The sequence below is a fragment of the Silurus aristotelis genome (assembly GCF_946808225.1).
Source record: "Silurus aristotelis genome assembly, chromosome: 28".
Lineage (NCBI taxonomy): Eukaryota > Metazoa > Chordata > Actinopteri > Siluriformes > Siluridae > Silurus > Silurus aristotelis.
Window position 1 is genome coordinate 16,573,665 of NC_139601.1, and position 118,229 is coordinate 16,691,893.

The window sequence follows — 118,229 nt, forward strand, 5'->3', positions numbered from 1 at the left end:
TACCAGCAGGTTTCGATAGAGCGCACCATGCTGTTCGGCAACACCAATCCTCCGATCAGAACCCCAGCGATGGACAGCGACAGAATCATGTGATTGGTAGATGTTGCAAGAGAATTCTGGGAAAGCAAGATGACAAAGATGACTAACAGGTTTCCGCTCACAGTGAGGACGATGATGGTGGTGAAGAGGAAGTAAAAAGAAATGTGTAGGACGAGCGGGTACACGGTCCGAGGACACGAGTTGTTTAGAGACTCGTAACACAGAGCAGCAGACAGGGTTGAGTTCATCTTTTGAACACCTAAAAAGACAAAGTATGAAATTGTTTAAGATTCATGTACTTGTAAAAAGGAAATCTTGTTTATTTACTGTGTAAACTGACATCCCACAGATCATTTATTAGTAAGACTATTATTCACACATTCCCTTTCAGATCATAAGTGCTACAGTCTCAATGGCAAGTCTTAATTTAAAATATTAAGGTTAATTTAATCTTGTTATTTGTACTGTATTGTATAATCAGGAAAGTGGTAGCTTAGGGGTTAAGATGTTGGTCTTCTGATCAGGTCATTACGGATCATTCGTGTACAACTGCGCCACATTTCAAGATCAACAAACACCTAGACTGCAGAATTCCAGAGTGGGTTTTCAAGCTACATTCATGTTGAACATTTTACATTTATATTCAATTACATTACTGAGCAATATGTTTCTCATACTCTTTTTTTTTTTTATATCAATTTAATCTTTCAATTTTTTTTTACCCCTTTTGAATTAGTGAACTATAAATGGAAACATTACTGTAAAGACTTGCATTTGTTTCTGTTGCTATATTTTGAATACTCTAGCACACTAATGTAGAGAGAGAGAGAGAGAGAGAGAGAGAGAGAGAGAGAGAGAGAGAGAGAGAGAGAGAGAGAGAGAGAGAGAGGAAGAAAGAGAAAGAGAGAAATAGAGATCAGCCTTTATCACTATGTGCAGCATCTGTTAAAAGAACAAACTACAAAAAGATACAATAAGAATCAAATGTTATTTTCTGGACCTTCAGGTTAAACAAAAAAAATTTATATAAATCTATAAATGAACTGCATCACTGTATTACATGCATAAATAAAACGTATAACATGCTTACATAAAATGCAATCATCATCATCATATTATTATTATTATTATATTATTATTACCTCGTAATGACTGTCTGAGTTCTGCTCAAACAATAACATTTACCATGTATTGCTATATTTATATACAAAGTAAAAAAGGAAAGAAACAGGAAGCTTTGCCTACAAACCAATCAAACACCTTATTTTATCCTCATGTGGCTGCAATCGAACTGGATTGGGTTATGAATAATTATGTACCATTTCCCCCCAAAAAAAACAACTGAAATAATAAGAAAGGATATAAGCATATATTTATTACCACTTATTCCAGAAATAAAATAAAGTTAAATATTGGGCATGAACTTCAGGCATCATTTATATAGATGTAGTTCAGATATACAGTGTATATTAATAGAGTGCTGTGGAAAGCCTTAGGCAAGCAATAAAAATATATATAAAATACATACACAATAAAAGTTCTAACAAAACTCTTTTTATTGTGACCTCCTTTAACACTAAGCACATATTAAACTCTTGGGGAGACTAAGTCCTAAGGTTTTAGACTTTCCTATTTTGGCCAGGTGACCCCATACTGCCTCTTTAGGTCTGGAGTCTGTGGAGACCAGTTTATATCTGTGTTTTATCATACCATGAAAACTTTACCCATAATTGTGAGGGTTTAATTGGGTGCAATAATCATTATTTTTTTTCATCTATAACTGCTTGGACATTCATTCATTCATTCATTTTCTCCCGCTTATCCGTAATTCGGGTCGCGGGGGCAGCAGTCTAAGCAGGCCCCTGCCTTCGACTGCTGCCCAATCCTCACAGCACCGTCCCTTACGGTCCCTCCTGCAGGTGGTGAGCCCACGGGAAGGCGGCCCCACGTCACGGACCTCGATATTTCCCTCGTAAGGGACCCCCGGAGCATAGAGGGTTAAGGGCCTTGCCTGCTTGGACATATTTACTGGATATTCAAATCCTGCACATCTCCAGTAGTGTTTGCATTTTTTCTACAAGTGGTTCAGACATGCCTTCAGAGCAATACTTTCTGGGGAAATATTTCAAACCAAATTGCTTCGGCATGGCAATAGCTTTTTCTTCCTTTAATCTTTCCCTTCTACCTGCGTCACATTACTTTAAGTATCTAATCTGATCATGGACATGGGCCCCACTTTTGAAGATCAACTCTGAAAGCTTTGTTACAAAAATAATAGCAAATGATCAAAGGAACATGATAATTTAATATACACACTTTATTGAACCCAAAGGGGAAACGGTACTGGCGATATTTAGGTAGAAATGTTAATGTTAAATTATAATGATTTATATTGTTTATTAGCACCGTTTCAGCTCTAGTTATGACATCATTTTAGCCTAGTAATATTTAACAATGTACCTCAGTGATGGGAGAGGGAGGGCTTTTGTTATAAAGTGTCCATTCTTTGTATAAGTAGTGACATTGTAAAATTGCCTCCAGATAATAAGTTTTATAATTACTGAATCAAACAAACATTGAACATCATGGATGCACTTTCTAGATGAACTCTGGACAATGTTCCATCTACATTCATATGTTCACTTTAGAGAAAAATAGGGCCTTTGGTAAGCTTGTAATAGCTGATACTAATCCAATTCAAGACTAATGTTTACACACATATTTTGTCCACCTGTTTAACAGTAAGTTAATCATCACTGCTTTGATCCCACCTTTCACTTGTATCCTGTTTTTTTTTTAAGCTGCTCTGCCTGAAATGAAAAAGACCCGTTCATTCAGCAGGTTACGGCAGTGAGAATCGATTCTCCCTGCAATTCACCTTCTTTTCCTGTGCGCAGAAACATGTGATTTATATCAGGAGTGAGGTTAGGCATTTTTGACCTTAAAAATATTCACAATAAATATATGAATAAATAAAACCCTCCAGGCCTGTGTAGATATTCAGTCACCACATTGCTGGTTGAGATGAGAGTTCACTGACCTGTGATTAAAGCTACAAACTATACCCTCTCATGGGAACACTGTAACTCTAGAACAGTATACACATGCTATTTATTGTCTGCTTGTGAGCACTGTCGGACATCTTGACCACTTGCAATCATAACTACAGTCCTTCTGTGATCATAATCAGATGAAAATATGTCAAAAACCCACACATTATAAAGGATATATTATCAGGAGTCATTCTTCCCTGTGGAATGCTACTACGTCTATCTATTAAATCAATGAAAATGTGCCTATGGTAGATTACATTTAGATACTGTTATATCCAATATTCATTGTTCTACTTGTCCTGATCTCTGGATCCAAGCAAACGCTTTCAACCATTATCTCCTGACCCCATGCTACTGCTATAGCTTAAAGAGCGCTCAAGGGCAACTGAATGAACTTATTATCTAATTAAGCACTTAATTAAAGTGTATGTTAGAACAATCCCAGCCAACCAGAAAGTATGATCTTGGAGAGCCACCCAAGAATATTGCATATTCCAACAGTAGTTAGCATCATGACCCACATACTGAACTGCTACGCTGATTACTGTAATAGTTTTTACTTGTTTGTAATTAGGGTTCATCACTGCTTCGAATGTACAAATTTAAACATAAAGTTAGATTAAAAAAAAATTAAACATTTCAAGCATTTATTAAAATGTACATACAACTAGAATTAATTTACATATAAATGAAATTGGTTTGAGTGAAAATCGACAATTCTACATACACGTTTCTAGGGTGAGGTTTTGCTGCTATACTGTATCTTTCACCCTGGAGTTAAATCTGCAGGAACAGTTTGCTCAGCAGGACTCTTGCCGTTTTTCTGAACCAACCATAAAAAAGCACATATATTAAAGGATTAAACATCACATTTAAGTATGCAACCCACATAAAAGATTCATACAAAAGCGTGTTAATCGAATGGCCTATTAGTGGATCGATAAGATTGCACATAAAAAATGGTGTCCAGCAAAAAAGGAAGGTCCCAACAACTACAGCGAGGGTTTTGGTAGCTTTAAGATCTTTAACTGTCAATGGTGCAGAAGGTTTTGGGCCTTTATTGTAGCTATGAATCACTTTAGCGTGCCTTTGCGCCACAGAAAATATCCTGCTGTAGACAGTGATTATAGTGCATACAGGGATAAAGTAAAAGATGATTGAATATTCCACCCCGATTTCTCTGGCATGCAAAGAAAAACATCCTCCCTCACAAAATTTGTATAAATCACCCCTGATCTTGACCTGTGGGTTTGATATGACGATGACAAATCCAAACACTAACGCCAGACTCCAGCTGGAACTGATCATGGCCATGCCAGTTTTGTTGGTCATCAGGTTTCGATAGTGCAGAGGATGAAAAATGGCCAAGTAACGATCAACAGAGATGAAGGTAAGATGCCACACGGTGGTGTTGCATAAGACAATATCAACTGTAGTGTGAATTTCACATAACATCTGTCCAAAGTACCAGCAGGTTTCGATAGAGCGCACCATGCTGTTCGGCAACACCAATCCTCCGATCAGAACCCCAGCGATGGACAGCGACAGAATCATGTGATTGGTAGGTGCCGGAAGGGGATTCTGGGAAAGCAAGATGACAAAGATGACTAACAGGTTTCCGCTCACAGTGAGGACGATGATGGTGGTGAAGAGGAAGTAAAAAGAAATGCGTAAGGAGAGCGGGTACACGATCCGAGGACACGAGTTGTTTAGAGACTCGTAACACAGAGCAGCAGACAGGGTTGAGTTCATCTTTAGAGAATGAATAAACACCTAAAAAGACAAAGTATAAAATTGTTAAGGATGTTACATTCAGGACAAAAAAATAAATAAATAAACACGAGGAGAAATAAGTGTAAATCTGTAAGATATCCATCCACAATCTCTGGACATTAGAATTCTGATTTAAGCTAACTCTTGATCACTACATTAATTTGACATTTATAATTTATAAATAGTTTATGCCTTCTACATTAGTGCAACAAAAAAAAAAATCTGGATTAATCCAGTGTGAATATTACAGTCAAAACACTGTATGCCTTTAAAGATAAATAAAATATATTCATCTTTTTTTCGAGATAAACCAGCAAGAACCAAATGTTCAAGAACAACAGTTTCAGGTTTTCCAATGTTGAAGAAACAATTACAGCTAATTGCCTATAACAGCAGTGAATCTGAAAGAAATGGTACAGTTTTAAAGGCAAAAATGGTCAAATGTATTGCTGTTTACTGCTCTTTAAAGTCGAATTCTTTTATATAGAAATTGGTCTATAATATTTTTAATTTTTCTATATTGGCCCTAATACTTTTGCACTCTTAAATAGAGGGAAAGAGAGGAACAGTGAGTTAGACAATAGTTTTTCACCCTTTTTTACCATCTGTTAAAAAAAAAAAAAAAAGTACAATCTACAAAGAATATAGTGAGAATGAATCAGATGTAAAATTCTGGATCTTGGAGTTAAACCTAACTTAAAATACATACATCTAAAAAATATTAACTGCAATTGCATAAACAACTTTAAAACAATCAATCATTATCATTATTACCTCTGAACCACTGACTGGCTGAGTTCTGGTCAAACACTTAGTTACAGTATATAGTCATAATATATAAAGGAAAAAAGATGGTGGAAAGCTGGTGACTATAAACCAATCAAAACCATTCCTTTTCTCTCCTGTGGCTGGAACTGCACTGGATTGGATAATGGTTGATAAAGTACCATTTCCCAAAAGAAAACAAATAGCAGTTGATGAGAAATAACATCTGCATATATTTATTAACCATTTTCTAAAGAATTGAATGAAGCTCAGGGGTGAACATAGACTTCAGGCCTCATTCATATAGATATAGTTCGGAAAACAACAATTACTAACAACAAACAAATAAACAAAAATATAATAACTCTAAAAAAATATAATAACTAAAAAAACGAAGATGATCCATGAAGATTATATCTGTAGAACATCAGGATAGTTGAATCATTCCAAACAGTCCACTGATCTGTAGCATGACTCGTACATGTTTCACTGTTCAGAACATCTTTTTTCATTTTAACTTTTTATTTTATTTCTATAGATTACGTAGTGGAATCAAAATGTTCAAAGACTAGTTTTGTAACACACAAACAAATGGCAGCACAGGGCTGCACACACAGTCACAGGAAGCACCAAACTTTATAAGTCAGTGTGCCAAATTGTGCTATTCTGACCACTTGCGCTACCATGTCTGCGATATGATCAAGGACCGCAAGTTAGAACAAAGAGCAAACATGAAAGTCTGCGTGAAACTGGGCAAATCTGCCACGGAGACATTTGACACGATTTAGCAAGTTTGCAGTGACGCTGTAAAGTGTCGTTTGAGGTGTTTTGTGTGGCACACACTCATCAAGGGCGGAAGAACTTCACTGGAAGATGAACAGAGATCAGGAAGACCTTCAGCATGTGCTTGATGATTTTTGGGTAACAGTCCACAACATCGCTGCCATTGGTGGTGTGTCATCCGGAACAGTCCAGACGATCCTCACGCATGATTTAAACATGCGCCGCGTTCCCCAGACTGCTGACCCATGAGCAGAAGGAACACCATGTCAAAGTCTGCCAAGAACTACGTCAGCATGGCGTTCTACTGTACATGCCTAGGATCATGATCGGTGATGAAACTCGGCTGTCAAAAGCCATTACATCTTTTAAATGTAGTCATTCTAAATGATTATTTTATGTTGTATTGTGTGTTATATTGTATTCTCAGGTTTAAAAGTGTTTTAGGAGGGTGTCTTAGATGATCAGGTAACAGATTTAGACATATCAGGATGTTCCGGATATCTGTCTTGTTAGTCGATAATCAGTTGAAGCTAATGAGCATGAATAGCATTATAAGGTATTAGTAATGGCTGATTAATTCAATCTTAAAGCAAGTCAATTAAAGTCCCCACCAAGTTAAATAGACTCCATACGCTTTTCATTTAGTCTCAAGGTAGTGCAAACAATGACACCACCACCACCACCACCACCACCACTGGCACAAATAGCAAAACTATCAAGAGTAATCGAATACAGCAGGAGCAACTGAGCACCCAATCCACATTATAAATGGAGGGAAAGAAAGAGCTTTGTTCCATCCGAATATTTTCTTCACAAGTTTTATTCAGAAACGCTGCTTCATCAAATAAAAAGCAATGTGACATGATATTAAAACTGTGAAGTGTCGAAACATATGCACACAAGTTACTCCTACACGCTAATGTGACTGTTCATGTGGAGGACAATCTGTTTAATCCAGACCTTTGTATCATATCTGTCCCTTTTCAAGCGTCAATATGAGGCATCTGTTTCTCATTGTGTGTGTGTGTGTGTGTGTGTGTGTGCGTGTGTTTGCATGGGTCATAATTAAGATTCTGTACATGGAAGATATGTACCTCGGTGTGTATCTAGGTTTCACAGAGATGATTGCTCAGATTTAGAAAAAAAACAAACAAACTGGGTATTAAAGGACCATTGAGATGACTTTTCATCGGCAGAAAGCCGTGTGAATCCTGTTCTTAAAGAACTCGCTCTTATAATAAAATAAACTACACCCATGGGAGAAAACGTTCCAAACTCTAAAAGGATTGTAAAGTCCTCTGCAGTTGTTCCCAGACGAATATTTTCCATTTGCTTACAGTAAAAAGAAAAAAAAAAAAGGAAGTGATTTAGTCCAGCACTGCTGCTAAGTTCGTTTCAGCCTAACAAATAAACAGTCAGTGAAGGGAAGTGTTTTTAACTTGTACTTTGAACTTTATGATATGAAATGTGTAATTGATTTGTTTTGATTTTAAACAGGAGGGAGACGCGTGTTCTAGGTGGCCCACACCAAAACAGCGTATATCCTGGATAACAACATGGGATTTCCAGTTCATTTCTCTTTATCCGTCACAGACCAGTGCATGATGGACTACAGAAACATGTCTGACTTGGATAAGAATACAACATGGCTGTATGGCATCATCACTCTGTGAATGTAGGTTTTTATTTAATATTTATTAAATGTTTCTAGTATTTGACCATAAAGACAGTTTTGCAAATGATAGTTTCTTTATCTTCCACAGGAAGGAGCATAATGGACGCTTTAAACCCCCCCGACTTCAATCAGAACGAACTTCTGTGCTATGAGTCCATCAACGGATCTTGTTGGAGGATTTCCCGACCACCGTATGTCCAAATCTCCATGTTTTTCTGCATGGCAATTACCATCATGATGACTGTGATTGGAAACATATTAGTTATAATTTCAATTGCACACTTCAAGCAGCTTCACACACCAACCAACCATTTAATCCTCTCCCTGGCCATGTGTGACTTTCTGCTAGGTATTTTTGTGATGCCTTTAAGCTCCATGCGATCAGTGTACAGCTGCTGGTTCCTCTCGGACTTTATGTGTAAGGTACACACAGGAATGGACATCATGTTGAGCACTGCGTCTATTTTCCACCTCACGTGTGTGTCAGCAGAGCGGTTTTGTGCCGTGTGCAGCCCGTTGACGTATCGTTCGCGTTTCCGTTCTGCCACGGTGCTGTTTTTGGTCTCAGCGAGCTGGGTCGTTTCTGCAGCATTCGCCTATGCCATGGTGTTTGGAGAACTCAACCTTAAAGGCAGTGAAGATTTTTACGAGTCCAACATGCGCTGCGTGGGGGGCTGTCATGTCTTTTTCAGCCACGGCTCAGCCGTGGTCACCTCCATGGTCTCGTTTTTCATCCCTGGCTTAATCATGTTTGCAATCTATTCCAGGATTTATATCGTTGCAAGAAGCCAAGCAAGATCCATCAACATTTTGGCCAATCAGCTCAGAATGCACAGTCCCAAACCTGGAGTGTTCAGGTACCGAACAAGGAAAGGTACAATGACTCTTGCCATCGTGGTCGGAGTTTTCCTCATCTGTTGGACTCCATTTTTCCTCTGCAACATCATTGATCCGTTTGTTGATTACACCATCTCACCAGTTTTGATTGATGCTCTGGTTTGGTTTGGATATTTGAACTCTGCACTGAATCCCTTCATTTATGCATTTTTGTACCCTTGGTTTAGAAAGGCTTTAAAGATCATTGTCAGTGGAAAAGTGTTTCAAAGGAACAGCTGCAGATTTCAACTGTACTCGTGATTAAAACATCAAGACTTTTGGGGAAAAAAACGATTTTCTATGTGGGTGTCCACTGATACTGCCTTGTGCATTATATTCCTTCTTCTCCTTTTTACCACAGAGAACACTGGTTCTGTTTATTTATTAGGAAACCATGGTGTCAGGGCATGTGGCATGTATGCACTGTTAAATGCTAAAAAGTTCAGTTCAGTTGCTCGTGTAAAAACATTTGGTTCAAATCAAAGCTCCAAAGTACTTGGAAAAAAAAAAGAACTAGAAATAAATGGAGCAAAAGTGCTGGAGAATCTGTACCTATGTATGTAATCATCCTTTTTTAAATGAGATCTCTGTTAGCAGGTGTTTTATTTTTTGATTAGTCCAATAGTTGGATATATTTTAGATCATCATGAACTAAATAATGCTTTTATTATATAGTGTATTTATTTTCAGCACATTTCCATAAAACTGTATGAATACATTTACATGGTTGAAGTTCATGGATAAAGAAACAGTGCAAATGAACCATGTTATAAATGTATTATCAATAACACTGTTACTGACTTTTGATATTCAAAAGAAACCTGTTTCACAGTCCTGAAGCAGCCACTGCAGAATAAGAGAAATTTCCAAACTGTGTGTGTGTGTGTGTTTGGTTTGGAAATGACAAAAAAACCCTAAATTATATTTATAAAAAAAACTTAATGAGGGAGATGTGTTTGTGTGTGTGTGTGTGTGTGTGTGTGTGTGTGTGTGTGTGTGTGTGTGTGTGTGTGTGTGTGTGTGTGTTTGGGGGGGGGGGGGGGGGGGGTCAAAAGGTTTGTAGATTGTAATGGTGATGCTGACCTCTGGTGGTGCTGATACGTAGGTACATTCACTTGCCCTCTGGTGGTATGTTTAGGAAGTATCTATTCAGTAGTAATTCTGTATATCTTCTAGAATGACAGCAAAAAATGGTTATGATTATTAAACGTATTCAACGTTTCCAATTGTATAATTAACTTCAAACTTGAAAATGTCTTTCTATATAAACAAATGTTGTTTCTTTTGTTGGAGGACAGAGGACAATCATTATTAAATCACATTATATATATATATATATATATATATAAACAGTGAGGAAAATAAGTATTTGAACACCCTGCTATTTTGCAAGTTCTCCCACTTAGAAATCATGGAGGGGTCTGAAATTGTCATCGTAGGTGCATGTCCACTGTGAGAGACATAATCTAAAATAAAAAATCCAGAAATCACTATATATGATTTTTTTAACAATTTATTTGTATGATACAGCTGCAAATAAGTATTTGAACACCTGTCTATCAGCTAGATTTCTGACCCTCAAAGACCTGTTAGTCTGCCTTTAAAATGTCCACCTCCACTACATTTATTATCCTAAATTAGATGCACCTGTTTGAGGTCGTTAGCTGCATAAAGACACCTGTCCACCCCATACAATCAGTAAGAAACCAACTACTAACATGGCCAAGACCAAAGAGCTGTCCAAAGACACTAGAGACAAAATTATACACCTCCACAAGGCTGGAAAGGGCTACGGGGAAATTGCCAAGCAGCTTGGTGAAAAAAGGTCCACTGTTGGAGCAATCATTAGAAAATGGAAGAAGCTTAACATAACTGTCAATCTCCCTCGGACTGGGGCTCCATGCAAAAACTCACCTCGTGGAGTCTCAATGATCCTGATGAAGGTGAGAAATCAGCCCAGAACTACACGGGAGGAGCTGGTCAATGACCTGAAAAGAGCTGGGACCACCGTTTCCAAGGTTACTGTTGGTAATACACTAAGACGTCATGGTTTGAAATCATGCATGGCACGGAAGGTTCCCCTGCTTAAACCAGCACATGTCCAGGCACGTCTTAAGTTTGCCAATGACCATTTGGATGATCCAGAGGAGTCATGGGAGAAAGTCATGTGGTCAGATGAGACCAAAATAGAACTTTTGGGTCATAATTCCACTAAACGTGTTTGGAGGAAGAAGAATGATGAGTACCATCCCAAGAACACCATCCCTACTGTGAAGCATGGGGGTGGTAGCATCATGCTTTGGGGGTGTTTTTCTGCACATGGGACAGGGCGACTGCACTGTATTAAGGAGAGGATGACCGGGGCCATGTATTGCGAGATTTTGGGGAACAACCTCCTTCCCTCAGTTAGAGCATTGAAGATGGGTCGAGGCTGGGTCTTCCAACATGACAATGACCTGAAGCACACAGCCAGGATAACCAAGGAGTGGCTCTGTAAGAAGCATATCAAGGTTCTGGTGTGGCCTAGCCAGTCTCCAGACATAAACCCAATAGAGAATCTTTGGAGGGAGCTCAAACTCTGTGTTTCTCAGTGACAGGCCAGAAACCTGACTGATCTAGAGAAGATCTGTGAGGAGGAGTGGGCCAAAATCCCTCCTGCAGTGTGTGCAAACCTGGTGAAAAACTACAGGAAACGTTTGACCTCTGTAATTGCAAACAAAGGCTACTGTACCAAATATTAACATTGACTTTCTCAGGTGTTCAAATACTTATTTGCAGCTGTATTATACAAATAAATAGTTTAAAAATCATACATTGTGATTTCTGGATTTTTTTTTTTAGATTATGTCTCTCACAGTGGACATGCACCTACGATGACAATTTCAGACCCCTCCATGATTTCTAAGTGGGAGAACTTGCAAAATAGCAGCGTGTTCAAATACTTATTTTCCTCACTGTATATATATATATATATATATATATATATATATATATATATATATATATATATATATATATATATATATATATATATAAGATATAAATACCCAAATTCAGAACATTTTCATAAACTAACATAACTTTCTGCAGTGAACAATGAACTTTTATGCTCACACAAATCTGTGCCTCATGCTCAGTAGAATGCATTTCACTGCTTTGGGCCTGCTATAAGTTCTCTCACCATTATGTAGTTTTTATGCGAGTCTCCCTGACAACACTGTACACAATGTGATGATGCTACACACTGCTTGCTAGTCTGAACATCTAATAACAATCAACAAACAAAACAGTTCAATCAAAATGCACTATGAGACTTAAAGTCTATTTACATTAATAACATTTCCAATATAAGAAACACTTTGAATATTGTGATTTATTACAGATAATTGTGTTGCGAATACACATATCATACACATATCACTAGCCACAGCAAAGGTGCATGTTCGGCAGCACACAACTTTATGTGTTTAAATCCCACTACATGTGTCATGTTGTGAAGTAACGTCTTGTTTACATTATTCTACCGAGCACTTGTTTCGGTTTCTCGGTTTGACCCTCTGTTCGCCACTCGGCTCACAACCGCCTGGATCACGTTCATGATTTTGCCTGATGATTTTGGATGAACATGTTTCTATTCTATTAAAACACACTTGCATGCATTTGCGCTTTCAGTGCGCACAATAATGTGACTGTGCTGACCTCTAGTGACAATCAAATGTATGTGCACTATGAAGTTTCTTTAATGAAACAGAAACACTTAAAGTTTGTGAACTTTGTTTTGCTGAAAGGAACACATTTTAAAACAGCTGATTGGAACAATCTAACAAAGAAATGGAACTTGGAATGGGAAATGAAAATAAAATAAAATAGTGATTGTGTTTATTACTTAGATGAAGTGATCAATCCATCTGTATTACTAAATCGATTTTATTTTTTTTTGTAATTAAGCAAATTGGAACATGTTAGATATTTTATTTGAAAGATCTATTCTAATTCTAAAGCTATTGAGTTTATTCCTAGATCAGCAGTGTTCAATCTTTTCCCACAAAGCTCCAGTGTGTGCATGTTTTCATTCCAATCAATCTAGGGCCACACCTGATAGTCATTGAAAATGAAAATAATCAGATTTCTACAGGCACACCACAAGTGGGCTTACACATATTGTTTGGACCCTACTGGTTTGTAGTAACACAAACCCTCATAACCCCATCTATAAATCAAGCCCTAATGTTTGAACCAAATCTTTAAAGACTTCATATTTTGCAATCACTTAAGCAAGAATAATAAGACAGCTGAAAGTGTTGGTGAGAAATATAGCTTGTATATGGGCTTAAGGAATTCTGCTTTTCTGAATCAATCAGATGAGCTTGCAGTGTTTCATGAAGAGAAACCAGTGTATGCCCTTATGTAACTATGGTGATCAATCTAGCAGCTTTTCATCTGCTAAAAAGTGATCCCTAATCGAAGCCTGGTGAAGTGGGTTTGTTCTCTGCCTGAACATCCAGCTCCTGTCTTCTGATGCTGCTAGCTGGACACTTTATAAAATCATTCTTAAAGACCCTGCCAGGGGTGTGAGCACAGCGACCATATTCACGTGCCCTTACAGTCAGTCTGAACGTAAATCTGTTCAATTCATCATGGCCTAATGGTGCAGGTTATCCAACAAGTTACATGTGGAATAGACTGTAAACACAGTATAACTAGTGGAGTTCCCCTTTCAGTCAGAACACAAAGAGGTTCCAGAGACTGATGTTGACAGATTATTTCTATAAAAAGTTATTTTGAAGACATCATACAGCATGCAGTTGCCACATGAAAATAATCGAATAAAGACCTTTCAGACGTTGTCACAAAGCTGCTTTACACAGATAATGAGGGAATAAGGTGATATAAAAGCATGTGCATGGGTGTTTATTGCCTATAAGTTAATCCAGATGGTAAGCATTGCCAATAGTGATTATCTGGTATCTACAGGCCTACTGGACATATGTAACTATAGTCTCTCAGGTAAAGTAGAACCATGGCTTTTAATGCCCAGCTATAAATAAAATGAGATGAATGTTCATATGACACAGTATGGGCATGACTTCTTTTGTTAATTTATGGATATAATACATTTTAGAAATGTAGAACTTGTCTCTAGGGTTCATAAGGCAATATATAATAATATACATCACAACCTGTTAACACTCCATGTTAGTTCAGCTAACTAACAGCTTATTATCTCAGAAGACCTTCATTTGACCATTTGATCGTGTGACCAAGAGTGAACTGTCAAAATGGTGTTTCCAACACGAGGCCTCGAAAATGATTGTGTGATCCATTTGTACATTAATCATGTTTGTGTAAACCTGTCACACTGACCTCCTGTGGTGATAAAGAGTAAGTGCACTGAGAAGGTTCATTGCCCTTATGATCAAACTGTATAATTCTCGAGTTGCCCAAAGATTAATTTTAATTTATACCAACCACAAAATGAATAAATAAATAAGAAAGATTTTGAATAAAACACCAATTACAGATGCATGGAAAATTCTTATGCTCATCCAGTTTACCACATATTACCCAACATATTTGCTCTTATATGAATTGGAAAATCTGTTTTGCTCAGAAGGTCCCAAAAGAAACCAGACTTTTCATGCAAAATGCTTTTTTATTTTTAACTATAAATAAAGAACGAATAAATTATAAAATATGACACTGGTGCACATACAATATTGCTGAATCCTTCATTAGGGAAACACGAAGGATAAACAGGATGGTGAAATACTGTACACAGAATCACCTGCGGGTTTTTAGATGACCAGAATTAAACAAGAGTGTGAAGTCATTAAGCTGTTTTGTCTTTAACACCTTTGATTAGTCAGATACCTGTGAGAGAGTCGCCATCAGTGAAGGTGAGAAGCAATAACAAGTCTCTTAGGCATTACTGTACATCAGATGAAAAACATTACCTCATTAAACCTTAGTGCTTTCATTAAATTTTTGTGAAACTCACAGCATATGTGTGTTTATATGTTTAAAAAAGACTACAGCAAACACCAATAAATAAAAACTCAAAGTGAATAACTCATAAACCAGTCGCTAGGCCTATATATCCATTCATGAACTACTTGTACAAACACCATAAATAATGAACAGTTCCCCAGAAAACAAACCAGTAAGTTCATTTCCAAGGCTCTCGGAATCTTTCACAAAAGTAGTGATTGAGGTCAGGATACATTGACATTTAAACCAAGATGGAACAGTTAATATGGTGTTTCTAACACAAGGCCTTAGAACTGATCAATTGTGTTCCACGTGTACATTATTCATCTGTAGCTGTAAATCTGACCACACTGACCTCCTGTGGTGATCAGCAGTAAGTGCATGACCCAACTGCCATTATATTCTGTCTTATTCCAGAGTTGGCCAAAGATTAGAATTCTATTATTACATATAATTAAAAAATGAATAAATGATAATGGCTGATGATACAACAGTTTAGTGCAAATGCAATATGCTGAGTCATTCTTTAGGGAAACATGATTGATAAACAGGAGGGTGAAATATTGTACACAGACTCAATCTATAGCTTTAGATGGCCAGATTTAGATCAGAGTGTGAAGTCATTAAGTTGTTTTGTCTTCAACACCTTTGATAAGTTGGATACCTTTGAGAGAGTCATCATTAAATGTGAGAACTGTTAACTGGTCTCGTAGGCGTTATCACAGACAACAAACATGACCTCATTGTTGTGTCTTGATCATAGTGCAATACAGGAAAACCAGATGTCACACAGCATCCTGATAGATTTTCTTAATGTTTTTATACTTAACAATACTGTTGTTTTTTTTTTTTTTTTATAAAGAACACTAAGGAAAAAACGTTACCTTTTTAAAAAGTGGATAAATGGACTTGCGCAGCATCTTGTATACATTACTACATTCATGCTGGCAAAAAGACTTGTTATGAATTGATATTTATACTGTAGTAGCACAATTCTGTATTTGAAAGAAAACAATTAAATTACAACTAAAAAGAAAATAATCAATGAGATACAACAGTAGTATTTTATTTGATGTTGATGAAATATTTGCAATAAATATTTAGCTGTTCATTGACATCAGGCCCACAGTAATCCTGTGCAGAATCTGTCTGTAGGCCAACCTTAGCCTTAGTCTTAGTCTTATTAAACACAACCAATTGCACATAACATGACCCACCATGCATCTACACCAGGGCCTGAATGTTCTAGAACCAGAGGATGGCTTATTTCTGTTTCATGTAATCCTGCCAACAAACAGCAAACTTCAAATTAGCTACTATTCGCCACTATTAGCCACTGTTGCCTAAAATGCATGGCACAAAATAGCCCTTTTCACTGCTTGCTGGTAGCCACAGTCACCAAGTCACTTAATTGAAAAGATTACATGGATTATTATGTGTCAGTTTCCAGCAGTCGTCTAGCCAAAGAGCCATCTTGTAACATTGCACAATTCAACTGCCTGAAGCGTACAAAATGACACTACTTGGTCTGCAATGTGTTCATATGTTCTTGCAAACAACAACCTCAGGGCTTTAAAATAGAATAAAATCACGGCCCTGATAAGTAGTGCTGCTAGACTGTCTAGAACTCACCCACCACTCCAACATCCCCTGAAGATCTGCAGGCCACAGTAAAGCTGTAGGGACTGAAAATTTAACCGACTAACATTTTTCAAAAAGATGGCTAATTAGACTCATAATATTACTCATATTTATTAATTAATATCAGCATCAGCCTTTTTTCATTTAACCAGACAACTATAAACAAAAAAAAATGCAAGCTAAGCGGTTTACAAATGAACTTGCTTTCAGAAACAATTAGTTTTAAACCAGTAAATTAAGCAATTATTTTATTAGTTGTGATCTATACTATACTGTCACAATGGGATTTGTATATATTAAATGGAGAATGTGTCTGTGTGTGTGTTACACACAAACATCTATGGGTTTTTCTCTCATAGCTTCTTATTTCATGAATAGAATTGTGAAATATAGAGTGTTTCGATGTATTAAGTGACTATAATATTGAATAAAATATCAAATTTAAACAAGATTCTGGATGTTTGATTATAATTCACACATTGTTCTGCCTATCTGAAGTTTTAAATCATAATAAAAAAAGCCATTATATAGCTGCATTCTAAATAAAGAATGAAAAAAAAAAAAAAGCAGAAACAAGGCCTCAAAAAAAGCAACTTGGCTGTGAGATGATCTGTGCAAACTGTACCCCAAAGGTCATTAATATGCTCAGTCTAACCCTAAACTATAGCAATGCAAAAATATTATTCACAGGCTAAAAATGTAGCCTTATGTATAATGTTTGCCTTTTTTTCTATTTTAAAGCCAAGTTTTTGCCTCATTCCTTTTATCCTTGTTTGTTATTTGTTGTTTTCTATAAAAATAGTTCTAGAATTATAGAATATTTGCTTGGCTAGAATCGAAAAACTTTTTCAGAAATACAAAACTGTTGCTTTTCTAGAAATTGTCTTACGATACAATAGGACAACATGAATAATCCAAATCAGCACATTATATTATAGACGTAGCTAATGTTTATATGGCAGATAAATGATGTCACATTAAAGCATCCCCATTGGTAAACTGGTGCTAAATGTTTAAACCAGACAGTATTTAAGTCAAGCTGGTCATATACTTCTGCTTTCAGATAATAGTGTGTAGAGGCTGAATGAAAAATGTTTTTTCCCGGTTGATGATATTTTTCCGATGCTGTAATGTGTAATCTGGTAAATTATTTTCGGAATCAAATGGAGTGGATAGAGAAGCTTGGTGCTAACATAACCCATGCTGATTTAGATGAAGCACTTCTCTGTTTCCCACATGAGCCAGACTCCTGCCTCGGAGCAGCTCGTTCCTTTTTCAGTAGAGTTATCATGTACATTTTAATGCTTCCTACGGTACTTCTGACTGTTTTTGGGAATCTGCTGGTCATCGTCACTATTTCCCATTTTAAACAGCTGCAATCTCCAACTATCTTCATCATCCTCTCGCTGGCTGTCGTGGACTGTCTGCTCGGCTCGATGATCATGCCTTTCACTATGGTGCGATGGGTGGAAGGCTGCTGGTTCTTGGGGGAGATTTTTTGCAAAATCCATTCCAGTTTAGACATGACATTAAGTATAGTGTCCATCCTTCACCTGTGTATGGTTTCTATTGACCGCCACAAAGCCATTACTGATCCTCTGGGTTATAAAATGAAAGTGACGAATGATATCGTGGTCGTAGGAATTGCTGTCATTTGGCTCTTCTCGTTCTCATTTAGCTTCGGTGTGGTATTTTCTAATACCAATCTCGAAGGTTTAGAGGACATTCTAGTGTTGAGTTCCTGTGTTGGAAACTGTGCCTTGGTTTTTAATAGACAGTGGGGAGTCATTGTTGCTCTTGTGGCATTTTTCATTCCAGGAACTATCATGAGCTGTCTTTACCTTAAAATATTCCATGTTGCAAGAAAACAAGCTAAAGTAATGTCTGAGAGAGCTACATTTGGAAAATCTGAAACAAAGAACAATTCTTCAGAACAGAGAGAGAGAAAAGCTGCTAAAACTCTAGGCATTGTTATGGGAATTTTTCTGATTTGCTGGTTGCCGTTTTTCATTGCTACTATAGCTGATCCATTCCTGGACTTCTCAACCCCTGCAGATGTTTTTAATGCTCTGGTCTGGTTTGGTTACCTTAATTCTACTTGCAATCCTTTGATCTATGGCTTTTTCTATCCGCGTTTCCAAAAAGCATTTAAGATGATCATAGCTAAATATGTTTTTGACCTTGGTAACTCAGCCAACCTTACACTCTAATTTTAAAATGCTTTGTGAAATCCATATTGTTTCTTTTGCATTATACAAGAAAAAAAATTAACATTGTATTTATGTTAAGTTTACAATCAATAAAGGGCAGTTTATTATCAGCTCTATTACCACTAATTACATTTATAAGGCTTTAGTGATGAAGATTTTCCTTTGTGTAATAAAATTCATACATCACTGTCTTGTTCAATAACAAAGGGTTTATGTCTGGAGACTGGCTAGGCCACACCAGAACCTTGATATGCTTCTTACAGAGCCACTCCTTGGTTATCCTGGCTGTGTGCTTCGGGTCATTGTCATGTTGGAAGACCCAGCCTCGACCCATCTTCAATGCTCTAACTGAGGGAAGGAGGTTGTTCCCCAAAATCTCGCAATACATGGCCCTGGTCATCCTCTCCTTAATACAGTGCAGTCGCCCTGTCCCATGTGCAGAAAAACACCCCCAAAGCATGATGCTACCACCCCCATGCTTTACAGTTGGGATGGTGTTCTTGGGATGGTACTCATCATTTTTCTTCCTCCAAACACGTTTAGTGGAATTATTACCCAAAAGTTCTATTTTGGTCTCATCTGACCACATGACTTTCTCCCATGACTCCTCTGGATCATCCAAATAGTCATTGGCAAACTTAAGACGTGCCTGGACATGTGCTGGTTAAAGCAGGGGAACCTTCCGTGCAATGCATGATTTCAAACCATGACGTCTTAGTGTATTACCAACAGTAACATTGGAAACGGTCGTCCCAGCTCTTATCAGGTCATTGACCAGCTCCTTCTGTGTAGTTCTGGGCTGATTTCTCACCTTCCTTAGGATCATTGAGACCCCACGAGGTGAGATCTTGCATGGAGTCCCAGTCCGAGGAAGATTGACAGTCATGTTTAGCTTCTTCCATTTTCTAATGATTGCTCCAACAATGGACCTTTTTTCACCAAGCTACTTGGGAATTTCCCTGTAGCCCTTTCCAGCCTTGTGGAGGTGTACAATTTTGTCTCTAGTGTCTTTGGACAGCTCTTTGGTCTTGGGCATGTTAGTAGTTGGATTCTTACTGATTGTATGGGGTGGACAGGTGTCTTTATGCAGCTAACGACCTCAAACAGGTGCATCTAATTTAGGATAATAAATGTAGTGGAGGTGGACATTTTAAAGGCAGACTAACAGGTCTTAAGGGTCAGAATTCTAGCTGATAGACAGGTGTTCAAATACTTATTTGCAGCTGTATCATACAAATAAATAGTTTTAAAATCATATATTGTGATTTCTGGATTTTTTTTTTTAGATTATGTCTCTCACAGTGGACATGCACCTACGATGACAATTTCAGACCCCTTCATGATTTCTAAATGAGAGAACTTGCAAAATAGCAGGGTGTTTAAATACTTATTTTCCTCACTGTATATATATATATATATATATATATATATATATATATATATATATATATATATATATATATATATATATATATACATATTGTGTGAACAATAATTGACACCTATCTATAAAAATCTATAACGGGAATTCAGTTTTATTCTGTTATACGCGTTTTTACTCCTGAAGAGCTATTATAAGCTATATGAGCTATATAAGAGGTATACAGGTTTCAGGCTTTAGATCAGGGATGCTCAAACTTATCTGTAAAGGGCCAGTGTGGGTGTAGGTTCTCAATCTAAAAGATGGAATTGGGTGATTGCTAATGTTTGGAAAGAAAACTGATGGGCATGAACACTGGTCCATTTAGGATCAGTTTGGACATCAAAGATATAAGGGTCAAAACTGCTTTCACATTGTGTACCTAATAGTTTCTCAGGCTCTGGGTTACTGATTGGAAGGGTTGGAGTTTAAGCCCCATATTGCCAAACTACCACTCTTGGGCCCTTCAGCAAGGGTTAACCTTTGTTGAACAGGGTGTGCTGTATTATGGCTGATTCTGCGCTCTGACCCCAGCTTCATAAAAATGTAGAAAAAACCTGCTCTGGATTGTGCACATGGAAGTTTATCAGAAAATAAATAAATATTACAGCCTTCTGACCAAATTATATAGGGCTTTTAACATACTGCTAATGATGCAGATTAAATAAATAGCATCAGGTCCAATAAGAAAAATTGAATTCGGTGCAGCTCTGATTATACATGATATCATATGATAAAGTAAAACTTTTACTGTTGGGTCAAAACGAATAACTAATGAAAATCAGCTTTTGTGCATTCAAATAAGTATATCATCTTTATAATGAACTTTCAGATGAAAGCTTTGATCATTTAAATTCATAGATGTTGTACAAAGTAATCTTTTATTTTTAAGCATCACTCACATCACTCAAATAAGTTAGCACATTTATTTCATGGAATTACAACCTTCCACCTGCCAATCAAACTTGTTTGCACAAAGTGTTTGTGTAAAAGCTTCCTGTCTCTGGGTATTGCTAATGATCTGGGATTTACTGTTTTGGTAATAATTGACGAAACTATAATCAGGGACAAGTGTAAAGTCAGGACAATAATGTACCTAACACCTTTGATTAGTCATGTACCTGTGAGAGATTCTCCATCATTAAAAGTGAGAGATTCTAACTGGGCTCTTGGGCATCATCTCAGAGGTTCTGCCAAACACAAACATTACCTCATAAGCTCCTGTGTGTTTGTAAACATATAAACATGCTCACAAAATGTGAAACAGAGCTGGAAAAGTAAAGTCCAGAAGAAGGCATGAATATCAATCAGTGGAAATTAAGCACAATGTCCTTTAACACAAGGCCACATTATAAGGCCTATTCAATTCCACACAATAACCTGTCAATATAATTCAATATTCTTTGAATTTGTATATAATGTTTATTGAAATGAATGGCAGTTACTGCACTATGTGTAATAATATTACAGAGAAAGCAGATGTTATTGCTCTGTTATGCTATAATAACTGCTTTGTTTATTCAGAACAGAAAACACTGCTTGATTAAATACGTTAGAATAGAAAATAATGTAAAGAACTCCTTGATGCCTGGCACGTTTAAATCTTCCCCAGTTTGATGTCGAATATGAACATTTAAACAAATTAAGCTTTCCCAATGTCATTTAAGAGTCCATGTGTAAGTAAAAGCAGTTAATATTTATAACAGAAAAAGCCTTCTAACAAATGTGTACAAATCACTGAGCCCAAGGCTTTTTTGGATTCTCTGATCCAATAGATCTCTGATTTCCAGCTCAAGTTCCCCTTTGCACAAACACATACACCATGTCATGTCCACCATTATTGCCATAAGGCCTGGATCCATTTGGCCAAATCTAATTTTACCCCTGCTTTACATTACTGTTTCCTTACTGTCTCATTTACAGTTACAGTGTATAAATCATGAATGTCTCTGTTGTGGTGTAGGTCATGGGATATAGTCCAAACCTGATTTCTACACTTTATAAAACCAATGAATGATTATTTAGATAAATAAAATGCCAGTAAATAAAATAGTATATTTTGGCACCTTATTTTTTTATAAAGGGTTTCATAAAGAACAGCAGCAGTACTTTAGTTTGGAATCAGGTACATATATATATATATATATATATATATATATATATATATATATATATATATATATATATATATATAAAAAAGCCCCGACACCCAGGCTCTAAACTCCTTCAAATAAACCTCAGGCCTATTAAATTAGGCACCTATGATCAGACTTTGCACATATCACAAAAATATCATAATGAAAAGTCTATTTAGAGCCTTTTTTATTAAATGTGTGATCTAATAAGATCAGAACTGTTTAAAAGGGGCTGTTTAAAATTGGTCTATAATCAGATTTAAACATTTTTTTTAAAAACATTTTCTATCACGTATCAAAGCAGATGACTGTAAGATGCTCAAGAGAATGCAGAGCTTGTTGTTTAAGTAGATGTTAGATAAATAAGAAAATTTCAAATACCAGATCCATTCCTGAATCTAAGTATTGCTAATGACCAGCAAATTAAAGGCCACATCAGCAAATGCACACAGTCACATCATAAGGTGCATACCAACATACACACAATGTATTAAGTCACTACTACAATATGTCCTAACATCCCAATGTTTATTTAAATTAGTAGGAGCATTCCACACTGCACTAATATCACTGATGTCAAAAGTTCTTGACACTTTGGTGCACAAAACTCAGGTTTTCAGGATTTTATTCAAGATTTTATTTGTGCAAGACCTAACTGAATTTTAATTAACTTCTTGTTTAGAAAACTATTAAAAATAATTTCCATATTATATAAAGGACTTATAAATTGTTAAGGAAGTCCTAATTTTGACCAATGAACTATGAGCTGATTTGAGAATAGGTGCATGTTAAATTTTCCTGTCTTTGTTATGATATATTTGTATATAATTTATTTGAAGTATAAAGTATCAGTAACTGTTTTTGATCTGTTTGTCCCCAATTCATGACTGTATCCCTTCCTAGCTTTGAATGCTTGCTGACATTTGATCCTGCACAAGTCTAGGTGCTTACCCAAACTCTAGCCACTAACACTCAAGCTGACCTCCATAGGCATTCTTGGCCTGGTATTATGCAAACACCCCTGTTGAATGTGATCTTATTTATAAAAATGCACAAATCAAGGATTAAGAGACAGAAGTTTCAGCACTGGGATTTATGCTCAAGACCTTCTGACTAGATGTCCTATGTCTTAGTCACTGAGCTACCACTTGTCATTGGCTAACACATCCCATCAGGCCTACCACGACAATGTCATCAGCAAACTTAACTATAGTAAAAGTTTGTATAAGTGTTCAACAAGGAGAGCGAAACTCTTACAACACAACACAACACAACACAACCCTGTAAGGGCTCCAATGTTATGACATCAAGGCAGAACCAGAAAGGTTAGAATTCATTTGCGAGTTTATTGTGGAAAAAGACAAGTCCAAAATGCAATCCAAAGGAAGTCATAGAAGCTGGCAAGAAGGTACAATACAAAACTAACAAAAAAAAAAAACCTCTCTAGATCAAGAAAACAAAGGAAAAGTTTAGCACATAATATGGCAATGAACATAGAAATAAAAAAGGCTTGGTGTGTACATAGGAAGACACAATACTTTGGAAAGTCCTGGATGTGTCCTTTGATCTGGAGGGTGATGGTTCCCTTCGGTGGGTCAGAGAAAAAAATCGCAGTTGGCCCCGCTCCAGAATGACCACACCTTCAGGTGTTTGGGGTGGTCGCTGTGAAATACTTCTGATCTCATCCACACAGCATTGTTTTGATTTTGAATGGTCCATTAAACCTAGGGCTCAGCTTCTTGCATGGTAGTCTTAGACTGATTATGTATGTGGAGAGCCAAACCAACCTTTCCAGAGGCGCACTTGAGTCCATTCTCACGCACTGTATTTTCGAATAAAATGCGGATAAAAGTTCCCAACCTCAGAAATCTTCATGAATCCTGAACATTAGAAGGAATGGGCCGTGCTGACACTGCTGAGCATGAGACATGTCTGCCTACACCTACTGATTATGATATGTATGTCAGGAAGAAAAGCTCTGGTCCCTGGGCCTACAACTTGGTGGTGAGTTTGGAAAGAATTATCATGTGATTAAATTCAGAACTGTAGTAAACAATCAGCATTTTATTTAATGTGCCTTCCTGATGTCTAGAAGGCTTAGGGCTGTGTGTAGCAGGTTTGAACTGATGTTATCTATGAAGTGAATGGGACGGTACACAAACTGAAATGGGTCCAGGGTGTCAGAAACTGAGGATCTGATGAAGTCTCTCCAGTCTGTCAAAGCACCGTTTCACAACCAAGGTCAGAACTGGACAAGAGTCATTTAGGTGTAAAAGCTGAAGTTTCTCTGGTTCAGGAGTCACAATAAAGTGCTTGAAGCACATGAGGAATATTGATTCTTCAAGATAAAGGAATAATCTGCATGATAACAGACCCGATTTAAATAAAAGGAAAAGGAACTTTGTTTCTATTGGACAGCAATTTCCCAGATGGGATCATTACTTGACCTGATAAAACTACGGACATTTACGAATCACTTTGCACATTAGACTGCAGATCAAAGTGCCATGTGTATATTTTAACATCATTAGTTTGAATGATGGTAGAAGCTCAAAATTCATCTTTACTGGAGGTAGAAGATTTAATAGAATACTGTTATCCTGAATCAAATGTTTCATGTGTGAAGATTTCTCACAATGTGGTGGCTAAAACTGTGTTATATTCAGTGCTGGTGTTTGCAATGGCCATTACAATTTTAGGGAATTCTGTGGTCATCATCTCTATAGCGCATTTCAAACAACTTCACACACCAACAAATATTTTGGTGATGTCTTTGGCTCTGGTTGATTTGCTTCTGGGAATCACAGTGATGCCGTTCAGCATGCTCAGGACTGTGGATGGCTGCTGGTACTTTGGAAAAGAATACTGCTACTGGCATTCTAATTTTGACTTTCTTTTCACTGGCGCATCAATCTTTCATCTGATTTTCATCGCTATCGATCGATACCATGCTGTGTGCTACCCGCTTCAGTACCCAACAAGAATAACTCTACCTGTGGCAGGTTTAATGGCAGCTCTGAGTTGGATTTTGGCTACAGTGTATGCTTTCAGTACTGTTGGTACAAAAGCAAACGAAGCAGATTTAGAAGAACATATTGCAGCTATGGATTGTTTTGGAAATTGTTCCTTTTTGGTTAACATAGTTTGCGCATCTATAAGCACATCTTTATTTTTCATTTTGCCAATTTGTGTTATGATTGGTCTGTATGCTCAAATATTTTTAGTGTCAGAAAAGCATGCGAAAAAAATGGAGGGCACAAAGCAGACCAGAGCTGACATGAACTCAAACAAAATTCTACAAAAGGTAAAACATGAGAAAAAAGCAGCAAAGACGCTTGGTATAGTTGTAGGAGCATTTAACTTATGCTGGATGCCATATTTCATTATATCTGTTGTTGATCCTCTTTATAACTTCACCACTCCTGGTATCGTTTATGAACTATTTGTTTGGTTGGGTTACATTAATTCAACATTAAACCCCATCATATACGGCCTTTTCTATCCATGGTTCAGAAAAACACTGTATCTTATTGTTACACTAAAAATATTTGCTCCAAACTCCTCTGATATTAAGGTTTATGCTGCTTAAAAACTGGGTGTAAATAATTCCAGTGCATTAAAGTATTTGTTGCATGGACAAAGAATTGTACAGATTCTATTTTGATTCATATGTATTTATTATTTTGGTGTATTCTAACAAATACTTACATCCTGAATCAAACAAATGTGATGCTTTTTTCAATGTGGACACACTGTATATGCCATTGATTTACAGAAATCGAGGCTTGTGATGCTTGTGCAAGTTGACAAAACAAATTATTTGAATTCAATTTTACCCATAAAACAAAATGACTCAGTAAGTAAATGAAATGTACTTTTAAATAATGTTATTTGGGTTTATTTCTTCAGAGTCGGTAGCTAATCATTTTATTTGGATCATTGTCTTGACAATGCAGAATGTCGCAAAGATTTTCACCTGCTCTACAGAAAAATAAATACATCTCATATGTGATGATGAATGTTAAAGAGCAGGCTATTGATATCTCACATTCAGGACCATAAAAGATAACATAGATGGTTTTTTTATTTCTATTTTGCATACACAGAACATATACATTTGTTTGTGCCAAATAACCATTTACTTGATGTCTCTTTTTGTGACATACACACATGTATTGATATTGTGCATCTTAAATGCTTGTTAATTTACAATCAGATGCCAAAACTTTTCACACACTTTAAGAAAGGTGTCACAGGCAGATCTTTGCTCTGACAGCTAGCTTTTTCTATCCATATTCTAATTGCAATATGTTAAACACCCTGGAAAATGAATAAATATTTCCTTTCCGACAAATGATGCTTAAGAGTATTAGACCGGTCTCGATAATATATTGGCCAGTGCTATAAGTGCTATAAGTGAGATTTGTAATATTTTCTATTTCACAGATTTCTGCATTTTACATATAAATCAGTAACTATTAAATAATAGATAGGAAGGAAATTTGTAGCTACTGGACTCCCTGGCATTATCTTTTCTCGACAAATATTGGACATTTCAATTAACATTTCTTACAGAAAGAATTCCTTGTGTAGATAAAAACTGAGTAAAACTGAGTTTGGGTTCAGCAGGTGGGAAGTTGAAAATGTGGGAATTCTGTGGTATTTCAAACACTATCATTGTTCAACAAAAATGTTGATCCACTGTTCAAACAAATGTGTTTATAGTGTTAAAATAGATAAAAACGATTAAGGAACAATAAGAACAATACTCGCCATGGGTTATTTTAAGAGTTATTATTGTTCAGCAAAATATCTCGACATTCTGTATGTGGAGAGGCAGGTCAGGGTTTTTAAGGCCTTATTCTGCATGTTCTGCTTTTGCTAAATGCTTCTGCCACCAAGTTGAATCATTTTCTATGGCAGAATTACCTTGAAATATACTTCAAATGTGAAGGAAGCTATAGAAGAAAAACTACTTTAGATATCTGACCTTGCTATGACCTTGACCCTGTCCAGATCAATTACAAAAGTTAATCAGTTCAACTGCTCAATACAATGTCAATCCCAGTTAAATATTCTGCCACTTGGTATTGGGAACAAAATAATGCTGGTGCCTCATACATTTTCATTTACTACAGACCATTTCTTATGACAGGAAGTATATGATTTAATGGTTTATGAAGACACCATATTACTATATTTGGTAGGTTTTGTATCTCTGTATATTTTGCATGTAAAAAACTAAATATTTTTTGCTAAATCATCATGCACTTGCTGTTTCTTTGTGTGAAATAAACAGTGTATTGCAGAAGCCCACACACACTGATGTAATCCTGTAGTGATCTAATTAGCCTGTGGTTTCAGGAGACATAAATGAGATGAAAGTGTGAAGTCAATGGGATATTATGCCAGTAACACCTTTGACTATAAGGATACCTGTGAGAGAATCTCATCAATTTATTATTGCCACTAATTTGTTTTGAATCGTCGAAGCAAAATATTTGTACAAAAAGATCGTGTCTCCTGGCGTTCCGAATGATCAGGGATGAACTGTCTTGATAATAATTCTGAAATTCTAATAAACAACAATGACACCTTTGATTAGAAGGATACCTGTGAAAGATTCACCATCATTATATGTTAGAGGTGATAAATGGTCTCTTGCGTGTTTTAGACTCCATCAAAACATTACCTCATCTTTTCCTACGTGGTTACCTTTGTATGTGTATCCATTATGCAAGGACTGAACAGAATATAATATAAATTACACAAAACAATAATTTCTTTATTAATATCAAGTGAAATAAATAGAACGGAGCCTCAATGGTCACAAAATGGAAATGGCAGCTCAGTGCTGAAATTCTTAGCAGAAAATTGTGAGATTAAATCGGAGCAGCACCAAAGTGCCACTGCTAAGCCCTTAAACAAGACCTTAAACCAACATGTGAGCCACTCTGAATAAAGGATTCTGCTGCAATGCAACACATTCAAATGCCTATTATGTCACATAACTTGTGGAAAAGCCAAAATATATTTCACAATAATTAATAAACTCTGTTTTACACAGATCTTAGCACTGGTGAAGTCTTCTGTATTTATAATCAGTACATAGACAGTTTTGTTTTGTAAGCATGTTATGTTTAGTCTAATATCCTGCTAAAATGCTGGAGAGAATAAACTGTTGATTATGAGGTAATGTTTCACTGAAGATTACAGAAATAATGGGTAAAAGAAGAGATTAGGCTCAGAATATGTTTCTTTGCTGTTTTTTAATCACTTAACCCTCAGATTTCAACACAAACAGTTGGATCATTAATATTCCTTTAAATGAAACCAAAAATATTTTAAATACAAACTTTGGGATGCAGTGTCTTTGCTCGGCTTGCACAACGAGAGGCATAGACCTTTAATGAATACTGGCATGTGTTCAAGGCCAGGCACCTATGGGTCTTGGTTCAATAAAATAAATGATCTCATTGTTACGCTACAAACAGTTGTTCCTAATTCCTTTGATATAAAGAATTATGCTGCTTAAAAAAAAACTTTAATCTTTAAATAATTACAATTAACAATGTTTATACCGTAGACAATGTGGATCTAACCTGGCGGACAGTGTTGAAACAACTATTCATTTTAAACTAAAAGTCCATGATATTTTCGATTCAGACATTCGTGCCAGTGTTTCACAGCAGTCAAGACCTTATTCCGTTGAATATGTCTTATACAACACCAGTTACACTTTAAGTTTCTCTTACTAGGATGAAATATTTCATGTCATGTCAGAAAGATCTTAGCTCTGTTTACCATATATCCAGGATTTATACTGGTCTGGACCATCTATGGGCCTGCAATATAAAACTGTAACATTTAAATATATATGTGAGGTTTGCGATACTTCCTGTTCAGTTTCACATCACTTCAGCATTTAATGTGGAACAGACCCTGACAAGCTCTTTACCACGGTGTTGATGTGGCCGGACCAACACAGGTAACATTAATACCAAGGTGCAAAGTACTGCCCACTGGAGTCCTGTTAAACTTTGTGGGCGATAGATACTCTGCTTTGTGCTGAAGTCCACAACCTTTTGCCTTGCTGACATTCAGGAGGAGGTCATTTCCCTAGCACCAGGTCTCCAAACATTTATTCTCCTCCAGAGGCCTTCTTGTCATTACCAGAGATCAGTAATGACAAGATGTCCTGATGTCTGGAAGGCTTAGGGCTGTGTTTAGCAGGTGTGAGATGGTGCCATCTATTAAGTGAATAGGACGGTACACAAACAAAAATAGGTCCAGAGTGTCAGGTTTGCATTTATGGCATTTAGCAAAGGTGCTTATCCAATGTGACTTACAATTAAATAATTTATAAAAAAAAAAAAAGTATCAATGGGATTTGAGCGCACTACCCTCTGATTAGCTGTACAATGTCTGAGCACCACTCGCCATGAGCCACTCTTACCACTCTCCATCAGGTCTACCACTACAAATTCATCAGCAAACTTGACAACAGTAGCAGATTTAAAAGTGACACTAACTGGTAAGGGCTTCAGTGCTGAGGATGAGACATATCTGCCCACTCCTACTGATTATAATATGTATGTCAGGAAGACAATGGTCTCTGGGCCCTGGGCCTCCAACTTGGTGGTGAGATTAAAGACATTTTTATGTGAATAAGTTCTGAAGTGTAGTAAACAATCTTAGCTTAGAAATTAGGGCTGTGTGTAGCAGGTGTAAATTGATGTTATCTCTGAAGTGAATGAGACGGTACACAAACTGAAATGGGTCCAGGGTGTCAGAAACTGAGGATCTGATGAAGTCTCTCCAGTCTGTCAAAGCACCGTTTCACAACCAAGGTCAGAACTGGACAAGAGTCATTTAGGTGTAAAAGCTGAAGTTTCTCTGGTTCAGGAGTCACAATAAAGTGCTTGAAGCACATGAGATATATTGATTCTTCAAGAGAAAGTAATAATGTGCACGATAGCAGACCCGATTTAAATAAAAGGAAAAGGAACTTTGTTTCTATTGGACAGCAATTTCCCAGATGGGATCATTACTTGACCTGATAAAACTACGGACATTTACGAATCACTTTGCACATTAGACTGCAGATCAAAGTGCCATGTGTATATTTTAACATCATTAGCTTGAATGATGGTAGAAGCTCAAAATTCATCTTTACTGGAGGTAGAAGATTTAATAGAATACTGTTATCCTGAATCAAATGTTTCATGTGTGAAGATTTCTCACAATGTGGTGGCTAAAACTGTGTTATATTCAGTGCTGGTGTTTGCAATGGCCATTACAATTTTAGGGAATTCTGTGGTCATCATCTCTATAGCGCATTTCAAACAACTTCACACACCAACAAATATTTTGGTGATGTCTTTGGCTCTGGTTGATTTGCTTCTGGGAATCACAGTGATGCCATTCAGCATGCTCAGGACTGTGGATGGCTGCTGGTACTTTGGAAAAGAATACTGCTACTGGCATTCTAATTTTGACTTTCTTTTCACTGGAGCATCAATCTTTCATCTGATTTTCATCGCTATCGATCGATACCATGCTGTGTGCTACCCGCTTCAGTACCCAACAAGAATAACTCTACCTGTGGCAGGTTTAATGGCAGCTCTGAGTTGGATTTTGGCTACAGTGTATGCTTTCAGTACTGTTGGTACAAAAGCAAACGAAGCAGATTTAGAAGAACATATTGCAGCTATGGATTGTTTTGGAAATTGTTCCTTTTTGGTTAACATAGTTTGCGCATCTATAAGCACATCTTTATTTTTCATTTTGCCAATTTGTGTTATGATTGGTCTGTATGCTCAAATATTTTTAGTGTCAGAAAAGCATGCGAAAAAAATGGAGGGCACAAAGCAGACCAGAGCTGACATGAACTCAAACAAAATTCTACAAAAGGTAAAACATGAGAAAAAAGCAGCAAAGACGCTTGGTATAGTTGTAGGAGCATTTAACTTATGCTGGATGCCATATTTCATTATATCTCTTATTGATCCTCTTTATAACTTCACCACTCCTGATATCGTTTATGACCTTTTTAACTGGTTGGGTTACATTAATTCAACATTAAACCCCATCATATACGGCCTTTTCTATCCATGGTTCAGAAAAACACTGTATCTTATTGTTACACTAAAAATATTTGCTCCAAACTCCTCTGATATTAAGGTTTATGCTGCTTAAAAACTGGGTGTAAATAATTCTAGTAGATTAAAGTATTTGTTGCTTCAAATTGATGTGGACATATAATTGTACAAATTAAATTCAGATTTTTATGTATTTATTATGTAAGTGCATGGTAACAAAAGGAATACTCACATCCTGAATTGAACAAATTTGATGGTGTTGACTGGCTTTTGCTTTTCAATGTGAACATACTGTATGTACCAGTGTTTTATAGAAGTCAAGGCCTTATTTCAGTAAAAGAGACTTGTGATGCTTGTGCAAGTTGACACAACAAATTATTTGAATTCAATTTTACTTGCATGCATTTAAGCCTAATGTTTGTGCCAAATCATCCTTTATTTTCCGTCTCTATTTGTGATGTAAACCAGTATATTGCTGATAATCTGAGTGTCGGCCCACAGGCTGATGCAAACCTGTATATGTACACTTAATCTGTGGTAAATAGTATGTTAGATGCTTGTCAGTTTCAGTAACAGTCTGAGCTTGACTTACTAGGCCTATTAAACAGCAAATATGATATAGGAGATAGAATAGAGACCCTTGTATAAACTCCCTTGCATACTTCAGGCATTTTCTTTCGTCAACCAGTTAGCAAATATACCTATCGACATTTCTTAAAGTAAAAATCACTTTTTTCCTAGAATAGCAAAGTCCACTAAAGTCGGTAGAGCATTTTCACATTTAGCTCCTAAACTCTGGAATAGTCTTCCTGACAGTGTTCAGGGTTCAGATACACTCTCCCAGTTTAAGTGCAGATTAAAAACATATCTTTTTAGCAAAGCCTACACATAACACACATCACATCACAACCTTGTGCTCCAGAACATCTGATCACATGCACATTATCAACTTGTGCTGTTAATATCATGAACAGCAGCTACGCTAATTCCTCTCCACTGCTTCTCTTTCTCTCCCCATCCCGAGGCTTCCTGAGGTTTGGCCAGCTCCAGTCACGTCCCACCTCATGAAGATTATGGACCTATGGATGATCATGGAGAAGTAGATGCCGAGTGTTTAAAGGCCCTGGCATGGAGAAGCTGATGCTGGATCTATGATGATCACAAATTGTTCTGTATTGTTGAAAGATTTATGACCAAACTTTTGATGTCACCCATATGAGGATGGGTTCCCCTTTGAGTCTGGTTCCTCTCAAGGTTTCTTCCTCATATCATCTAAGGGAGTTTTTCCTTGCCACTGTCGCCACGGCTGCTCATCAGGGACAAACGCACACCATTCACCTTCACTGTTGTTTTCTGTAAAGCTGCTTTGAGACAATGTCTGTTGTGAAAAGCGCTATACAAATAAACTTGACTTGACTTGACTTTTTACACGAAACTGCAGATCAAAAACCTTTGCATTTATTTGGGTAAAACTGGGTAGGGGTTCTTCAAGAGGTCATTATTGTAATAGCTCATTTTGAACAACTTCATACAATTACAAACCTTTTGGGGGTGTCACTGGCAATGACAGGTTTGTCTGGTTTGTTTATTTCTACTGACACTTCGGAAAAGAATTGCATTTATGGCACACTGACTTTCTCCTCACACATAAATTAGTCATCATCATCATCATCATTAACAATCAAGATTTGACAAATTTCAGCTTTCTGTACAGCTGTTAATATTTTTGACACAAGAAAAGCTCATTGTGTCGAAAACCCATGGCTGCTATTCCTTTTATTGTTCAGTGTAAATAAAATCAATAACAGCCATAGGTTTTTCAGGTTATGTAGTGTTAGGTATTATTGTTTAGCGAAATATCGTATGACATTTGAGGGCAGACATGCCAGTTTTTTAATAAAGTAGTCAAACCATAATAGTATAAGAAAACGGCATATTCAGAAAAAAACAATGGGTTCACATGAAACAAACTAAAACTTAGAAAAACAGCCCCCGAAAAAAATTGAAATACTAGTTTCTTATCATTATATTTGCTATGGTATACTTTGGTACTTTTGATAAATGGTCTCTTGCGTGTTATAGAGTCCATCAAAACATTTTCCTACGTGGTTACCTTTGTATGTGTATCCATTATGCAAGGACTGAACAGAATATGATATAAATTACACAAAACAATAATTTCTTTATTAATATCAAGTGAAATGAATAGAACGGAGCCTCAATGGTCACAAAATGGAAATGGCAGCTCAGTGCTGAAATTCTTAGCAGAAAGTTGTGAGATTAAATCGGAGCAGCACCAAAGTGCCACTGCTAAGCCCTTAAACAAGACCTTAAACCAACATGTGAGCCACTCTGAATAAAGGATTCTGCTGCAATGCAACACATTCAAATGCCTATTATGTCACATAACTTGCGGAAAAGTCAAAATATATTTCACATTAATTAATAAACACTGTTTTACACAGATCTTAGCACTGGTGAAGTCTTCTGTATTTATAATCAGTACATAGACATTTTATTTAGGGGTCGAGAGCACAGACCCCCCTGATGGTTGATGTATGAGACCACTAAGGTATTGTCCGAACGGATCAACACTTGGTAATCTCTGAGGTCCGGAAGGAAACGTTTCAATGCTGGAAGGATGGCTAGCATCTCTAGGCATCAACCAATCGTCGATATAGTTATGGATGTGGATGCCCTGAGGTCTCAGGGGAACCAGAGCCGCATCAACACACTTTGTGAAGGTGCGAGGTAAGGAGGCAAGGCCAAACTGAAGTACCCGGTACTGGTAAGCTTTGACCCCGAAAGTGAACTTCATGAGCTTCCTGTAAGAAGGGAGGATGGATACATGACAGTAAGCATCCTTTAGATCTACCGTGACAAATCAGTCCTCAGATCTGATCTGAGACACGACCTGCTTGAGGGTCAGCATTCTGAACCTGAGTCTCATAAGTGAGCGTTTCAGCTGATGTAGATTAAGAATAGGACACAATCCACCATCTTTCTTGGGAACTACGAAGTATCAGCTGTAGAACCCAGACTCTTTCTCTAATGGAGGGACCACCTCGAAGGCAAGGAAGAGTGTGTACTTCTTGTCCCCTGACCAGAGCCTTTTCGAGGTGGGACAAACCCCATAGAACAGAGGAAGACGAGACCCGAACTGAATCGTATAATCTTTGTCTACAGTACGCAGTACCCACCAAGACACGTCTTGCAGAACTTAACCGGCTGACAAGTAGTCTCCCAGCAGGGTCCCTCAGAACGTCCTATATCAGGACTTTTTGGCAGAAGCCCTCATATCTAAAATGACAGTCCTCATATCTACCATCACCCTGGACTTCGCGCCCAGAGTGTCGCACAGGATCCCTCACAGGAGGAGTGCGAGAAGCAACACTCTGTCTCTGTAACTCCTGATAATGATGGAAGGTCGAGCAGCCCCAGCCTTTCCCACCAGCAGTGACGGCGAGGTCTAGCTTGGCGACGACTTGAGCCAAAACTGCCACAAGCTTCTCAATCTCCAATTGCAAACTGCGAGATACTCTGCTATGTGCAAAAGTCCACAAACTTTTGCCTTGCTGACATCCAGGAGGAGGCCATTTCCCTGGAACCAGTTCTCCAAACATTTATTCTGATTTATTTATTAGTCATGTGTACAAAAAGTACAGCAGAAATCTCAGGACACTAGCCTAAAAGGGCTCCAGTGCTGAGGATGAGACATGTCTGCCTACTCCTACTGATTATGATATGTATGTCAAGAAGACATAGATATCACAAGTCCCTGGGCCTCCAACTTGCTGGTGAGTTTGGAAAAATTATCATGTAAATAAATTCAGAACTGTAGTAAACAATCAGCATTCGATGTAATTTGCCTTCCTGATGTCTAGAAGGCTTAGGGCTGTGTGTAGCAGGTGTGAGATGGTGCCATCTATGAAGTGAGTCGGAAGGTACACAAACTGAAATGGGTCCAGGGTGTCAGGTAGTGAGGATATGATGAAGTTTCTCCAGTCTGTCAAAGCACCGTATCACAACCAAGGTCAGAACTGGACAAGAGTCATTTAGGTGTAAAAGCTGAAGTTTCTCTGGTTCAGGAGTCACAATAAAGTGCTTAAAGCACATGAGATATATTGATTCTTCAAGAGAAAGTAATAATGTGCACGATAACAGAGCCGATTTGAGTAAAAGGAAAAGGAACTTTGTTTCTATTGGACAGCAATTTCCCAGATGGGATCATTACTTGACCTGATAAAACTACGGACATTTACGAATCACTTTGCACATTAGACTGCAGATCAAAGTGCCATGTGTATATTTTAACATCATTAGCTTGAATGATGGTAGAAGCTCAAAATTCATCTTTACTGGAGGTAGAAGATTTGATAGAATACTGTTATCCTGAATCAAATGTTTCATGTGTGAAGATTTCTCACAATGTGGTGGCTAAAACTGTGTTATATTCAGTGCTGGTGTTTGCAATGGCCATTACAATTTTAGGGAATTCTGTGGTCATCATCTCTATAATGCATTTCAAACAACTTCACACACCAACAAATATTTTGGTGATGTCTTTGGCTCTGGTTGATTTGCTTCTGGGAATCACAGTGATGCCGTTCAGCATGCTCAGGACTGTGGATGGCTGCTGGTACTTTGGAAAAAAATACTGCTACTGGCATTCTAATTTTGACTTTCTTTTCACTGGCGCATCAATCTTTCATCTGATTTTCATCGCTATCGAATCGATACCATGCTGTGTGCTACCCGCTTCAGTACACAACAAGAATAACTCTACCTGTGGCAGGTTTAATGGCAGCTCTGAGTTGGATTTTGGCTACAGTGTATGCTTTCAGTACTGTTGGTACAAAAGCAAACGAAGCAGATTTAGAAGAAAATATTGCAGCTATGGATTGTTTTGAAAATTGTTATATTTTGGTTAACATAGTTTGCGCATCTGTATGCGCAACATTCTTTTTCTTTTTGCCAATTTGTGTTATGATTGGTCTGTATGCTCAAATATTTTTAGTGTCAGAAAAGCATGCGAAAAAAATGGAGGGCACAAAGCAGACCAGAGCTGACATGAACTCAAACAAAATTCTACAAAAGGTAAAACATGAGAAAAAAGCAGCAAAGACGCTTGGTATAGTTGTAGGAGCATTTAACTTATGCTGGATGCCATATTTCATTATATCTGTTGTAGATCCTCTTTATAACTTCACCACTCCTGATATCGTTTATGACCTTTTTAACTGGTTGGCGTACATTAATTCAACATTAAACCCCATCATATACGGCCTTTTCTATCCATGGTTCAGAAAAACACTGTATCTTATTGTTACACTAAAAATATTTGCTCCAAACTCCTCTGATATTAAGGTTTATGCTGCTTAAAAACTGGGTGTAAATAATTCTAGTAGATCAAAGTATTTGTTGCTTCAAATAGATGGACAAAGAATTGTACAAATTCTATTTAGATTTGTATGTTTTTATTATTTAGGTGCATTCTAACAACAAATTTAATGGTGTTGACTGGCTTTTACTTTTCAATGTGGACTCTGTGTTTAATAGAAGTCGAGGCCTTGTTCCAGAGCAGTTGACAGAACAAATGATTTTTTATTAAATTTGACCTGCATGCGTTTAAGCCTAATGCTTGAGCCAAATCATCCTTTATTTGCTTTCTCTATTTGTGACATAACCCAGTGTATTGCTGATAATCTTAACCCTTTTTTAATAAAGAAGTTAAGGCCTTAATAGTTTATGAATACACCATATTCAGAAAGAACAATGGGTTCTCATAAAAAAAATAAAAAAAAAACTTAGAAAGACAGCCTAAAAAAGAAAAACAGGTGTTTATCACTATATTTGGTAGGTTTTGTATCTCTGTATATTTTGCATGTAAAAAACTAAATATTTTTTGCTAAATCATCATGCACTTGCTGTTTCTTTGTGTGAAATAAACAGTGTATTGCAGAAGCCCACACACACTGATGTAATCCTGTAGTGATCTAATTAGCCTGTGGTTTCAGGAGACATAAATGAGATGAAAGTGTGAAGTCAATGGGATATTATGCCAGTAACACCTTTGACTATAAGGATACCTGTGAGAGAATCTCATCAATTTATTATTGCCACTAATTTGTTTTGAATCGTAGAAGCAAAATATTTGTACAAAAAGATCGTGTCTCCTGGCGTTCCGAATGATCAGGGATGAACTGTCTTGATAATAATTCTGTAATTCTAATAAACAACAATGACACCTTTGATTAGAAGGATACCTGTGAAAGATTCACCATCATTATATGTTAGAGGTGATAAATGGTCTCTTGCGTGTTTTAGACTCCATCAAAACATTACCTCATCTTTTCCTACGTGGTTACCTTTGTATGTGTATCCATTATGCAAGGACTGAACAGAATATAATATAAATTATACAAAGCAACTATTTCTTTACAATTATTACATGCAATGAATTTAACAGATCTTAACTGCTCACAAAATGCTCGGTGCTGGAGTTTAAATCTCAGCACCACTAAAATGCCACTGCTAAGGCCTTGAACAAGGCCCTTACCTCAAATGTGAGCCACGCTGGATAAAGGTGTCTGCCAAAATGCAATACAGTACATGCAAATTCATATCATGTGTCAACTTGCAGAAAGGTTCAAATGTCCTAGAAATAATGAAATGGACAGGTATGTTCTTTACAAAACTAATGGCATTTCCTAAATAATCACTTTTTATATGACACTGAAGAGCGACGACATGTCACAAATATTTTTGACCTCTTTAGATTTAATGGTGCCTGAAGATGCAAACTAATTGTTGCTAAAAGAAGTTTGAATGAGACCTATTATCCTGGTTCAAGTGCCTCTTGTTTGAAAACACCCTATTTAATGTTTGGGAATTTTGGACTGATTCAGAAAAAAAATTTCTTCACCAATCAACATACAAGCTTTCACTGATTCCACATTCACCCTAATCACATGCACTCCTTTTAATCTCTGGTTCATGTAACACTACGATTTTTACACAAATAAAGATTTGCTCATTACTCCTCTGATGTTAAAGTTGATGCACTTTAAAGCCTATAATATAAAATAGATAATTACAGTTCAGTGAACTGATTCCTGTTTTTTCCAGTTCTAATGCAGCTGTTATTAGGTTACACAGACATGCTAATGTTTTGCCATAATCAAGGCCTGATTTCACATAGAAAAAAAGTGCTAGTGATGCTGGTGTACACTGCTTTGAAATGAAGAATTAAAGTAAACTAAGTTTTATTCACTTCCAGAAACACCAACAATATTCCTGGGGAGGAAAACAAACAACAATGCAGTATATAGTATTCTAAATGTGAACTATTAAAGAACAACAGTTTTAAACATTACACACTGCTGGGTGCAATATTAATGCCATAAAATAATTCTTAATTGTCAATTGGTGAAGGCATGATATCTGTATCATGTGAAGGGACTGAAGAATGCATCAGACGTTTTTAATTACTTCAGGTCTTTTCATGTATTAGGTCAATTTGAATCAGGTATAAATACCTTACATCCAAAACCAATAATAGATAATAACATCTTGCTTGCCATTATCACAGATACACTATATTTCCAAAAGTATTGGGTCACCTGGTCATAAGTTGGTATGTGATTTTTGAACATTGCATTCCATATTTAGTCCCAATTTGCTCTTGTACAGTAAATCCCTCCACTTTACTGGAAAGATGTTCCACTAGATTTTGGAGTGTGCTTATGGATATTTGTGTTCATCAGCAACAAGATTGTTATGAAAGGCAGGTAGGTGAGGAGGGCTGGGGTTCAGTCAGCATTCCAATTCATCCCAAAAGCTCTATAGCAGGCCACTCAAGCTCTTCCTCTCCAAAGCATGTGAACCAGATCTTCAAGAAGCTCACTTTGTGCAGAGAGGCATTACAATGCTGGAGCAAGTTTGGGTTTCCAAGTTCAAGTGAATGCAACATTTTATTATAATGCATCTAAAGACGTCCTGCACAACTGAGCGCCTCCAGATTTGTGGTAACAGTTTGGAAAAGAACCACATATAGCAGTAAAGGTCAGGTGTCCCAATATCTTTGGCAATATAGTGTATGTGGATATGTAGGCCTCTCATATATATTATTATTATTATTTTTTTTTTTTTTTTTACCATTTTCATGATTAATGTATCTGTGTCTTGCATGAAGAAAACGCTATTTATTTTTTTTGCTAAATCATCATGCACTTGCTGTTTCTTTGTGTAAAATAAACAGTGTATTGCAGAAGCCCACACACACTGATGTAATCCTGTAGTGATCTAATTAGCCTGTGGTTTCAGGAGACATAAATGAGATGAAAGTGTGAAGTCAATGGGATATTATGCCAGTAACACCTTTGACTATAAGGATACCTGTGAGAGAATCTCATCAATTTATTATTGCCACTAATTTGTTTTGAATCGTAGAAACAAAATATTTGTGCAAAAAGATCGTGTCTCCTGGCGTTCCGAATGATCAGGGATGAACCTTTTTTAATAATAATTTTATAATTCTAATAAACAACATAGACACCTTTGATTAGAAGGATACCTGTGAAAGATTCCCTAAATATCTGGTCTCTTGTGTGTGTTAGACTCCCATCAAAACATTAGCTCATCTTTTTCATATGTCGTTACCTTTGTATGTGTATCCATGATGCAAGGACTGAACAAGTTACATTGAAGTGATGAGTCAAAGTAGGGATAAGGTTTAGAATTAAAATATGTTTCTTTGCTGTTTGTCATTCAACACTCAAATTTCATCAAAAACATTTGAGTCATTAGTATTCCTTCAAAGGCATTTAGAAATATTTGAAATACAGACTTTGGGGTATCAGTATTTTTGCTTGGCTTGTACACCGAGGCCCAGACCTGTAGGGTATGTGCCAGCATGTGTTCAGGAGCAATCATATACAGCCTTCTCTATTAATGACTCAGAAAGACATCTCATTGTTGCACTAAACATATTTGCTCCTAATTCCTCTGCTATAATTTTTTATTGTTTAAAATAGAAATGGACTATGAATATTGTGGCTCTAACCTGATTGCTAGTGTTAAAAGAATTATTACGGTTTGGCAAACTCTCCAATGATATTTTCTATGTGTTTCTCAGCATTCAAGGCTTTATTCCAGAAAAAAATGGGTCTTGTGATGCTTGTGAAAAATAAAATTGTACCTATATAAAGAGGGTACTCTGTAGTTATAGTTGATGTTTCTCAATAAAATGTATTTTTTTGACAGTATAGATCTTATGCTGTAATAACTTTAATTCGATCAATGTGTTCACACATCCGCCTTGATGCCTATTTTTCACATCCCCTACAGGATTGCAAAGGTTTTTATCTATGTGAGCGTAAATGTTAAGAAGCAGACAGACACATCTTGGCTTAAATCACACACCTGGACTTCAGCACATTCACACCCTATATAAACATCCTACAAATCCACACACAATGTGGCACATAAGTACTGATCAGTGTAGAATATTCTTCTGCCATACTTTTGTACAGAATTATTATTAGATTATTAGGCCTAAAGGGGCATCATCAGCACCAGTTAGGTGTCAAAATGACAGTTTTTTGGCAAGTAAAGAATTTTCCACAGCAAACATCTCATGCAGGCGCAATGTGGAAATGTGTGGGTTTATTTTGGTGGATTGTGAGTTAGCCCATTCAGGGCTCATAGCAGTTTTGACCTTATAAGGACCCTATGTGGGCTTCATAGAAAACACATATAAAACCCACAGAGGACCGTTATAGAATAAAATAGCCTTTATTTGTCACATATATATTACAGCACAGTGAAATAAATGACTTTGCATATCCCAGCTTGTTCAGAAGATGGGATCAGGGAGCAGGGTCAGTCATGATACAGCACCCCTGCAGCACAGGGGTGACAGATTGGCAATGCTAGGGCTTGAACCTCTGCCCTTTCAATCAGTGACCCAGCATCTTAACCACTGAGCTACTACTCCCCCTTATGGCTTATGGCTATCCCCCACATTTAGAGCCAACATCAATTCTGCTCTTTTGGGCCCTATGAGAGTTTTCAGTGAGCAACTCACCTGTGGGATTGCCCACAGATAACCTACAAAGGCCCCCTGTAGCTTAGACCATTCAATGCCCACAGCCGTTTTGCACTTTTGAGCATCGGGAGTAGATAATCCAACTGTGGCTTTGTCTGTAGAAAGCCCACGGAAGCCACTGTGGCTTTGCCCATCTGGAGCCCACACCATTCCAATTTCATCATCTTAGATTGTTTACCTGGTTGATGGAAAAAGCCTTCAGATTTCACTGATATGTTAATACTAATAATTAATACTAATAACTGCTCATTTCTGTGGCAAAATTCACTCAGGAAACCAGTGTTAAAAATATATATTTAGATAAAATAAATTCTATTTCTATGCACTATATAATGAATAATGATGGTTAATTACCAGCGAATCATTTTGTGCCTGTCAATACTGTCAAATTAAAAACACAACGGAACGCAATTTGATCCGCAACCATATTAAGCCATGATGGACTACACTGCAATGTAAAAAACATACACTGCAATGGATTTGGATCATGGTTCAGAAGTAAAAGTAACTTCCTATTATACAATTATTTCCCAAGTGGTGTCTTTCATCATGCAGCATGCAAATATAATTTCTGGCTCTTCTCACCAACAGAATCATTTGATACGGAAGCTTTGGAGAGACGTGACTGGTCGCCATTTTTTTTATACTTTGATGTTGAAGGATGCTGGAGACTCTTAGTTATTTACAGGAAGAAGCAGATGTTAAACTTTACTGTTTTCCTGAATTAAATTCATCTTGCATCAAAAACCCTCATAATGTGGCAACTCAGACTGTGTTATATTTTATACTGGTGTTTGCAATGACCATTACAATTCTAGGAAACTCTGTGGTCATCATATCCATAGCTCATTTTAAACAGCTTCACACACCTACAAACATTCTGGTGATGTCTCTGGCACTGGTGGATCTGCTTCTGGGAATCACGGTCATGCCGTTCAGCATGATCAGGTCTGTGGATGGCTGCTGGTACTACGGCAAAGAATTATGCTTTTTATACTCCAGTTTTGACATGTGCCTCACTGGAGCATCAATTTTCCATCTGGTTTCTATTGCAATTGATCGATATCAAGCTGTTTGTTATCCACTTCAGTATCCTACAAGAGTGACTATACCTGTTGCATGGTTTATGGTAGCTGTGAGTTGGACTGCAGCAACAGTGTACGCTTACAGTCTCTTATTGACAGAACCAAGAATAGACAGTGAATTGACAAATTGTTTGGGAAGTTGTAACGTTGTTATGAATGCTCTATGGGCTACACTCAGTATAGTTATAGGTTTCTTTTTACCATGCTGTGTTATGATTTGTTTGTATGGTAAAATATTTTTTATTTCAAGAAAGCATGCAAGAAGAATTATGGAGAAAAATGTGATTTTAAACAAGTTTTCACAAAGAGTTAAACATGAGAACAAAGCAGTAAAAACTCTTGGGATTGTTGTAGGGGCCTTCAACTTTTGCTGGATGCCATATTTTGTTACCACCCTACTTGATCCTTTTATTGACTCTGACACCCCTTTTTTATTTTATGATTTTTTTGTCTGGTTGGGTTACATTAATTAATTATTGAGCCTGAGCCCACTGCAAACCTCAATTTAGTTCTTGGCTGACAGAAAGGAACAGCTGACACTAGACTGAATGCCAAAACCGAAATGATTGAGATCACATTTTTTAACCCATTCTGATTGAACTGTTGGTGTGAATACTCCACATACCCTATAACAATTATCCATATTCTGGGCCTTATTTTTAGGATGCACTGTCCTGCTGCAAAACAAGTGACATACAGTAATTGCATGACTGAGTAGGCATACAGGTGTTTGTTAAACACTAAATTTGCTTAGTGGCACATACAGTTGTATGAAAAAAAGTAAGTACACCCTTTAATTCTAAAGATTTACATATCATGACATTAAAGGTCAGGTTTTGAAATGAAGTCAATCTGAGATTAACAGAAACATGACATATTTCATGTGGCACCGTTTTTTTTTTTTTTTTTGTCAAAATCAAGCAAAATTCAAGAAATTGTGTGAAAAACTAAGCACACTCTTCCTTCTTCAATGGAAATTCAGAAGCTACAGTAAGTAGCAGTCTGGTGCTGCTAATAAAATGCCCTTGATTAAGTGATAATCAACAAGTGTGATCACCTCTATAAAAGTAACACAATGCTAAAGAAAGAAGGACATCAGGGAAAGTTTACAGTGGCACAATTACATTTTATTTGTATGTTATATATATATATATATATATCACAGGCAAAATGTGCTTGTTGTAAATACAGGTATTCATTTCCATAGCAATATTATTGCCACTTTGTTCAGATGCAGAAGTAACTCTATTGGACAACAATCTCCCAGATGGCCTTATTCATTGGCTCTAAAGCAAATATAAATGCCACTGCAGGAAAGTGAGTATATCATATAGGTCTATTTGTTACTGGACATCAACAACAAATGTACATTTTTATGTCAAAAGATGCCAGAAACTATTCATTTATCTTTCCTGGAAGAAACATATTCTGAAGAGTTCTGTTTTCCTGATTCTAATATCTCTTGTTCAAAAGCTTCTTACCATGTAACTATTAAGACTGTGTTATATTTTATACTGGTGTTTGCAATGACCATTACAATTCTAGGGAACTCTGTGGTCATCATATCCATAGCTCATTTTAAACAGCTTCACACACCTACAAACATTCTGGTGATGTCTCTGGCACTGGTGGATCTGCTTCTGGGAATCACGGTCATGCCGTTCAGCATGATCAGGTCTGTGGATGGCTGCTGGTACTACGGAGAAGGACTGTGTTTTTTATACTCCAGTTTTGACATGTGCCTCAGTGGAGCATCAATTTTCCATCTGATTTCTATTGCAATTGATCGATATCAAGCTGTTTGTTATCCACTTCAGTATCCTACAAGAGTGACTATACCTGTTGCATGGTTTATGGTAGCTGTGAGTTGGACTGCAGCAACAGTGTACGCTTACAGTCTCTTACTGACAAAAGCAAATATAGACAGTGAATTGACAAACTGTTTGGGAAGTTGCAGCCTTATTTTGAATGCACTATGGGCAACGTTGAATATAGTTATAGGTTTCTTTTTACCATGCTGTGTTATGATTTGTTTGTATGGTAAAATATTTTTCATTTCAAGAAAGCATGCAAGAAGAATTATGGAGAAAAATGTGATTTTAAACAAGTTTTCACAAAGAGTTAAACATGAGAACAAAGCAGTAAAAACTCTTGGGATTGTTGTAGGGGCCTTCAACTTTTGCTGGATGCCATATTTTGTTACCACAGTACTTGATCCTTTTATTGACTCTGAAACCCCTTTTTTACTTTATCATTTGTTTGGCTGGTTAGGTTGCATTAATTCCACCTTAAACCCCATCATATATAGCTTTTTTTATCCCTGGTTCAGAAAAACACTGTATCTCATTGTTACACTAAAAATATTTGCTCCTCGCTCGTCTGAGATAAAAGTTTATACATAATAACAGCAATTTATTCAAGAGTTAAAATTAATTGTTATTTCCCTAAAACGATTAAATACATTAATTAGTCATGTCTGTGATGATAATATAAAAAACATTGTATAATGCATTCTATGTGTATAAGCACACTTTGCACAACACAAATTATCCATTGCTTTATTACAGAATTAGCTGTCATGAAGCATTGCATATGTACATGTCTTGAAACCAAAAATGCAGATAAATACATGTACATACAATGATATTTTCATGTATTTACATTTTATGCAACTATTGAAGGCTGGATACAATTTCATGTAATACAACTGCAATTTTAACTCATTAGTTGAATTAAAACCATATCATAAAGGCTTGTGCTGCCTATTTGACTACTTTATACCTGTAGGATTAATTAAAATATATATTATATATTTGCCTGCCTGATTGTTGTGGGTATTTTTGGACTATGGTCTTAAACTTTTGATCAGCTGATGAACAGCCTGTTTGAGTTGCAGTTCTTACAACCTGGTTATGATCCACCAGGGTGAAACTTCTGAACATTGCCAACCCAGAATAACTTGGAAGGCAGTTCTGGAAGGACAGTGATTGTCATAGCCAGCTACTGAGTACCCTCAAAAAAATGAGCAAAGACTCTGGATGGGCTGTAACTGAACAAACGTTTTGCATTCAGTTATTAACTCACTCGTTTATACAGTAATTCTGTCATAAATACGTAAGTAGACATAAGAAGATGGATAAATTGTTGCCATTAAGGCATGCACATGGTCAGCAACAATATTCAAATAGCTTATCACATTCAAACATTATTGACTGGCATTAGCAGGGCCAAATTGTGCCAAGAAAACATCACCCACACCATTATACCACCTCCACCAGCCTGGACTGTAGACACGAGGAAAGTTGGGAGATTGATGTGGTCAGCAAATTGTGTTGTTTCTGCAAATACCAAGATTCATCCTTCCAGGCAAGGTTTGTCCAGTCTTTAAATGTACAATTTTATTCAGGAACAGAGGTTCATCCACAGCTTAGTAGTGGCCCCTCTGCACCAGCAGAACTTTGCCCACCGGCCCTTCTCATGGAATCACGAGGCTGAGCCAACGTTCACAAAGCTCAAAGACCTCTTCACATGGCATTGTGCTTACCAAGAGAGATGCCATTGACAACCGGATGCATCCGTGTGCCTTTTTCTCTCTTTGCCTGACTGAACAGAATTAGCCCATTGGAGAGTGGGATTCCTGGCAGTGAAATAAGCTCAGGAAAAGTGGTGCCACTGGTTGGAGGGTGCCAAGACACCCTTTTCGGTTTGGACAGACCACCGGACACTGGAATATCTAAGTACGGTCAAAAGTCTTAATCCTCAGCAGGCACGCTGGGGCCTATTCTTAAGCTGGTTTAACTTCACTCTCTTACCGCCCGGGATCCAGGTACAGAAAACCTGATGCTGTCTCCAGGCTGCACTAGCTTAACAAGGAGGGTGATCCTACACTGGAACCCACACTTCCCCCTTCCAACACTGTGCACTGGACATGGTCCTCGAGGAAAGGGTCAAGCAAGCCACAGTCGACAAGCCAGGGCCTAAACAGGCTTTCTCCCTCTGCCGAGCATACCGATATTCTTACTGTGGTGAACCCCTTTTTCAAGATGGCCCACTTTATTCTCCTTGCCAAACTGCTGTCTGCTAAGAGGACAGCCTCACTCAAACTCCAGCACAGTTTCCGCCTGCAAGGCCTACCGCGTAACGTCCTCTCCAATCGGGGCCCTCAGTTCACTGCTAACGTTTGGAAGGAGATCTTTTGCCTCTTAGGCACCCCAGTCAACCTATCCCTTGGTTCCCATGCCCAAACCAATGGCCAGACAGAGAGGCTCAAGCGAGAACTAAAGACCAGACAAGACATCCCATGTGCCTAAGAGGCCTCCTCCTGGGCCTCCAACCTACTGTGGGTGGAGTATGCCCATAACGCCCTTTCAACTGCCGCCACAGGCCTATACCCCTTTCAGATGGTCTCTGGCTCTATAACCATTTTCAAATAATTTAAAGCTTATTATTATATAGAGGATTATTTACAAACAGAAACACATTCAATGCAGCTGCCAATCATCACAGAAGTGGACATCCCAGCAAATTCACAACAAGGTCAAACTGTGCAGTGCACAGGGAAACTGCAAAAAAACACACACCGATATATATATATATATATATATATATATATATATATATATATATATATATATATATATATATATATATATATATATATATATATACAGTGAGGAAAATAAGTATTTGAACACCCTGCTATTTTGCAAGTTCTCCCACTTAGAAATCATGGAGGGGTCTAAAATTGTCATCGTAGGTGCATGTCCACTGTGAGAGACATAATCTAAAAAAAAAAAAATCCAGAAATCACAATGTATGATTTTTTAACTATTTATTTGTATGATACAGCTGCAAATAAGTATTTGAACACCTGAGAAAGTCAATGTTAATATTTGGTACAGGAGCCTTTGTTTGCAATTACAGAGGTCAAACATTTCCTGTAGTTTTTCACCAGGTTTGCACACACTGCAGGAGGGATTTTGGCCCACTCCTCCACACAGATCTTCTCTAGATCAGTCAGGTTTCTGGCCTGTCGCTGAGAAACACGGAGTTTGAGCTCCCTCCAAAAAGATTCTCTATTGGGTTTAGGTCTGGAGACTGGCTAGGCCACGCCAGAACCTTGATATGCTTCTTACAGAGCCACTCCTTGCTTATCCTGGCTGTGTGCTTTGGGTCATTGTCATGTTGGAAGACCCAGCCTCGACCCATCTTCAATGCTCTAACTGAGGGAAGGAGGTTGTTCCCCAAAATCTCGCAATACATGGCCCCGGTCATCCTCTCCTTAATACAGTGCAGTCGCCCTGACCCATGTGCAGAAAAACACCCCCAAAGCATGATGCTACCACCCCCATGCTTCACAGTAGGGATGGTGTTCTTGGGATAATACTTATCATTCTTCTTCCTTCAAACACGTTTAGTGGAATTATGACCCAAAAGTTCTATTTTGGTCTCATCTGACCACATGACTTTCTCCCATGACTCCTCTGGATCATCCAAATAGTCATTGACAAACTAAAGACGTGCCTGGACATGTGCTGGTTTAAGCAGGGGAACCTTCTGTGCCATGCATGATTTCGAACCATGACGTCTTAGTGTATTACCAACAGTAACCTTGGAAACGGTGGTCCCAGCTCTTTTCAGGTCATTGACCAGCTCCTTCTGTGTAGTTCTGGGCTGATTTCTCACCTTCCTTAGGATCATTGAGACCCCACGAGCTGAGATCTTGCATGGAGCCCCAGTCCGAGGGAGATTGACAGTCATGTTTAGCTTCTTCCATTTTCTAATGATTGCTCCAACAGTGGACCATTTTTCACCAAGCTGCTTGGCAATTTCCCTGTAGCCCTTTTCAGCCTTGTGGAGGTGTACAATTTTGTCTCTAGTGTCTTTGGTCTTGGCCATGTTAGTAGTTCGATTCTTACTGATTGTATGGGGTGGACAGGTGTCTTTATGCAGCTAACGACCTCAAACAGGTGCATCTAATTTAGGATAATAAATGTAGTGAAGGTGGACATTTTAAAGGCAGACTAACAGGTCTTTGAGGGTCAGAATTCTAGCTGATAGACAGGTGTTCAAATACTTATTTGCAGCTGTATCATACAAATAAATAGTTTAAAAATCATATATAGTGATTTCTGGATTTTTTTTTTTAGATTATGTCTCTCACAATGGACATGCACCTACGATGACAATTTCAGACCCCTCCATGATTTCTAAGTGGGAGATCTTGCAAAATAACTGGGTGTTCAAATACTTATTTTCCTCACTGTATATATATATATATATATATATATATATATATATATATATATATATATATATATATATGTTTCAGCCAAATGTGCTGGTTAAAAATACAGGTAATCATTTCCATAGCAATATTATTGCCACTTTATTCAGATGCAGAAGTAACTTTGTTCCTGTTGGACAACCATCTCCCAGATGGCCCTATTCATTGATTCTAAAGCAAATATAAATGCCACTGCAGGGAAGTGAGTATATCATATAGAACTATTTGTTACTAGACATCAACAGCAGGTCCCAATGTTTTCAGATGTGTTTAACAGATTCATGTTAAAAGATGCAAGAAACCCTAAATTTATCTTTCCTGGAAGAAACATATTCTGAAGAGTTCTGTTTTCCTGATTCTAATATCTCTTGTTCAAAAGCTTCTTACCATGTAACTATTAAGACTGTGTTATATTTTATACTGGTGTTTGCAATGACCATTACAATTCTAGGGAACTCTGTGGTCATCATATCCATAGCTCATTTTAAACAGCTTCACACACCTACAAACATTCTGGTGATGTCTCTGGCACTGGTGGATCTGCTTCTGGGAATCACGGTCATGCCGTTCAGCATGATCAGGTCTGTGGATGGCTGCTGGTACTACGGAGAAGGACTGTGTTTTTTACACTCCAGTTTTGACATGTGCCTCAGTGGAGCATCAATTTTCAATCTGATTTCTATTGCAATTGATCGATATCAAGCTGTTTGTTATCCACTTCAGTATCCTACAAGAGTGACTATACCTGTTGCATGGTTTATGGTAGCTGTGAGTTGGACTGCAGCAACAGTGTACGCTTACAGTCTCTTACTGACAAAAGCAAATATAGACAGTGAATTGACAAACTGTTTGGGAAGTTGCAGCCTTATTTTGAATGCACTATGGGCAACGTTGAATATAGTTATAGGTTTCTTTTTACCATGCTGTGTTATGATTTGTTTGTATGGTAAAATATTTTTTATTTCAAGAAAGCATGCAAGAAGAATTATGGAGAAAAATGTGATTTTAAACAAGTTTTCACAAAGAGTTAAACATGAGAAAAAAGCAGTAAAAACTCTTGGGATTGTTGTAGGGGCCTTCAACTTTTGCTGGATGCCATATTTTGTTAGCACACTACTTGATCCTTTTATTGACTCTGACACCCCTTTTTTACTTTATCATTTGTTTGGCTGGTTAGGTTACATTAATTCCACCTTAAACCCCATCATATATAGCTTTTTTTATCCCTGGTTCAGAAAAACACTGTATCTCATTGTTACACTAAAAATATTTGCTCCTCGCTCGTCTGAGATAAAAGTTTATACATAATAACAGATTTATTCAAGAGTTGAAATTAATTGTTATTTCCCTAAAACGATTAAATACATTAATTAGTCATGTCTGTGATGATAATATAAAAAACATTGTATAATGTATTTTATGTGTATAAGCACACTTTGCACAACACAAATTATCCATTGCTTGATTACAGAATTAGCTGCATTGAAGCATTGCATATGTACATGTCTTGAAACCAAAAATGCAGATAAATACATGTACATACAATGATATTTTCATGTATTTACATTTTATGCAACTATTGAAGGCTGGATACAATTTTATGTAATACAACTGCAATTTTAACTCATTAGTTGAATTAAAACCATATCATAAAGGCTTGTGCTGCCTATTTGACTACTTTATACCTGTAGGATTAATTAAAATATATATTATATATTTGCCTGCCTGATTGTTGTGGGTATTTTTGGACTATGGTCTTAAACTTTTGATCAGCTGATGAACAGCCTGTTTGAGTTGCAGTTCTTACAACCTGGTTATGATCCACCAGGGTGAAACTTCTGAACATTGCCAACCCAGAATAACTTGGAAGGCAGTTCTGGAAGGACAGTGATTGTCATGGCCAGCTACTGAGTACCCTCAAAAAAATGAGCAAAGACTCTGGATGGGCTGTAACTGAACAAACGTTTTGCATTCAGTTATTAACTCACTTGTTTATACAGTAATTCTGTCAGAAATACGTAAGTAGACATAAGAAGATGGATAAATTGTTGCCATTAAGGCATGCACATGGTCAGCAACAATATACAAATAGCTTATGACATTCAAACATTATTGACTGGCATTAGCAGGGCCAAATTGTGCCAAGAAAACATCACCCACACCATTATACCACCTCCACCAGCCTGGACTGTAGACACGCGGAAAGTTGGGAGATTGATGTTGTCAGCAAATTGTGTTGTTTCTGCAAATACCAAGATTCATCCTTCCAGGCAAGGTTTGTTCAGTCTTTAAATGTACAGTTTTATTAAAGAACAGAGGTTCATCCAAGAACACAGCTTAGTAGTGGCCCCCCTGCACCAGCAGAACTTTGCCCACCGGCCCTTCTCGTGGAATCACGAGGCTGAGCCAGCGTTCACAAAGCTCAAAGACCTCTTCACATGGCATTGTGCTTACCAAGAGAGATGCCATTGACAACCGGATGCATCTGTGTGCCTTTTTCTCTCTTTGCCTGACTGAACAGAATTAGCCCATTGGAGAGTGGGATTCCTGGCAGTGAAATAAGCTCAGGAAAAGTGGGGCCACTGGTTGGAGGGTGCCAAGACACCCTTTTCGGTTTGGACAGACCACCAAAACCTGGAATATCTAAGTACGGTCAAAAGTCTTAATCCTCAGCAGGCACGCTGGGGCCTATTCTTGAACTGGTTTAACTTCACTCTCTTACCGCCCAGGATCCAGGTACAGAAAACCTGATGCTGTCTCCAGGCTGAACTAGCTTAACAAGGAGGGTGATCCTACACTGGAACCCACACTTCCCCCTCCCAACACTGTGCACTGGACATGGACCTTGAGGAAAGGGTCAAGCAAGCCACAGTCGACAAGCCAGAGCCTAAACAGGCTTCCTCCCTCTGCCGAGCATACCGATATTCTTACTGTGGTGAACCACTGTTTCAAGCTGGCCCACTTTATTCTCCTTGCCAAACTGCTGTCTGCTAAGAAGACAGCCTTACTCAAACTCCAGCACGGTTTCCGCCTGCAAGGCCTACCGCGTAACATCCTCTCCAATCGGGGCCCTCAGTTCACTGCTAACTTTTGGAAGGAGTTATTTTGCCTCTTAGGCACCCCAATCAACCTATCCTCTGGTTCCCATGCCCAAACCAATGGCCAGACAGAGAGGCTCAAGCGAGAACTAAAGACCGGACAAGACATCCCATGTGCCTAAGAGGCCTCCTCCTGGGCCTCCAACCTACTGTGGGTGGAGTATGCCCATAACGCCCTTTTAACTGCCACCACAGGCCTTTACCCCTTTCAGATGGTCTCTGGCTCTATAACCATTTCCAAATAATTTAAAGCTTATTATTATATAGAGGATTATTTACAAACAGAAACAAATTCAACGCAGCTGCCAATCATCACAGAAGTGGACATCCCAGCAAATTCACAACAAGGTCAAACTGTGCAGTGCACAGGGAAACTGCAAAAAAACACACACCAATATTTATATATATATATTAGCCAAATGTGCTGGTTAAAAATACAGGTAATCATTTCCATAGCAATATTATTGCCACTTTATTCAGATGCAGAAGTAACTTTGTTTCTGTTGGACAACCATCTCCCAGATGGCCTTATTCATTGATTCTAAAGCAAATATAAATGCCACTGCAGGGAAGTGAGTATATCATATAGAACTATTTGTTACTAGACATCAACAGCAGGTCCCAATGTTTCCAGATGTGTTTAACAGATTCATGTTAAAAGATGCAAGAAACCCTAAATTTATCTTTCCTGGAAGAAACATATTCTGAAGAGTTCTGTTTTCCTGATTCTAATATCTCTTGTTCAAAAGCTTCTTACCATGTAACTATTAAGACTGTGTTATATTTTATACTGGTGTTTGCAATGACCATTACAATTCTAGGGAACTCTGTGGTCATCATATCCATAGCTCATTTTAAACAGCTTCACACACCTACAAACATTCTGGTGATGTCTCTGGCACTGGTGGATCTGCTTCTGGGAATCACGGTCATGCCGTTCAGCATGATCAGGTCTGTGGATGGCTGCTGGTACTACGGAGAAGGACTGTGTTTTTTACACTCCAGTTTTGACATGTGCCTCACTGGAGCATCAATTTTCCATCTGATTTCTATTGCAATTGATCGATATCAAGCTGTTTGTTATCCACTTCAGTATCCTACAAGAGTGACTAAACCTGTTGCATGGCTTATGGTAGCTGTGAGTTGGACTGCATCTGTTGTCTACTCTTACACACTCCTTTATTCAAAAGCAAATGTGGAAAAATTAGACGATTATATTGCATCTATAAGTTGCCTGGGATATTGTGGCCTTTTGTTCAATGCATTATGTGCAGCATTGGATGCATGCATTTGTTTTTTTCTACCATGCTTTGTTATGTTTTGTCTGTATGCACAAATATTTTTTATTTCCAAGAAACATGCAAGAAAAATTGCAGCTGTCAAGCAGAGCAAAAATGATATGAGCTTAAATAAGATCTTGCAAAGAGTGAAACATGAGAACAAAGCAGCAAAAACTCTTGGTATTGTTGTAGGTGCCTTCATTTCTTGTTGGATGCCATATTTCCTTACCTCTCTACTCGACCCTTTTATTAACTTTGCCACCCCGTCAGTTCTTTATGACGTCTTTGTCTGGTTGGGTTACATTAATTCAACTTTAAACCCAATCATATATGGCCTTTTTTATCCTTGGTTCAGAAAAACACTGTATCTCATTGTTACACTAAAAATATTTGGTTCACATTCTTCTAATATGAAACTGTAAGCATCATGAAAGACATGTATTAAAATTCAACAGACAAAAACGACTGCCCTTAAATCTATTTCCATGCCCCAGCCTATTAAACATCTTTAATTAGTTGTTTCCGATGTGTATATTGAAAAATAATAAACTTTTGTATGACAGTATATGTGGACTATGTACACTTTACACATAAGATGTATCATTGTTCTTTATTTATATTATTTATCTTACTTTATACTTTTATTTTAGTAGGCCTGTTGTGATGCCAATACTAAAAAAGATATATTTAATAAAATGTTAAAATTTGTAAAAATGCATACTGTACAGAGTATATTTATCACAGCCACTAATTCAAACTTAAGGCGTGGCTTTCGTGCAAATATAATAGTACGAACATGCAAAATAGTGCAATTAAATGTATTCCTGTTACACTGGGTACATTTTGGCCACAGTTCTTCCTTTGAAAAAAAACAACAACATAATATTCCTAAAGTTTGCTTTTCATTATTTGAACGATTTTACCGCACATAAATTGGTTCATAATTAATCGTGAAAAAAATACCCTTGTGTCAGAACTTTTATTTAGTTTAGATGTGATCTTAGTCTGTTGTCAGTTGAAAAAGTTCCAAACTATTATCTGTCATCCCTGACTTCTTTAACCTTTACATTAAAAGTCACCTGTTGCAATATAACGCATAAATCTTTATTACAGATACAGCAGAAATAAAATACGAGTACAAATGAACAGTGCAAGCAGGTCATTGGTCGAAATTCTTCTTTATTAGAAGATTTAAAAACATACTGTTTTCCTGACTCAAATGTCTCTTGTGTAAAATCCTCTTACAACACAGCAACTCAGACTGGGATATATTTTATACTGGTGTTTGCGATGACCATTACAATTCTAGGGAACTCTGTTGTCATTATCGCCATAGCTCATTTTAAACAACTTTACACGCCTACAAACATGCCAAACGATCAAAGTGGCAATAAATCATCTCTCCCCTACCTTCCCTAAGCAATAAAGTATAGATTAATGAAGATGTTCAGCATGTTGTCACATTGTAGTATGGCTTTATAAAAATTTAAATCTAAATGATTAAACTATAAAAATAGAAACCATAAAATACTATTATCTGCTTACATATCATTATTTGCAGCTTATGACTTTGCTAGTGTCCGTTTGTCCAATAATTAAATATATAATATTGTGGACAGATATATGTTTGCATTACAATTTTAATTTGTTACAGATACTGTTTACAGATGAAAGAAACCTGTTCCTATTGGACCACTATTTCCCAATTGGCTTTTGAAGCTATTATAACTTTCAGTGCTTCTGTTTGGAGGGGTGGATGATTTCATATGTCACTTGCAGGTCCACATCTTTTTTCCAAATGCGTTCAACATATTCATGGTAAAGGATGCCAGAAGCTCTAAATTCATCTTTATTAGAAGAAGATTTGAAAACATACTGTTTTCCTGACTCAAATGTCTCTTGTGTAAAATCCTCATACAACACAGCAACTCAGACTGTGATATATTTTATACTGGTGTTTGCGATGACCATTACAGTTTTAGGGAACTCTGTTGTCATTATCTCCATAGCTCATTTTAAACAACTTCACACACCTACAAACATTCTGGTGATGTCTCTGGCACTGGTGGATCTGCTTCTGGGAATCACGGTCATGCCCTTTAGCATGACCAGGACTGTGGATGGCTGCTGGTACTACAGTGAAGAATTCTGTTTTTTACACTCTAGTTTTGACATGTTCCTCACAACTGCATCGATCTTCCATCTGATTTCTATCGCTACGGATCGATATGAAGCTGTGTGCTATCCACTTCAGTATCCTACAAGAGTAACTATACCTGTTGCATGGCTTATGGTATCTTTAAGTTGGACTGCAGCTGCTGTATATTCTTATGGTCTGCTGTGTTCAAAAGCAAATTTGGAAAATCTAGATGAATACATTGCATCTATCAAATGCCTGGGATATTGCAGCCTTTTGTTCAATGCATTATGGGCAGCATTAGATGCATGTATATGTTTCTTTTTGCCATGCTCTGCTTTGTTCTGTCTGTATGCACAAATATTTTTCATTTCAAGAAAGCATGCAAAAAGAATGGAGGGTGTAAAACTGGGCAAAAATGATGCAAATTTAACCAAGTTTTCACAAAGAGTGAAACATGAAAACAAAGCAGCAAAAACTCTCGGTATTGTTGTAGGAGCTTTCATTTGTTGCTGGATGCCATTTTTTGTTACGTCTCTAATCGATCCTTATATTAACTTTGCAACTCCACTAGTTCTTTTTGATGTGTTTGTCTGGTTGGGTTATATTAATTCAGCTTTAAATCCCATTATATATGGTCTTTTCTATCCCTGGTTTAGAAAAACACTGTATCTAATAATTACACTAAAGATCTTCGCCCCCCACTCATGCAACATTAAGGTTTATGCAGTATAAAACGCAGGCAGGATTTGCCTAAATATATTTATATAATGCTTATATTTAAAATTATATTCATAAAATTATAATCATTTCTTATTATGCAGTTTGTAAAATAAACATTCACATCTAGTTTGTGTGGTACATCAGCAGACATTGTGTGCTTTCACAATATTTTCAAAATATTTGCACAGTAATATCTGTATCTCTGATATATATCTAACTTGAGTCACTGGATTACAATACCATTTCATAAACTCATAAAATAGTGATATTATTGTCTATCATAAGTTCTACTTACCAATTAGAATTTGTGATAACACATTGTTACTTAGCTTGTTTATAATTTTGACAGATTAATTATTTGTGGCGAATTTGGATTGATACCTTGATACATAATGAGAACTTATTGCAGCTTTACACTGCTTAGAATAAAGTTAAAACTATTTATACTTGTATTTTAGCTGTTATTCTTCTTCTTCTTATTATTATTATTATTATTAATAGTAGTACTACCATAGTACTAATAATAGTAGAAGCATGATTTGTTGGTTATTCACAATTATCTTGATAAAAGACACCACTTGTATCACACTTCTGTGATGTTTATCCTTAAATTTTATAAACTTACAAAAGAAACAAAAACAATACAAAACTAAAAGGTGGATATATTAAGTTGCTTGTGTTGGACCTGAACAAAACAATCAGGTTGGAATTGTCATTAGAAGTGAAATGTGCTTTGAGTTGATTCCTATTATATTAATGACATCATCACAAATGAAGAAAGAACTGCAGGACTTTGCAAGATTCCAGCAATACGAGAGATACAGGCCCAGAGAGAGGACAAACGAGTTTTGTTTTATTCTCCAGGTTTCAATAATTTCTAATGTACCATGTAAGGTGAGGTCAGAATAGAGGTAACGCACTTATAAACCCCACATTTAATCTGGTAATGGGAATTAATCCAAAATTGACCCTGGTCCACTGTAGAAAAGCAACTCACTGCCCTATAAAGCACAGGTTGTCATATAACAGGGGGGATTTTCTGATGTGTTTACACATAGCCCTAATTTTACGGCCCTCGCAGAGCAACTCCTCGAGGTGTTTTTCTATGCACCAGCCTATTCTGTTTAGAGAGAAATGTGGCCAGGAATGAATTAAAACTATACTTAAAGAAGTCTCACTGTGATTGGACCAGCCTGGTTGTGTCAATGTCCAAAAGAAAAAAGAGTGGAGCAATAATGGCTCCATTTTTTTTTTAAAGATGGCGTTTAAACCCCACTCCTTCCTAAGATCTTACCCACTTTATCATATCAACTAAAACCTTCTCTGTTGGATTTTTAAAAAATCTTTTTATATTCTTCACAGCTTTTAAAATCAGGCATAGCTCTGAATCCTCATTCTGAGCAGAGTTTAGTTGTACTGCAATCTGGTACTGAAAGATGCAACTTTAGACAGATTTGTGACAAAAGAAAAATAGGCTGGGGTGAATTTGCATGGCAACAAATATGTCAATTTAGTTTCCCATTGTGCAGTGATAGTGGAATCATTTTCTATTGGACTATACTTTCCCAAGTGGTCTTTACCCTCAGCCAGAACGTGCTTATAAAATCCCGCTTTTGTTATAGTCTGAATCATTTTGCTGAAAACTTTTGGGGCCTGTAGATCTGCATTCTTTTTTACTATTTTGAGTTCTTCAGGATAGAGGATGCCTGAAGTTCTGAATCCAACTTTACTTGAGGAAGTGGATTTTAAAGAGTTCTGTTTTCCTGATTCAAATGTCTCTTGTTTGAAGGCTTCTTACCACTTCGCAACTCAAACAACGCTCTATTTATTCCTGCTCTTAGCGACAGCTATTAACATTCTAGGAAATGCTGTGGTCATCATCTCCATTGCTCATTTCAAACAACTTCACACACCTACAAACATGTTAGTGATGTCTCTGGCAGTAGCAGATCTGATTCTGGGAGTTATTGTCATGCCATTCAGCATAATTAGGTCTGTAGATGGTTGCTGGTACTTTGGTAAAGAATTCTGCCTTTGGCATTCTAGTTTTGATGTTTTCCTCACAACTGCGTCAGTCTTCCACTTGATTTGTGTCGCTATAGATCGATATCAAGCTGTGAGCTATCCGCTTCGGTACTCTACAAGAGTAACTATGCGTGTTGCATGGCTTATGGTAGCGATAAGTTGGATTGCGGCTGCATTGTATTCATTTGGTATACTGTTATCAAAAGTGAATGTGGAAGGTTTAGATGAATACATTGCATCTACAGAATGTCTGGGATACTGCAACATTTTGTTCAATGCAGTGTGGTCTGTTTTGGATACATGTATATGTTTTCTGTTGCCTTGTTCTGTCATGGTTTTTCTTTACGCAAAGATTTTCCTCATTTCAAGAAAGCATGCAAGAAAAATCGATGGTGTGAAGCAGGGCAAAAATTATATAACCAAGTTCTCACAAAAAGTAAAACATGAGAACAAAGCAGCAAAAACACTTGGTATTGTTGTAGGTGCATTTAATTTATGCTGGATGCCTTTTTACATAAACTCTCTTCTCGATCCTTACATTAACTTTTCTACCCCACTAGTCCTTTTTGATATTTTTGTCTGGCTAGGTTATATTAATTCAACTTTAAATCCCATCATATATGGCCTATTTTATCCATGGTTCAGGAAAACACTGTATCTCATGGTTACACTAAAAATATTTGCACAAAATTCTTCTGACATAAAAGTGTTTGCAGCTTGAAAGGAAAAAAGACTGAATTATAAAAGGCACAGGAAATGTCATAAATGCAAATACTGTTCAGGAAACATATCAGGAAAACATGCCAATGTATTTTACACCTTTGCAGAACAGAAATAACCTGTTACATCAAAACATGTTACATCACTTTTCGCAGTGATCAAACTAAATAATACAGAACTGTAAGTAAATTAGAAAAGTTAAAGGAGACTATAAACTAGTGCTTTTCGAAAGGCCGGTTTATTTGAGGTTAAAACATTACACTTGTAAATAAAGGACAGTGTTAGTCCTTACTGCAGAACATACAGTGGGTGTACATACAGTGCCTAAGTAGAGAGAATTTTATATAATACTTTAAGAATGATACTTTATTAATGTTTATTATACCTATTCCATGGTTTGATTGCTGTATATAAAATGAAAATTTGAGTGTATGTAATATTTTTTATTTTCTTTATTGTATTGGCATCTAAAATATTTTTAACTGAGGCTATTTACATAATTTTACAACACATAATGCATTTATAGTTTTATGTAACTTCATATTAAACACCAAATAGATTAAAAAAAAGGTACTGTAAACTGAAACAATTTGGTTTGTAAAAAGATTTTTCTGCATGTTACACACCAAAGTTGGGTCAAACCATAACTAAACATTATTTTTCATGGACAGTTTCTACAGTGGCTACAATCTTATCCAAGATGTTAAAAAACTTCATGGCTTAGATTTCAATCTTGTTTACTGCAAAATACAGAAAATGCTCTGTACTCTCATCAATTAATTATTATCTGGCATGATGTCTTGGTAAAGGTTTACTGATAGTCTGCCATTTTGATAGACAGTTAACTTTGCATTCTAATGTAAATAATTTTCAAATGATGGACTTGTATTGACAACAAGCAACGAAAATATGTATTGATCAAACAATATTACATAGTGACAGCAGCTTTCTGTAAATTATGTTTCTCACTCCATTGTAAAATGCAGCACCTGATCGTTCAGAGGTGCAGCTTTCTTCCTTGCAGCCGATTTCTTCTGCACTTTAAACTGATCATAGACCGTGTTTAAGCTGCAAAAAATCTTTTTTCTGTCTTCACAAAAAGAGTAGAGTTGTGAAAACAAGGGTATAGCAGTCTCTGAACTCATGCCAATGGAGTCTACTGGAGTCTATTGTAATCCATTTTAATATCCTGGAGAACATGGCATCTCAGAAGATATAGTGATTGGCCAGTGGTTTCAGATCACGTCCTGAGTGTGGTGGGGCTTCGTGGAGAGGCCAGGAATGGTGGTCTGGCTGACTTCTTTCGCCCAAGTGAAAAGACCAATCATACTGATCATGATTCCTCATAACCTGCAACACTCCCTAAAGTGCTACACCACAAACTTCTCACCATTCCAAAGTTTCCACTTCTTTTGCAACTCTGGATAGGTGTTTCCAGCTAAATGAGGTGTGAAAACAGGCCAACCAACGTTTTGAAACTCCAGCCCAAACAAGAATTTGCAAACAGAAGGCATGTAGTATGGCATGGCCTACAAACAGGACACAAGCTTGTGTTTTCAATCCCCAGATTACTGACCACACACAGAGTCCATTATAATCACACCACATCCACAGTTGGCATAAAAATGATGAAATACATACTCCGTGTCATCATGTACCAATAGATCTTGACCTAGCTCCAGTCTGCTTATTCTGTCATTTTGCCTGGTGCAGTTCATGTTGTTTGCTGATTGACTGACCCTTGCCTGTTGTTGGACATGGCTTTTGGATCATATATCTGACCTGCTTGCTAAGTTCAATAAAACCCCTGAGCACCTACACTCGCATCTATACCTGACTCCTGACAGCTGGTTGGGCTCGTTAATTCGTCAAAAATGAACTGGAAATAAAACACACTCTTCCATACAAACTTTTCAAACCTGACTAGAGTTCATTTATCATTGTATGCATATTTGTCGCTTTGAAGTCTACACTGTGCACTTTTCTGTCCAATTAATTTTGTTACTTAAACTATAAACTTTTGCGTTAAGATTACTGCACTGAATCTTTCTTTTGTAGGTCACAATATTCTTATTGTAAAACATCAATAAAGTTGGCTGCATCATGCATTTATCAATCACTAATAAGAAGAAGCATGGAGCAGGTGAGATCAGGGTAGGCTGCTAACAACAATGATGTTGCTAGATAATTACTAACAAACCAGCAACAAGGACAATGGGACCTTATGCAAATATGATGATGTCATGCTAAAGCGTTCCTACTGGCTGCAATTTAAATACCAAAATGCATATAACGTTAGCATTGAGAAGGGTCTTGTTTTTATCTTTGTACATACATTTGTGTATGCAAAAAATATCAGCTATACTGAATCTCTGTAAGCAGAAGTAAATTTTAAGTAAATTGTTTCAAGTGTTAATATTGATATCTATAAATATATATACGATTGAGCAGAAATTTTTTGCTAGTAAAGGACACTTTACTTGTTTGAATGGACACACTGTTCATGAACATCACTGATGTGGAGATTTTGTTGCTCTGCTTCCCACACCAGCCTGATTCCTGCCTCCGAACAGCACGTTTATTTTTCATCAGATTGGCCATGTACTTCTTAACTGTAACTGCTATCCTTATGACTGTTTTTGGGAATCTGTTGGTCATCATCACTATTTCCCATTTTAAACAGCTGCATTCACCAACTAACTTTATCATTCTCTCCTTGGCATTTGTGGACTTCATGTTGGGCTCCTTGATCATGCCCTTCAGTATGGTGAGATGGGTGGACGGATGCTGGTTCATGGGAGATCTGTTTTGCCAAATTCATTCCAGTTTAGACATGACGCTAAGTGTTGCCTCCATCCTGCACCTGTGTTTGGTTTCTATTGACAGATACATGGCCATTACTGACCCTCTGGCTTATAGGATGAAGGTGACGAATGGAAATGCAGCAGTGTGTATCGCGGCCGTTTGGATTTTTTCGTGCACGTTCAGTTTTGGAACTGTTTTTTCCCAAATTAACACTGCTGGTCTGGATGAACAAATGCTAAAAACATGTGTTGGAAATTGTGTTTTGATTTTTAACAAGGAATGGGGTGTTATTGCACCACTTCTTAACTTTTATATCCCAGGAGCTGTAATGACTTGTTTGTACCTAAAAATCTTTCATGTTGCAAGAAAACAGGCGAGACTGATTTCCGATCGAACTGCTACACTCACATACGGTGAGACAAAAAAGCAGGTATCGGATCAGAGGGAGAGAAAAGCAGCTAAAACTCTTGGTATTGTTATGGGTGTTTTCATTTTGTGTTGGCTGCCTTTTTTTCTTATCACAGTTATTGATCCATTTCTAAATTATGCAACCCCACTTGATGTTTTTGATGCACTGGTCTGGTTTGGTTACTTTAATTCCATGTTTAACCCTCTGATTTATGGATTTTTCTATCCACGTTTTCAAAAGGCATTCAAGATAATCATTGTAAGACATCTTCTTCATCTGACAGGCTTTAGTAACTTAGTGCTTCACTGATATCTGTTTTGGTGTTTGTCGTATTAAAACACATACTTTATAGATAAGAGTGGGGAAACTGAAGTAAATGTGTATAGTATACCATTTCATCAATCTTTCATAAAATATTTGTTGAATTGAAACTATGTGGGAACTATATAGTGCTCAGCTACATTTCATATACACTTTATATCTAGGGATACATGGCTTTTGGTAAAAATTGAAATCTCAAAAATATATAAATACAGTATTTTAGTGCAATTTATGTTAATTGCTTATCTGAACTTTTTTAGAAAAAAAATTATTTAGCAGGTTCCAACTCAGTACTCCTTCAAATCAGTCAATTAAGTCCTCAACACAAGATAAACTTTAGTGAACAAAATTACATTTTTTTTTACGTACAGTTTGTTTGTGAAAAAAAGAATTACTGAAAAATATATTTGTAGCAGGAATATAATAAAATGTAACTCTGAAAGAGCTGGAAGGTCATGTTACAAATAAAAACATGTACAGTCTAGTGCAAACTCTAAACAGCATTTTTCAGTGTCTCCAGGAACTTTTTACTATATATATATATATATATATATATATATATATATATATATATATATATATATATATATATATATATATGTTCAGGTAATCATTGAAATCCTGTTGATTTAAATGTTATTGAGATTTATTTTTATGTTGATGCAGTTAGTTAGGAGTTGAGAGGTGCTTTAAACTAATTCCCTGCACTTTTATAAATGTTCACCAACATCAGCGGAATGCATGACAGCAGGTTTGGGCTGACTGTACAGCTCGTTAACCTCAAACAATAATTGTTGTAATAAATGGAAATTTTAATAATTTAATTACATTTTTCTAATTGCTCATGTAAGTGTGGTAAATGTAGCTCTATAATGATACATCATCTTCATCCACTTACCTTTATCGTTTTGTCTCCACTTACCTTTATCGTTTTGTCTCCACTTACCTTTATCGTTTTGTCTCCACTTACCTTTATCGTTTTGTCTCCACTTTTCGTTGCTTTTTGTTTCCACTTACCTTTTTGTTTTTCATCTCAACTTACCTGATGTCCTTTTCTCGTGTCCTTCTCCTTGGTAGTCATCTTCAATAACTGCTTTATTCCAGTGAGTGTGATGGTGGATCCAGATGGTGATCCTGGTATGAGGCTAAAAAACATCTGCATGGAAAAGACCAGCTCACAGGGCACCAGGATTTCCTATTAATACATACACAAAATATTTAATGCTAACTCTAGTTAAGCTAACCTGACAAGAATTATGAGTGGATTTTAACTACTTATAAAACGTATTACTATTAAAATAAACTGTAACAGTAGCTAAGCTAACCTGAGAGGATTTATAAGAGGATTTCTTATTCAAAGCTAACTTAGTGCTTCAATGATTACTGACATAACATGAATGTTTTTGTACTGTAAATTTCGAATTACTAAAATTTTATTAAAGGAAGTGAAAGGTAAAAAGCAGAACTGGCAGAATAGATCCTGTAGAGATGATAGTGTAAAAACTGAAGTAAATGTGGGTAGTGTGGCTTTTCTTTGACCTGGGGGGGGGGGGGGGCTTTCTTTTTCTTTCATACATATGAATATCTTAGACAGTTAATTCTAATATTTAATACTTGATGCTATAACACTTGTGAGTTTCATGTTAATATATATACACTGCTAGCCATGCTAACCTGACAGGATTTCTTCTGTTTATCCCGTTAGATAGATATTTTAGATATGTAAGAACACCTTACCTGGTCTGAATCAACGACTCCGAGCAGCAAAGCTCCCAAACTTCATGAATAAGTCAAAAATAAAACAATTAATGGATGAAAAGTAAAAAAAAATCGGGTTTATTGACTGACTGACTGAGACTCACCTCAGCACAGAGAGATACACAGCGCGAGGGAAAATGAGGCGCCGATATTTTTCCCGATAGCGCGCGTTTTTTTTTTTGGTTTTTTTTTGGTTTGTCTTCGGCCGCCATCTTGCGATTTTGTAGGAAATGATGATGACGTCAAATATATTCACTGACTGACACTGTGATCACAGGACGGTCTTTCATTTATCACCAATTAACTCTTATACGTCACCCTATGCCATTTCCATCCTTTTACCAAAATCTACCACCATCTGCTCTTCCACATTCCTCTCCTTAAAGCCATACCTACCCATCACCTCCTCATCACCTCTGTTCCCTTCACCTACATGCATATTAAAGTCTGCACCAATCTTTCATTCCTAGGTTCACCTTCTACCACTTCATCTAACTCACTCCAGAATCTTTCCTTCTCCTCCATCTCACAGCCAACTTGTGGAGCATAAGCACTGATGACATTTATCATCATCCCTTCAACTTCCAGCTTCACGATCATCACCCTATCAGAAACTCTCTTCACCTCCACTACACTCTTACTGTACTCTTCCTTCAGAATCCCCCCTACACCATTTCTCTTTCCATCCACACCATAATAGAACAGTTTAAACACCTCCAATGTTCCTGCTCTTACACCCTTTCCACTTGGTCTCCTGAACACACATATCTACCTTTTTCCTCTCCATCATATCAGCTACCTCTCTCCCTTTACCAGTCAGAGTACCAACATTTAAAGTACCAACCCGAACCTCCACTCTCCTCCACTTCTCCTTTCCCTGCTGTCTCTGTAGACGTCTTCCTCCTCTCCTTCTCCTCCTTCAGCCAACAGCAGCACAATTTACACCAGTACCCTGTTGGTTAATGATACCTGTGGTGGTCGTTGGTAACCCAGGCCTCCACCGATCCGCTATGAAATTCTGATTCGTGATCCGCATATTTGATTTGGCACGTTTTTTTGCACTAGATGTCCTTGATAACAAAACCCTCCACATTAATCCGGGCTTGGGACCGGTACTAAGACTTGTGCAACCCTGTTGACTACTATCCCACTATCCTTCACAAATTCTCTAAATGTTTATATATTTGTTATATATTTGCTTCTAACAGATGCTTGAATGCTTATTTGAGCAAATCTAGGTATCTGAATAATTACAGATCGATGGTTAATAATATACAAAAATCTATTCTTTATTCAGACTTCATGATGATGCAATTCCCTGTATAGAAACCATAACAGTCTCAGATATAAACAGCTAGTGTTGAGAAAATCGGATTACGCTATAAAAGAGCATCACACCGAGGTCAGTGTTTCTGAAACAGAAGATGAAGGCGTAAGCATCTGGACACATGGAAGATTACACCAAGACGGTTTTTGCTCATTTGGATTATCAGTGTGTCACATCGTGGAACACAAGCTGCTCCTCTGACTTCCAATTATTCCATTTAAATCCCAGCATTTTGATTGTATTTTTCTTTTATTCTGTAGTTTCCTTGCTTACAGTTGGTGGAAACATGGTTGTAATATTGTCTATCACTATTTCCAAACACCTGCGCACAGCAACAAACTTTGTTATTCTGTCTTTGGCCATGTCGGATTTCTTAGTGGGAGGATTTATGATGCCTTTACAGTGTGTTATGTTTGTTGATGTTTGTTTATACTACACAAAAAGTCTCTGTCCTGTTTACCACTTTATCAGCACCATTGTTGGCAATGTTTCACTTTACAACGTTGTGCTGATTGCAGTAGATCGATACTTTGCCTTGTGCCACCCTTTTCATTATGTTGCCAAAATGTCCTTAAGAGTGGTGCTGAAGTGTGTGGGTTTCGGATGGATCTTGTCCTTCTTTTATAATCTTTTAATGATGTACATTGGAAATTCAGAACAAGGCCAAACAAAAATAATCTGCATCCAAGCATGTGCCATACCTGTCAACAACACTTGGGGTTTAATTGACTTTATATTTAACTTTATTGTTCCATGTTTATTGATCATGATTCTGTATGTCAGAGTTCTGACAGTTGCCCTGAGACATGCAAAGGTTATTTCTGATTCTGCAAAACTTGGATTAAACCAGAAGAAAAGGAAATCAGAGCTCAAGGCCACAAAAACATTAGGCACTGTTGTGTTTGTGTATTTAGTGTGCTGGATTCCATTATATATATTTTTAGTAAACATTGAGAATGTTCCAGATTATAATGTTATCATTAATTATTTAATGTGCCTGTTTTATAGTAATTCCTTTATAAACCCTATTATCTATGCAATATCATATCCCTGGTTTCGAAAATCATTTTCATTTTGTGCTTTAGTTGGAAAAAAGTCTTAATTAGTTTTTTCTTTTTTTAAAAAAAAAAAAAGCTTTTGGGGCAAAACTGAAAATGTGTTTAATCCCAAAACAGAGTTTAGTTCTTCAATTATGTCTGTTATTGGATTGAACCCCCCCAAACCCCTTTATTTTTGCTTTACTCTTCTCTATAAGTCGAATCTTGAAAGCAAAAATTCATATTCAGATTTGCAAAAAAAAAAAAAAAAAAAAAATTACAGCTACTAATTACACTAATCATGTATAATACACTCACAGTTTCTTCTCCCAGAAATGTCTTTTATTGCTGATGGGAATTCATTAAACTAAATGATAAAATAATTTTTTTGTTGATGCTCCTGAACAAGTTCGTAAAACACAAGCTTTAAACTACAGAGGTTTTTAAAAGTGTGGAAACACTTAAGTCTTTTTTGGTTTTTGAGAGACACATGCATGTACCATTTGTTTATATGCAACAAACTCTGTCATGAAGATTTACTTTGACCAAACAAATATAAATGTACAAATGTTTCCCTTTATTTTGTGAAAATATATGCATGAATTTGCATGACAATCCTGGGATCCAGACATTTTTTTTCTCAGAACGTTCAACTTAAATACTTTGCCATACCTAAGGTGCTCTTCAATAGTTGGAGATTTCTTTCTGGTCTTGTGATCCAGTTCATCCAAAAGCAGTTTAATGGAATATAGGTGCAGTGACTGGGCAGTTCATTTCATGATAGATATCACTCCAGCCTGTTAGCTCTGTAAACAACACTTACAGAACTTAGATTTTTGGTTCAAATCATCGTGTAGTATCGGACGGCAGCTATGGTGGTTCAGGATTTCTTCCAACTGAAATACGTCTCCAACCTCCAAAACAACACCAAACCATTAAGCTTTCACCTCCATGATTGACTGTGAGGCGGTCTGCTAACATCTCTCTTGTTCTTGGTCTTACAGAAGTTCAAGAAAAATGTCCAATTTGGAATAATCTGTCCACAGAACTTTCTTCCACGGTCCAATTCTTGTTTGGTTTTTAGCTTTTCCTGGTTGCATAGCAACAAAGGGAACATGAATAAGTAAATAAAGCATTGCAAAGTACTTGTTATAAATGGACGGCAGGGCGGTGGAGGATTTTGTCCATCCTTAAAAATCATTGTTTTGATTTTTGCTTATTCCTAGCGATATGACTTTAACGTTTAAACGGCAAATTTTAAATTTGATAAAATAGCATGATGGAAACACAGGGCTTCAATACTGCCTGCTGAAACAGCCAGAGATCTTGAATACCTCATAAGTTATATAAATTAAATCGAACAATTTGTCATTTTGTGTTCATTTATTTTTAATTTTTTAAATTCTCAAACTTTTAAGCATTTAAATTTTACACTGGGCAAATGCTAACTGATAAAATGCTAACATTCCTCTGGAACCCTGTAGATATTCTGGTCAGTGTTCCACTTTTTTAACCCAGATGCACAACGAGTGATTGAATCTGGCAACCGCGTTTAAATCTGGCAACCCAAACTACAGCACGCAGGCTGACTCGGTTTACAACCCGGAAGTGGAAAAGGTTTGTCTGGGTTTAAAAAGCTCTCTGTCTGGGAGCAAACCCACCAATCAGCGTGCAGACTGAGAGATCATGTGATGTGAAAGGGCCGCGACTTCAGATGTCAGGAAATCTGTTCGGGAGTGGAGAAAGACAGAAAAATAGAAATCAATAACAACAACAACAAACAATAACAAGGTAAATATACACACCGGGGGGTTGTTTTAATGTTTATTATAATGTGTAAAAAAAAACCGGAAACGAGGAAACCGAAACCGACATTCGGTTTTTATTGAAGACTTCACGCGCCCTTATAATTAATCACCATAATAATCTTAATTATCATGAATATAAATGATACCCGAGCAGGAGGATGAGGATTATACTCCAAAACATCTGCCACTTTTTTTGAATTGTGTGTGTGTGTGTGTGTGTGTGTGTGTGTGTGTGTGTGTGTGTGTGTGTGTGTCGCTTCCGCATTTCATAATGGCGACATTTTAGATTTATTTTAAGTTTTTTTCTTCTTTTCTTCCACTGCTTTAATAATCAGTCTGTACTGAGGAGTGTGTGTGAATAAAACCTCCTATTAAATACACTCAATTATTATAAATACATTAGAATAAGGATTATTTCCTCACTGCTGCTCCACTCTGACCTCTGACTTAGGACATTATGGAAATTCTGTCATAGTGATCATGTGTATATTCAAGATTTATAATAATTATTATTATTATTATTATTATTATCATTATTATTATTATTAATAATAATAATAATAATAAGTCATTTCCAGCCATATGAGGTCAAACTGTTCCCACAAACACTGGATGTTTCGGACGTCTTTGGATTCCGGTGAATTTTCACCTTCGTTTCACTCGAAGAACTGAACCTTTTCCACCATGACCAGCTCCGTGAAGATCTGCTGTAGAGCTCTGAACACTTTCAGGATGAACGTGAACACGTCCTGCACCCCCAGGGCTCCTGACCTCACCCACGTCAGTCCCAGATCCTACCTGCTGAATGAACCCCAAAATGTAGTGGAACATCATGTGGAGCTTGAATGTGTAATGAGATGAACACTGGTGAAACTTGATTGCATGCTAAACTCCATTCTCTTTATTTGATTAGCGTAACTTATTATCTTTTTGCGATTTGAAAACTAACTATGCTACGAAGCGTTTTTATTTTCCTAAAAATGACTCGTATTTGATCAAGGCTGACGTTTCAGACGACTTTGGAGCTCCAGTTTTCTTCAAAACTCTTTCTTCTACGGAGTTCATTGTTGTTCTGCTTTTCGATCGTTGGACCCTGGATGAGACATTTCGGTTTATTCAGGCGAAATATTTTCGGAAATACAAAAGAAAAAATGCACGTTGTTTTGCGCTGTTTATTTATGCAAAATACTCTAAAACTCGACGTTTCTAGTTTCATGAAATTGAGCGTAATCGTGACAAATCATTACGAAGTTCATTACAGCGACCTCGTGATCAGCAAGCGGCTTCGTTGACGCGAGAGAACAAACATGGCGCTAATAAGGATGCTAATATATTGTGCGGTTCAGGTCTGTCTTGTCTGATTTGTATCGTATCTGTTTAAAGACGTAGAAGGTCCTCACAATGTCGGGATCAGGGGACCCAAATTTACTCGTGCAGACGATTGGCTCAAACATCCAGAACATCACACAGCAGAGTAAGTTCATATTTCACAACATTTTCATGGTTTTATGATCGTAACAATGAGCTAGCTTTGCTACATGAAGAATGCTAGCTGGTTTACGGGAACATCTAATGCAAATATGGCTTTTATGCATGTACGAGTAATTAATAAATTATTTTACTTTTCTTTTTAACCAGATTCTGAGATCCAGAGGATCGTGAACCAACTCGGGACAGAGCGAGACACAGCAGATCTCCGACAGAGACTGTGAGTCAATAAAATACACACACGCAAATATATGCTGAGAAGTTATGCATTTTCAGTTTAAAATTCATTCAGGACTTGAAAAATGTGTTAATCTGTATTTATACACACACACACACACACACACACACACACACACACACACACACACACACACACACAGGCAGCAGAAACAACAGTATGCGAATCAGCTGGCTAAAGAAACGGATAAATGCCTGAAGGAATTCAGCTCATTACCCGTCACTCATGATCAGGTAAAGGAATTTTTTTGGGAGGTTTAAAATAAAATTTTTTTTCCATCTCATTTTTGTTGCTCATTTTAATCCATTCTATCGTTGTTGGATATAAATTTTTTTTTTTACTTATTTATTTATTTTTTTTAAAAAACATACATTTAGCAAATCTATAAATTTATTTTTCCTTTTATCGTGTTTATTTTTATTTTAAATACATTGAATTTTGCATTAAAATTTTTACTACATTCTATTTAAAAGAATAAAGCAAAAGCCTTATATAGAATTTCTTTTTTCTCATTTAAATATGTAGTGATTCAATCCAAATTTTGTATTTATTTAATTTTAAATAATAGCTATTGTGTATTTTTTATTTTAATGAGCAAAACAAAAAACTTATTTTTAAATTTAAAGTTTTTTTTGAATATTAATTTGTTCTCTAAGATTGCACACGAGGTCTATTTTCTGATCAAATCAATGGTGTTTATTGTGTTTTAGACTCTGATAAACATCACCCCAGTAACATAATGAGTTGTGTATAATATTTGCATTTTGTTCTGTATTTATTTTTTTCTTCTCTTTTTTAGCGCCAGAGGAAAATTCAGCGAGAACGTCTCGTCAACGATTTCTCCAACGCGCTGTCACTTTTACAGAAAACCCAGAGACAAGCTGCACAGAAAGAGAAAGAGTTTGTGGCCAGAGTTCGGGCGAGTTCAAGAGTTTCGGTAAGACTCCTACGTAGGAACGTTCCAGAATCTGGTCCTGTAGTTCTCCCAGCAGTATCATCACTATTATTCTATTACAATATGTTGCTGGAGATTTTCTTTTTTTTTTTTTTTAATCCATGTATCCATTTTAGTATTAAACTCAAAATTCCTAAAGCGGACATTCTTGCGACGTTTCGGTGGTCATGTGACCATTTCAACCCTGAATATGCGATAATGTGTCAAGTTTCTTTCACGTCCACCAACAACATCCTTCTGCTTAACTGTGATCACGAACAGTTCCACTGAAAAAACTGCAATTAGCACATTAAAGGTTAATTAATGAAATAATTAAATCGTCATTTTCGTTATCTGGCATCAACTACAACATTTTGTTTGCAAAGTGATAATGATCATGTGACCTGCTTTTATTGTCCGTAGACTGGTTTTGCTGATGATTCGTTCGGAGGAAAAGCTTCACCTTTTGAGAGGTCAGAGAATCCTTGTGATTTTCTGATGATCTAGCATTTATTTATTCATTGAAAGTAATAATTATAAAAGACGCAATTTCATAGCTTCCATTATTTGTGTAAAGAGCTCAATTCATACATTTATATATGTTCCCTAATAATAATAATAATAATAATAATAATAATAATTGTGTTATTGTAGCGAGGCCCAGACACAGAGCTACGATGAATCGATCACTGAGGAGGATTTGCATCTCATTCAGGAGCGAGAAACGGCCATCAGACAGCTGGAGGTACAACAAACTACTAATATTCATACTGTATATTATTCAATTATTATATCTACATATATATATTTTACACTACAGCAACCAATAAATTGCACTGAATGGGGAGAGCCCCTGAGCGTGTTAACAGCTCGCAGTTTTCAGTTAAACGCCGTGTTTTTGCGCAATAACCGAATCTCTGTAGTTCCAGAATTGCAGAAAGCTGCATTAGTAGTTCTATTGCAAAGCCAGAGACACAACGTGAACACATGATGTGGTGTTTGCAGTAAATACCACGGTCATACATTTCACTTGTTCTTCTCACCACGTACACGTCAGTGTTTACGTTTGGTCTGAAGAAAGGCCACGCCCACTAGCTACAACATTGTCGATTTCCACTCAAACCCAGAACTGAGCTGAATGCCGTGGCACTTGTTATGACCACGGGAGGTGGTAGCTCAGTGGTTAAGGCATTGGCCTTTGATTCAGAAGATCACAGGTTCAAATCCCACCACCACCAAGCTGCCACTGCTGGGCCCTTGAGCAAAGCCCTAAAAACGCTCCCCTGCTCAGTTGTAAGTCGCTCTGGATAAGGGCGTCTGCCAAATGCCGCGAATGTAAATGTAAAAATGATCGCAGGATTAGAAGACAGTAAGTCGAGCCTCTCCCCTGTTACTGCTCCATAACCATAGCTAGCTATCATCTGCTAGCGATTTTAGCATAGTATACACAGGGGAGCTTGGGAAGAGTGTGTGCATTACAATATAGTAAATAGACTCATTTCCTGAAATCTGGTGCTCTACACTGTTTATAACCAATAGAACTTCTAACTCATTCAACATTGAAACATTTTTTTGCCATGAATTCATTTTCTATTCCATTGATTGTTTTTCAGTCGGACATCACGGACATCAATGAAATCTTTAAAGATCTGGCCGTAATGGTGCACGAACAAGGAGATATGATCGGTAAGCGCTAACGGCATGCACGTGCACCACAAACTCCAACAGGCCAAATGTTTCCTACACACTCTTATGGACAGGATTTAGGAGAACATATGACTTGGATCACGTCAGAGTATTTGACCTCAATCAGTCCCAAGATTCCTGTTGCTGTTTAATGTTCCTACTGCAGCTTGACTACAAAAGTTCACCGTAGCCACCTGAGGGGTGCCAATACTTTATGCTCTTTAACAGGTGGACCACAGTCATTAATTGATCCAAATGTGTAGCAACAATGTGTGTGAGGCCAGAAGGCTCTCTGTCGACTTGTCTTGCATACTTATGGACACACACACACACACACACACACACACACACACACACACACACACACACACACACACACTTTCTGGGTTTTACTGCACAAATATACACACACACATACTCGTGAATATGAGTGTGATTTCAGTGTCAAAGTCCAGTGATAAGCAGGTGTTTATTTTTCATTGTTTCCATCATGCAGTGACCAGGTTGAAGTTTTCCATGAGCTGCACTGATAGTTATAGTCGTTACTTACATACTTCTATTTATTTATGCATCATTTCATAATGCTGTATTTTTCACCCTCATTTTATTAAATTCTGTTTTAAATAGTGCAAAAAATGCTTATGAAAGACTATCGTTTCAACCTCGGGCCTAGTAACGCAAAACTGAAGACCTGAGTATTACATGACACAATGCAGGTGTGTTACAACACACACAACCACAAACACAAAAGTGCCTGTTAACACCCATTGGGTAGAAACTTCACACTTGCAGCACAGAGGGGGGAGAAAACGCTTCATTAACGCAAGGTGAAATCGTGTGTGTGTGTGCGTGAGTGTGCACGCGCTAAAGAACTGACACACAACAATTAAAGGTGTTAAAATATCAAAACCAACTTGAACTTAATTAATGAAGTCCTCTGAGAGAACACCTTAGACAAACCAAACAGAAGCATCCTGTGAGTTTCGTCAAACTTTGACTGGCAAATCAGAGCGTGTGTGTGTGTGTGTGTGTGTGTGTGGGAGGGGGGTGTTTGAGTCTAAACACTGCTAAAGTCACTGTACTGTTTGACCATTATTCAGAATTATATTGCATATTTCGCAATTATAAATAAAAAATGAAAAAACCTCAGAATTTCACAGATATTTCAGCGTGCCACAAGAGAGCACCAAAGTCCCAGGAAATAGCTGTGTTTTAAATGTGCAATCTGGGGACCTGGTGAGAGATGCAGTGTGTTTAAGTTATGCACACACACACACACACACACATATATATATATATCTTGACCTCCATTGTTGCTCTAAAATAAGCTACTCAAATACTCTAATATTCTGAAAATCCTAAATCGGTCACCATAAGAAGATGGCCTGTGTGTCATGTTCTGAACAGAACACCTGCTCCTGTGAGAAACCCAGAATGTTTTGTTAGAACATACCTGGACAAAATGGGTCCAACTTCTAGAAGGGACTCAATCAGTGTTTGGTTATTAATAATAAAATGCCTTAGAGTGACATTTGAAATCATGTATAAAAAGAACACCACATGACTGAGGAGGCCGTACATCAGAAGCTTTCGCCAATAAAACCGGGTGGCCTTCTGGGTAATTGTGTGTAGATTCAAGGCATGTCAAAGGGGTGTCGATACTTACGCCACTGTGTTGTTTTCTCTCAGACAGCATAGAGGCCAATGTAGAAAGTGCCGAGGTGCACGTTCAGTCTGCGACACAGCAGCTCGCCAGCGCCGCCAATTACCAGGTAACTCGCCGCCGCGTTCTTCACCGATATCAATCCCAATTCAGCCGTTTGATGTTCGTTTATCAGGAATCAATAACAATATTAAATCTAGGATTGTGTTTTCTGTAGATGCATCATTCCTACATCACAACGCCAGGGGTGGAAAATACTTATATCTGTACCTGCACTTTATTTCTAAACCTAAACACTATTTAAAATGCTCATTTTACATTGTTAAAAATGGAATGTTTGTCAAATTGGACCCTCTCATGCTGCATAATGTTGTTAATGCTATCGCTGTCTGTGTGACGTGCTAGTTAAAGCGTATTGCTAATATTAACTGCTACATTTGACTAAGTTTTTTTTCTTAATGCTAGGCTAACCTAGCATTTGTTCCACCAGCGAACATAAATTGATGCAAACTTAGAAAGATTGAATGTTTTCAGGCAAAGAAGAAAAAAATAACATTTCTGCCTAAAATCTTCTGACTGGTTTAGGTAAGTAATGAAGTCTGCTTTTATCATGAAAACACAACATATTTTGGTTCTCGAGATCTTTAGCAGGCGTAAATCACTCAACAAAAACTTTTCTCCAGTCTTTTGTGGACTTTTTTGCTGTTTTCTTTTGCAATACAAACACATTCCCAGCTTTCTGGTTCAAAGCTCTGGGCCACTGATCGGAAGTTCGAGAATTCAAGCCCCGGTATCACCAAGCCGCCACTCTTGAAGGGGCCCTTGAGCAAGGCCCTTTACCCTCTGTCCTTCAGAGGTGCTGTAACAAGGCTGACCCTCTGCTCTGACCCAAGCTTCCTAACATCGTTGGGATGTGACCAAGGAGTTCTCACCACTTCCCAGTCACACTAATCTCCTACATGGCCACACAGAGACCATCCACCCAGCGGTAGTGGTATGCAGCCGCCCAGATCAATTTCCCGAGCATGAGAAATGCTGTCTTTTCTCTGTGTTCTGCTTGAAGAAGGCCTGATGGGTTGAGTCTTCTGGATGCTGGTGAGTAACCTGACCAGCCCTCCTAGTGGTGAGGATTCCATTACAGAAGTTTCTCCTCAGTCCAGGGTTCCAAACCTGTTGGATTTGTTTGTTCTTGAGTTGGGAGGGGTGAGGAGGAAGATGGCAGAATTGGATAACTCAAGAAAAAAACCCTTTATTTTCAAGAGTTTTTTTGTGCTGCAAAAGGAAACACTAAAAATGTATTCAAACTTTCAGGGTGAGAGAGACTCTCACTCTCTATACTCTCTATACTCTCTATACTCTCTATACTCTATCCACTTTTATTTATCCCTGCTCTTCAAAACCATTGATCCCAATTTCACTCAGGTAAAGGATCCGTAACATTTACCTTCCCTGTTCCCCACACTCCATTCACAAACCGGCGCTCGACTGCACCCCCGCAATGATGTCAACTTAAATTCTTTACACTTAAAAGTTACTTTCTGACTTCTTTATTGTACATTTTATTTAAGTATAATTCTTCAGGTCTTTTTTTTTTTCTTTTTCCATCCCTGCGCAATGCTAACATTTTACTAAATAAAACGTAGGTTTAAGGTGGGATCTAATTGAAACTATACGGTTGTTTTAAATATTTAAATTGCAGTGCATTAATTTTGATTATTAATGTTTTTTCACAGCAAAAGTCCCGTAAGAAGATGTGCATCCTGATTTCGATCCTGGTCGTGTCCATTGTGGTCATTTCCCTCATCATCTGGGGTTCGGTTAAATCATCATAAAACCTCAAAACGCCAAACGGAAATCTTTTTTTTTTTCTTTCTTCAAGGTTATACCTTTACAAGCATGACACAACTACACACACACGGGTAAATTTTCTAAGCAATGATTAGTCATTTGATGTTTGATTTCCCAGATCTTAAGTCATTCGGCATGAATATAATCTGAAATAAATGTACTTCCTGTCTTCTCAAATGCCAAGTGTTTTAAAAAAATAACTCATTCCATGTGATGTAGTAACATGCAGTGAAAGCTAGCTGGCAGCACTAGTCATGCGAGTTCACGCTATTTGGTGGATATTAACACATTTTACATAAATAAATAGAAACTTGTTTAACTGAATAACTAGCATTTTTCTACGTTCAACCAAGCTAGCTCTCCTGCTTTATTTTTCAATTCATGCATTTATTCTTATATCATGAAAGATTATTTACAATCAACACTATCCCTTTTTTTTATTTTTATTTTATTAAACAGAACTTCTAATGACGTACCAAAAGAATCAGGCCGGGATATTAAACTGAAAACTAGATATTGCTTACTGCTAGTTGCTGAATGTTGGAATTGATTCTACTGCTTTTTTTGTAATCAACCTCGAGCATCATGCAACGTCACCAACAAGTAATAAAAACTAGTTTAAACCGGAATTCCCACTTGAAGTTAACGCATTGAGAACTTTTATATAATTTCTATAAAATCGCAGTTACAAGCGTTATGTACCTGGAACTTTGTTTTGATGAAACGTCTATATTCATTATTTCTGAATGCTCTTTGTTGAAATTAAAGCAGTTTTAGTCTCTGACAGGAAAATTTAGAATATTCAACAATTTAATCAGTTCATGTGTATCGAGTCACGTCTTTGCAACACTACGAATAATGTTGGTTACAATTATTATTAATAAATACATGAATACATAACTACAATTATTTACTAATTTGCTTTTCTCTGCATTGCCTTTTAAAACATTTGGATTAAATGGATGTGAGTATAAATATATGTATAAACACATATATAATACCATGAAGTACAAACCTTGTCTATTGACAGGAATTTTAAAGGAAGTTTTTACTCATGCATTCCATTCAGGAAAGTGTTAATAAGTAGGTTTATAGGAAGCATTCATCATGTGCCAATTTATTTCATGCAATATCCATTTTTTTTTATTCAATTGAGATATTACACATTTGCCAAACATTGAATAAATATAGATTTAGCTGAGAAAAAAAAACTGCTTATTAAGGTTTATGTTCTTTTGCCAAAAAAAAAATAGATTGTTTGGTTGAAGAATGATTTATCGATGCTTACTTTAACAAATAATCGCGTTTATTTAAGAAAACGATGGATTTCTTGTGAAAAAGAATTTCCGCAACTAAATCTTTCGCACATGTTGCACATCAAACCGTATGGCTTTTCTAACCAGACCTTTCATCCGTGTTTGTTTTTGTACATTACATTTCAAACACAGCCTTAAACCTATTGTTTTACTTACTTTAACATACACGTAGTGCTAAACGTCGCAGTTTTTCCTGATAATCATGCTTTCGTAAATAATCGTTCTTGCGTATTTGCAATTTTACTAATTGTACTTCATTGCTTTTTATGATTTGTACAATAAAATGGTTTAAATCAAAGGTGTTGTTCAATCGATTTGTGAGTCATACAGATTTATTTAGATGGATATGGATGGATTGTGTGTAACTGTACATGGTAGAAGGCTGAATAATGTACTATAAACCAATGGTCCCCAACCCCCGGGCCGCGGACCGGCATCAGTCCATGGGTCAATTATTACCGGGCCGCACAGAAAGAACACACAACTTCCATTATTTCCGTTTTATTTATTATTTTGGAAAATGACCGGATTCTCTCCGCCACATCTGTCTATGACTCACTCTTGACGCATGTTATGATGCCTCGTGGAGCTCCGGCCACTAACACATAATACATTACCACTAAATTCAAACCCCCAAGCGAGCGAAATGAACAAACACCACGTTTCACGTTTATTATTATATTTAGAGAATATATTGGTCGTATAATTTGATTTTGTTTTTTATTTTTGTATTTATCCACCACACCTTAAAGGCCGGTCCGTGAAAATATTGTCTGACTCTAAACCTGTCCGTGGTGCTAAAAAGGTTGGGGACCACTGCTGTAGAGTCCAAACATCAAACCACACTGTAGATGTCAAGGATGCACTTTGAAGGCGTTTCGACATCAGGAGCAATCTGACAAAAATCTGCCTTGCAGGAACTTATGTAAATCTGATAAATCCCTGGCTGAAGCATGGAATAGAACATAAAATATATAAATTGTGTCCTGTTTAGAACTCCATTGGTATCATTCTTCTTCTTGAGTTTTTTTTCTTACACTGATCATGACGTTTATCTTCTCACACCGCTAGTTGTATTCCCAGGAAATGGAAACACAATGATGTCAGTACGAGTATAATAGAGTATAAATATAAGACAGAGTGTGTAGAAATGCTAATGAAGATGCCACACTGTTTGATTAGGAGACTTGCGTGTTTATACCTGGGATTTACTTCAATGAATCTGACGGAATTGAATCGATCCTGTGAGCATTTCTCCTGTCCAGAGAGATCTGTATCTCCTGCAGTTTATATCTTACTGTATGTGTGTTCAGCTGCTGTGGTTCTTCTAACAGTGTGTGGAAATCTGCTCGTCATCATCTCTGTGTGTTACTTCAAACAGCTTCACACTCCGACTAACATGCTCGTGCTCTCACTGGCTGTGTCGGATCTCCTGGTCGGACTTTTCGTGATGCCGTTCCACTTCACGTGGCTAATCGAGTCCTGTTGGATGTTCGGACACGTTTTTTGCATCCTGTATAATTTCATGAGTTTTCAGCTCACGAGCGTGTCTGTAGGAAATGTGGTTCTGATCGCTCTGGATCGTTACATCGCTTTAAGCAATCCATTTCTGTACTTGATGGACGTCACGTCCATGATCGTTCGCACTCTGATCTGTTTGGCCTGGGTGTTTTCGTTTATTTACAACTTTGTGTTTTTTTACATAAACGGAAACTTCACGGGTTTCTCACCATGTCCTGGTGAATGTCTAGTCAAAGCTTTCGATGACGTTGGCTCGTTAATCGACCTAATGTTCATCATCGTCATTCCCACTGGTTTAATGGTCATTTTATACTTTCAGGTCTTTGTGATTGCCAGGAGGCATGCAAACGCCATACGAGAACTCAACCGGAACGTCAAAAACGTCTCGGACGAAATGAAATCTGAGAGAAAAGCTGCTAAAGTGCTAGGCATTGTGGTTTTTGTGTTTCTGGCATGTTTGGTGCCATATTACATCTGCACATTAATGGGCAAAGCGACGTCATCATACATCGTCAATAACATTTTAATCCTTTTTTTTCTGAATTCGTCCATCAATCCCGTCATCTACGCCCTGTTTTACACCTGGTTCCAGAAGTGCACCAAAATGATTTTAACTTGCAAAATACTGCACACAGATTGTTCTTTTGTAAATGTGCTGTGAAAGAAGCAGCTGAGCGAAGTGCAAAACCCATCGTTCCACAAATATAAGTGGAAAAAGAAGTCATTTTTGCAATATACAATAACATGATGTACATATGGTAATAAGTATTAATAAATACAAGGATAATTACCATAATAACATCCAGATGTAGACTTAGTTTCAAATGAGAACTTCCTCAGACATCATAAGGAGGACACATTTGGAGGAAACTGAAAATCTTTGTGATTGTATGCTAAATCACCCTACTCCCATTTGTACTTAACAGCTGCTTGTACATACCGTCTTTATTCTGTACAACAATAAATGTTATAAATCTCACTATATCAAATAATCATTGACCTTTAGCCCAATGTGATGCCATACAAAGTACACATATGAGCAACCTTGTGATTGAACAGTCACAGAATTATAATATATGGAGGATACGGTTATTTATTTTTTTTTTGGAGAAACATCTGGAATAGCCTAGTCATAGTGGTCGACCTCAAAGCACTCACTTGAGTTTGCCATAACATTTCATGCTCATTGCTCAAACTAATGTTCATGGGTTATATCTTTTGGGTTAAAGTGTTTCATCTATTCTAACAACTTCATCGGGTTACTGCAGTTTTTTTTGTCTTGGACATCATTTTGGTAGCACCATTTGGTAGCATAGTTTAACTAGTTAACCTTGTTTGCTCTTTCTGTTGGACCTCTATGGTCCCAATCATACCACTCCAAATAATTTTGTAAATCGTCAATCAACAAAACAATAAAAATAAAAAAAGAGTCCTTTTGTAGCAATGTGGTGTTTAGTTGGATGTACCTTCTTGAGCTCTTGCTCCAGCTTCTATTTGAAGACCGAACTGATATATAGTGTTTACAAAGCTTAAATATGAAACTTAAAATCAACAGCTATGCACTTGAGACAAGTGAGAATCCTTCAGCTGTGGAATCTGTGAAAGCTTATTGGCGGAATAAGACACTACTGTATATTGTACTTGCCTTTTACCAAACATCTCAAACACAAACTTGGGCTCTTCTCCTGCTAGTAAACTTATTCCATGCTCACAAATCAAGTTTATTTTGGAAAGAATTATTCCAGGTGCCACCAATGGGTGACCTGCAGAGTGAGTGTGTACTTAAGAAAGTGTTCAGCAGGCCAGCACTTGGAGAAAATACCAACGCAGACCTGATCGATATATACGGAAACATGACTGGCTGTAAACCAGACCAGAGAGTAGATACAAAGCTAGAGACAGCAGGTCAGAACATGATTGGTTTTCCATCTTGTTCATCCTCTCTGGTATGATCAAGATTCGACGAGAAACAGACAAATGTTGAGAAAAGTACACATTTCTCCGAGCGTTTAAACGTCTAAACGCCTAAAACCCTGAAAGGCAACTTTTTGACATTCACTCGTGATAATCCAGACAAGGAATGTGATATCATTGGCCATCTACAGTTTTTAACTACAATACTTTTAAAGGGACCGTTTGTATGTAGATTTCATTGTTGAATTCTCTCTTTTAGATATAAACAAAGTGCTTCATGCATTCATGAACAAATGATGACAAAAACAGGCACAGTTCAGGAGCATGACATCATCTTTCCAAAGCTGTCAGTCAACCCTGGAGGCAGGATCATTTTCTAAACTATAAAAGTACCAGAGCTGCTTAAGCCGTAATTCATTTAACAGTAACATCAAACTTAATTTGTTCTTTTAAATACTGTATTCATGAACCAGTCTGATCGCTGTGAGCATTTCTCCTGTCCAGAGAGATCTGTATCTCCTGCAGTTTATATCTTACTGTACGTGTGTTCAGCTGCTGTGGTTCTTCTAACAGTGTGTGGAAATCTGCTCGTCATCATCTCTGTTCTTCACTTCAAGCAGCTTCACACGCCGACCAACATGCTCGTGCTCTCACTGGCCGTGTCGGATTTCCTCGTCGGTGCTTTAGTGATGCCTCCAATGTTCAACTGGACAATTGAGTCATGCTGGATTTTGGGTTCAAGTTCTTGTATGTTTGTTTGGTCGGCTTCCGGTTTTCTCATGGCTTTGTCCATATATAATGTTGTTCTGATCTCTGTTGATCGGTGTTTAGCTCTTTGCAACCCATTCTATTACTTGAACAAAGTCTCAGTGAGAAAAACGTGTGTCGTCATATTTTGTAATTGGTGCATGTTGCTGGGATACGACTTTGCACTCATATATTTCAATGGAAATTTGATGAGACCTGAAATGTGTTCTGGACAGTGTTTTCTCATTCTGGGTGAAGTTTTATCCACAGTTGATCTCGTAGTGTCATTTCTATTTCCACTTTCTGTCATCATCATATTGTACAGTCGGGTTTTTCTGATCGCTAAGAAACACGCCACTGCTATCAGAGAGCTTAATAATCACACACGACCTCAAACACAGAAAATCACCTCCCACTCCATGAAATCTGAGAGAAAAGCAGCAAAAGTCCTCGGCATTTTAGTGTCTGTGTTTCTGGCGTGTTTACTTCCGTATTTTATTTACAGTTTGTTAGGCGACGTTATTGAACTACAGTTAGAATCATTTCAGAAAGTCTCTGTCTTTTTTTGTCTCAATTCCACCATTAATCCTGTTATTTACGCTCTGTTTTACCCGTGGTTTAGGAGGTGCACCAAACTAATCATAACTCTGCAAATATTCCAGACAGATTCGGCATTAATAAATGTTCTCTCATGAGATGATTCTGTTGTAAACTCTGGTCTTTTTTTTGCATGTTGCTGCAAAAACTGTCAGAAGCATTGGTATGACTGGAATCAATAGTATTATCACTTTTATATATTATATTATTGTGGTTTACAGTATTATACTGAAGTATACAGTGTAATAGAGCAACATGTTTTATGCAAACACTCTTATCTAATTTATCAAGGTTCCACAGCTAGTAATATTTGTCATTAAATTGTTGGCTGATACAGTAAAGTTTTTTTTTTCTTTGATTTATTTATTTATTTTGTGAGACAACATTTGAAAACATTAGGCCAAAAGGTCACCACCAAAAAATGGGCATACGTCAGTGAATCAGCAAACAGGACAAACTGGGCAAAGGACAGAACTCAAAACCAGTAAACTATAAATAAAAAAAAAAAAACAGGTAACTAAAAAAAAAAAAAAAGTTTTTTGAAAAAAAAGTAATTTGTCAGGATAATGGCTGTGGGTTCTAGGGTAGGTAGACTGAGGCAACCATGTCCACAGCACTCCTCCCTTTCATGGCCTGCCAGTGTTCCTGCAGGAAAATGCACTGGGGTTTATGAGTTTCAGAGGCTGGGGTACTTGTGCTTCACAGTCAGTTTGATCAGACCCTGATAGTCATTGCAAGTTCTGAAGAAGCTGATTAAGGTGAGTGCAGTCAAAGTGAGGATGTACCCTTTTTGGAGTGCTTGTTGGATGTATTCTAATTTGTTTTTCTGCTACAAAAAATTGAATAAAAACAGTGAAAAGGAGGAGTGGCCCCTGGTAGTACTGCAGGATATCGGAGTAACCATGGGCCTTAGTTTTGCTGATATGTTTCATGGAACTTACCATAGTAGTCTAGGCCACAAGGAGCTAGAGGGGGACTGGAGGCACTAAAAGTATTTAAATGAGCAGATCAGTGGGTGATCTCCTTGTCCTTCCATGGAACTTAGGGGTTGAGAAGCTGCATCCATGGCTTATGAACCATGATTATGGGTTTTCCTCCTAGTAGATCCAAATATTGCAGACATGTAGGTAATGTTGTGGGAATTGAGTCTGAACTTTAAGGTAGTTAATAATCTTTTGGTTGATGAAGTCATTGGCTGATATTAAATTGAGCATCTCTGCCAAAAAAGAAATCACTTCTGACAGTTGTATTAACACAGGGTTGGTGATTGGTGAGATGTGCAGGTATAGAACTTAGTAGAAGACAAATGCACAAAAAAAAGAGTGTTTGCGTTGCAAAGTCATCTAAGTGAAGATTTAAAGTGCATGCATGTGAAATTTGAAACGGGAATAATCAAAAGTTTGGTCATTGGGAACGGCTTATACCTGGACAGCCATGTTGTAATAGTATTTACAATCACATAGAAGACCCTTCTAAGAAATGAAAAGGCTTAGCTCAATCGTCATGTCTCTCCACCTGAACAAATATAACAAAAAATCCCAACATATGGAAGCAGGCAAATGCAGTCAATTGGTTTGTTGTGAAGTGAAGAAAAAAAAAAGCATTTCATCGTATGCCTCAACATCTGCACAGTAGAGTAGTATCAATAAATAATAGTTCAGTTTAACAGGAAATAAAAGAAAATCGCAAATTGTTGTGAAGCAGTGCAGTGGCAGGCAAAATCAACATACAATCAGGTAAAACCGATTGACGGTCCATCAATGTTCCAATCCACACAAATCTTAGACTGGGTCAAATCATGATTAACCTATGGCTTGAGCATTTTTTTTTTTATTCAATGCATCCAGAATATCACATGTTTTGTCCATGTATGAATATATGCAAATAGGAATAGCCATTTGTTCCAAACATGCATGACATCATACTTTAATTTAAATGTTTGTCAAATTTGGGGCGTGATCGGTTTCTAAAATATAAAAACTGTAAGTTGCTGCTTCAGACCAGCTGTTTTTATTAGATTCAGTAGACACTGTATTCATGAACGTGACGGAGTTGAATCTCTCTGATCCCTGTGCGTATTTCTCCTGTCCAGGGAGATCTGTGTCTCTTGCAGTTTATATCTTACTGTACGTGTGTGGAGCTGCTGTGGTTCTTCTAACAGTGTGTGGAAATCTGCTCGTCATCATCTCTGTTCTTCACTTCAAGCAGCTTCACACTCCGACTAACACACTGGTTCTCTCTCTGGCCGTGTCGGATTTTTTTATTGGCGCATTAATGCTACCTGCATTGTTGATGTGGACGATCGAGTCATGTTGGATATTAGGGAGAGTTCTGTGCACCTGTGTGTGGTTAATTGCTGGAGTTCTCATGAGCCTGTCCATCTACACTGTTGCTCTGATCGCAGTGGATCGTTATTTGGCTCTCTCAAACCCATTTGTCTACACGGACAAAATCTCTTGGAGGACCATGTGTGCTGTGGTTTATGCAAACTGGTGTTTGTGTGTGGCATGTAATGTAACATTTTATTATTTTAACGGAAACTTCACAGATTTTTTTATTTGTCCTGGACAGTGCTATTACTTTGTGAAAGATTTTTGGTCTGCACTAGATCTTGCATACTCATTTATATTTCCACTTTCTGTCATAATCATATTGTACAGTCGTGTTTTTCTGATCGCTAAGAAACACGCCACTGCTATCAGAGAGCTTAATAATCACACACGACCTCAAACACAGAAAATCACCTCCCACTCCATGAAATCTGAGAGAAAAGCAGCCAAAGTCCTCGGGATTTTAGTGTCTGTGTTTCTGGCGTGTTTACTTCCGTATTTCCTTTGCAGTATATTAGGATATCTTATTACGCTACCAGTAGGAACATTTCGTAGGGTCATGATCTTGGTTTTTCTTAATTCCACTCTTAATCCATTTATTTACGCTCTGTTTTACCCATGGTTTAGGAAGTGCAGTAAATTAATTGTAACTCTGCAAATACTCCAGCCGGACTCTGCATTGATAAATATTCTTTCATAAATATCAGTTTGGTTTACTCCTGATGAATATTGCATCTCATATTACATATTATTTAAACTTATTTAAGTAATTTAACCAGCAGTGTAACTTATTGCATTACACCGTATCTAAGTTGCTCTTATGTATTATGCAGCATAATATCACAAATAAACATGTAAGTGCCAAACTTAAACTAATGATAATTTCATTATACAGTAAATTAGATTGATTATTATATGTATTTAATCATTTTAACTGTTATGTTGATGCTAATTGAGTTTATATTAATGAACCACTATTTTCATTTTAAGGCTTGCAGTTTATTTCTCTCGGAATATTTCATGTCTGTTGGAGACATTTTAGAAGATAATAACAAAGCAATAGCAGAACGATATTTATTTTTCAATGCAAATTAACCTTTTTCTTTTAAATGAGCGTTTAGGTGCAAAGACACACTTTAGGTGTGCAAATGAAGAACTCCAAAGACTTGTACGTATTCAGTTGTATCTTAAAGAGATTTAAAGAGCAGATAAAGACACTGAGCGTTTCACCAGTTAAAGGGTCGGACACTACATTAATAATACACTTTGCATGTTTTTAGGTCTTTTTTATTATTTCCTAGTTTTACTGCTATCACTTTTAATCATAGTTCACAGGAATCATGCTTGAAATCAGAATACTTCAGATGCTTTACATATTAGTCACAGAGTAAAATATAATTTAGGGTCCCAGTCTAACTTAAGATAAACAGTTATTTAATTAAAGATTCCTGGATAAATTGTTGCTTGGATTTTATAATGACTATTTGCTTTTAGTCGGGAGTGTCCAAAGTCTGGCCTAATGTGCCCTGTTTTGTATATTTTAATGTATGACATGTGGCTCATTGGCAGACTGTGTTGACACAATTAACTAAAACACAAAAAACACAAACCTAACAGTGAGAAGTTCTAGTAAATCCATTGTGGTGCTTTACAGAGGCTAAATGACAAACTATATGTCACTGTCCATATACTTATGGAACTCTCTGTATTCAATGCCCCTCACATAGAGGTTTCATAACCACTGTTCACTTCATTTTAAAGGCACTGGCCAATAAACACAGAACCGAAATCATGTATTGTATTAAGTTTAATTCACAGTAGCTCATACATGTGTAAGCATGATGTTTTGCATTGATTTCTGAAAGAGCCTTGACTTATGATGAGATCTAAATACATGGGGTTTTAAAAAAATGGTTCTGGATGTCTATACTTAGGGATGCACTCTCATCATCACCTTTATATTAGCCTTTTTTTTTTATAGGCCTGTGTGAGAATTACACACATTTTCTTAATTTAAAAAATCAATAGCAAATTTTTAAAAAAGCTTTTATCAACTAAACAATGTCTTCCACTTGCCCTTTTTTGGGTTATGCACCAAGTTGTAGGCACTGCAGAGATCCAGCTTAGTGAAAACACTGAAAGGGTTTGAACAGTCAATTTTTTCAGTCCTTGATAGTCAATACTACCAGGATTTGCAAGTTGTGGAGCTGCATCCAAAAAATAAAGACACCCTTCAGACACCCTTCAGGCCCTCATTGGTATAGCCACTTGTCTAAACATGTGGGTCCAAGAATGGGAGCATAGACAAAGGTCTTCTGTCAGAGCCAGCCACAGCTGGGGCGGTGATAAGGGTTTCTCAGTCCTTCCTGACAGCTGGCCTTGTTTGTACCTCTATGAAGCTTGTGTGGAGTGGCATTCATTACACAATTTAGACTCTGGTGGACTCCAGTGCCATGGGCAACTTCATGGTCTTTGCCCTGGTTCTGGCTTCTTCCTATAAATGTCATTGCTTTTAAACTGCAACAGAGAGTCTCCATCTTCTCCATTAATGCAACTTTGAGGAACTTAAATGTGAAGCCATCTTGGCCCCTATTTTGGCCATCCCTGATAGTGTCACATTCTTTCTAGTAGAGGTCAATGCCTCTGAGGTAGAAGTAGAAGCAACTCTCTCCCAGAATGGGCCTGACAACAAGCTGCACCCCTGTGCCTCCTATTAACTTTTCAAGTTCTCTCTGACCACAAGTACCTGAAAAACATTCAGCAGGCCTAACGTCCCTCTTTTTTAATCACTTCCATTTCCTGCTGTCATACCACTCGGGCTTTAAGAATCTCAAATGCCATAATACAGTGGCCTGTTACACCCATCATTACCTCTGCCAAAGTTGTAGCCCCTCTCATATGGTTGATTGAGTTGGTGGTGAGAGGCATAAGGTCCAGTCTCATGTTTTCCATTTGACCTGCCACCCAGGAACTGCCTGAACCAGGAACTGTCTTTCTCTATCCTAATGCACCACCACTGTCCTAGTAATATTCGACAGATTCTCTAAAGCCTGTCAGTTCATTGCCTTGCCCAAGTTATGCTCAACCAAGAAACTGTAGAGCTACTTTGTAACCATATTTTCCAGATCTTTAGCATCCCACAAGACATTGTGACTAACAAAGTGTTATTGTGATAGCCAAACAAAGAGGCTGAACCTGGACCTGGAGATCATCCTGGTCAAATAAGAGCACACTACCATTGTCACTGGTCACTTGGGCATTCAACGCACCCATTACCTGTAATGAGAGAAAAATTGGTGGCTCACTACTAAAAAGCCTTTACTATAGCCAAGCTTCTGTTCAATCATATGGTTTTCTTTTACTTCATCATTCCAGATGAGATAGTAAGGAACCAGGATCTACAGTTAAAGTTGCATGTTCCACAAGTAAATGGGCAAGTGGAGAGATTTAACCATTAGATGCTTTCTGCATACTTTCTGTGCCACCAACATGGAGGCCTGGGCCCAGTTCTTACTATGGGCCAAATATGCTCAAAATTCCACCCATCACCTTGTCATCTCACCCCCTAAAATGAGTGGCTACTATTCACAATTCCCCTAAAACAAAAGCCCCACATGCTCCCCAGCCAAGAATAAGTGTTTTCACCAAATTGAGCAGGTTTGGGAACTCAAACACATGAAGCCCAAATATTTATTTATTTATTCTGAAATTTGTTTAGTCATATCCACAAATAAACATATCTCATACTATTTCATTGAAAGGTAGCTTCTAAAAATGGTATTGCATCATATGTATCATGCTGTCATTCAAACTTAAGTCAAGTCAAGTCAAGTTTATTTGTATAGCGCTTTTCACAACAGACATTGTCTCAAAGCAGCTTTACAGAAAACAACAGTGAAGGTGAATGGTGTGCGTTTGTCCCTGATGAGTAGCCGTGGCGACAGTGGCAAGGAAAAACTCCCTTAGATGATATGAGGAAGAAACCTTGAGAGGAACCAGACTCAAAGGGGAACCCATCCTCATATGGGTGACACTTAAGAGGGTGGGATTCATTTCTAAACAATATAAATGTCAGAGCATCTAGAATATAAAATATTAAAACTCTGTAGACAATTGAAGGAGTTCTGAGAAGATTTTCAGTAAAAATTTTCAATTACAGTTTTAGAGAAATTCTGAAAAACTGACCAGTTTAACCAGTTTGAATATTTTTATAGTCAATCAAGAAATTAACCATGCGTCCAAAGAGTATATAAGTGTTTATACTGGAATATGAAGCACTGGCAACCCATCCTAGGTGAATTCTTCAGCAATGCTTTTTTTTCCACTATTTCATATGAGTATGGGATTTTGAGACCCTCATATACTCCAAATTTTCCTATTATTCACATGACATGTCTTATACACGTTTTGTGTTGATACTTAAATGAACCTTTGTTGCAAACATTTTCATAATAACATTATAATTCAAATACCAGTAACTGTAACAGTAACAGTAGTCTGTTGCTCCTAAAAGAAATATCATATGCATAATGCTGTTATTCAAACAAAGGATCATGATCATTTTCCAAACTATAAAAGCACCAAAATTGTTTGGACCATAATTTGTTTGACTTTGGCATTTTATATTGAGAGTACAGAATGCCGTGTTCATGAACGTGATGGAGTTGAATCTCTCGGATCGCTGTGAGCATGTCTCCTGTCCAGAGAGATCTGTATCTCCTGCAGTTTATATCTTACTGTACGTGTGTTCAGCTGCTGTGGTTCTTCTAACAGTGTGTGGAAATCTGCTCGTCATCATCTCTGTTCTTCACTTCAAGCAGCTTCACACACCAACCAACATGCTCGTGCTCTCACTGGCTTTGTCGGATTTCCTCATCGGTGCTTTACTAATGCCGTTTATGTTCATCTGGACGATCGAGTCATGTTGGATGTTTGGAAGAAGATTCTACACATTTTCTTTGTTGATTGGTGGTGTTTTCTTGAGTCTATCCATCTATAATATTGCACTGATCGCTGTGGATCGCTTTTTGGCGCTCTCAAACCCATTTCTCTACACAAACACAATCTCTAGGAGGACCATGAGCATCGTGATTTATGCTAACTGGTGTATATGTCTGGTGTATGTTCTAGGGTTCTTTTATTTCAATGGAAACTTCCACACTTCTTCATTGTGTCCTGGAGAGTGTGTTTACATTATGAATGAGGTTTGGTATGTAATTAATCTTATAATAACATTTATATTTCCACTTTCTGTCATCATCATATTGTACAGTCGGGTTTTTCTGATCGCTAAGAAACACGCCACTGCTATCAGAGAGCTTAATAATCACACACGACCTCAAACACAGAAAATCACCTCCCACTCCATGAAATCTGAGAGAAAAGCAGCCAAAGTCCTCGGCATTTTAGTGTCTGTGTTTCTGGCGTGTTTACTTCCGTATTTTATTTACAGTTTGTTAGGCGACGTTATTGAACTACAGGCAGAAACTATTTTTAAATTAATTATCCTGTTTTATTTAAATTCCACCATTAATCCGGTTATTTACGCTCTGTTTTATCCGTGGTTTAGGAGGTGCATTAAAATAATTATAACTCTGCAAATACTCCAGACAGATTCTGCATTAATCAACGTTCTTACATGAGGTTTTTTTTTTACTCCTCTAATGATTCCTAAATGTCTTGTATTTTAGAAATTAAAATGAATATTACCTTTTGAAAAAAAAAATACCTCAAATTCCAATCTCAAGTTCTGTTTTTTTACTCTATAAATTCTAGTTCTATTATTGAGTTCATCATGGGGCTCTTGAAGGGATAAATATATACACTATTTGTCCTAAGAGATGGGATAACTGACAATTCTAGCCAGTCTGGATGCCCACAGTTGTACAGGACGTCTTTGGATGTCATTTTCCCTTTCACTTGAACTAGGAGACCCAAACCTGTTCCAGCATGACAATGTCCCTGGGCACAAGGCCAGCTTCATGAAGATCTGCTTTCCATGGGTTGGAGTAGAAATCTTCAGTGGCTTGCTATAGAACTCTGAACTCAACCCATCTGAACACCTTTGGGATGATAGTGAACGCTGATTGCACCCCAGGTCTCCTCACCTTATCTAGATCAGTACCCATTTAGGGGCTAAATGAGCACAGTTAATTACTTTTATGTGTTTGTATGTTAGTTTGTGTCTTACATCACTTGATATAAACTAACCTAGCATTTCCTAATAAATCAGGTTACACCCACAGACCATCGTGGCCTGATTTGTACCCCATTGTACAGTTGGGGAAATAGTTATATAATAATAATATTATAATATAAAAAATGTATTTGTATTTGATTAAATGAAATAAGTATTTGATCTCCTACCAACCAAGAATTACCAACCACACACCCAAATTAGTCCTGTACCTTTAAGAAATAACTCCTAATATCAACTCATTACTGTATGTGTACAAGCGAATCAGGGACAAGATTGTAGACCCGCACATGCGCGTCTGGAATGCGCTTCAGTAAGAAGCTTGGTGAGAAAGAGACCACTGTTGGCGTAACCATTCAAAAATGGTACAAGCTAAGTCAATCGCCCTCAATATGGAGCTTCATGCAAAATCTCACGGCATGAGGTATGGATGAGTCTTAGAACGGTAAGGATCAGCCCAGAATTACACGGGAGGAGCTTGTTAATGATCTCAAGGGAGCTGGACCACAGTCACCAAGAAAGCCATTGGTAACACACTGAGGTCTTTCTGTTCAAAAATGCATGTGAACAGGACCGTCTGAAGTTTGCTAATGAACCCCTGAATTATTTAAAGAATGCTTGGGAGAATGTGATGTGGTCTAATGAGATTGAAATTGAGCTTAACTCGAGTTTGAAGGCAGATAAATGCTGAATATGACCTGAAGAACAGCATCCCAACTGTCAAACATGGAGGAGGAAACCTTCTGCTTTGGGGCTGTTTCTCTGCTAATGGTACAGGAAGACTTCACCATATAAACTGGGCCATGCACTATAGAATCTTGGATGAGAACCTCCTGGCATCAGCCAGCCTTGTGCAGGTCTACAATCTAGTCCCTGATATCCTCTGACAGCTCTTTGGTCCCATGGTGGTGGAGAGGTTTGAATGGAAGAGGTTGATTCTGTGACTGGTGTCTTTTATACACATAATGAGTTGATTTTAGGAGAACTTTCTTGAAGGTACAGGACTAAATTGGGTGTGTGGGAGTCAGAATTTTTGCTAATTTGGTACGGAATCAAATAGTTATTTCATTCGATCAAATACAAATTAATTTATAACCTTTCTTTTATATTTTTTATGGATTTTTTGAAATATATATTCTGTCTTTCTCTGTTAAAATAAACCTCCCATAAAAATACCAGACTGTTCATTTCTTGGTAAGGTGGTAAATTTACAAAACCAGCAGGGAATTAATGAATTATTTCTCCCCATTGTATCATCTACACTGACATTCTGTATGTTCCTGCTTAATGACGGTCCTGCAGTCCCTGAGATCTGCCTGTGTTTTGAAATATGAGAATTTTGTTCTTTCTTTAGTTAAATATCAGGGTCCAGTTCTTGCATTACTGCTGCAACTGGTCCAGGTTCTGCTGCAACCTCTAAATTCTGCTTATACGTGAGTCATGAGTTCAAATCCCAACAACACAAGCTGACACTGTTGGGCCCTGAGCAAGACCCTTAGATCTGAAGTGTTCAGCTGGAATGAGATCATTCTGCTGCTCAGGACAAGTGTGTCTTCCAAAACATTTTGCAAAAATGATACGTGACTTTCCTTCAAAACACAGATCATCTGACAGATCAAATATTAATATCATTTACTTTTGATTAGCATTCTGCTGTTTTGTTTTGATTTAAAATATATTTTATAAGAAATAATGTTTTAAGCCACCAATTAAGTTTTTATTTATTTTGATTTCATTCTTATTTCTAGTGTCTGTAACAAGTCAAATTACTTTCTGGATAAAGAATAACAAAACAAATAATGCAAATATATTTATAGTAATACATTCATATATATATATATTTTATTTGCAATCTGTTACAGATGTTTTAGGGATTATTTAGGGATTGTTATTATACAATAACAATACAATAAAATTTTGTCACATAATTAAAGGGTATAAAGCTTTTTTTTTAAATCAAAGAACGTTGATTAATGCAGAGTCTGTTTTCAATATTTGCAGAGTTATAATTAATTTAATGCACCTCCTAAACCACGGATAAAACAGAGCGTAAATAAATGGATTAATCGTGGAATTAAGGCATACAACAATTATAAAATTAGAAACAGATTCTGTCTGTAGTTCAATAACGTCACCTAATAAACTGTAAATAAAATACGGAAGTAAACACGCCAGAAACACAGACACTAAAATGCCAGGACTTTGGCTGCTTTTCTCTCAGATTTCATGGAGTGGGAGGTGATTTTCTGTGTTTGAGGTCGTGTGTGATTATTAAGCTCTCTGATAGCAGTGGCGTGTTTCTTAGCGATCAGAAAAACCCGACTGTACAATATGATTATGACAGAAAGTGGAAATATAAATGAATATACAAGATCAATTACAGACCAAACCTCATTCAGAATAACAAAACACTCTCCAGGACACATTAAAAAATTCATGAAGCTCATATTGAAATAATAAAATGTTATGCTGTATGCCAGACACACACACCAGTTAGAAGAAACCACAGTGCACATTATCCTTGTAGAGATTGTGTTTGTGTAGAAAAATGGGTTTGAAAGAGCGACATAGCGATCCACAGAGATCAGAGTTACATTATTGATGGATGAGGCCAAAACTAAACTGCTAATTAACCAAAAACAAATGCAGAAACTTCTCCCTAAAATCCAGCACGACTCGATCGTCCAGATGAACACAGACGGCATCACTAAAACACCAATGAGGAAATCCGACACGGCCAGAGAGAGCACGAGCATGTTGGTCGGTGTGTGAAGCTGCTTGAAGTGAAGAACAGAGATGATGACGAGCAGATTTCCACACACTGTTAGAAGAACCACAGCAGCTGAACACACGTACAGTAAGATATAAACTGCAGGAGATACAGATCTCTCTGGACAGGAGAAATGCTCACAGAGATCCGAGAGATTCAACTCCGTCACGTTCATGAATACAGCAATTAAATCGAAGTCTACAGGATATTAAAAAGACTTTGAAATCCTAATTCTTAATCCAATGCATGAAATTTAGAGTCAGCTGTAATGTATTTATAGTTTAGAATTTGACCCCACCCCCAAGTTTGATTGGCACTTTTATACATGTGATCGCAAAACCCTAAGATGTTGTTTGGCAACTCCGTGTTTTTAATAAATGTAAGAAAAGACATGAAATGAAAACAAATGTTCATCAAATAAATAAAAAAATAAAAAAATAAATCAAAGTTTTGTTACATTTTATGCTTCAACATAATGATAAAATAACGAATAATGATTGGTTTAACTGAGTGAGTGATCGTGGAACTCTGACGATTGTCCAGGACACATAGTGTAGAACACTAATATACTTACTTCTTATAACCTGAACGTCCTCTATCATAGTGTAATACGGGAATGTGTCTCAGGACTGAATGAAAGAATGTTCACAGATGTCCAAGGCACTCATGCCACTGGAAAAAACAGGGTGTAATTTTACAGATCAGAGATCTCATCACATCTCGCACTGCACCACGCTGTCTGAGATCCTCCAGCACTGCTCCACTGGTACCACCTTCTCTCAGAATGAGCGGTAAGTACACTTCAAGGCTCTTCTCTGTTCTGGCACCGAGGTGGTGGAATGAACTTCCCCCTAGATGTCCGTACAGCAGAGTCCCTAAATTATCTTTAAGCGACGACTGAAGACCTTCATCTTCCTGAAATAATTAAATTAGCACTTTCCAAGTTTGTAGAATTTAAGAGTTATATTTATATGAAGTGTGTAATCTTGTGTACAGTGTAGATTTATTCATTAGCACTCAAAGCACTTTTGTACGTCGCTCTGGATAAGAGCTTCTGCTACATGCGTTTAATATAAATGTAAATGTAAATGGCATGCACTGCTGCACACAAGTGTACTTGGAGGAGTATCAATTTGGTGCTTTGTGTAGTTTGTATGACTGTTTACTCGGGCATTTGTCAGAAAGCAGACTGGTATGACCCAAGTGCAAGATGCAAACTGGATTATTTGTATAAATCTTTGATGAGACCCAAAGTGGAAAAGCTGAGTCCACAATTCCAAATACTGGGAAATAGAGTAACAGAGGGCAGAGCCAAAAACACAATCCGTGATAAACAGTCCATAATCCTAAAAACTACCAAACTGGTCCATGCAGGTCAGAACACCGGTCAAACACAACCAAAACACACACTCCCAAACCTGGAAGTGTGCACAACGTGAGCTGACAGTATTTCAGAGAGTGTTGGTCATGATATATCTTAATTTCAGCATTAATCTTGCTTACATATGCTCTGTTTTTACCTCTGGTTTAAAAGCTGCATTAAATGAAGTCATTCTTAATACATTTAATTCAGTCATTCTTTCATGCCTTTAAAACCCTTTAAAGATGCGTCGAAATATTTCATATATTAGAAATGAAAGATAAATATTGAAATATTTTATTTTATTGTGCTACACCATATAATATTGATATTAGCACGGTTATTTTGTGTATATACACGCCTAGGAAAAGTAATAAGTCTAGCCCATGGGAACTTTTAATGGTCTTAAAAACATATTACGGGTCAGGAAATATATAAGAATGAAACAAAAACTGTAGATCTGTTTCTTTCTCTATAAATTCTGCTTCTGTTTATGAGCTCATTTTGAGGCCCTTAATAGGTTGCATTTATACACTATATTTCCAAAATTGCGCTTGGACACGAGTTCTCCGGCCATGTCTGGTTGTTTCCCGAACTTTAACACCAACCTGGAGGCAGACAATTGTATAGGACGTCTTTGGATTTTGTCGTATGACAATGCTTGTTTGCGCAAAGCCAGCTCCAAGGAGATTTGCTTTATATGGGTTGGAGTTGAAGATCTTGAGTTTCTGCTGTAAAGCTCTGACATCAATTAGACTGAACATGAATCCTGGCTGTACCCCAGGCCTCATGACTTCACCTACATCGGTACTTGACTTTACTAACACCCTTGTGGCTGACGAATCTCCACAAATCTCCATATGATTTAAAATCCTGTGAAGTCAGATGCCCACAAAGTTTTGTCCGTATAGTGTGTATACAGTATTACTTTCATGTGTATAATTTAAACCTATAAATGGAAAAAGCAAATTTCTAGGCTGAATTAGACACTTCTTTGCAGTTGGTTGAAGGTGTGCTGTCGCATGCCTGCTTTAGGGAAAATCCCTGAAGGGAATTTCTATTATGGGTGGACAGACATTTGACTGCCCAGGCATCACTTGTCCAGCCAAGGCTGCACACATTCCACACTGTGCTACTCTACTGTTGGACCCATTCATAAATATTTTACCTTATGCATGAAACCTCAAACAATTTGTTCTGTCAAAAGACTGCATGAAGGAGATGAGGAATATCTCCTTCATGGGCCTTCATGGGTATCTCCTTCATCTCCTGGGTCCAAGATGGCGCCGTTGAGGTCGGCTGCCGTCACGACTGCTCTGGCTACGATTTCTCTTTTTTTGTTTATTTTATACTTTTATTTAAGTAGTTACACTTCCATCTACACAAGATGGACATCATTAGATATGACAGAGACACTCATATCTATTGGTGTACAATGCACTCACCTTTCGCCGTTTTTAAATCCGGACCCATGCTGGCCGAGCGAGATCCTGAGGGAGAACAAAGGACGCGACCTGTACAGGCGTCCGCGAGGAAAACGAGCCGGCGTCAGGAACAGGCTGAGGGCACGCGCACACCGCGCTCCCTTACCTAGTATCCTGTTAGCCAATGTACAGTCACTGGAGAACAAGCTCGACGACCTCAGGGCAAGGGTCAAGTTCCAGAGAGACATTCGGGACTGCAACCTTCTCTGCTTCACCGAGACATGGCTGAACCCAGCGGTACCGGACCACGCCATCCAGCCGGCCGAGCTCTTCTCGGTTTACCGCATGGACAGAACACTGGAGTCGGGGAAGTCTAGAGGAGGTGGAGTGTGTGTGATGATGAACAACCACTGGTGCGACAGCGCGAGCATCGTTCCTCTTTCACGCTCCTGCACACCAAATCTGGAACTACTGACCATCAAATGTCGGCCCTTTTATCTACCTCGGGAATTCAGCTCGGTCATTGTCAGTGCCGTTTATATTCCACCTCAAGCGGACACGGACAGTGCAGTATGGGACTTACATGAGACATTAACACTTCAACAAACACAGCATCGGGACGCTGCGCTCATTGTGGTCGGAGATTTCAACAGTGCCAACCTCAAGCGCGCACTACCGAACTTCTACCAGCATATCACCTGCCCCACCAGGGGCGAAAGAACAATGGACCACTGTTACACATCATTCAAGAACAGCTACAAGGCACAATCACGTCCACAGTTTGGGAAATCGGACCATGCCGCCATCTTCCTCATGCCTGTTTACAAACAAAGGCTGAAACAGGAAGCTCCGGTTCAGAGGGAGGTCGCGCGCTGGGCCAATCGGTGGCCGCTCTGCAGAACGGTTTGGATGACGCAGACTGGGACATGTTCCGGCGCAGCTCTGATGACGTCAGCATGTTTACGGAAGCGGTTGTGCGATTCATCGGGAAACTAGCGGAGGATACGGTGCAGAAAACCACTATCAGAACGTTTCCCAACCAGAAGCCGTGGGTGGATAAAACCATCCGCGATGCTCTGAGATCCCGCTCCACTGCCTACAACACGGGGCTCGCCACCGGGGACATGGACGAGTACAAGGCTGCCTCCTACAGTGTTCACAGAGTGGTGAAGGGTGCAAAGCGGCGCAACGGGAGGAAACTAGAGTCACAGTTTCAACATGGTGGCTCTAGGGGCCTGTGGCAGGGACTAAGGACAATAACGGACTATAAAACACCATCTTCTAGAATGGTGAATGCGGGCGCTTCTCTGGCAGACGAGCCATACACCTTTTATGCTCGTTTCGAGGCTGAGGCTAACCACGCTAGTGGCACTAGCGGCACAACCAGCGTGCACGCCGAGAGAGCCGGAGAGGTAAACACGTTCACCATCTCGGAGCATGACGTGAGGAGGGCATTCAAGAGAGTGAATACCAGGAAGGCAGCAGGACCAGATGGCATCTCAGGTCGGGTTCTGAAAGCCTGCGCTGACCAGCTAGCACCGGTGTTTACTGAGATATTCAACCTCTCCCTGGAACAGTCTGTTGTCCCCTCATGTTTTAAACAGTCTACCATTGTTCCTGTCCCGAAGAAACCCCAGCCCACCTGCCTTAACGACTATCGCCCTGTAGCCTTGACCTCAGTAGTGATGAAGTGCTTCGAGAGACTGGTCAGAGACTTCATCACTGCATCACTACCAGACACACTGGACCCATTACAGTTTGCGTACCGTCAGAACCGTTCTACTGAGGACGCCATTGCTCATCTTCTCCACACCACGATCTGCTACCTGGACCAAAGAAACAGGAATTATGCAAAGATGTTGTTCGTGGACTACAGTTCAGCGTTTAACACCATAATTCCCTCCACACTCACCTCTAAGTTGGAGGTCCTGGGACTCAGCCAGCCGCTGTGTCAATGGATCTCTAACTTCCTGACAGACAGACCACAAGTCGTACGGGTGGGAAAACACACCTCATCCCCCCTCACTCTCAGCACTGGCGCCCCCCAGGGTTGTGTTCTGAGCCCCCTGCTTTACTCGATGTACACATACGACTGTGTGGCCACTTCCAACTCCACCACCATCATCAAGTTTGATCTGATTTGATTTGATTTGATTTGATCTCCTGCTGCTACTATCTGTTTTTTCCCTATAAATGTGATGCTATAATATATTAAGTTATTACACAACACATCATTAACTCTGCACCTCCTCAAGCCCTGCACTGAACCAGGTTGCACCCAAAGTCCACAATGGCCTGATTTGTACACCACTGATTACACACCTGCAGTCTTTCTATCAATGCTTAATGAAGGAGAGGCCTGTAATCCTCTGATGAAATCGTTTTTTTAAATATTACTTTTGTGTGCATTAATAGATGACTTTGCACTGCAACACTGCATTTTACAGATTAATGATGTACTATTGCTTAACTCAGCTTATTTCATATATGTCTTCAATTAAAAAACATTTTAAGAAAGAAACGAGAGGTCATTGGAAATTTTTTCTTTCTTTATTATTTATCAACATAAAAGTGAATTTTATATAGCACATATTTCTTATTTTTATAAACCAGTTTTAATTCACTTATATTAATTTGTAATTTAATTATTTATGTTCTCTCGTCAATTTCTATTTTGTTTGATTTAACTAATCTCTATTATCTGTAACAAGTCAAATTATTTTCTATATAAATAAACAAAACAAATATCACCATTATATAATGTAATGCATCATAATATATATTATATTCATGGTTTATATGTGAATATATGTTTTACACACATTTTAGTGATATTAAATACAATAGCAATATTTGGTCACATTATGAAAAGGTGAAAACCATCTCATGAAAGAACACTGATTAATGCAGAGTCTCTCTGGAATATCTGCAGAGTTATAATTAATTTAATGCACCTCCTAAACCACGGATAAAACAGAGCGTAAATAACCGGATTAATGGTGGAATTACAATAAATCAGGAAAATTAATTCACAAATAGTTTCTGACTGTAGCTCAATAACGCCACCTAATAAACTGTAAATAAAATACGGAAGTAAACACGCCAGAAACACAGACACTAAAATGCCGAGGACTTTGGCTGCTTTTCTCTCAGATTTCATGGAGTGGGAGGTGATTTTCTGTGTTTGAGGTCGTGTGTGATTATTAAGCTCTCTGATAGCAGTGGCGTGTTTCTTAGCGATCAGAAAAACCCGACTGTACAATATGATGATGACAGAAAGTGGAAATATAAATGTTATTACAAGATCAATTACAGAGAAAACCTCATTCAGAATAACAAAACACTCTCCAGGACACATTAAAAAATTCATGGAATTTAGACTGAAGTAGTAGAATGTCATGCTGTATGCCAGACACACACACCAGTTAGAAGAAACCACAGTGCACATTATCCTTGTAGAGATTGTGTTTGTGTAAAAAAATGGGTTTGAAAGAGCGACATAGCGATCCACAGAGATCAGAGTGATATTAGAAATTGATGAGGCCAAAACTAAACTGCCAATTAACCAAAAACAAATACAGAAACTTCTCCCTAAAATCCAGCACGACTTGATAATCCAGATAAACATTGGAGGCATCAATAAAGCACCGACAAAGAAATCCGACACGGCCAGAGAGAGCACGAGCATGTTGGTCGGCGTGTGAAGCTGCTTGAAGTGAAGAACAGAGATGATGACGAGCAGATTTCCACACACTGTTAGAAAAACCACAGCAGCTGAACACACGTACAGTAAGATATAAACTGCAGGAGATACAGATCTCTCTGGACAGGAGAAATGCTCACAGCGATCCGAGAGATTCAACTCCGTCACGTTCATGAACACAGCAATTTAATTAAAGTCTACAGGAGTCCAAAATATTAAGATCTTCATCCAATGTGTGATCGCTCGATTACCAGCTCTGATTAAGTTATAGTTTAGAATTAGACCCCGCCTCCAAGTTTGATTGACAGTTCTACACAAATGATGTCATCGGATAAAGATGTTCTTTGGCGCTTTTAGTATTTTAATTACTGTTACAGGATACTGTATTTGAATGAAAACAAATATTCATCAAATTAATATAACTAAAGTTGCTATATTCTTAGAAAGAGTCTCACACTTCAAAATAAAAAAAAGTTGCATTTAATTTTACACATTTATATTATCATACTATTATGGTATATTTAAGAAATTAATATAATTAATTACACAAACATATGCAATAAGGCATGCAATAAATACAACAAAACACTAAATAGTAAAAATGTAAACGTACGTTAAAGAGTCTGTGCAAATAAAACTGGCTGTATGTTGAGTCTGTTCAAGTTAAGTGTCTGTGCAAAGAGTTTTATGGAGTTTTGAAGAGTTATGTGCAACCCGAAGTGTTAATGTGCATCGTGTACAGTGTGTAGTGCAGTTCAGAACGTCTGAGGAAGTTCAGAACAGTGAGGAAAGTCAGCACTGACCCACCCCTCCTTGATAGAATTAAGGAGTCACACGGCAAGGGGGAGGAATAGCCTTCTCAGTCTTTCAGTGGAGCAGGGCAGTGATAGCAATCGTTCACTGAACCTGCTCCTCTGCATGGAGATGATGCTGTGCAGTGGATGCAGCGGATTGTCAATGATTGACAGGAGCCTGCTCAGCGCTCGACTCTCTGCCACTAATGTCAGGCGTTCAAGCTCCGAGCCCACTACTGAGCCCGCCTCCCCCAGCAGCTTGTCCAGACGTGAGGTGTCCAAGGGCACTTACCACAACAATCCAATAGAACATTTGCAGCAGCTTTTTGCAGATGTTGAAGGACACTATCCTTCTGAGGAAGTACAGCCGGCTCTGTCCTATCCTGCACAGTGCGTTTGTGTTGGCAGTCCACTCCATTCATCATCCAGCTGCACTCCCAGGTATTTGTAAGTCTTTACAATCTCCACACAGTCACCGTTGATAGTCACAGGCTCCGGTTGAGGTCTGGGTCTTCTGAAGTCCACCACCATCTCCATTGTCTTTGTGGTGTTAAGGTGCAGGTGGTTAAATTCACACTTTGCTGGTCCTGGATCACTTTCCTGTACTCCTCCTCCTGTTCCTTCCTGACACAGCCCACGATAGCAGTGTCGTCCGTGAACTTTTGTACTTGGCAGGACTCTGATTTGTATTGAAAATCCAATGAGAGAGGACAGCCTCTTGCAACGCTCCTTTAGTGCTGACTACCGTGTCAGAAATGCTGTCCCCCAGTTGCACGTACTGAGTTCTGTCTGTCAGGTATCTGTGATCCATGCCACCAGGTGTAAGCTCACTCCCATCTTTGTCAGTTTGTCTCTGAGGAGCAGAAATGTAATCCTCACAGTCTCGCTGTCACTGTCCAGGTGAGAGAGGGATCCGTGTGACAAGTACATAATAGCCTTCACTCCCACCTTCTCCTGGTATGCAAACTGAAGAGGGTCGAGGGCATGGCAGACCTGAGGTCTCATGTGCTGTAGCAGCACCCGCTCCATGATCTTTATTATGTGAGATGTCAGGCCGACTAGCCTGCAGTCATTCAGCTCTCCAGGGAATGGCTTCTTTGGAACTGGGATAATGCAGGATGTTTTCCACAGCTACGGGACCCTCTCCTGTTCCAGGCTCAAGTTATAGATGCGCTGTAAAGGGTCTCCCAGCTCTAAAGCGCAGGCCTTCAGTAGTCTTGGAGAAACTCCATCTGGGCGAAGCCTTCTCAGCTCTCTGCACAACTAGTCTGCACTGATCATGGGTGGAGGGACACTCTCCCCTCTGCTACAGTTATTTCCAGGGGTAGAGATAGAGCAGAAGTGGGGTTGGGGGGGTGCAGTGTACTAAAGTGTGAATGAGCTGGGGTGGTCAAATATGTTGAAGAGGTTGTATTGCTGGAACGCCGCCACCTGAGGGAGGTGGTAGCTCAGTGGTTAAGTCATTGGGCTTTGGATCAGAAGATCACAGGTTCAAATCCCACCGCTACCACTGCTGGGCCCTTGAGCAAATCCCTAAAACCCTCCCCTGTTCAGTTGTAAGTCGCTCTGGATAAGGGCGTCTGCCAAATGTAATTGACCTGTTTCTTACTCCTGTAGGAGTGAGCTGGGTGTTCAGCCCTATCCCCAACTGAAATTTACCAAAGAGTGAGCCTCTTTTGCCAAGATGAGGGCAGCCATGGTCCGCCCTAGCGGTCTCTTTAGTGGCTCTGAGTGGCTCCGCTGTCCGGTTGGAGCTAGTGAACTCCCTGCCTGGGGCAACTCCCACATTCAGTTAATGCAGCAGTTCAGCCTAATACACTTTACCGGACCACCATGTTGTGCAGGGACGCAGTGGCTGGACCTGATGAAACCTAAGCCTTACCCACAAGAGCCGACATATTACGCAGGGTTTTTGTGGGTAATGTTGGGGTCTTGAGGGAGAAGGCAATCCTGTGAGAGAGATAGCTCACAAGCATCTCTTCAACCCGCAGCATTGCTCCATACCTGTGTACTTTCCGCCCCATGATGTGTGAATACATTGTTGAAAGGGGGTGAAGGGGCTTCGCCCATGACCCCTCAGTGTGTAGGTCTGGAAAGAACGGGAGACCCCGACATGGAGGTTGCGACCCGGTGTCAAAGAGCGCTCATCCAGCTTACTGGACAGAGGGACTTTCTGCTCATGAGCCAGCCAAGTTATGTAGCTTGGCTACGGCGCAGGTCACAACCCCCAAAATGCTTACTGCTTATTGTCATTCATATTATAATTATAATTATAATGCTCTCTGGAAGTGGAATGTGGCCAATATGTGCAGATTATGAAGGGGAATAGGGACCTTTTAAAGGGGACAGGTAAATGGAGGACAGGTGTAGATGATTAGTAGGAGGGAGAGGCTGAGTGAGAGTGTGAGCATTGGAGGGAGGCATGACTGGTGGCTCCCTGAGGTCAGGAGTCTACAAACTTTTGTCTGTATAGTGTGTATGTTACTTTTTCATGTCAGTGTATTAGTTTAAGTGTCTTGCATCACTCAATATAACATGTCTTTAATAATGAAATGTATGAAAGGAAAAACACATTTGTAGGCTGAACTAGATGATCATCACTTATTTTTAATTGGTTGAATTGGATGAACTGAGGTGCCTCAGTCTCTCATCAGATGGGATGGGAATTCCCATTATAGGTGAATGAACTGACGTTTGACTGCCCAAGCATCACTTCTCCAGCCAATGTTGCACACATTCCACACTGTGTTTCTGTACTGTTGGAACCATTCATAAAAATGTTTACTTACAACTGAAACCCCAGCCAGTTTCATCTGTCCCAAGATTTATTGAATGAAGGAGATGAGGACTAACCCCTGTCCCCACTGTTGTAGTCATTAATATTCACAACACATCTTTTTTTGCACATTTTCTAATGGCCTGCACTGAACCAGGTTACACCCAAAGTCCACTTCAGCCTGATTTAGGCCAAACCTGAATCAGTGATTATTCACAGGCTGTAGGTTCCTGCTCAGTTGATGGCAGGCTTGTAATCCATGAGACTGGAATATTTTCTTAAATATTTGAATTTGTTTCAAGTTGAATGTTAGGGTCTGGTGTGCCCCAACATTTAACTTGTGTGTCAGTGTGCTGGACTTGTATAGCATTGCTATCTCTGATACATCAGTTCTATTATTAAAGCAGGGAAATTAAGTGAGTCATTCATTCTGTGTTCAGCTGGAATGAGATCATTCTAAGATACTGAGGACAAGTGTGTCTTCCAAAAAAATACATCTTTGTCCTCATGCAGCATATGGAATGATCTACGTTTTGTAGTAGATTTTTATAGTTGTTTTTTGTCTGTTTTTGCACAGTGCCTGACTTTTCTACTAATTATACTGACTCTGATGCAGCACTGATTCATCTTTAATCCTTCATATTATTTATTTCAAGAAAGAAATAAATTATCTTCTGGTGTCTTTAAATGTTATCACCTTTATTATTCAATTATAATCAATTTTATACAAATATTTGTAATGTAGATTTGTTTTGATTGAATTCTTATTTCTATTATCTGTAACAAGACAAATTACTTTCTCTATATAGAATACCAAAACAAACATTGCTATTATAAATTGTAATCATAATATATATTATATCAATGTTTTTTTATAATCTGTTCAATACGTGTACTTTAAGTGAGAATTCATATAATGGCAAAATTTGGGCACTTCGTTATAAGGAGACCCCATTTTTATGAAAGAACATTGATTAATGCAGAGTCTCTCTGGAATATCTGCAGAGTTATAATTAATTTAACGCACCTCCTAAACCACGGATAAAACAGAGCGTAAATAAATGGATTAATGGTGGAACTGATATAATTCAGGAGAATTAATGTACGAATAATTACTGACTTTAGGTCAATAACGTCACCTAATAAACTGTAAATAAAATACGGAAGTAAACACGCCAGAAACACAGACACTAAAATGCCGAGGACTTTGGCTGCTTTTCTCTCAGATTTCATGGAGTGGGAGGTGATTTTCAGTGTTTGAGGTCGTGTGTGATTATTAAGCTCTCTGATAGCAGTGGCGTGTTTCTTAGCGATCAGAAAAACCCGACTGTACAATATGATTATCACAGAAAGTGGAAATATAAATGAATATACAAGATCAATTACAGCCCAAACCTCACTGACAATGAAAAAACACTCTCCAGGACACATTAAAAAATTCATGGAATTTAGACTGAAGTAGTTGAATGTTATGCTGTATGCCAGACACACACACCAGTTAGAAGAAACCACAGTGCACATTATCCTCGTAGAGATTGTGTTTGTGTAGAAAAATGGGTTTGAAAGAGCGACATAGCGATCCACAGAGATCAGAGCAACATTATAGATGGATAAGACCAAACCTAAACTGTCAATTAACCAAAAACTAATGCAAAAACTTCTCCCAAAAATCCAGCACGACTTGATTATCCAGCTTAACATCAGAGGCATCACTAAAGCACCGATGAAGAAATCCGACACGGCTAGTGAGAACACGAGGATGTTAGATGGCGTGTGAAGCTGCTTGAAGTGAAGAACAGAGATGATGACGAGCAGATTTCCACACACTGTTAGAAGAACCACAGCAGCTGAACACACGTACAGTAAGATATAAACTGCAGGAGATACAGATCTCTCTGGACAGGAGAAATGCTCACAGAGATCCGAGAGATTCAACTTCGTCACGTTCATGAAAACAACATTTAAATAAAAGTCTACAGGATATTAAAAAGCACAGTGTAAATGGTTTTGCCTTTGAAAAATACAAAGTTCAAAATATTAAGATTTGTGATCTCTCGATTACCAGCTCTGATTTATTTATAGTTTAGAATTAGACCTCGCCTCCAAGTTTGATTGACAGTTTTACACAATTGATGTCATCGGATAAAGATGTCGTTTTTTTTTAATCAGTGTTGTATGTAAGAAAAAAAAATTAGTTGAAAACAAATATTCAGCAAATGCATATAATAAAAGTGGGAATAATCTTTGAAAGATTTTTACACTTTCAGGTTGCATCTCCTGCATAAAATTTAGTTCACCTTCCAAACTGTGTTTCTCCTTCCTCTTAAAATACGTATTCACCACTGCAATTTCCATCCTTTTAGCAAAATCTACCACCATCTGCCCTTCCACATTCCTTTCCTTAAGGCCATACCTACCCATCACCAGAGGTGGGAAGTAACGAAGTACAAATACTTAAGTAGATTTTTCTGGTATCAGTGTTTTACTTTACAATTTACTCTGGTGACAAAAAGGCCACTAAAGTCGTTTAGCCGATTGGAGATACTCAAGTTTGCAGTTATCCATCCAGACCAAAAATGGGTCCTCCTACCCCTCCATCCAGTGGCGCCATTCCTCCAAGGCCAGCTTGACAACAAGGAGCTCCCTCTCGCCCACCGGGTAGTTACGTTCCAAGGATCTAAGGTGTCAGGAAAAAAAGGCACAAGGATGCAGGTGGTTATCTTTGGGGCAGACCTGGGAGACCGCTATGTTGGAGGCATCAACCTCGACTACGGAATTCCAGGCTTGGTTGGGAAAGATGAGGATGGGTGCCTTTGTGAATTGCCGCTTAAGCTCGAAAAACACCTCCTCAGCCTTGAGACCCCAAAGTAATGAGGGGAGGAAGGACATCGGGTGGTGGAGGGGCGCCGCCACTAAACTATAGCCCTTGATTAGGCGGCCATAAAAATTGGTGAAGCCCAGGAACCTTTGTAGTTGGCGGCGGAAGGTGGGGGCTGGCCAATCCCGGATTGCCTGGATCCTGGCAGGGTCCATCTTGATGTTACCGGCTGAAAGCAGGCAACCCAGGAACGAGGTTTGTGAGGTATGGAATTCACATTTCTCAGGTTTCACGTAGAGCCCAATTTTAAGGAGTCTCTCCAAGACCTGACGCACCTGCCGAGGATATCATCTAGATAGACAAACATAAAGCTGTTGAGCATGTCTCGGAGGACCTCATTGACCCGTGCCTGAAAGACGGATGGGCGTTAGTAAGGCCAAACACCATGATCAGGTACTCGTAATGACCAGCTGAGGTATGGAAGGGGTTCTTCCATTCGTCCTTCTCTCTGATACGCACCAAGTGGTATTCGTTGCGTAGATCCAGCTGAGTAAAGACCACGGCACTATGCAGGAGCTCGAACGCCGAGGTCATAAGCAGCAATGGGTAATGGTTCCAGACAGGGATGGCGTTGAGACCCTGGTAGTCGATACATGGGCATAAGGATTCATCCTTCTTTTTTACGAAAAAGAACCCTGCCACAGCTGGGGAGGAGGATGGTCAGATGGTATCTGCTGCCAGGGACTCCTGAATATACTGGTTCATGGCTTCTTTTTCTGGGGCTGATAACTGATACAGGAGGCCCTGTAATCCAGTCCACATGTGGGTTGTGTTTCCGCAGCCAAGCAAACCTGAGCATGATGGGAGCTTGAGGCAAGGAGATGACCAGAAAGGAAAGCCACTCCTGATGTCGTTTTCCAACTGACATGAGTAAAGGCTTGGTGCGGTGAGTGGCCCAGTTTAAAAGGCTGCCGTCCAGGGCTCTGATTAGCAGAGCTTTGGGTAGGGGTTCCATGTGGACTTGTAGCTTCTTGGCAAGCTTGAGGTTGATGAACTCGTCGTCGGCCCCCAAAACGACGGAGACAGCCAATACTGTGCCTCCGGGGCCTGCCTGAAGGTGGACCAAATGGTGGGTTTGGAGGGAGCGGGAGGAAGAGGGGTCATGTGTCCTTTGCCTCTGCAGTAGAGGCTTAGACCAGGTGACCGACGTCTCTCCTTCTCGGCGGGGTTCAGGTGGTGATGTCCTATCTCCAGGGCCTGCGGTGGAGAGAGAAAGCGGGTGCCAGGACCAGATGCAAGAGGTTGGGAACTGCGTGTAGGGCAAGGACTGTAAGGATCAAGAGCCTGAGTTGGGTAACGATGTTCCCGGTGGTGCTTCCTTATGCGCCAATCGAAGCGTGTAGCCAAGGACATTAGAGAATCCAGATCATAGGGTAGATCACGAGCAGCAAGTTCGTCATGAACGGCAAAGGAGAGACCCTTGAGGAAAGTGTCGTAAACTGCCATGTGATCCCATTGGCTGTCAATGGCCTGGGTCTAGAAGTCAGCCGCAAAGTCTGCCACAGAGCGATGCCCCTGTGTGGCCGAGATCAGGGAACGGGCAGCATCTCGGCGTGGCATTGATGAGCCGAAAACCTTCCGGAGTTTGGCAGAAACGATGCGCAGTTAGTCGATTGGCTTTCCCACTCTGCGGTGTCCCACCTTAGGGCTTGACCAGACAAGAGGGAAATGACTTAGCCCTGATTTGTACCACATTGTACACTCACTGACATTCTGTATGTTCCTGCTTAATGAAGGTCCTGCAGTCCCTGAGATCTGCCTGTGTTTTGAAATATGAGAATTTTGTTCTTTCTTTAGTTAAATATCAGGGTCCATTTCTTGCATTACTGCTGCAACAGGTCCCGGTTCTGCTGCAACCTCTGAGTTCTGCTTATACGTGAGTCATGAGTTCAAATCCCAACAACACAAGCTGACACTGTTGGGCCCTGAGCAAGACCCTTAGATCTTAAGTGTTCAGCTGGAATGAGATCATGCTAAGCTGCTCAGGTCAAGTGTGTCTTCCAAAACAATACATCTTTGTCCTAGGGCTGGGCGATATGGTCTAAAAAAAAAATCCCCGATTTTTTCACAAAAAAATCTGATTTTGCGATTTAAATAGATTTTTCCCCCCTGCTTAAAATCAATCTGCATATGTCAAAGAAAATGTACAAAAAAAGTTTTAACTTTATTTATTAAAGTTTATTTACCCTTCTGGGATTATAACCCACTTTGGGTTAAAGTGCAATCAGAAACAACAAGCCAAAAATACAAGATGGCTGTCAGGCTGCAGACGCGGAAGCAGATAAAGTCCAATCATGTTCTTTATTGAGGTGCAAAAAACAAAACACTCATACACCAATGAAAACAAAAGCAAACCCAGACATCCGCTCGTAACGAAGTATCCACTATGAGCGCGAATGTCAAACGCCTAATCCCAATGCAAGTAAAGCTTTCGGCAATGAGTACTTCAATAAGGAAATGGAGTTCGGAGAAATAGCCAGCGGTGAATCCCGGCGTTTGAGCAGCCACGCGATTTACCTGCATGACAATACAACGACCGACAGCCTGTGACTCAAGAACGTGAGTTTATGTAGTCTGATCTTTCATGAGCCACAGCTGTCGGTAATCTTGGGAAGCAGCGTGACTGCTATCGAGGGGGGCGTGGCAGGGTGGATCTCTGACAGCTACAGACGGGGGCGTGGCAGGGTGAATCCCTGACAGCTACAGAGGGGGGCGTGGCAGGGTGAATCCCTGACAATGGCTCCCTGCCATTGTAAATTGTGAAAATAGAACGTAACATAACATAAAATGAACAAACCTTCAAAGATGAGTGTTTAAATATGGAACATATTTTATGAGTGTTTAAATATGGAACATGATTGAAAATGCACCTAAGGTTTGGAGTGATTTTGCCTTTATTTTTCTCCAAAACTCCACAGTAACTCTAAAATTGAACAGAGTAATAGACAGGGACACTGTAAATAAGAAGTATTTGAAAGATTGAGCAAACCTATAAAGACATTTTTTTATGAGTGTTTGAATGTGAGACATGGTTAAAAATGCAGTGATGCTTGGAGTGATTTTGACTTAACTTTTCTTAAAAACTCCACAGTAACTCTTAAAATAAGAATATAATAGACAGGGAGATTCTAAATAAGAATTATTTAAAAGATTGAGTAAACCTCAAAAAAATGTTTTATGAGTGTTTGAATATGGTGATTCAAATGTTTTGAATTTTCTGTTTCTTAACGGAAATGCCGTTCTGAAGCGTCTTTACAGGTATTTTGACCGCTCCCACCACCCGTACCGTAAGTGTACGATTAGACGCTGCCGCTGTCTTGTTCATTTCGTAGGGTCCTACATCTCTCCACTCGACAGCATGCCTCTGTTTGAGGTGCTGCAGTAAATTGGTGGTACGGCTACCTTTGCTTGATCGCTGCCATGTTGTTTGTGTATCTCTATGGCAAAGGCGCGGGGGAAGGGCTGAGTTAGGTCGAAACTATCGAAGCCCAGAGGGCGCGTTGGCGGACATTAAAGAGAAACCCGATTTTTAATAAAACATATCTTTTGTTTTAATAACAAAACAATAATAACAATTGTGCTTCTTACTTTCTCCTCCATCTCACAACCCACTTGTGGAGAAAAAGCACTGATGGCATTAACTTCAAATCACTCCTACATTATTTATCTTTCCATCCACACCATGATAGAACAGTTTAAACACCTCCAATGTTCCTGGTCTTACTCCCTTTCCACTTGTTCTCCTGAACACACAACATCTCTACCTTTCTCCTCTCCATCATATCAGCTGTCTCTCTCCCTTTACCAGTCATAGTACCAACATTAAAGTACCAACCTGAACCTCCACTCTTCCACACTTCTTCTATCCCTGCTGTCTCAGTAGATGTCTTCCTTCTCTCTTTCTCCTCATCCTTCTTCATGAAGTGTTTGTGGATACTCTGGGCATGTGCACCCTTTGCCTATCTGATGGCCTGGCACAGTTTGTCCCTCGCTGTTCTTAGGGCTGCCTTGTTGCCTGCCCTGAAAGCCTTCCAGAGTCTCTTCTCACTTATCCACAGTTTCTCTTTAGGGCATAAAATTATGTTCTTGGGAACAGTGACATCACTGCACTTGATGACCACTGATAATTTGTTCTCCTCCACATTGATGGAGTGGTTTGTAAACTGAAATTAGCATGGGTTACAGGTCACTTGTAGCAGAATTAATCTCCACAAACACACTCAATAATGTAGTGAGTCTACAAACTTTTATTATATAGATATATATAATATAAATATGCATCGGAACTCTTTGGGAACGAGGTCGAATGACAGAGGGGCCAGGGGTGGCACTAAGGTCAAGGCTATAAAACCTGACGAAGGTCAGTGGGATGGACCAGCCTGCAGCGATGCAGATGTCTCTGAGGGAAACTCCAGAGGACAACGCCTTAGACCCCGGAGCGAGCAGGGAGACCAGAGGACTCATAAGAGGATAAAATAGCATTCAGAATGATTCTGCTGAGCGTCTGCTTGTTTGCAGGAAGACCTCTACTTGGAGGGCCATAGCAGGTGAACAGCTGCTCCGACTTTCTTTACAGTTCCGTTCTGTGGACATACAGTATATATTCAGTGCTCGCACTGGACACAGTCGGTTTACCTTCTCCCAATCTGGGGGAAGGGGAACATACCCTGATTTAGGATAGAGAAAGGCACTTGCCATACCTTGAGTAAGTAATATGGAATAAGGGGCCACAGACTGGGCCTAAAATCCCCTAATCTTTTAAGAGAGGAGATGGCCAAAGGAACACAATCTTGTCTGTGAGGAACCTCAAATGCACCTCAGTTAATGGCTCAAAGGGAGGCTCGGACAGGGCCTCTAAGATAATGGCCAAGTCAAACATAAAGCACTCTAGAACGTACTGAAGGACTTAGCCTCCGGGTACCACAGAATAAATGTGTCAACTAAGGGTCAGGCTGCAATAATGGACAAGAAAATCCTTTAAGGTGGTAGCAGCCAACCCTTTGGTAAACTGTTCTTGAAGGAATTCGAGCACTGGGCCGAACCGGCAGTTAACTGGATCTAAGTAGTGTTGGTCGCAGCATGACGTGAACAGGCACCACTTCACGGATATGACCACTTAGTGGAGGGAGCTCTGGATTTCTCCCTCCACGAAGTGGTCATATGCCGCGAGGTGGAGCATGTTCTTTCCAGAACTACTGGAAGCAGCGCAACAGGGGGAAAGGTGTACTGCACAATGGCTTCCAGCCCTAGAGGGGCTGGGGATGTTAGGAAAAACCAGAGGGGACCGTGCAATGCCTCTTGTGTCGCAAACAGGTTCACCTGTGCTCTGTAAAATCTTTCCCAGATTTGCTCCACCACATCCATGAGGTGTCTGCTTCCTTGTTTAAGTGGCCTGGGATATATGCTTTCCTTGAGGAGAGCAGCTTTCCCTGGGCCAGCAGGAGGATCTGACATGCCAGCTTCTACAGGAGGAGAGATTGCAGACCCTGCCCTCATGGTTGATGTAGGAAACCACCAAAGTGTTGACGACGCATCTATCGTAAGCGTTACGCAATAGACAGGAACTCTCATCATGGGGCCCTGAGACAGGAACCGGGAATCTCTCCACACATCTAAGGCAAGTAGGGCTCACAGAGTTATGTGCAGGAGTCCAAGTTGAACCAATTTCTACACTGCTGCCATCAGTCCCAGCAGTCTCTGGAAAATGCCTTACAGTGAGTGACTGGTCTTCCCTGACTTTCTTGATAGCCGTGAGGATGGATTTGACATGAGTAGGCGAGAACTGCGCCCGAAAAGAGTCGAATCCCATACTACGCCTAAACAGGTGCTTAGGCAGGTCTCTATGATGGAATAAGCATGCTCATTTTAGCGTTTAGCCTTAAACCCCAGGTCCTTTATATGGGCAAGAACGACATCTCAATGCCGGACCACCAGCTGCTACGGTTGATCCGACATCAAACAATTGTGAAAATAATTCAGAATGCGGATGCCCCAAAGTTTTAGTGGAAGCAGTGCCGCATTCACACACTTTGTGAAGGTGCGGAGTGAGAGTGCAGGACCAAATGGAAGGACTCGGTATTGGTAAGCTTCGGCCCCAAAAGCAAACCTCAGGAACTTTCTGTGAGCTGGAAGGATGGGTATATGAAAGTATGTATACTTAAGACTTACCATGACAAACCAGTTGTCTGACCTGATTTAGGACACGACCTGATTCAAGGTCAGCATCTTGAACCTGAGTCTCAAAGTGAGTGGTTCAGCTGATAGATATGACCAATATGGGTTTGCAACCCTCCGTATTTTTTTGGGAACTATGAAGTCAAGTCAAGTCAAGTTTATTTCTATAGTGCTTGAAGTACCAGCTTTAGAACATGGACTCTCTGTCTGAAAGAGGGACCACCTCGATGACCTTCTTCCTCAAGAAAGTATCCAATTCTTGTTCTATGACCAGAGCCTGCTTGTCCCCCAACAGAACCGGGGCGGATGAGACCCAAATTAAATCATATAACCTTTGTCTATAGTACACAGAACACATCGAGACACATCTGGCAGTTTCATTGTCCCATAACGAATGAATTTGGTTATGGGTCAACTGGGAAGAAAGGCAGACTCCAGCGTGGAGGCATTGACACCGGTTGCAGGAAGTGCTCGCGAGCTTTCTGCTGATCAGACGGCCACTCTATGTCGAGGTTGGCAACGGCACCGGTCACTACCTCGAACAGCGCCTCGAAAAAGACTGGCTAAGGTGTTGTATCTGAGGGCTTGTCAACATTCATCCCCTTGTCCTCTCAAGAGGAGGAGGGGCAGAGCAGCACGCAGAGGGAAGAAACCGGCAAAAGGTGTGCATCCAAACCTTGCAAGAGAACGCTGGACCCAGCAGGTGAGAGAGGAGAAAGAGACAAGACCATCTCCAAACCCTCTGCTAGGTCTATCCACCCCAGGTCTTCAAATGCCGCTTCAACTCATTGAAAGCAGGGTCAGAACTGAGAGGAGCAGGAGCACCCTCCCCAAAGAGTGCTATCCGAGCATTCGCACTGACATGTGAGCGCAATATGCGCTGTTGGCTCCCTCGAGAACCGACCTAGCATGCTCCGCTCCCAAACAAACGAGGCTCTGCAAATCCCCCCCCCCCCCAGTTTCATTCTTATTTTGTAATTCTTGTCTCTTAATGGACACACACACACACACACACACACAGTGCAACACTGTAGAAGTGTGGATTTACAAAGATACATTAATTTTACAGAGTCTTTCTGCCCTTCCACATTCCTCTCCTTAAGGCCGTACCTACCATCCCCTCCTCATCACCTCTGTTCCCTTCACCTACAGGTAAGATCAGGTTACACCCACAGACCACCGTGGCCTGATTTGTACCACATTGTACACTCACCGACATTCTGTATGTTCCTGCTTAATGAAGGTCCTGCAGTCCCTGAAATCTGCCTGTGTTTTGAAATATGAGAATTTTGTTCTTTCTTTAGTTAAATATCAGGGTCCAGTTCTTGCATTACTGCTGCAACAGGTCCAGGTTCTGCTGCAACCTCTAAATTCTGCTTATACGTGAGTCATGAGTTCAAATCCCAACAACACAAGCTGACACTGTTGGGCCCTGAACAAGACCCTTAGATCTGAAGTGTTCAGCTGGAATGAGATCATACTGCTGCTGAGGACAAGTGTGTCTTCCAAAACAAGACATCTTTGTCCTCATGCAGCATATGGAATGATCTACTTTTTTTAGTAGATTTTTATAGTTGTATTTTGTCTGTTTTTGCACAATGCCTGACTTTTCGACTAATTATACTGACTCTGATGCAGCACTGATTCATCTTTAATCCTGCTAATGCAGTCTTTCACTCTGGATCTTCATCTCCCCTTTAAAATATTACATTATACCTGTGTTTCTGTAAAACGCTGTAGATGTGTGGATTTGCAAAAATGATACGTGACTTTCCTTCAAAACACGGCTCATCTGACAGATCAAATATTAATATCATTTACTATTGATTAGCATTTAGCTGTTTTGTTTTGTTTAAAAAAATATATAATAAAAACGTTTTAAGCCACCAATTGAGTTTTTATTTATTTTGATTTCATTCTTTTTTCTAGTGTCTGTAACAAGTCAAATTACTATATATATATATATATATATATATATATATATATATATATATATATATATATATATATATATATATATATATATATTATCTGCACTCTGTTACAGATGTTTTAGGGATTATTTAGGGATTGTTATTATACAATAACAATACAATAAAATTTTGTCACATAAGGTTTACAGCTTTTTTTTTTTTTTTTTATCAAAGAACGTTGATTAATGCAGAGTCTGTTTTCAATATTTGCAGAGTTATAATTATTTTAATGCACCTCCTAAACCACGGATAAAACAGAGCGTAAATAAATGGATTAATGGTGGAATTAAGGCATAGAATAATTATAAAATTAGAAACAGATTCTGCCTGTAGTTCAATAACACTCCCTAATAAACTGTAAATAAAATACGGAAGTAAACACGCCACAAACACAGACACTAAAATGCCGAGGACTTTGGCTGCTTTTCTCTCAGATTTCATGGAGTGGGAGGTGATTTTCTGTGTTTGAGGTCGTGTGTGATTATTAAGCTCTCTGATAGCAGTGGCGTGTTTCTTAGCGGTCAGAAAAACCCGACTGTACAATATGATTATGACAGAAAGTGGAAATATAAATGATACAACAAGATCAATTACAGACCAAACCTCATTCAGAAAGTAAACACACTCTCCAGGACACAACTGAAAATTCATGAAGCTTATATTGAAATAATAAAATATTATGCTGTATGCCAGACACACACACCAGTTAGAAGAAACAACAGTGCACATTATCCTTGTAGAGATTGTGTTTGTGTAGAAAAATGGGTTTGAAAGAGCGACATAGCGATCCACTGAGATCAGAGCGATATTATAAATGGATGAGGCCAAAATAAAACTACTAATTAACCAAAAACAAATGCAGAAACTTCTCCCTAAAATCCAGCATGATTTGATCGTCCAGATAAACATTGGAGGCATCAATAAGGCACCAACAAAGAAATCCGTCACGGCCAGAGAGAGCACGAGGATGTTGGTGGGTGTGTGAAGCTGCTTGAAGTGAAGAACAGAGATGATGACGAGCAGATTTCCACACACTGTTAGAAGAACCACAGCAGCTGAACACACGTACAGTAAGATATAAACTGCAGGAGATACAGATCTCTCTGGACAGGAGAAATGCTCACAGCGATCTGAGAGATTCAACTCCGTCACGTTCATGAACACAGCATTTGAATCAAAGTCTACAGAAGTCCAAAATATTAAGATCTTCATCCAATGTGTGATCGCTTGATTACCAGCTCTGATTTATTTATAGTTTGTAATTAGACCTCGCCTCCCAGTTTGATTGACAGTTTTACACAAATGATGTCATTGGATAAAGATGTAATTTAAGATAAGATAAGATCAGATATATCTTTATTCGTCCCACAGTGGGGAAATTTCTTTGTTACAGCAGCAAGAAAAGATAAAAGCAAATATATAAAAGAATAGACGAATGGGGCATTTAATATTTTAATCACTGTTACAGGATACTGTATTTAAATGAAAACAAATATTCATCAAATTGATATAACCAAAGTTGCTATATTCTTAGAAACAGTCTCACACTTTAAAATAAAAAATAACGTTTATTATAATTTTACATATCCATATAATGATATAATTAAGATTAATATAGATAGATAGATAGATAGATAGATAGATAGATAGATAGATAGATAGATAGATAGATAGATAGATTTACAGCTTCCAGCAGTATCTACAACCATATGCCATAAGGCATGCAATAAATACTACAAAATACTAAATACTAAAAATGTAAAGGTACATTAAAGAGTCTGCGCAAATAAAACTGACAGGTAATCGAGTCCTGTGCAACTCAAAGCGTTTTGGAGCGTTATGTGCAAACCGGAGTGTTAATATGCAACGTGTGCAGTGTGTAGTGCAGTTCAGAATGTCTGAGGAAGTTCAGAACTGTGAGGAAAGTCAGCACTGACCCACCCCTCCTTGATAGAATTAAGGAGTCGCACGGCAAGGGGGAGGAACGACTTCCTCAGTCTTTCAGTGGAGCAGGGCAGTGACAGGAACCGCTCACTGAAGCTGCTCCTCTCCCTAGAGATGATGCTGTGTAGTGGATGCAGCGGATTGTCCATGATTGACAGGAGCCTGTTTAGCCCTCATCTATCTGCATCTGATGTCGGGCTGTCCAGCTCCGAGCCCACTACCGATCCCGCCTCCCCCAGCAGCTTGTCCAAAAGTGAGATGTCCAAGGGCACTCACCACAACAGTATAATAAAACATTTGCAGCAGCTTTATGCAGATGTTGAAGGACGCCAGAGGAAGTACAGCCCGATCTGTCCTTTTCTGCACAGAGCATCCGTGTTGGCAGTCCAGTCCATTCTATCATCCAGCTGCACTCCCAGGTATTTGTAAGTTTTTACAATCTCTACACAGTCATCGTTGTTAGTCACAGGCTCCGGTTAAGGCCTGGGTCTCCTGAAGTTCACCACAATCTCCCTGGTCTTTGTGGTGTTGCGGTGCAGGTGGTTAAATTTACACCTTTCAACGAAGTCCTGGATGAGTTTTCGGTACTCCTCCTGTCCCCTCCTGATACAGCCCACGATAGCAGTGTCATCCGCAAACTTTTGTACTTGGCAGTACTCTGAGTTGTATTGAAAGTCTGATGTGTACAGGGTAAACCGGACCGGAGAGAGCACAGTCCCTTGCGATGCTCCGTACTGTTGACTACCGTGTCAGACTTGCAGTCCCCCAGTCGCACGTACTGAGGTCTGCCTGTTAGGAATCTGTGATTCCTGCTACCAGGTGTGAGCCTACTCCCATCTCTGTCAGTTTATCTTGGATCGATGTGACAAGTAGATAATAGCCTTCCCTACCACCTTCTCCTGGTATGCAAACTGAAGAGAGTTGAGGTCATGGTGAACCTGAGGTCTCATGTGGTGTAGCAGCACCCGCTTCATGGTCTTCATTATGTGAGACGTCAGGCCGACTAGCCTGAAGTCATTCAGTTCTCCAGGGCATGGCTTCTTTGGAACTGGGATAATGCAGGATGGTTTCCACAGCCACAGGACCCTCTCCTGTTCCAGGCTCAGGTTATAGATGCACTGTAAAGGGTCTCCCAGCTCTGAAGCACAGGCCTTCAGTAGTCTTGGAGAAACTCTATCTGTGCCAGCTGCTTTGCTAAGACGAAGCCTCCTCAGCCCTCTGCACACCTAGTCTGCCGTGATCGTGGATGGAGGGACACTCTCCCCTCTGCTACAGTTAGTTCCAGGGGGTGGGGCTGAAGTGTACTGAAGTGTGAATGAGCTGGGGTGGTCAAATCTGCTGAAGAAGTTGTTCAGCTGGTTTACTCTTCCCACACCTCCTTAAGTAGTGTTACCCTGCTTCGAGCTGCATCTGATGATTTTCTTCATACTGTCCCACACCTCCTGTTGTTCAGCAACATCTGCTCCAGCTTTCTCTTGTACTGCTCCTTCGCCTCCCTGAGCTGGACTTTGAGTTGCCTCTGCACACTCTTAAGCTTCTGCTGATCACCATCCTTAAAGGCCCTCTTCT

General features: G+C 38.5%; 5 protein-coding genes and 18 pseudogenes across 27 annotated transcripts in view; 17 read left to right on the forward strand and 6 right to left on the reverse strand.

Moving 5' to 3' along the window:
* The window catches only part of LOC310722291 (trace amine-associated receptor 1 pseudogene), a 975-nt pseudogene extending 688 nt beyond the window's left edge, over positions 1-287 (reverse strand). Inside the window, exon 1 of the transcript in view lies at positions 1-287. This exon is cut by the window's left edge and continues 688 nt beyond it. The product of the transcript in view is annotated as a trace amine-associated receptor 1 pseudogene (transcript).
* Positions 288-3,869: 3,582 nt separating this feature from the next.
* Positions 3,870-7,534, reverse strand: LOC310722292 (trace amine-associated receptor 4 pseudogene; annotated as a pseudogene). The gene is made up of 2 exons (XR_014538308.1): positions 7,508-7,534; positions 3,870-4,865 (listed from the first exon to the last, which is right to left on the reverse strand). The product of XR_014538308.1 is annotated as a trace amine-associated receptor 4 pseudogene (transcript).
* A 249-nt stretch (positions 7,535-7,783) lies between these two features.
* On the forward strand, positions 7,784-9,725 carry taar1b (trace amine associated receptor 1b). Of its 3 annotated transcripts, none has more exons than XM_083534554.1 (3): positions 7,784-8,088; positions 8,177-8,279; positions 8,438-9,725. In XM_083534554.1, the coding sequence occupies exons 2-3, from the start codon at positions 8,237-8,239 to the stop codon at positions 9,223-9,225; spliced, it is 831 nt and encodes a 276-aa protein (XP_083390680.1). In that variant the 5' UTR covers positions 7,784-8,088; positions 8,177-8,236; the 3' UTR covers positions 9,226-9,725. The 3 variants fall into 3 exon arrangements, with proteins under 3 accessions (XP_083390680.1, XP_083390679.1, XP_083390678.1); XM_083534553.1 differs by having other exon boundaries at positions 7,784-7,950; positions 7,983-8,088; positions 8,177-9,725; XM_083534552.1 differs by having other exon boundaries at positions 7,784-7,950; positions 8,007-8,088; positions 8,177-9,725.
* Positions 9,726-17,882: 8,157 nt separating this feature from the next.
* On the forward strand, positions 17,883-18,803 carry LOC310722195 (trace amine-associated receptor 4-like; the record flags this gene model as incomplete). The annotated part of the gene is made up of 1 exon (XM_083534567.1): positions 17,883-18,803. One exon carries the CDS (start codon positions 17,883-17,885, stop codon positions 18,801-18,803), a length of 921 nt encoding a protein of 306 aa, XP_083390693.1.
* Positions 18,804-24,897: 6,094 nt separating this feature from the next.
* On the forward strand, positions 24,898-25,947 carry LOC310722294 (trace amine-associated receptor 13c pseudogene; annotated as a pseudogene). The gene has a single exon. The product of its transcript is annotated as a trace amine-associated receptor 13c pseudogene (transcript).
* Positions 25,948-30,506: 4,559 nt separating this feature from the next.
* LOC310722295 (trace amine-associated receptor 13c pseudogene) lies at positions 30,507-31,556 on the forward strand (annotated as a pseudogene). The gene has a single exon. The product of its transcript is annotated as a trace amine-associated receptor 13c pseudogene (transcript).
* Positions 31,557-35,706: 4,150 nt separating this feature from the next.
* Positions 35,707-36,841, forward strand: LOC310722296 (trace amine-associated receptor 13c pseudogene; annotated as a pseudogene). The gene has a single exon. The product of its transcript is annotated as a trace amine-associated receptor 13c pseudogene (transcript).
* A 5,525-nt stretch (positions 36,842-42,366) lies between these two features.
* Positions 42,367-43,125, forward strand: LOC310722297 (trace amine-associated receptor 13c pseudogene; annotated as a pseudogene). The gene has a single exon. The product of its transcript is annotated as a trace amine-associated receptor 13c pseudogene (transcript).
* An 842-nt stretch (positions 43,126-43,967) lies between these two features.
* On the forward strand, positions 43,968-45,054 carry LOC310722298 (trace amine-associated receptor 13c pseudogene; annotated as a pseudogene). The gene has a single exon. The product of its transcript is annotated as a trace amine-associated receptor 13c pseudogene (transcript).
* Positions 45,055-49,370: 4,316 nt separating this feature from the next.
* LOC310722299 (trace amine-associated receptor 13c pseudogene) lies at positions 49,371-50,246 on the forward strand (annotated as a pseudogene). The gene has a single exon. The product of its transcript is annotated as a trace amine-associated receptor 13c pseudogene (transcript).
* A 2,592-nt stretch (positions 50,247-52,838) lies between these two features.
* LOC310722300 (trace amine-associated receptor 13c-like) lies at positions 52,839-53,738 on the forward strand (the record flags this gene model as incomplete). Its single annotated transcript, XM_083534664.1, has 1 exon — positions 52,839-53,738. The coding sequence occupies one exon, from the start codon at positions 52,839-52,841 to the stop codon at positions 53,736-53,738; it is 900 nt and encodes a 299-aa protein (XP_083390790.1).
* Positions 53,739-55,141: 1,403 nt separating this feature from the next.
* Positions 55,142-56,188, forward strand: LOC310722301 (trace amine-associated receptor 13c pseudogene; annotated as a pseudogene). The gene has a single exon. The product of its transcript is annotated as a trace amine-associated receptor 13c pseudogene (transcript).
* A 1,690-nt stretch (positions 56,189-57,878) lies between these two features.
* Positions 57,879-58,922, forward strand: LOC310722146 (trace amine-associated receptor 13c pseudogene; annotated as a pseudogene). The gene has a single exon. The product of its transcript is annotated as a trace amine-associated receptor 13c pseudogene (transcript).
* A 1,681-nt stretch (positions 58,923-60,603) lies between these two features.
* LOC310722148 (trace amine-associated receptor 4 pseudogene) lies at positions 60,604-62,622 on the forward strand (annotated as a pseudogene). Its single transcript has one exon. The product of its transcript is annotated as a trace amine-associated receptor 4 pseudogene (transcript).
* A 5,583-nt stretch (positions 62,623-68,205) lies between these two features.
* stx7l (syntaxin 7-like) lies at positions 68,206-77,857 on the forward strand. Of its 3 annotated transcripts, XR_014532306.1 has the most exons (11): positions 68,206-68,369; positions 69,770-69,860; positions 70,025-70,094; positions 70,255-70,345; positions 70,912-71,049; positions 71,470-71,519; positions 71,701-71,791; positions 72,660-72,732; positions 74,422-74,504; positions 76,129-76,890; positions 76,936-77,857. XR_014532306.1 is itself a non-coding variant. In XM_083534574.1 (10 exons), exons 2-10 carry the CDS (start codon positions 69,788-69,790, stop codon positions 76,225-76,227), a joined length of 768 nt encoding a protein of 255 aa, XP_083390700.1. In that variant the 5' UTR covers positions 68,209-68,369; positions 69,770-69,787; the 3' UTR covers positions 76,228-77,857. The 3 variants fall into 3 exon arrangements, 2 of the variants coding, with proteins under 2 accessions (XP_083390700.1, XP_083390701.1); XM_083534574.1 differs by having other exon boundaries at positions 68,209-68,369; positions 76,129-77,857; XM_083534575.1 differs by lacking the exons at positions 76,129-76,890; positions 76,936-77,857 and adding an exon at positions 74,930-75,405 and having other exon boundaries at positions 68,212-68,369.
* A 653-nt stretch (positions 77,858-78,510) lies between these two features.
* Positions 78,511-79,741, forward strand: LOC310722149 (trace amine-associated receptor 1-like; the record flags this gene model as incomplete). Its single annotated transcript, XM_083534555.1, has 1 exon — positions 78,511-79,741. Exon 1 carries the CDS (start codon positions 78,710-78,712, stop codon positions 79,739-79,741), a length of 1,032 nt encoding a protein of 343 aa, XP_083390681.1. The 5' UTR covers positions 78,511-78,709.
* Positions 79,742-81,458: 1,717 nt separating this feature from the next.
* LOC310722302 (trace amine-associated receptor 13c pseudogene) lies at positions 81,459-82,436 on the forward strand (annotated as a pseudogene). Its single transcript has one exon. The product of its transcript is annotated as a trace amine-associated receptor 13c pseudogene (transcript).
* Positions 82,437-84,375: 1,939 nt separating this feature from the next.
* LOC310722303 (trace amine-associated receptor 13c pseudogene) lies at positions 84,376-85,368 on the forward strand (annotated as a pseudogene). Its single transcript has one exon. The product of its transcript is annotated as a trace amine-associated receptor 13c pseudogene (transcript).
* A 3,949-nt stretch (positions 85,369-89,317) lies between these two features.
* Positions 89,318-90,310, forward strand: LOC310722305 (trace amine-associated receptor 6 pseudogene; annotated as a pseudogene). The gene has a single exon. The product of its transcript is annotated as a trace amine-associated receptor 6 pseudogene (transcript).
* Positions 90,311-92,820: 2,510 nt separating this feature from the next.
* On the reverse strand, positions 92,821-93,809 carry LOC310722181 (trace amine-associated receptor 6 pseudogene; annotated as a pseudogene). Its single transcript has one exon. The product of its transcript is annotated as a trace amine-associated receptor 6 pseudogene (transcript).
* Positions 93,810-99,302: 5,493 nt separating this feature from the next.
* Positions 99,303-100,295, reverse strand: LOC310722167 (trace amine-associated receptor 6 pseudogene; annotated as a pseudogene). Its single transcript has one exon. The product of its transcript is annotated as a trace amine-associated receptor 6 pseudogene (transcript).
* A 4,353-nt stretch (positions 100,296-104,648) lies between these two features.
* Positions 104,649-105,641, reverse strand: LOC310722165 (trace amine-associated receptor 6 pseudogene; annotated as a pseudogene). Its single transcript has one exon. The product of its transcript is annotated as a trace amine-associated receptor 6 pseudogene (transcript).
* Positions 105,642-114,884: 9,243 nt separating this feature from the next.
* Positions 114,885-115,874, reverse strand: LOC310722185 (trace amine-associated receptor 6 pseudogene; annotated as a pseudogene). The gene has a single exon. The product of its transcript is annotated as a trace amine-associated receptor 6 pseudogene (transcript).
* Between the last annotated feature and the right edge of the window lie 2,355 nt (positions 115,875-118,229).

Excerpts from the sequence above, each read along its gene's own strand:
- taar1b (XM_083534553.1), top strand. The coding sequence starts at position 8,188 with ATGGACGCTTTAAACCCCCCCGACTTCAATCAGAACGAACTTCTGTGC.
- stx7l (XM_083534574.1), top strand. The coding sequence starts at position 69,788 with ATGTCGGGATCAGGGGACCCAAATTTACTCGTGCAGACGATTGGCTCA. Across the intron at positions 70,346-70,911 it reads TACCCGTCACTCATGATCAG|CGCCAGAGGAAAATTCAGCG; the intron begins GTAAAGGAATTT and ends TCTCTTTTTTAG. Across the intron at positions 74,505-76,128 it reads CCAGCGCCGCCAATTACCAG|CAAAAGTCCCGTAAGAAGAT; the intron begins GTAACTCGCCGC and ends GTTTTTTCACAG.